The following is a 139,659-nucleotide window of genomic DNA, read 5'->3' on the forward strand; positions in this document are numbered from 1 at the left end:
CAGAGGGGTTTTTTTTAAAATCTTTATAGTCATTTTTCATTCATGTTCATGCACATAGATGAATGCCAATCAGAATATTTCACACGGGTTCACCATGCTGCGTCAAAATATTACCCACACAGGACTCCAAAACTGAAGGTCGAGGTAGAAAAACCTCAACTCATGATGATTTCTTGGATTTCTGAGCGTCTGCTGCCACCTGGTGGCTGATAGGGAGGACTACAGAAAACGTCTGTATATCGTGATACAGAATAGTCACACATATTTATATTATATAATATGTAATACAAGGGGGGGGGGGGACTCCAGTTTAAAGATATTTATAGAATTGTGTAATTTTTTTCCATGCTGGCTTTAAAATGGGCCTGCCAGAGACGTGTCAAAATCCCCCCCCCAAAAAATACACACTATATCTATGTAAACACACACATATACATACATTATGTGTGTGTGTGTACTTGTCCAGAAGCTCCTCCAGCCATGCGAGACACAGATTAATCTGCCAGCATGCAACAGAGGATAAATCACTTGTACATTAATTAGCAGGGGCAAGGTTAGAAGTGACACTGGGTTTCATCTTAATTACAGGCAGGGGAGATTTGTTCCATTAATTTCTGCATGAACACGTCTCAACTTTACTTAATCATTGTCTGTCACCGTTTTCAGCGGGAAAAAAAATGTTCACGACAACAATAACTTGACAAAGGCCCTGATGGGATCTCCTGGATTTCAGGTTTTTTTTTTCAGTTTGTGGGCAATTAAGGCGTGTTGAAGACACTAATTCACACATACATGTCAGCATTATGGATGAATGCACAGTACTGCAACAACATATGAGATGTGAAAGCATGTTCTACCTGTGCAAGCAAGGATTTTCTATTTATTTATTTTTTTAAACGGACTTTCAAAACTGCACTTTTTCTACACTTATTGCACAAATGAACTTACCTGCTGCTGTTTTCCACACGAACTGGAAAGATTTCTCAGTTTCAACAGTGGAAAATGATGACACGTCGTCCCAACTTAATTAAATGATGAATTGTTAATTATTACAGTACAAAAATGGACGTTTACGGTCACGTCAATACAAACATCACTGTGAACGCCTCACGGACACAATTCAATATGAGGAAAACGAAAAAAAAAAAAAAAAAGTCTGACTCACATGTTGAAGCTTGATTTCGTCTCATATTCGTCTTTTCTTCCAAGTGTCCATGTTTTTCTCAAAAGTTTGTTTTGACAAAGTGCGCCTCTCGTCTCTTCGGCGCGACAATAAACGGAGGTAAAGACAACAGTAGAAGCCTTAAAGTCGTTTGATTTCATGACACTACAAGTACAATATGTAGGATTACAATTAGACTTACAGCTTTCCAGAAAGTTCCTCTGTTCTTCTCCCCGTAAATTAACTAATTGACTTCTGGTGAGCCTCGTCGAGCATGCAGTACCACCACTGACCACACACGCGGAAACACGTTCACTTGCCTAAAAACTTAACGTGGCGCTGTTTTACCATTATTTCTGAGTTTTCTTTACAGAGAAAAGAAAATATGTATAATTAATATTAATACCATTCCAAGCATAGAAATTATTTCAAACATTCGCTAAAAAAAAATCCAAGAATTTATCATTATCCTTGTTGTTTTGTTGTTGAGTTCACCAAACTTTTTTTTATTATTATCATTTTTACCTTTAATTAGTCTTATTAACATGTAATCCCAGTGTTTTATGTGCTTTAAATTTGGACCAATTAGGTGTTTAACATCAACATGTTGAGGTAGTTTAGTTGTCTTCTTAAAGGGATTTTAATCACTGAATTTAAATTGTCAGGCCAAGACAAAAAAATAAATAAACAAATAAAAGTTAAAAAAAAAAAAATTATTTAAAATTTAAAAATATGTATTTTTGTCTGAAAAATGCTTCAGAAATAACATTTGATTGGGTTTGTTGGATGGCTGGATGGACGGCTAGTTTGTTGGTTGCTTGTTTGGTTGGTTTTGGTCTGAAAGTCACAATTTCAAGATCTTGGTTTTGTCTTGGACTACGACACTAATACTTACATATACATATTACAGAAATGTAATCATGTAATAGTGCCATGCCAACATTACTCAACTTATTTCCTTTATATTAGTAAATAAGATGACGGGTGGCTGCTTTACATCACTTTGAAGCCTATCAGATTACGGGGGCGTGCCTCGTTGAAGCTGTGGTTCGGAGTTTGCGTCTCTATTTAGAACAAGTCAAGAACTAGTTCACAATATGCACGTATTTAATAACACCGCCAAGTGACCTTAAAGGTCTGCAGGCCCACAATGAGGGACAAGATTACCTCAAAGCGTCATTAAAATCCTCCCCCCAAAAAAACCCAGGATGAAATGAAATATGAAGGGTGCAGTGAAGCATGCTGGGAGTATTCCTCTCTGCAGAGCCGAGGGTCTGATCTCGGCGGTTTGGACGGCGTGCGGGGCTCGTCATATTGCTACGGTAGTCACTCCGATATCTTATTTTACCGTTCACTACTCACCTGCTGATGATTATTGCAGTCGACTGTTCTTCACTGTCAAGCAGCGATTTGGGAAAAACAACATGATGTTGTCTGACGTTCAGAAACTCCCCAACCACATCTACCACGATGCTGCGTGCACGTTTTAAAAAAGTCCGAACAAACGACGACTGTCCTCTCCTGTAGTGTTGTAGTCAAGACCACCAAAGACAAGACCAAAGTCCAGAGCATCCCAAGACCAAGACAAGACTAAGACTTTAAGAGGTGGTGACCGAATCAAGACCAAGATCAGAAGATCCCAAGATAAGACCAAGACGTTAAGGGGGTTGAGACCCATTCAAGACCAACACCAGAGCATCCCAAGACAAGACCAAGACTTTAAACGGGTGAAATCAAGTCAAGCCCAAGATAAGCCCAAGATTTTAAGACAACGAGAACAAGTCAAGACCAAAACCAAAGTATTCCAAGATCAAGACAAGGCCAAGACTTTAAGGGGTTGAGACCCAGTCAAGACTTAGACCGGAACATTTCAAAACCAAGACTTTAAGGGGCTGAGACTGTCAAGACGAAGACCTTGATATGTGGTCTCACGCCACGTACAACCCCACTCTCCTGTGGAAATACCTTGTTATCAAGGCATTACATAATTCTAAATCCTAAAACTTACGAGCAGCTGCTTTTGGCTGTGACTTTCAAAGGGGGAAAGGGGTGGATTTCTAGAGGTATGATGAGGCAAAAAGAGTTTCAGAGATGAACGCTTCTATTGTCAGCAGCCTTCAGACATGTGTTTGATTGACCCTTCTCTCTCTGCTCAATCCTTCCATTGTCGACGTTCTGCTCCCACTCAAATGTGAAACATGTGTGTGCGTCACTCTCTGGGTGAAACTTTCCACAGGCGAGCCTTCGGACACGCTGTCTGTTGTGTTCCCCCGCAGCTCCATTCGTCTTTCTCAGACATCCTGGGCTACAAGACCCTCGGGGAGATCGTGGTCAACAAGGGCAGTAAACTACTCGGCCGTGCTGTCAGCTGTGGGCGAGAGCGAGGCGGCTGCCTCGTCAGAGTGCCGACTTTTAATAGTTTAATGAGAACTCCAGGTTTGTGATGGTTCCTTCTTGGACTTTCAGTCTTACCGTCACGGGTACAGGCAGGATTTCTGCTGCCTCCGGTGTCCGGGGAGTCAGTTTTTGTACTTTGCGGGGTAGTTTTATACCTGTAAATCCACTTTGTTGGCTTTAATGTGGTTTGATTGCTCCCACTCGACAACACCGTCCACTCCGCTGTGAGGACGGGCCATCCGGAGTGTACAACACGTGTTCCACACTCAGTATTGTCTTCTTCCACATTTCTGCGTCTTCTACTAGTATAGGTGGCTGCGTCCAAAAGCTACTCGGGAGGTCCTGGAGTCTCCAGCGGAGTCAGCCACTCCTACAACAGCCGCGCCACGAGCTTCACACCTCAGGATCTCACCGGGGGAAATCCAGACAGTTGTTAACGGCGGTGGAGGACAGCGCAGCAAGGCAGGGCTGGGGCGAGAAGCACACGTTCTAGTATCACAAAATAATTAAAACACACACAAAAAAAATCAATTGGACCAGCTTTTGATTTTTAAATTCGCTATTTTTTATTATACGCAGTAGGTGGGTGTCGGCACACTCTTATTTTGGAAAGAGAGGCAGCTTTCAAGTGCAGTTAAAATACTACTTTTTTTATTAAATACTTTTGGAAAACAATGTTTTTCTGACACTTTCAGACTCCTTCATCGCTTTCTAGTCTTTGCTGTGCGCTGCTTTGCCTTCACTGGTGTGATGGACTGTGGTTTGGTGCCGTGGCGCCCCCTGGTGGCAGCAGCGGCCTTCTGCTGTTTGAGCGCCTGGCTGTCGGTGAGCTGATTGGCCTCTTGGTTGAGATTGTCCACTACCTGACCTTCCGTGGACTTCGCGGCTGCTCGGATGGACTCCTTCATGTCCTGCAGAGGGCACATATCACACGTCAGGCTGACTCGAGGGCGTCGACCAATACCTTAAGTTTCCTTCACCTTATCTGGGACGCTGACGTCCTCCAGGGAGACCCGTGGTCCATCGCTCAGCTCTTCCTGCTCCTCCTGCAGAGCTGATCCGGATCGAGCTTCAACCTGCTGAGCCTCCCACTCATGCAGGTCCGTGCCCTGCTCCACAAAACAACAGAAGATCCAATTCCCGCTCACGCAAGCGCCACAGTCCAGCACCGACGTGGCTTATTCACCTGTTCCAGAGGACAGGGTGTAGGAGGGGACTGCACTTCCAAGTCCAGGCGTGCGATGGACACTTCTCGAGCCCGTCCCACCACCGCCGAGAAGAGCCTCCGCCGGGCCACCAGAGTGTCCACGAGGTACTCGGTGAACTGGACTCGTTGGAAGGGAGTCAGAGGTGGCAGCACATCTTTAAAGAGGGACAGCAGTTTGTGTCCGTCCAGATCTGGGAGAGAGAAGACGAGGACAAAGTCACCACGTTTAAATTCAACTGCCTGGGAAATAAAATCTGTATGAGGTCGTCATAGGTAAAAAAAAAATAAAAAATTATTTATCCTGAAGAAATAGCAGAATAGAATAGAATAGAATAGAATAGAATAGAATAGAATAGAATAGAATAGCTCATTGTCATTATATGTCACATATAATGGAATTACAGGTGCTGCACAATCTGCGCATCAAAATAAAGTTTAAACGTAGCGATTGATATAAATATATACATATAAAACATTAACAAGTAGGCATATAGATATAGAAAACTTGCCAAATTTATATCACATTATATTTAATTAGTAAACTATAACTAAGAAATAATTCATATAACATATATATAAACATATAAAGTGTAAAAACGTTCATGAGTTCATAAAAAAGACAAAATTGTACAAATTTATAAAAAATCACAAATTTGAACAAAAGAGACAATGTGTAAAAAAATGTTTACAAACTTATTTAAAAAAAGGGACAAATTAATATGAATATGTACATTTAAAATGTAAAAGAAACAGACAAATCTGTGTCAAAGTAGACAAGTTGATCTAGTTATATATATATATATATATATATATATAAAGTGTAAAAAAGTTGACAATATTAATGTAAATATCTACGTTTAAGTGTAAAACGTAGACAAAATGATATAAACATATATAAAGCATTAAAAAGGAGACAAATTCCTAAAAACTAGACGAATTAATATACAAACGTACACATGAAGTGCAAAAAAAGTCGACAAATTAACATAAATATAAACATAGAGTTAAAAAAAAATCCGACTAATTCGTATAAAAGTAGAAAATCCGTAAAAAGTAGACGAATTCATAAAAATATAGATATAGAACGTGTCAGAAAGTGGACAAAATTGAACACAAAAGACAAATGATGAAAAGTGATGGGAACATTAAAAGACTAATGTCTTAATCTGAAATTATTTAATCATATGCTTGCCCAAGAATTATGGTTTCTGGTTGGTTTCCCAACCGGAGTTTTGGTTTGGTTTTATTCTATTCTATGGAGTTATTCCACAACATTAAGATAAATAAATAAATAAATAAATAAATAAATAAATAAATAAATAAATAAATAAATAAATAAATGAATGAATGAATGAATGAATGAATGAATGAATGAATGAATGAATGAATGAATGAATAATAAAACTATTTTTATGTTGTGTGTGTGACACACACTCTCCATGCGGGTGAAAAGCCGTCGCGTGGGTTCCGACTGACCGTGCAGCCGGGGGAAGATGCTCTTGGCCGCCCCTGCAGCCCGGATCACGTCGGCCCAGGAGAAGCCTCTGTGCGCAGCAAACGCGGCCACGTCGTACACAAACTCCCGGTGCAGGCTGCAGCGAGCATCAGCAAACTCATCCCAGGAGAGGTGGCGGCTCAGCCTCTCGACGCCCGCTCCTCTCTGCAAACACAAATAATGACGTTTTGTTTTTAAATTATTACTATTTAAAGCTGAAATATAATCCATTCCCTGCTGTACCTTTGACTGCCAGCCTACCTGTAGTCTCACTATTTCAGCTATTTCACTCTTCGATAGAGAATCCATTCTCCGACGGCGACGCTCCGTTGCCGTGGGAACGGACGCGAACGTAAGCGGGCTGACGTCATGACGGCGTTGCAGCAAGCGGCGGAAGTGCTCCTGCGTGTTTCTTATATACATATGTATATATATATATACTTTCAATAAACACATGATTATGATTTCAATCAATCCGTAAATAGAAAAGGTGACTGTGTGCTGATCTTGTTTGGGTTTTTTTAAATCCCAAACTAGATGGCCCAGACATGTAATCCATCTAAATCCCACTACCCCCCCCCCCCCCCCTCCCTCCCCCTGTTTCCCCTCCTGAAGAATACAGCAGAAGGTAAAACGGGGCTTTCTAATAACCAGATGACAGATTTAAATCCCGCCAAGCTGCTCTAAATTATACTGCACAGCATCTGCTTCCTGTGATGAACAATAAAAGCTTCTTCAGGTTAAATCCTAACCATCTGCACCATCATTTACTTTGAAAGAGCCTCTGCTCCTGCTTCCTGCGCCACAGACGCGCTCTTGCCACATGCCTCAACATGCGCTCGGAGCGTTTGCGCGCAGATGGAGCGGGACTGTGTCCGGACCGGGCGATGCTGAAGGCGCAACGCTCCTGCGGTTCTTCCTCAGGTCGTCATCCTCCTCATCCTCCTCATCATCATCTCTTCTACTTTCTGCCTGGATTAAACACAACTCATTAATGCGCCACAACTGGTAAGAACTGTTTTTCTTTTTTTTTTTTCTCTTTCTTCTCATTATTCCACCTGTTGCGCATGTTGTTGTTTAACTCTGCTCCGGGTTTTGATTGTTGTGGTTGTTTGTTTTGTTGTGGTTGTTGTTGATGTTGTTGTTGTACATGTTTTTGAGTCACATTCATCCTAATGGGATCAGAGGCAGCAGGGAGGTGAGTGGACCTCCTAAAAGTAGGCCACACGTCTCCTCATAATCTCTCCGCTTTATTCTCCCTTTGTCCTGCTGACTCAGCCAATCAGCTTCACTTATATGAAAACGATGGATAGTGTGTGTGCGTGTGTGCGTGTGTGTGTGTGTGTGTGTGTGTGTGTGTGTGTTCTTGCTCCATCAAGCAGTGATTTCACTGATTTACCCACAGGGAATACCTTTTACATCGACGCCTCTCCCACCTGTCGCCACAGGAGCTACTCATCTCTGACAATCTGTCCCCCCACAATCCCCCCCCCCCCCCACCCCCTCCCGGGGGGGGGGCACCGCCACTTCCTCCACCGCCTCCTCCTCTCCCTCTGTCCATCATTAAAGCTCTGAAGCAGACACAATTAATGGAAGCTTGCATAAGTCTGCATTACGCAACCATCAGTATATGTCATGTTTACCCCCCCCCCCCCCCCCCCCCCCCATTGTTTACAGGGATTTAGATTATTTGGTTTTTCCAGGCAGGTTTGATATCTTATTAATAATTCATATTTAAATAATGTTATGTTGACCGATTTCTTATATTTAGGCAACATTAACATTTGTTATCGTTTTCCATCCGTGCAGCTTCCATCATTTGTGGAAATAAAAGTTCCTATCTTAACTATTATAGACGTTTAAGTGAGAACATTTTTTTAATCCGGAGAAGCAAAAACTTAAACAACCTTGTATACGTACACTCAATACTTCAATCTCTGTGGATTGTTGGAATAATTTGCCTTCATAGTATCTGGATTAGTTCACTGTTTGGGGCACAATTTACACGACGTTTTGGGTGTGCGTTTACCCGACAACGGTGCTTGGAGTTTGTTGAAGACGCAACTTTTTGGAAACAGCTCCCAAGGTGGAACTTTTGGAAAGTGCTCTGACTTCATCGCCGTCAAAACAGGGGCATTTTTGAAAATGCTGCGACGCCGTCTCCATGGCCACAGCGGAGAACGCAACTTTTTGAAAAGGCTGCATCTCTGTGGAAAACGCAACTTTTTGAAAATGCTTTGTCTTCGTGGGAACATAGGAAACCGTCACTTTTTGAAAACACGTGGAAACATAGGAAAATGCCACTTTTTCAAAATGATCCGAGTCTGTCTCCATGGTAACAGTGGAAAACCCAACTTTTTGAAAATGGTAGGTCTCCGTTGAAACGGTGCAAAAACACAACTTTAAAAAAAAAAAAAAGGAAAAAAGAGCTCTGTCTCCATTGAAACGTTGAAAACCATAACTTTTTGAAAATGCTCTGTCTCCGTGGTAACAGCGAAAAATGCAACTTTTTGAAAACGCTCGGACTCAATCGGGGTAAAGAGCTTCTATTTTGAAACACTGCTCCTGTGCACGGTTCTGTCGTCGTCGTCGTAAAACATTGTTCTGCACATGCCCAGTAGACGGACAACAACAACAACGTTTCCTCCGTCGTGTCACGACTCCCAGTCGAAATCCTCCTGGGTCTTCGTACTTTTATTTTGACAGTCACCGTAATAACAATTGAACAATTGAAAACATTAAAAGGTAAAATAATTAAGGATTGCAATGCAGAATGACTGAAATCTGAAATGATTAATAAGAAAAACTTTGAGGTTTGTTATGTTTTGTATTTCCATTTTTATTTTTATTTTGAATTACTGGCCTTCAGGGTTACTTTATGGATTTTAAGGGATAGGCAAAAATAAGCCCTGGCTTCAGTTTATACCCATTGCGGCTACAGAGCTTGTACTTGAAAATATTTGAGTACTGTAAACCAAGTTCACAAATTCAAGTTTCGTACGGCAGAATTGTAACCGGAATAAACCAATCATTCATAATCATTCCAACACACAGAAACTGGTCTATATGGTTTTTGGGGAGTTTTTGTCCAGGTGTTCATAGTGGGGACCGCCCGTTTTAAAAAGTTTAGAAAACAAAGTAACATAAGTACGGCATAACGAGTTGATCTACACGCCTTCAAACTTTTGAAAAAATTATTTTAGTTAGATGGACAGTTTTCGCAATGATTTATGGGAACTTCTTGAGGAAAAAGGCTAAATATGCTTAAACATAAATAGCATATGCCACATACATTGTAGTTATATATGAATGGATGGAGACACACACACACACACACACACACACACACACACACACACACACACACACACACACACACACTTAAGGAGGCTTTTCTTTCTATCCTTAGCCTCGCCCTCCCCCCCCCCCCCTGTTCCTCAGGACTGATTAACGCCTGCCATTTTACCATCAGACCTGTGGAGCCAGGCGCTCTGCTGTGGAGATCGCCACCACACACCTATACACATAGCGACTTCCTCCGTAGATTTCTGACTCTGCTTTTTTTTTTTTTTTTTTTTAAAAACTCCTCTTTGGACCATGTTTCCTGAATATGTGAGTAGTGAAATCAACCTTTGTCTGTTTGCTGGTGGCTCATATTGTCCCAAACTGCTGCGTGGATTTCACATTGTCTCTTTTGTGAAGAGGTTGGCAGAGGGATGTGCGTTTGATTTGGGATTACAGCTTATACGGGTTAGTTTTGGCTTCTGAAATGTTTATTTGGATTAACAGACCAGCGACCTCAGGCAGTATTACGTCTTTCTTTTTTGTGTTTTGTAACGTACGGGTGAAATAATTGATGAATTTAAGATTGGAATAATGAATATGATCTTCAGTCGACACTGATCGTCTCTTAAATCTTTAAGAAAACACAAGAGGTGGTTGAGAATGCGACATTACATATGTTTAAGGGCGTCTAAGCGGTGACTTTACGTGACGCGGGATTAAGTTGCCTCTATGAGCCTCAGGTCTTAATTCCTACTGCGCAGGACAGACCTAACACCTGTTTAATCCTGAAATCTGTAATATAGGTCGTTTTTTTTGTTCTGTTACATCTCTTCGTATATCTTTAGTCTGTGCTGAATGCTACATGATTCAGCAACTTCACCTCTAAAAACGGGGAATGTGGCACCCATACATTAACGTTTAACACAACGTGTGTAATTAGTTTGTGTGTCTCCATAAGTATTCTCTCCAGGGTGTAAATATGCATTTTGCGCCGGCGAAACGAAAAAGGGAGATTCGAGATGTGGGCAAAGGCTGGAGTGGGATTAAGAAAGCACAAAGTCACGTTGGGAGCGTCCGCAGCTCCTCTGGCCTCCAAGTCCAACCTTATGGGCCTTTAAAAGCCTCCCGAGCCCCCTGATCACATTCATCTTCAAAAGTTAATGGGCAAGACAAGAGCTCACAATCTGAACTCATTGCAAATGTTGGAAAAGTGAAACCGTTCGGATTTATGCCTGCACATTATGCAAGACGGCTTATGCTGCCACTTTAGGAGCAGGACAGACACTTTTTTTAAACGTCTCCTCTAAATAGGCCGCATCTCTAAAGATAGCAGGTCTTGGAGCGCTCCGTCTTAAACATCTATATAGATGAGCGTGTGGATGTATTTAATACCGTCACTTTACATAATATCTTTTTATGAGGGACAATCCATCTTGATAATCTTTTTTTTTTTTTTTTAGGAATTTCTGGAATATATTTATTTCGAAAATTGAGAAAAAATAATTGAAAGACAATATGCGAGTACTAATAATATGAGAATAGAAAAAAATGTAAATAAATGCAATAATAATATTACTAATAATCAGCACAAGAATCACAACAAGAAGAAAATTATAATAGTGTATATTTTTTGAAATAATGGCGAATTTCATCTTTATTTTAATTATTTACATTATACTGTCTGAAAAGTAACATGATAAAAAGAATAACAGTTCACCCGAATGTATTTTTTTTTTTCTTTTAAATGGCTTCAAAATATTAGTAATGTAGTATTTCTCTCTTTTGGAGCCACATGAGCGATGTAACACCCTGAGATGTCACCTAGTCCTGTTAGTGGATGTCCTGTCCTGAATCCTCAGTTTAACTCCCTGATCACGGCTTATGGTGTCGGTATGATTAGACGCGCGTTCACTGAGGGAAAAAAAAGACGACAAAAAAAAAAACAAAGGTGGCGCACCATTTTATAATACATGTTTTTGTGTTTTCCCCCAGGTCCACGTGAGATCACAGCATGTACTCTGTCCAGACGGGGACTTGGGACCCCCGGCCCCCATCTGAACATGCCTCACCGCTTCCCGCCCCACCCCCGTCGCACTCACGCCTCGCCCATGTGACCACGGCCGCCCCGGCCAAGCGCATCACCTTCTACAAAAGCGGCGACAGCCAGTTCGGCGGCGTCAGGATGGCCATCCACAAGCGCAGCTTCAAATGCTTCGATGCCCTGCTGGACGACCTTTCCCAAAAGGTTTGTGGCGTATCAGAGGGTTGTTTTTTTTTAAAAATTTGTTTGAAGCTGGAAAGCTTGGCTTGGATCTTATTCTTTCTGAAACGCGGAAGGCTTCTGATCCTGGGACACGCACTAAGAATAAAGATAGCATCACAGTGGAAAAAAATATACAAGTAGAACAAGTAAAATGTGTCTTGTTAAGCTTCTTAAGAAGAGGACATGTTATCTAATTCTGAGTGCGGTGTAGGCCTACAATGCGGGGCACCAGAGAGCTTCAGGGGGGTCAGCGGGATGATTTTTCCCAATTAGAAACATCCAATTACCATTATTGTAATAGTCTTTATTGATCGCCTCAGGATCCCAACCCTGATTTAAATGATTTGCAATTCCACAGAGCTGAAAATAGGCTGTGAAAACTCATTTAAACCATTTTTCCCAACTAGCTGGCTTTAAGGGCTAATTAGCTTTTTCTAGTTTTCAAACCGTAACCCAATACTGGTGGATGAGTTTCTTAAATACCTGTTTGAAGCATGAAATCACCAGTGAAATGCTGGTTTAACTCCTTGAGTTGAAGAGAAACCCTCACTCCAAGGTGGACTTAACATTTTGTCCGATTGAAAAGAAAATATAGAATATATTTAGATTTTTCTTTAGTTTTTTTTATTGGTCTTATTGATTTATTGGTTTTTATTTCTCTGAAAAAGGTGATATACTCTAAAGAAGCAGCGTGACAGATGGGAAAATATTCTCAAAATAGGCTGAAATGAAGCTTAAAGCAGCCACATATTCCAATGAAATCCATTTTCTTTGGTGATTTTGAGACCACCGATGCTTCCTCCTGCAGGTCCCCCTGCCGTTTGGCGTGCGGACAGTGACGACCCCGCGCGGCACACACACCATCAAACACTTGGAGCAGCTCCAAGATGGCGGCTGCTACCTCTGCTCCGACCAGCGCCACGCCAAACCAGTCAACGTGGAGCTGGCCAGCAAGCGGCCGAGCATGTGGTACCATCACGGACGCAGGCCCCATCGGCCCGAGACTGCGTCCACAACGCCGCCCGGACACTCCAACTTTCCTTACAGGCAGCGGCGCATCCTGCTGGTGAAAAACAGCGAGCCAGGCGTGCGGAGGAGCGTCGTTCTGAGCAGGAGGTCCACCAGGAGCGTCAGAGCCTTTTTAGATGAAGTGTCCGACGTGATGCAGTTTCACGTGCGCAAGCTCTACACGCTAGAGGGACGAAAGGTAAGACCGATTTTGTTTTTCACTTGAGAAGTTGAACAAATTAATTTGAGACGTTTACAGAACGAGGTAAAGTCTCCCGACACTGTGTGGATCTGTTACAGATTGACAACGTTCAGAGCCTGATGACTTGTCCTGGCGTGCTGGTGTGTGTTGGTCGAGAGGCCTTCAGTCCGACGCTGGTGAACTTCATCAGGAAGAGCTCGGAGGAAAAAATGCCCGGTCTGGGCCCCCGAACACCTGGAAATGGCGCTCGATCTCCAGCTACTCAAGCAGCGAGATCCCCGCCTCACGGGGCTCAGTCCAGAGCCAGCGAATACAGCGAAGGCCACGAAAGCAAGAAAAACAGTGAGTTGTAACAAAAATCTAAACAACTATGAGACGTATTAATCCGGAAAATTTTTTATTAAATAGCTGCTTTTCTGTATTTCCTTTCAGTTAACTTTGGCCTCGAGACCAAGAAGAGCATCATCCACCCGCGATCTGACTCATCGAACCGTTCCGCCCGTTTCTCTTTGTCGTCGGAAAAGTCATATTGCAATGGCGTCGGCACATACCCACAGGCGAGGCCGGCCATCATGAACGATGACATCGAAAAACGTGTCTTGGTCAATAAAGACGGAAGTCTTTCAGTGGAGATGAGGGTGCGCTTTCGCCTCCACAATGACGAGACTCTTCAGTGGTCGACGCAAATAAGGAAATCTCCTTCCCTGACCAATGATTGTTGCCCTCTGAGCGAAGCACAGCCCCATTACCTGCAGCAGGGCCAGTCCGAAAGCTGTTCTGACCCCGATTCCACGACTTTTGACCCCGAGGGTATGGACTATTCCAGCCAACCGTGCGTCCTGGAGGGCAGCCGCTGCCCCTGTTGTCACCACAGACAAGAACAGAAGTACGACTTGTGGGAAAATCCCGCACACAGTCCCAAACACCCTCCTCACCCACCTCCGCATACATCCGGCCACACCCACACCACGGTGAGGCACACCCACTCTTCTAGCTCTTCTTCGTCCTGTAACTCCAGGAGGGTGGTGCGATGCCGAGCCCGGCTCTCAAACTGCGGTGGCGGCTTGGGCTCGGCGCAGAGCCGGCTGGTTCAGGAGGAGATGTGTGTGACGGAGCAGGTGGAGCACCGAGTCGAGGTGGAGCAGGATGGGGACACCCACGTAGAGGTCTGCAAGGTGAGCCAGAGTTGCAGTCGCAGTGAGGTGATCGCTGTGGACGGCAACCAGCGACCCCTTAGTGGAAAGTCGGGCGAGGTTATGATGGAGGAAGAAGAAGAAGAGCGGCCAGTGTCCGCGGTCAGCAGCTCCTCGCGTGTGCTTCAGTCTCTTAAAGAGGACCAGGATGACGAGGATGACGATCTTCCACCTAGCGCTTCTCAGTGCTGTTATAATTGTGTGCCATGTCAGGCCCCAACCCCTGGGACACAGATGAACAAAAGCCCAATAAGCAACGTCTCCACTAAACACCGGAATGGAAGCAGGGCAGAATCTGCAGCCTCCTCGTGTCACTGTGCAGCCGCCACTGGAGGAGATGAGAAGGAGCGAGCACCCAGTGGAGAAAACCTCCCAAAATCAGAGGAGGAAAAGGACAACAGGGCTGCGAGTGCATTGTCGTGCCGCACTGGACTCTCTGTGAACGCTAAGAAGTCGTCCAGCGTGTGCCGTAACTGCGGTGGCTGCAAGGGTGGGTTCAGCTCCGATGCTGGTAGCAGAGCATCGCAAATGTCCAATCGTTCCAATCAAGCCGCTTCGAAACCCGCTTCACCGAGCTGCGACCAAGCAATCGCTCAAAACGGCAGTGATGATACAGCTTCGGATGGTTCCAATGTGTCAACACAATCAAACAAGACCAACCTCACCGATCACGGGCGCGCCTCAGCTGCTTCAAATGTGCTGGAAGGCCGGGCGTCCAGTGCCATGTCCAGAGCATCCAATCTCGAGACGAAACATGAAGAAAGAGCCCCAAGCGCCACTTCAGCCACAAGCCAAAGGTCCAATAAATCGCGCAACTCTAATTGTAACGGCAATATTGGTGCGACAGTGGACAAGGGAGAGGAGAGAAGCCCCAGCAAAATGTCGGCCCGGTCCAGCAAGTCTCGCAAAAGCACGGCGGAAGCTAATGGCATCAAATCAAATGAAGAAATGGAGGGAGAAAGAACAGCAAGCTCCTTGTCAGTTAAATCTGGTGCTTCGACAAAGACAGGTGCTTCTGTCAAGTCACACAAGTCCAACTGTCAGTCAAGTGTAAAAGCTGCATCACCGAGTGACAACACCGATGTGAAAGAGGATGACACAAATAAAAGAGCACCAAGTTGTCTCTCTGTTAAGACTGGAAAGGCGGAGAGGCCCGGTAGCTCTCTCTCAGCCAAATCAAATGTTTCAGCAAAAACTAGCAGATCTGGCAGGTCAACATGTAGTCATTGTGCAAAACCTGTACCCCCAAGTGAAAAGACAGCAGAAGAGCCTAACACAGAAGTGACTGGGGAGGGGGGAGAGGCAGAGGAAGGGGAAAGAGCAGCAAGTGAAATGTCTGCAAAGTCCAATCTGTCTCTCAAGTCTGAAAAATCTCAGACCAAGTCTGACAAAGTGTCAGAAAGGTCGCGTTCTCCCAAGTCAGAAGAGAGGCCGGCAAGTGAGATGTCTGGCAAATCAGTGAGATCAAATCATTCTGTTAAATCTAAGTGTAATGGTCATGAGGCGGCGGCAGAAAATGGAGATGGTGAAGAAGCGGAAGATCGGGCTGCCAGTGCTTTATCGGATAAATCAGCTTCCTCAGCAAAGTCCCACCGTTCAAACGTAGCGGCTGAGGAGGTTGTCGACAGAGCTCCCAGTGCCATTTCGGCAACATCACGCACCTCAGCCAAGTCCGCCAAGTCCCAGAAGTCAAACCACACTGCGGCATCTCCAAATCCCCAAAATAATACAGGTCAAAACCAAGAGCGAGGGCCAAGCGCAATGTCCGCAAAATCTGAATCGTCTCGGAGGTCAAGCGCGTCTCACAAATCAAATTCTAGCAAGAAACCTTCAAGTCCGCATGTGGTCACCATCAAAACCCCAGAAGATGTGGATGATGAAGACAATGGTGAAGGAGGGGATGAGACAGTAGAGGACGGTGATGCACCGCGAGGTGTAGCGTCCGAACATTCACATGACCAAAGGCACTTAGCCAAGGGTACGCTGTCTCCACGAACCCGTTCACCCAAAGTTCCAGCTGCATCTCCCACAGGGTCTCGATCGAATGATCCCAGTGGCTTATCTGTTCAGTCCCCTGCCTCCGTCAAGTCGGGACAATCCAAATGTCGCTGTGGAGCCACTTCAGCAAAGAAGGACAAGGAGGGGGAGGATGACGAAAGGGATGAGGACTCTGATGGGGCGGCGAGCCTCCGGTCATCCTCTTCCAGAGGACAATCAGCAAGTCGAAACTCATCAGGGTCCGTCTCTCTTGGGTTGCCAGAAGATCAAGACACAGCTGACTCCGACAGTGGGAAATCTAGTGTTTCTTTTCAGAGAAACACTGAGGGTAAAGCAAGGAGCCGAGTGGAGACAAGAACCCGGGTTACCTCCACAAACAAAAATGGGGAAAGAGCAGGATCTCGTAATTCCCAAATGTCCAAAGGCCCTACATCGAACATTGTACCTGTAGTTGGCATCCCTACAATTGAAACACCAGGAGGAGGGGAGGGTAGCGGTGAAGAAGGTGAATTACAAGAGAGATCAAGAGCAGCCAGTGCGATTTCGATGAAAAGCAGCATCTCTCAAAAATCTTGTAAGTGTAGTGTCAAAGCAGCGGCCCGGAGGTCTCACAGTAAGAGTTCAAACAAATCTGGGAATGATGCTGATTCCGAGAGCACAAAGTCTGCCTCCACAGCAATCCCAAATGACCTGGATGCACCTAAAGGCAGGACTTCATCTGCGATGTCATCAGTAAGTGCGAAGAGGAAGTCCTCCGGGAGTGCCAGCATGAAAAACGGCAAAGTGGATCAAACAAGTGCGGACGATGACGCCGAAAACCAGGATAACGGTCGGCCAGCTAGTGAGGCCGAAGAGGAGGAAGACGTGGCAAGCAATAAGGCTGCCAGTGTAAGTTCGCAAAATCGCTGTAGTCTCAAGCCGGAGTCCGTGGCTTCGGCTCAGTCAGAGTCCAAATCTAAAGCCTCCAAGAAAAGTAAAGGGAAAGAAGCAATCAAACCAGACTATTTGTCGGTCCATGTTCCCAAAGCCAAATCCAACGCCGACAGCGACAATGGCAGCGTGAAATCAGCTGGCTCTCAGAAGAAAAAGACGAGTATAAAAACCTCAAGCCCCTCTCCTGTGCACGGCAAAGTGGATGCCGGCAGCGAAGGCACTCTGTCTGCTGCGGACTTACTGAAGGAAACTACGGTTGCTCCTCGACCAGCCAGCCAAAGATCAAAAGCCAGCAAGACCAGCGAGAAGCCCAGGAGCGACAAAAGTGTCAAGCGTCAGAAGCGGGACGTGAGGGATCGGGAAGAAGTACTGACTCCGGCTTGTCTGCCCAATGCGTCACCCAATGAGGTCGTCAGTGATTGGCTGCGGAGCATTCCTGCCGACAGCTGCATGCTGGCGCTGGGCGACGCCGTGAATGAGGAGGACGGAGAACAGGCGGCGAAAGAGGCGACGGAAGCGTCCGGGGAAGAAGTGGTAAAGGCGGAGGAGAATCCTGAGGATGAGAGAGCAGATGGGGAGGGCGAGAAACCCGAGCCTGAGGAGTTGGAGGAGAAGGAGGATGGAGTGAAATGTGAAGCTGCAGTGGAGGAGAACCGTTCCAAACCAGCTCCAGGGGAGGCTTCGCTGTCGAGCAATGAGTCTCTGCCCAAGAACTGGCAGTCTTCTGCAGCTGTGATGAAAGTTCTCCTGAGCTCCTCTCTTGGTCGATGTCGGAGCATGCCCGAGGTGAGCCTTTCATCCTCCGTGATACAAGAATATCGATGTAACAAGCCGAGGTGCACATTGTTATTGGCATGATTGGCCAAAAATGTTAGTCAAGTTTAAGATACCTAGATTCCAAAAAATCTGAAATGTCTTCATCTGAAATTTAAGTGTGAATTTTTTTTTCACCTGTTGTAGGTGTCTCCAGTTTATGGTCGTAGGCTGAGCTCGTCAGCCCGGGGGCTTCTGGACTGTTTGGCCCAGCTCCATCTTATTGAGCCTGCGGTGAACCCCGGCAGCGACCTTCGGAAGGACCGCATCTCACAGTACGAGGACATCATGGCTATCCTCCACTCCCTCTGGCTCACTGAACCCAGGGCCCTTGAGGGCACCATGGCCAAGGAAGGCGTCACCGAGCAGGTGACGCCGCCAAGGTCATCTTCCGGAGTAGGTATGAGTAGCGGCTCCGGTGGATCGGGGAAGGAAAACGGAAACCAGGGAGGAGATGAAACCCCTCCGAATAAGACTGATTCCCTTCATGAGAATGAGGCAGGTGGTGGAGGGGACAAGGAGGCTGGAGATAAAGAAGCTGAAGCATCCACAGATCAGGCTAAGACAGACACCACGGGTGAATCTGACCAGACTGAAGAGCAAAGTCCAGACAGCCCAAAAGCCACTGACAACCCTTCGTCTTCAGACAAGAGCTCCGCCAACGACGGCTCCAAAACCCCAACTGATAACGAACAAGAGATCGTGGAGGACTCCAGCTCCGCTACGCCTCCGACTGTGGTGCGAGCGCCGCTGTCTAAACGCCTCTCCCAAGACCCCGACCCGGTGTGGGTGCTTCACCTCCTCAAGAAGCTGGAGAAGCAGTTCATGAGTCACTACATCAACGCCATGACAGAGTTCAAGGTCCGCTGGGACCTGGACGACAGCGTCATCCTGGACACTATGATCTGCGAGCTGAAGGACGAGGTGAGCCAACGCATCCAGAAAAGCGTCCAACGGGAGATGAAGAAGATCCAGAGCCGGGCCGGACGAGTGGGGAGACCGCCGCGACCTCCGCAAGGGGCCAACCTCTCCAGGGAGTCCACCATGACGGAGAAGCGGCGTCGGATGTTGAAGGTAGCGCCACGTTGAGTCATTTTCACACGAAAAGCGTGAGCGTTCTGAAAAGGTTCAATGACGAAATGGTTGATTTTTTTCTTGCAGGTCATGAAGAACCAGTCTGTAAAAACTGCCGACTCCCTCAGCGATGGCGAGATGACGGGGGACTTCAGTGACCAGCGGAGCGATGACGAATACTGCCCGTGTGACGCGTGCGTCCGCAAGAAGATGGCGGCCCGACCCTTCAAGCAGAACTCGCTGGCCGCTGACGCGCCGGTGATGATTGAATTTGATCTCCTGAAGATACTCCAGCTGAAGAAAAGCCCCGTCCCTAAACCTCCTGTGGAACCCCAACCTGAAGAAGTGGACGGGGACAGCGAGGCTGAGGAGGAGGAGGAGGAGAAGGAGAGAAGCTTGGAGGTGGTTCAGGAGGAAGAGGAGGAGGATGAAACCAAGGAGGATATCAAAGCTGACCTTGTCTTGGAGGAGGCGATAGCAGAGGTGGACGAGGAGGAGCAAGAGGAAGACGAAGGGGAAGCGGAAGAGCAGGTAGAAGCTCAAAGCGGGGAGAAAGAAGAAAATAGTGATGGTGATGAGGAGCAGGATGAAGAAGAGAATGAAGAAGAGGAGGAGGCAGAATGTGAGTGTCATGTTAAAAGTGAGCGAGAAGAGGAGGCCGAGGATGCCAGCAACACAGACGATGAGGATAAAGCAGGAGAGGAAGAGGAGGAGGAGGCGGCAGAGGATGATGGTGAGACGGGAGAAAACGAGGGAGAAACAGGAACCGGAGAAGAAGAGGAGGAAGAGGAAGAGGAGGAGAGTGACAACAACACAGTAAAAGAGGCTTCAGTGGGTGACGGAGAAACCACAGAAAATGAAAAGAGTGAAAAAGAGGAGGGTGAAGAAGAGGAGGAGGAAGAGGCAGAAGTTGAAGAGGCATCTGAATCTAAAGAAGAGTCGTCGTCTTCTGGGGTGGAGGAGATCGTGGAGGGCGATGTCAGCGCTTCGGCGGAAGCAGAGGATGAGGATGCTGATGAAGGGGGAGACGTGGAGTCGCCGGAAGACGCGAAGGAGGACGAGAGTGACGGACAAAGGGAGGTGTCGGAGGAGGAAAACGCCTCGCCGAAGGTACGTCGGAAAAACCTGCTTAGACTTAGACCCTGTTACCACGGCAACATGAGCGCTCACGTTTTGGATGAGTCACTGAAAACACAACTGTTTTTGAAAACCAAAGTTGGAATCGGTTTGAAAACGCGGCAGCGGAGAAACGGGAGAAAGCGCAACTTCGTCATTTTCAAAAAGTTGACCTCGAAACGTGAAACTTTCGAAGCTTTAGTTTGTAAATGCGGCCTAAAGCAAATATAAAACCCAATTTTAAAGCGTCATTTCTGTCATTTTCCACCATTTTTTGGGCGGAAAATAAAAATGAAAAAAAACACGCGAAGGAGAAGCTAACATGTTTTAAACTCAGCGGGTAGTTCATTCCCGTGTGGAGACTATTTTGTTGCCGGCCTTTCCCGAAAGAGTAATTTGACCTACTGCAGCCTCGCTGCTAATTCTAAGCCTGTGGGAGAAGATAATCTCGCCATCCAATTAGACGGCCTGAACAAATCTGTTTTGTTTGGCAGCGACACGGAGCGCCGGCTGCAGGGTGTCCTGCTGTTATTGCCGCTCGCTGACCGCCTCATTTTGTTGCCAAATCCTCAGGAACGGACGTGCGCCTGCGTGACCGAGGGGGAGGAGGCCGACGCCGAAGACTCGGACGCCGACGGCAAACGGCCGAGCGTCACCGGAGCCGACGGCGGTGAGGAGGAGGCGTCGAAGCCCGAGGAGGCGGAGCAGAGCGGAGCGGCGGACGCGGCGCTCCTGCACCAGGTCACCAGGACGTCCGTGGAGTCCCAGCCGGGCTCCATGGAGGACGCGGACGCAGAGTCGCCCCCGAGCGCCGTGGACAACATAGAAGTGCCCAAAGTGGGCGGGGGCGGAGGCGGGTCGGGCCACCGGAGGAGCCGGTCGCCGGCCAGGGTGAAACGACGCAAACCCAAAGTGACTGACGGGGGAATGGAAAACTGCTGAGTCGGTCAAAACTACTATAAACTCTTTAAAGCAGGTACAAAGTAGTCGGGGCGACGCCTCCGATGGACACTTGAAGCACTTTATGGCTCCACATCCAGGACTCTGTAGAAACCTGAAGCCACCCGATTTCTCCTTTGTTGCAGTCATATGTCTGATATTTCTTTTTGAAGCCCCCCCCCCTGCGGGTGAATTCAAAAGACCTCAAGGTTTGTATGTATTGACTCACACAGCCAACTATTTACCAAGTACCTCGTCCATGTTGAGTGGCCGTCTCGGTCGACGGGAGTTCAGTCTCCTTCATCGGTCAGCCGCTTTAGTAAGGTCATTACCACGTTAAGAAATCCTCCGTTTAAGGTGACACAAGCTCTCTGATGTAATCTGATCGACTTAAAGAAAGTCTTCAGGGACCTTTTTTTTTTTTTTCTTTTTTTTAATCGCCGTGACGAGACAATGTATGACAGGTAGTTCGTTTACGGCGGGGGGAAAAGTTTTTTTTTGCCAAAAATGTCGAAAGCATTTCTTTCAAGCCCTCTCCAGAGCGTCCATCAGAGAAAAGCACATCGGTGACATCTGCTTTGACTTGCGGTCCAATCCTCCAGAGGCAGGGGTGTCAGACGACGAGGGCCGGTTCGGCCAAAATCGGCCGAACAACCAAGCAAACGGAAACAAATCCAACCTTTCAGGTTTCAGACGTACCCTCTTAAAGAAATCAGAACACTATTCACCCGATTCCGGCCCGCTCGAGTTTAAATTGAACGAGTTTGACACCCCCCGGTTTGGACATTTTACAGTTCATTTTTCATTCAAACTATTGTAAACTCTTCCAACGTGCACGCGCGGAACCTTGCTGCCCTCTCTTTACCAGGAGCACTTCGGCCTCCACAGCGTGTGGGCCCCGCGCAATAACCGGCAGCGCGGAGCGTGTTACAGATGCCTTACTGTCGCCGTGGTGATGTGGCGGCAGATCGACAGGCGCAGAGGGAGGAGGCCACAGTCATCTCGAGATGAAATCTTTTCCGACGGCGATCGTGGCGCGACGCCAACCGAGCTGAGAGAGCTGGGCCGCGGGGGTTCCCGACACCACATGTAGGTTATAAGCCGGTTGAGTAAAAAAACAAGCTTAACCGACAGTTTAGAGAATTTCCCTTGCATAAAATCATCAGATTAAGTGAGTTGTTTTAAGGGATTATTTTTATTTTTGGGACGGTGCATGGGTATGCTGCGAAAATTGTTCCTCAGTTTCCGAGACAGAGACCTCCGGTTTGTGATCCCACGAAGGTGCGTGAACGAGCATGTGCGTGTGTGTGTGTGTGCCTATGCTGCTATCGGTCCAATAATCCATGTCATCACTAAGTGAAACGTTATGTACTTAGATCAAATGAATATATATATATATACATATTTACTGTTGACACGAATAAAGAAATCAATGAGACTTGATGGGTTTGTTACCTCATTATGAGACACTGCCAGAGGTATCGAGCATCAGGCGAAAGAATTCTGGATCGCTTCCTGATCCACACTGATAAAGTGCACTTTACCTTCCCCGCATTAGGCTCGGCTCCAGAAGTGTTCCCAAAGCTGCTCTCAAGATACACACACATATACATATACACACACACACACACACACACACACACACACACACACACACGTCACACTAATCCGGTACCTGTAAGTGGCGTGTTGAGCCACAGAGGGATTGAGGTTGACTCAGAGGACGGGAGCTTTTGACAGTAAAACAGCTGCAGGAGAGTCAGCGTTTTGATTTTAATGTTTTTGTGTGACTGGAGGTGGGAAGAGGCGATCCGATATGTGAAGCGTCCTCGGAACGGACTCATCTCCTCGTTTGGGACACGCACACCTCCACGGCCTCCCTCACGATTGGATGCCGCTGGAGGTGGGACTCCGCCTCCGCCAGAGAGGAGCCAGTCAGCAAGCAGAGCAGGGCCAGAGGGACGACCTGCAGAGAGAGAGAGAGAGAGAGAGAGAGAGAGAGAGAGAGACACGTGACGCAGCCCGCCTCCATCCGTCCATCCCTCCTCGGTCATCCGGTTCACTCCTCACCTGCTTCCTGCTCCTGGCGGCGTGTGTGTGCGCGGAGATGTCGCAGGATGAGACGTCTATAGCGAGCCGGTCCACTTGATAAACGGCCTTCAGGAGAGCCGCCTCACACTGAGGTTCCGGGTGGCCTGAGAGCTTCTGAGAGGAGAGCGAGCAAGCTGGAGTTTACTGTATTCAGTCTCTTTTTAGTCAAATATGAACAAAAAGCGGAGGTTTGAGATATTTTCCTCTTATATCAGATGCAATCAGCAGCAGTTTGGTCTGATTAATCATTCAAAAACGAATACTTGCAGTACCACAAAGTCACCACTAGATGTCAGAACGAACACAGAGAGTATCATGAATGTCCCCGTGCCAAAAGAATGCAAAAATACCAACTGGATGATTAGTGTCCCCTGTATTTTGCCAGTTCTCGCTTGCCGGACAAAAAACAACAATGAGAAAAACCTATAAACAAGTGCCGCACAATCTTTAAAAGAAAGAAAGTATTGTTCACAGTGATAGATGTTACGGGTTGTTGTGGTATGTGTGGAATAAATGCAGAAAGTCTGAAGGTCTGTTGCAGATGGTATAAGATGTTTACAGCAGAAGACTGATGAATCTCCTTGAACGTGGACTGCGGTTTGTGCTGTGAACACCGAGAAAGGACCGTGGACATAGAGTTCTTTTGTCCATTCAAATGAAAGCAGTGAGGTTTTCTGTCCGTCCATCCAAGCGGTGACGGTGAGCGCTGAAGTGGACGGCATCCAGCTCGAGCAGGAGATCTGTACATTACGTCGTCATGCTGCAATATTGGGAGAACTGTCATTTTAAACCAGAAATTATATGGAATGTGTAAAGGAAGGATTTGTTCTGGTAAAGAAAAGCAATGCGGGATTTGACCTGAGTGACATTTAAGTGTTAAGTTTATTACCAAGCCAGATATCGAGATACATGTAGCTTTACACACACACACACATATATATATATATATATATATATATATATATATATATATATATATATATATGTGGCATATTTCTGTTGTAAACAATGCATTCAGGATGGTCTAGATGTATAAATAAGGGTTTCATCGGCATATAGATGTACACAAGAGTCACCTGCACAATTTTATTGACATAAATACTAAATAGTGGGGGACCCAATACGCTTCCTTGTGGGACGCCATCATATAGTGGCAAGAGATGTGTAAGATTACCATGGAGTCTCACTTATTGCAGTCGTCCTTTATCTCTAAGCTTGTCTAGAATTACCTCAAAAGTATTATCCGGGAAGGAGAGCTTTTGAAGCGGATCGGTAGATTACGTCGCCATAATCTAAGATGGTGACGAGCTGCGTAAACAAAAAGAAATCCCGTGTCTCCACTACAGATTGGCGTCGGAGTGAGATTTAATATACCTGGAGCAGGCGTGTGGCCCTGCGGTACAGCTTGCTGTTGGTCACCTGCACGTCGACCATGTAGTTGTGGTAGATCTTGCCCTTTAAGACGTGCGCGCCGGTGCTCACGGCGTTCAGCACCAGCTTGGTGGACAGCTCCAGCTGCTGAGGGAATCATAAAGAGACAACCTGTCATCTCAAACAGGACCCCGGCGACACAAGAGACGAAAGGAAAATCAATAAAGCCGGAATTATTCTCTTAGTGTTTGTACTTTATTTATTTCGGTGGAAGGAGGGCGGCAGACCAAGCGAGTAAATGAGGCAAAACAGTCATTAATCATGCTCTGGTGAGTCATAGAAGTGCGTGTGTGTGTGTGTGTGTGTGTGTGTGTGTGTGTGTGTGTGTGTGTGTGTGTGTGTGTGTGTGTGTGTGTGTGTGTGTGTGTGTGTGTGTGTGTGTGTGTACCATGTGGAGCAAGCTGTGTGAAGCGGCCTGACGCCAAGTGATCTTCAGTGTGGATAAACACAGCCGACTGATGGCGTCCTGCAAGGTGGGCTGACATCAGTAGGCAGAAATGCAGGCGGGCGTGTCCATCGCAGTGGGGGTTAGGTACACATATATATATCTATATATATATAGATATATATAGAAATATATATACCTGTTGTGCCGAGGCGTCGCCCTCGGCGGCATGACAAACGGCGTGGAGGTTGGACGTCTTCTCTCGCACTCTGCGCGCCAGCGTCGCCACCTCGCCGGGGTCGTCTGGCGGGGGAGAGAGGAGGCGGTCAGAACACGCCGACCCAAAACATGAAAAAAAAAAAATAAATAAAATTTTAAAAACGTCTCACCGGCGTGTGTGTAGATCAGAAGAACGGCGTCCCGCTCGCTGAGGCCAGGGAGGACGAGGCGGAGGAAATCCTCGTGCGCTACGCAAAACTGTGAGATCATATAGCCAATTGAAGACGGGTGTCACGTCAAGAATTCAGCAGATTAACGGAATCAGGTATCAGCGTGAGTGTCGTCTATCCTAATCCCGCCCCGGGTTAATCTGGCTGCGCGTCCCAGCGGCAGATGTGTCATCACAGGGAAGACGTGCCAGGTTAATTGGATTGGGCTGGATTTTTAATACTTAGCGGGGTTTTTAAGCGAGACGAATGAATAAATCGCAGACGAGCAACATTGTAAGCGTCTTGTTTGGGTTCACACACACACACACACACACCAGTTGAGTTAGAGACCCTTCGTTGGTGGTCATCTGGCCGTGGCCTCGGTCAATGAAGCCCCGGATGTCCTCGTAGTCTAACGCACAACACACACACACACACACACACACACACACACTATTAACTGGAATCAATGTGGTGAGGCAGAAAAAGTTCCAAGAGTGTTGGCTCACCCGCTCCAAACGTGGGGATGCATTCGCTGGCGTCGATCAGCCCCAGCAGAGCCAGAGACCCCCAGCCCAAGTAACACACTCGCCCGCCGCACCGCAAACTGCAACACACACACACACACACCTTCAGAGGCGTTGCGATGAGCACGATTCGCCGACAAACGTTCGAGGGAAAGAGTGTCGAGTTTAAGATCAAACGTGGTCGTCTACCTCTGTCCGGCCGCCCCCACCAGGGCGGCGATCTCGTCACCGTGCGAGTACGTTTTCTGCAAAACCTCCTCGTACGCTCGCATTTGCTGCCGGATGGCACTATAAGTGAAAGAAAAAAAAAAAAGAAAAGCATCTGTGGCAACTTCCCTCCTCAAGGACACGTCCATGCGCACCACGTGGGACATGGGGACATTACACGGTCCTTAGCTCCGTGTCTTTTCAGACCGGGCCGAGAAAAACAATGTGTTTGCTGAAGAGCTTCGCTGAAGACACTCTGCACACGTGGCCAGTGATGTGAAAAGAAAAGAAAAAAAAAAAGAAGAAGATAAAACTTTGTGCATGGCGGCTGCAGACACAGAGGAGCACTCAGGAAGCTGCGTGCCGTACCTCTGGCTGCACACGAAAACCACATGGCGTGCACTGCCGAGTCACGTGCATGCAATCAAACGCCCCCCACCCCCCACCACACTATATTATTCATCAACTTGATTCGGATCGCCGATACTTTTGCACGCCCGTGCACCCGCACGCCACGTTGCCATCGTCGTGCGCCGCTTCCCGCGAGAACCTTACTTGCTCTCGACGGGCTCGCGCGAGAAGGCGGCGGCGTGAGCGGCCGACAGGACGACCTCCAGGAGGATCTTGGTGGCGCTGCCTCCCTTCATGCGGGAGGAGCCGCTGATGGCTTCCGGCTGAGTGGAGACAGACACACACACACACACACACACACACACACACACACACACACACGGAGTCACCGGAGTCACCGGAGTCCAGTTTTGTGCGACGGCGGCTTCCCATTTTGACGCAAATAGGAGGAGAGGGAAGAATGTAGAGCAGAATACCCCGACCGCTGGGTTGATGAGGAAGGCCTTTCCGCTTTTGGCTTGCTCCTGCATCCTCCGCACCACGCCGCCAAACGTGAAGGCGCAGCCTGGTATGGGCTCCTCCCTGCAGGATGGAAGCGAGCGTTCACGGTGACACGCGGCAGAGAAGCCGCGTTCCAAACGGCGTAGTTTATACGTGCCTGGCTTGAGATGCCGGGTTGAAACCAATGAGAACAGGAGTGTAGACCTCCGGCCGCTGCAAGCACAGGTCCAGTTGACCCGCGACAAATGGCGCCTGGAAGGATCGGGCCAGATACTCGAATGACTTGTAACCGATGCAGCCAAGCTACATCAGACTTCATCAGGCCTACTTACTGATAAGCCACAGGAGATACCGATGAACAGAACTCGCTTCTTTCCCTCGCAGGCCTGGAGAAAAGCAGACATTCATACCCACTTTTTAACACTGTTCGTTCAATTAATGGTGGCGTGCCTTTTGTTAGTGATTTGGCAAATGGAAACCGCAAGAATTGCAAAAGAAATGCAGACAAAATGCGAAAAAAAAAAAGTGGGGAAAATGCACAAAAAAATGCACCAAAAATGCCCCCCCCAAAAAAAAAGATGCAAAGAAATGCAAAAGAAAATGCAGAAAAAATTCAAAAAAATGCAAAATAAAAAGGGAAAAAATGCACAAAAACATGCAAACAAATGCAAAACAAATGCAAAACAAATGCAAAAAAGCAGAAAAAACAATGCACCAAAAATGCAAAAAAAAAAAATGCAAAAAAATGCAAAGAAATGCAAAAAAAATGCAAAAAAGCATATAATACAAAAAAATGCACCAAAAATGCAAAAAAATAAAAAAATGCAAAGAAATGCAAAAAAAAAATATGCAAAGAAATGCAAAAAAGAACAAGACTTTGCAAACAGAAACGTTAAATGTCGCAAAAATCGGCCGAAAAAAATGCTAAAAAGTTGACCAGTCGAAGCGAATGGGATTTTGGTCAAAATGGGAGCACATACACACAGAGCAAATCAAAACGAGCAGAAAATTTGAGAAGAGTGTGCTATGACTTTTGTTAATGATTCAGGAAGCCGTTTCTGCAACAATTGCAAAAAATATGAGAAAACTGCCAGTCAAAGTTGTTGGAAAAAAGCAACAAGAATTTCACAAGAATTTCACAAGAATTTTGTGATTTTTGATGATTCGGCAAAACAATTTCACAAAAAAAAAAAAAAAAGTGGAAGTAATTTCGGTGATTATTACTGTTTCCATTATTACTGTTTCTACACTTTTGTTTTCACGGAGTGTCCCTGACCTTCTTCAGACTGATTGCGCCCATTGTGGGGTCATCCTCAGGAGCCTCTTGAGAGGTAAACAGAGCCCTGAGGAAATGAGGCGTCAGTCTGAAAACAATCCCGTACATTGCGCTCAAATTCAATCCGCACAAACCTGTCTCCTCCTGCGATGGTGTAGGAATAGACCAAGCGGCGGTCGAGCTGCTGCAGTGCCTTGTTGAAGAGAGACTAACAACACACAGCATTAAAGGAAGTCAATTTTCTCTAATCTAATCAGTGACTTTCATCCAGTGGAGCTTGGCTCCGTCTCCGCCTCGCTCCGCACTCCATCTTTCCCACGTGTCGTTTCGAGGCGACTTTTTTTTTTACCGCGATGAGGAAAGCCAGTCGACCGGAAGTGCCACAGCCGCTCAGCACGATGACGCCGTCCTCCGGATCCTGAGGAACAGGATAACCTTTCTACCTCGCCGACCAACAAACATTGATTTTAAATGAATAGATAAAAATACAGAGTTTTAGTGGATACCTTCAGTATGATCTCCGCCCTCTTGGCCACCTCCATTACCGTCTCCACCACGCGGTCGCTCAGAAGCCTCTAAAGAGTCCCTTCAATTAAAACTCCATCTGTGCCATTAAAGCTACTTACAGGGAGGATTTGTACCTGGTAGGCTGATCCCGCCTCCTCCTGAAACATCTGGGAGTCGCAGGCCTGCAGCATCTTCACGATGCCGCCGGGCGAGGCCGTGTCGATGTCACGCGTCAGGGGGTTCGACTTCTCCGAAACTGGCAGGGAGGGCTCGAAGTCCGGGGACTGAAAACATCGGGCGAAAAAAAAAAAAAACGCTCCCTGCTTTGAAACGTTTGTCTCAAACCGTTTCTCAAAGACGTTTAATCAAGTGGAACACGACTCATAACAACCCCCAGAGTGCAATTTAAAGGTCATAAAACTGAAAGTGAAGGAGTGAAGGGGGTAACAAGCAGTTGAAGTTAGGCGCTAAATTGACCCACTTGTAAAGCAACCGACCCACTTTCATTGCAGACGAACCCGGTTGAAGGAGTCCAGGCGGTAAATGAGAACATAAGCTGCATCGTGAACTTACCTCCCACTCCCGCACAGTACTGGGATTACAAGTCCACCCCGATCCTTCCATCGGTACACGATTGTCCCTTTCCCGCCTGAAGACAGTGTCCTCCGTGTCGCGCGGCTCTTCCAAACGAAAGCCCCTGTCGTGCTGGACGCGAGGTGCCAAAGTTCACTTCCCGACCTTTGAGACTGAGGGAGGACACACACACACACACACACACACACACACACACACACACACACACACACACACACACACACACACACACACACACACACACACACACACACACACACACACACACACACACACACACATGCAGGAACAGAAATACCGGCAGCACGCGTGAACCGCTGATTTACTTTCTTGGGAGTTTTGGCTCAATATGAATGGCTGTCGGTGAAATTCCCTCGATCAGTTTGAAAACAGCCTCTCCGGTGCCCCCGAGATCCCACCGATTCTGAGCGGTGTGGAAATATTTACACGGCAGCAGATTGTGGAGACGAACACATTTCATCCAAACTCCCACAGTCTCTCGAAAGCGCCGGCTCATTGCTCGTCACTGAAGGAAACTGATGAATAAGACTCCTCCACACATTCCTTAACCCCTTCTTATCCCCCCCCCACCCTCCATAGAACACATGAGAATTTTCTCCGGAGAAATGCCAGTGGACGGACGCGTGCGTCACCGAGGCCGATTATTCATGGAGTCAGACATCTGAGGTGCGCCAACCCCCCTGAGTCAGTCCCACAGCCGAGCCGTGCGCGGGGCCGCGTGACACAGAGCGACGTCGCCGCCGTGACTTTGCTATCAGTGTCGCGACGAAAGCCGCGTCTCAACCGAGGCGACGTGGAACGTGTCCACAAGGACACAGAAGACACAAACGGGGGCCACAGACAGGCAGGAAATGATCACAAAGACACACAAAAATGAGCATTTTCAACAAATCGTGAATACGAAAACCTAAAATGGAGGTCAGCTATTACAAAAGATATACAAGTGCGACAGAAACACAAATATATAACAAAAATAAAGGAATAAATTAAGAGTTGGAATAAAATAAAAATGAATATAAAGAAATACACAAACACTACAAAGACAACAGTAAGACACTAATCTCATTAAATACATGGAGACAAACTGCACATAAAAACACAATGAGACAGAAATAAACACTGAAGGACACGTTTGTACACACAAAACCAGAAGGGGACACAAAACAACCATTAAGACGAGCATGAAGAGACACAAAATGACCACAAAGAGAACAAAAAAAAACCTTCCAAAATAAACGAGACAGTGGCAATGGAAGCGGTCATCAAATGAAAAAAACGACCGCGGAGTGACGTCACAACCACTAAAAGATAGGTAGTCACAAAAAACGAAGGCAAAACTATCACAAAGACAAACAAAACCACCGTGACGAGGCACAGAAACGACCAAAGTGGCAGAGTCGCGATAGAAATCGAGTCGAAAAATGACCATGAATTAACAACACAACTACTAAAAGATACAAAACAACACTAAAGACGGACAAAATCTCCTTAAAAAGGGGGGAAAATGACCACAGGCACACAAAAAAAAGACCAAACTGAGACAATAGCCAAGAAAAAAAAAGACCACGAAGTCGCATTACAAGAGTTAATCGTTATCGTTCCGCAAAATACTAGAACGTAAGCTTACACAACGCTTTCAACACTTTTGTGGCGTTTCGGAACCACTAGAAACACAACTTTTAGAAACTAACTCCCAACGTGGAACTTTTTGAAAACACGGCGGAAAACGCCGCTGCTGCGCACCACGGCCACGCTCGCGTCTCGTTCCCCGCCTGTAAGTGTGTGGCGTCCACACACTGACCTTGGCGAGGAGACCATCGGGGTGGGGATGGGTGGGGGATGGGGGGGGGGGGGGGGGGGGGGGGTCGCTTTTGGAGGAAACTCCTTCCCACTTCCTGCTCATTCTCAGCGCCGTTCCTAATTCCCGACAAAATGGCTCCACCTCCCCGAGGAGTGGGGAAGTCATCAGCAGCAAAGTGGCTCTTCTCATTATCGGCGCTAAAACCCTGCAAGAGAAAAGTGGCTTTCGCTCAGTGCCGCGCAGACGGGAGGGGGAAGTGTGGGAAAGGGGGGGGGGGGGGGGGGGGGGGGACGATTGTGTTCGGCTGTAATTTCCTCCCTGACATTGCCACCGAGTCAAGTTCAAAAGCGGCACGCGGGATCCTGGAGGAAGTGGCTTGCACTGAATCAAACGTTGATGTGGATGCATGAATTTTTCTGTCGTCAATTAACAAAGATGAAAGAAGGGTTTTCCAAAATGGCTGGGACAGACTGGACATCGACGTACTGGACATCGACGTACTGGACATCGACATACTGGACCCTTAAACTAGTAACGTTTCACCGTTTTCATTAAAATTGTGCAGTTTTAGTGCCATTTTAGCATTGTGTCTCAATGATTCTAAAAATCCAGGAAACCAACTTTTTAAGTCGATTAACAGCAACTTCACTACTTTCATCATCTAATAAGTCATAATTCCTCTCAGATTTACCTACTGAGCCAAAGATTTGCTTCTTTTTCAGGGATAAAATGTAAAACTGCCATGTTCCAGGACCGAAAAAACAACATATATTGATTTAGTTAAGTCCACATCAAAACCCTCACTTTGTGTCCCCGCTGCTTCGTCTACTCTGTCCGTCGAGCGTCAAACAAGACGCATTGGAGCTCATGTCCTCTAACTCATAGGAATAAATGTTGTGTTGGTGGAGGACGGGACCGCAGCAGGTTTCCGGCTCGGCTTCCACTGTGAACACAGATCAGTCCTCCAGTCTGTCCTCTGAGGTGAAGACAGTCCGGCGACGGAGTCTGAAAAGCAGGACGGTGGACATTTATACATTTGGGAACAACAGCAGACGGAGGGAGCCAGGAAAGAGGCTGCAAAGATAGGGGGGGAAAGAGAGGAAGGAGAGAGGGAGGAGCGAGAGGTGGGAGAGAGAAAGAGAGAAGGGAGAGAGGGAAGAGGGAGAGGCTGGAGAGAGAGAGAGAGAGAGAGAGAGAGAGAGAGAGAGAGGAGGGAGAGAGGGAAGAGGAAGAGGCTGGAGAGAGAGAGAGAGAGAGAGGATGGAGAGAGACAGGAGCGGTAGGACAGAGAGATGAGGGAGAGGTTGGAGAGAGAAAGAGAGAGAGAGGCAGGAGAGAGAGCTGAGGGAGAGAGAAAGAGGAGGGACAGACAGGACAGAGAGAGGAAGAAGAGACGGAGGTAGGAGAGGGAGGGGAGGGAGAGATAGGAGAGAGAGAGGCAGGAGAGGTGGGAGAGAGTGAGACAAGAGGAGGAAGAAGAGAGAGGCAGGAGAAGTAGGAGAGGTAAGGAGAGAGAAGATGGAGAGGTAGGAGAGAGAGAGGAAAGAGAGGTGGGAGAGAGTGAGACAAGAGGAGGAAGAAGACAGAGGCAGGAGAAGTAGGAGAGGTAAGGAGAGAGACGATGGAGAGGTAGGAGAGAGAGAGGCAGGAGAGACAAGAGGAGGAAGAAGAGAGAGGCAGGAGAAGTAGGAGAGGTAAGGAGAGAGAAGATGGAGAGGTAGGAGAGAGAGAGGAAAGAGAGGTGGGAGAGAGTGAGACAAGAGGAGGAAGAAGACAGAGGCAGGAGAAGTAGGAGAGGTAAGGAGAGAGAAGATGGAGAGGTAGGAGAGAGAGAGGCAGGAGAGGTGGGAGAGAGTGAGACAAGAGGAGGAAGAAGAGAGAGGCAGGAGAAGTAGGAGAGGTAAGGAGAGAGAAGATGGAGAGGTAGGAGAGAGAGAGGCAGGAGAGGTGGGAGAGAGTGAGACAAGAGGAGGAAGAAGAGAGAGGCAGGAGAAGTAGGAGAGGTAAGGAGAGAGAAGATGGAGAGGTAGGAGAGAGAGAGGCAGGAGAGGTGGGAGAGAGTGAGACAAGAGGAGGAAGAAGAGAGAGGCAGGAGAAGTAGGAGAGGTAAGGAGAGAGAAGATGGAGAGGTAGGAGAGAGAGAGGCAGGAGAGACAAGAGGAGGAAGAAGAAGAAAGAGGAAAGAGAGAGAAAGAAGAGAGAGAGGAATGAAAGAGGCGGTAAGTGAGAGAAAAGGGAGTAGTGCGTGTTAACGTGTTGTCTACGGTCAGGGGACGTCCAAAACGAGGGACCCAGTCGTACCACTGGACCCCTGACGCCACGGGACAAACCTCAGTACTTGGTGGGACAAGAGTTTATTTCCACTGAATTCCACGGTGACGTGGACGCACAACTTTTTAGCCACAACATTGAGACAACCATGGGACCAGTGTTTCTGAGAACTTTCTACACAGCGGGGACATCAGGGTATGTGGGACGATCCGCACGGTTCCGTCAACACTTCAGAAGTAAAGAAAATAATTTGTCGGCCATCTTTTCTTTCTTTTTTTTTTTTAGCTTGGCGGCCGAGACCTTGTGCGATCGTCCCCCGAAGCCCGCGAGCGTGGACACGTGGAGCGGCACGTTCACTCGCCGTCACCGTCTCGCGCCCGCACGCAAGCGGCTGTGCAGCGGTCTCCTCATCCTCCGGTGTCGGAGCCCCCGGGTTGCCATGACAACAGAGCGGCTAATCTCCAGTGGACACGGCGAGGGAGAGAAAGTGCAGGAGTCTTCGGAAGAACCGGGAGGAAGTGTGCGCGTGCGTGCGTGCGTGCGTGCGTGCGTGTGTGTGTGTGTGTGTGTGTGTGTGTGTGTGTGTGTGTGTGTGTGTGTGTGTGTGTGTGTGTGTGTGTGTGTGTGGTCGATGAGATGCAGTGCACACTCACGATTTTCACGGTGTGCACGTGTGAGTGTGAACGTTCCTATAGGAGGGATCATTAGCACACAGTGTTCTTATAGGAAAAAGCCGATATGTTTAACTCTTTCCTGAATCCAGCTCTCCTCCTCCGCCTCCTCTCATCCCCCCCCTTCCTCTGACCTTCATCACCCCCAGAAAATCTTCAACCTCCGCCCCCCCCCTCCCCTGATCCCCGACACACCCTTTTTTTTTTTCCCCCCGTCCCCAAATCTTCCCGCCATCCCGTCTCTCGCAGGCCCCTCCGTCAATCCTTTCATCCTTTCACGCCGCCTCAGCCCTTTCTCGTCTCCCGCTCGCTCCATCCCTCCCTCCTCCGATTCCTCGACCCACCCCTCCGTTTTCTCTCAGCTTTCCCAGCAGTCCCCCCCCCCCCCCCCCGACGCTCCCTCCCCCCCTCCCTTCGCACTGCTTCTCTCTCACACAGCGTCCATCCCAGTTTCTCACAATCCCAAACTCCAGCCTCTCTGTCTCCCTGCTTGCAGAGCAAAGATCACACACACACACACACACACACACACACACACACACACACACACACACACACACACACACACACACACACACACACATATGTTCCGGCTGATTAGGCTGGCACAGCCACCGGGCAGCCAGCCCACTGGAGGGGATGATGGAGTGATGCTTTGGAAGGAGGGAGGGATGGGGGGGGGGGGGGGGGGGGGGGGGGGGTGCAGCAGCTCTGCTTCTCGCTGGTTTCAACACACCACGTCACATCTGCACCGCTCTGGCTTCCTGTTCAATGTAGAATTGATTTGACGAGATCCTATCCGTCTCCTTTTAAAGGCTCCAGGCTGACGCGTTGACCCCCCCCCCACCCACCCACCCACCCACCCACCACCACCACCACCACCACCACCAACCCGAAGCCTTGGATCAGTAAAGGCCAGGCCTGGACTCTCCGGAGTCCGGGAGGAAATTTAAAAGGTGATCAGGCCCGTGCCGTCGGGGTATCTTGACACGGGAGCGGTGAAACGGCTGAAGGGGAAAGACTCGCAGGGTCACGCCGTCTTCTCGGATCATGTCACGCGGTCGGTACGTCTTAAAGCGTCAGGGGTTGTACGCATCATCAACAGACGTCCTCTTAGACGGACTTTGAATAAAAGCACCTGCGACATTCATCATTGGAACGTTTGGTGTTGTACGTATGATAATGTAACGGTATAGAGCAAATGTATTGACAGGGCACCGTTCAGACACACAAAACCACAAGTATTACGTCCTCTTGATACTGTAAGATTAGATACTGTATCATGTCAAATACTGTATCAAACATATATTGTCTTATGCCAAATCAGATCATACCATAAAACCTTATAAGATATGGTATCACATTGCAATTTATCATATTGTACCGGGTTATACGTCGCAATAATATAATATGTAGTATTGTATCGTGTCATATATTGAATTGTATTGTACTGTATCATACAATATCGTGACATATAACACCAAATAAGATCATATAAGTTATTATGAAATACAGCATTGCATCGTATTGTATCATATTGAATCGTATCGTACGGTATCAGATCATATTGTAACATTATAGCATATAGTATCATGTCATACAGTATTGTATCATATTGCATTGTATCCTTTTGAATTGTATCGTTTGGCATCAGAGCATATTGTAACATATGTATCCAGTTACATTAATCAATATCGCTCGGAAATCAGAATAAAAGTGAAGAAATAGCTTACTTTATAAAAAACAAAAACAATAATTATTCACCAATAAACAAACAAAAGGCAAACAAAAAATACCCTGATGCAGGCCTGTTTACTTGGAGTTCGCAGAAAAAAAATACGAGTAGAAATACTTTGCTCCAGCGGTGTGGGTGCCTCAAAACCATTTCAACAGGCTTAGTTTATTCCGTCATTTGTATTTATTGAACTATTTTATGAGACTTTGATTTTATTTCATTTTATCCAGTCACTATTTTATTGAATTTTCATTACATATTTGAAATGAGTAAAAACAACGGACCAAACCATAGCACGGTATTCTAGTATTCGACCATTAATATCATTCGTGTTATTTTCATCCGGTTGCCTGTATCACATTTTAAATACTTCATTTTTTTTTTTTCGGTTCAATAAAATCACATGTTTCAGCCGTGATGTCCATTTAGATTTCAAACAGCTTAAATGAACAAAAGATTATTACTTTTTTACTTAAAAAAAAAAAAAAAGCGACAAATACTTACTAATTGAGTAAAGGAAGACATGAGATGGCAAATAAAACACTGACCTATATAATTGTATAAAACACACAGTAACTAAGATAGATTTATTTATATTGAAGCAAAAAAATAAAAAATAATCATCAAAACTGATTCAAGCCCAGTGAGTTTGTGAATGAGAATGCTGAGTCAGCATTTCAAGTGAATGCTGCACTTTTGTGCTCGATCAGCTGTTCCGTGGTTGTTGGAATAAACTCCTGCCACCACTCCAAAGGTCACCCTTTCCTGAACACTATCTGGAACCAGGAAACATCTGACATGATCTGACTGCGTCCAACCACCGTTAGGTTTTTCAAAAGAGTGCTTTTTTTTTTTTTTTTTTTTAAATCGTCCCAAATTAAGATGTGCCTTTTTCAGACTTGTGGATTGTTGCGTGTCACGAGTTGCAGTTCTTCCCATACATGTAGATCTAACAAAGAAACTGAGGGAACTTGCTCATGTGGAGTTGTTTTGTTTTCTGTAAGAGCTCCTTGAATTGATTGTATTGTTTTTGACGCTATAGAAATAAAGAATAAAAGGTGACTTGGCCTTTAAAACTCAATTTCATTCATCCGTTTATCCCCCCCAAAAAAGGTGTCGGCAAGTTTAGGACTTTAGTTTAAGAGTCTGGTTCTGCTGGTTTCTTCCTGTTAAAGGGGAGTGGAAATGACTTGGTTGTATTTGGTGCTACAGACATTAAATGTTATTGATTTAAACAAACGAGAGGATTTAAGTAAAGAACCGCGAGGTACAATCTGCGATGTCTTCACACAGAAAAGCTGATTCTTCCATCTTTTCTTGATGGTTTGACTTCCTCTTGTTGGTATTCGTGTGCTTGTTTTTTGGGTTCCCACTCCTTTATCTGTCAAAGCATTTTATTTTGTAAAGCGCTCCGCAAATCTGACTCCCGCTGAGAGAGGGGATGAATGGAAGACAGAATGAATGGAGATGATTGCTGTACTTTTGACGGGGCGAGAGGACGAACTTAAATATTGCACAGCTGGCACGAAGGCATGACGTCCGCGACACCTCGCACTTTTACGCACGGTAGCGTGTGTGCAGATGTCGGTTCCTGAATGGTGATTCGGTATAGAGGGCGGAGTGAGAGAGAGTGAGGGAGTGAGAGAGAGAGAGAGAGAGAGATAGAGAGAAGGGAAGGAGCTGCAGAGGGTTGGAGCTGCGGATCGGAGCGGAGCGGGCAGTGAAGCCGGGTACCTGCAGCCTGAGCGCGGCGGGGCGGGCGGCATGCGTCGTGGGAGTCGGTTGATCCCCCAGTGTTTTTTTTTTTGTTTTTTCCATCATCGATCGTGATCTGAGAGGGCAGTTCGCACGCACACATACACGCATTCACTCACACGTCCACGTCTTGGAGCACAGCGGGATATGCATTACGTCATAGCCTCCCGTCGCCCCAGATGACCGTGCGCGCAGGACGGGACGATGCTCGGCTGCTGGACTAGACCAGGGACCGAGTCCGAGCGCCCGGTGGCGGTGTCCCGACCGCGCGGGGTGGGAGAGGGGGAGCCGCCGACGCGCCGCCGCCGGCTCTGATGGAAGGGGAGCGGGAGGGGGACAGCAGGTTTCTGGTATACGCGCCCCGCCACCCATCACCACGGTGCGGCTATCGTGCTTATCGCAGGAGGCAGGCGGCAAGGGGAACATGGCCGCGCAGTCGGACGGCAAGGCCGGGGTCGGGTACGGCGGCGGGTTCGCCCAGCTGTACGATGTCGACGCGGAGGAGCCACTGGACTCCGCCGCGATCCACATCTGCCAGTGCTGCCGCACGTCCGCCTGCTACTGGGGCTGCCGCTCCGCCTGCCTCGGCTCCCTGCTCGGCGGGGGCCAGGGCGCCGGAGGGGTCGGCGTCCGGGAGACGCACTGCCCGCCCCGGGAGCAGCTGTGGCTGGACTGCCTCTGGATCATCCTCGCCCTCCTGGTCTTCTTCTGGGACGTCGGCACGGACCTGTGCCTGGCGGTGGACTACTACCGGAGGCAGGACTACCTCTGGTTCGGCCTCACCCTCTTCTTCGTGCTGGTGCCGTCGGTGCTGGTCCAGATTCTGAGCTTCCGCTGGTTCGTGCAGGACTACACCGGCGGGGGGCTCGGGGAGGTGGAGGGGCTGACCAAGCGGGGCACGGTGGCCCTGGGGTGCCTGTACCCCGGCAGGGACCGCCTGCAGCTGGCCACCATCTGGCTGTGGCAGGCCACCATCCACATCCTGCAGCTGGGGCAAGTGTGGAGGTAGGAGGAGGAGGAGTGGGGGGGTTACGGCACACCTGATCCCAACACACACACACACACACACACACACACACACACACACACACACACACACACACACACACACACACACACACACACACACACACACACACACACACACACACACACACACACAAGAGTTGACTGTCAACTTGATGCATCCTGATGTAGAGGACAGCTTGCCTCACAGTGACAGGCAGGGAAGGCTGAGAAAGACTCTCGGTGACCCCTTCAGGGTTTGAGCCCTGATCTGGGTGTGACAGACAAGAGACAAGAGTCTCTTGTCTGTCACGAAGTTTCTGTCAGTTGGCTGAAAGTTTGCGGAGTTCCTCTACCAGCCATAGTGACCGAGGCGCTGTCCATGGTGCTGAACGCATTCCCCAACACCACCGAGAGCACTTTGGTGAAAAGGGCCTCGCACGTGTGTGTGTGTGTGTGTGTGTGTGTGTGTGTGTGTGTGTGTGTGTGTGTGTGTGTGTGTGTGTGTGTGTGTGTGTGTGTGTGTGTGTGTGTGTGTGTGTGTGTGTGTGTGTGTGTGTGTGTCCGGTGGAAAAACGGTGTCACGGCTCTTTCCAGTGAGTGTCAGCATGCATGGAGAGTACAAAGACGAAAAGCATCTGCGCTTCTGGCAACACGCCCCCCCCCCCCCCCCCGTCCATCTTTCTGTCTTCATCTCTATTACACACACACACACACACACACACACACACACACACACACACACACACACACACACACACACACACACACACACACACACACACACACACACACACACACACACACACACACACACGGTCACAGTTGGAGAATGTTAGGTGATAATTGTGGTGCTAAGAGGGCTGCCAAGGCTAGAAAATATATAATTATCACACTTTCAACCAACACCTTACAGCTTTCTTGCCCTTTGCTTGAAAAGACACAGCAGCAGAATGCCCACCCCTCTCTCTTCAAGATTTCTTCATGGTGTCCACTTGCCTCTGGCTGATGAGGAAAGTGTGTGTGTGTGTGTGTGTGTGTGTGTGTGTGTGTGTGTGTGTGTGTGTGTGTGTGTGTGTGTGTGTGTGTGTGTGTGTGTGTGTGTGTGTGTGTGTGTGTGTGTGTGTGTGTGTGTGTGTGTGTGTGTAGGTCTGAATCAACCCCCTCCTCCTCCTGCTCCTCCTCCTCCTCCTGCACACACACAAACATCCCCCGCTCCACTTCCACAAAACGTGCCCTGCTTCCCAGTGATCTCCCCCTTTTGGCCCGCAGAATGGACTCTCCCACCTGGAGGAGAAGATGGAAGGAGGAGGTGGAGGAGGGCGGTGGTGTTGTAGATGAGGAAATGGTACGGCCTGATTGAGACAGATCGCTTCGAGATGGAGAGGCTGGGGAGAAAGGAGGGGGAAGGGAGAAGTGAGAGTGATGGGGGAGGAGAGTAGGGGTGGTGGCGGGGGGGCGGAGGGGGCGGAGGGGGTAGAAGATCTACTGTATTAGCTGCATATGGTCGGGATCTTTCTGCGTTAAGGGGCTGTCGCAGGGAAACCATCACCCGCTCACAGTTCACACCCCCTTCCAGAAAGCCAAAGAAATCTACCCTTCATTCAGTCAAGGACACGAGCGTTTTGATGCCTTGAATTGGGGGGGGGTCCACACAAGTGGGCGTCTCCCCGCATCTTCCAGATGCTGCAATATTTATGCTCACGTCGATACAGCTTGGAACCAGATGGCTGTAATCGCTGTACATACATCCAGTGCCATGCATAATGAAGGAGCACGTGCACGCACGCACGCACGCACACACGCACGCACGCACGCACGCGCGACGACACCCCTACTGTATCTGCGCACCTCGCACACATATATGACAACTGCACACTCAGTAAGTGCCCGGAGGCATTTTGATTGAATCCACCGCCTCCTCCATCCCACCCACATGTACTACACTTTCCCAGATGAACTCGGTATGTATCTAGTATCGTGTCATGACGCTCTTCATTTCTTCAACCTTCAGACCAACAGTGAATCAATATTCATATTCGCCAGCAGTGTCACCGGGGGCAGCTTTCACCACTGCATGTGCAGTCGATTATGAGTTTTGAGTGAGAACCAGCCAAGTACAAATTTTAAATTATTATTTTTTTTTTTAAATCACCGATTCGTGTGTTGATTACTTTCTGGAAAAATCAATTAGTTGTCGAGAGGTGAAAATGTCGAGAAATAGTGCAAAATGTTCTTCTGAGTCGTCGAGTCATCAGTTTTCACGGCTTTGGTATCTCATAAAAGATTTAAATAAAGTATATAGTCGTTTTGCACACAGTTTTCAAGGAAAGATTCACGGCGGTAACGAAGCCCTTTTGATTTTAACGGTTTATTTTCGGTGTTTCAGGGAGTCTGCATTTAATTGATTTATGTCTCGAAACGACAAAATGTTTTACGATAAATGTCTCATTAGGCACCTTTTGTGGGAAAAACTGGCAAATTAAAGTTGGAAAGTTTGTGTCCGGGCGCGATATTTTTAGACGGACCATTCTGATGACAGAAAAGTTTAATGAAATGCAACAACGCTTAAACTCTCTCGTAAGTAAAAGTCTGTCAGAAAATATTGTACCCTGCAAACAAAGGGTTCTTCCGACCGTTGCTCACTTCTTCTGTGGGTTAACTTCTGCTGTGGCTTTTGCATTCGGGTTGTGGCATTTTCGGATGTGTTGTGGTTTTTTTGCTGTTGCGTTGTGACTTTTGCTGTTGCCCTGTGGCTTTTGCTGTTGCACTGTGGCTTTTGCATTGTGACTTTACCTGTTGCGATGACTTTTGCTGTTTCACTGTGGCTTTTGCTGTTGCGTTGTGACTTTTGCTGTTTCACTGTGGCTTTTGCTGTTTCACTGTGGCTTTTGCTGTTTCGTTGTGACTTTTGCTGTTGCAATGACTTTTGCTGTTTCACTGTGGCTTTTGCTGTTGCGTTGAGGCTTTTGCTGTTGCATTGTGACTTTTGCTGTTGCATTGTGACTTTACCTGTTGCATTGTGACTTTACCTGTTGCGATGACTTTTGCTGTTGCGATGACTTTTGCTGTTTCACTGTGGCTTTTTCTGTTGCGTTGTGACTTTTGCTGTTGCATTGTGACTTTTGCTGTTGCATTGTGACTTTACCTGTTGCGATGACTTTTGCTGTTGCGATGACTTTTGCTGTTGCATTGTGACTTTTGCTGTTGCGTTGTGACTTTTGCTGTTGCATTGTGACTTTTGCTGTTGCGATGACTTTTGCTGTTTCACTGTGGCTTTTGCTGTTGCGTTGTGACTTTTGCTGTTGCATTGTGACTTTTGCTGTTGCGATGACTTTTGCTGTTGCACTGTGGCTTTTGCTGTGTTCTGTAATTGTGCATGGGGTAGTGGGGGTTGGGTTCAATGGGTTCGCAATGGTATAACTTTAGTCCTATGGGAAAAAGGTTGGGAATCACTAGTATAGAGGATGAGCACATATGGAAAAGCGTTGTATTTTGTGTGTTTTTGTAGGAGTAGTTCTCTACAGTCAAATATCAGCATCAGCCGAAAGTGTGCAACAATATTGAGCACTTCTCCTCACCAGACATTGACGGACGTTAATTACTAATCCCCCCCCGCAGGTACATCAGGACGCTGTACCTGGGCGTCATGTCGCGTCGGCAGAAGGAGCATCAGCGGCGTTGGTACTGGGCGATGATGTTCGAGTACGCCGACGTCAACATGCTGCGCCTCCTGGAGACCTTCCTGGAGTCGGCGCCCCAGCTGGTCCTGCAGCTCTGCATCATGATCCAGGAGAACCGGGCCGAGACGCTGCAGTGTAGGTGTCCCCCCCCCCCCCCCCCCCACCCAGACTGTGGAGGCGACGTGCATAACGCCATGTTTCTGCGTCTCTCCCGGTCTGCAGCTGTACAAACAGTAATTAGCAATTTGCGCTCATTGTGTTTCGGGCCTGCGCGGCTGCAGATGGTGCCGCTGCTTTTGGATTTCCACAAGCTATTTTTATCTCGAGGTACAGATGATGAGTGTTTGACGGCACTGCTGGCGACGCTCCATCGCCCTCCTCTACCTTATTCACGCAGGAGATGTATCATCTCAGCGGCCACCCACTGGTGTTATTCATCCTGATCATGAGAGAGTTTTTGGGACAATGTAAATATGTGACTAGAACAGGAAGTGTGTGGGGGGGGGGGGGCGGGGGGACGAGCAGCTGGGACGTTAAAAATAACCTCACGTTTGAGACTCATCTCACTAAGTCATGTCGTGAGCGATTTCTTTACTTAAGGCTCCTCGCACAAATCTCCCCGGGTGACTCATAGTAACGGCACCGCCACCTCGGAATCGTGATTCTTACCTTGTTCCGAGTGATTCAGCTAAAATCGCCTCCCTCTACAGGCATCTCCTCCCTGGCCTCGCTCCTCTCCCTCGCCTGGGTCCTGGCCTCCTACCACAAGCTGCTGCGGGACTCCCGCGACGACCAGCGCAGCATGAGTTACCGCGGGGCGCTGCTCCACCTCTTCTGGCGCCTCTTCACCATCTCGTCGCGCGTCCTCTCGCTCGCCCTCTTCGCCTCCCTCTTCCACATCTACTTCGGCATCTTCGTGGTGGTGCACTGGTGCGCCATGGCCTTCTGGGTGGTGCACGGGGGCACCGACTTCTGCATGTCCAAGTGGGAGGAGGTGCTCTTCAACATGGTGGTGGGCATCGTCTACATCTTCTGCTGGTTCAACGTGAAGGAGGGCCGCACACGCTCCAGGATGGTGGTGTACTACACGGTGGTGCTGGCCGAGAACACCATCCTCACCGGCCTGTGGTGAGTCAGTCCGAGAAACGGAGGTAACGCAACACCGCGAAAGGAATCCCCAACCTCTTAATGGAAGATCATTTATCACATCTCAGAGGGATTTCTGCGAAGATGAAAATAGAGTAAAAGCCGCTGAAACTGAAGGAAAAAAACCAAGCGAGGCCGTTCAGGGAAAGCTGATCCTTTCTTTGGGTGGTTTGACGTGCGGTCCGAACTGAAAAGAAGTCGGATTAATGAGAGAAACACGAGTCAGATTACAGTAAAGTCAGCTTAGATATACCACGGCCAATACAAAATATAGGATTTGTGAGGAAAGACTGTTTAGGTGACTCCTCTCAATTGAAACGGGTTATCACAGGAAGTACAAACCTGAAGCTTTCAGGTGCAACAGAAGTGACGTATTTTCCGTTTCATCCTTCATCGTTTTCAGAAAGTCAGATCTTCAACCGATGTGTTGCTTCCTGCAGGTATGCGTACCGGGACCCGGCGCTGACCGACTCCTACGCCGTCCCCGCGCTGTGCGGCGTGTACTTGACGTTCGCCGGGGGCGTCCTGGTCATGCTGCTGTACTACGGCTTCCTCCACCCGGCCACGGCCCACCTCCAGCCGAGCCCCGCCTCGTCCTGCTGCGCCCAGCTGCTCTGGGGCCTCCCGCTGCCGCCGTCGGCCCCGCCCACCGCGCCCCCGACGCCGGCGCACATGGCCAAGTCGCAGACGGAGGAGGACGTGGCCGAGACGTGTCTCCCCGTCTTCCAGGTGCGGTCGGCGCCCCCCGTCGCCAAGCCCGAGGGCCCGCTCATCAAGATCGACATGCCCCGGAAGCGGTACCCGGCGTGGGACGCCCACTACGTGGACCGGCGCCTGCGGCGGACTATAAACATCCTGCAGTACATAACGCCGGCGGCGGTGGGCATCAGATACCGTGACGGTCCTCTGCTGTATGAACTCTTACAGTACGAGTCCTCACTCTGACACATGCACAAGTAGACACACACACACACACACACACAGAGGTACACATGAGCACACTTAAAAAAAAGAAAGAGTATACGTGGATGTTCAGTTTTAGAGATTTAGAGGTAAGCACATACACACACATGCACAAAAGCAATTTGTCACACTTTGATGAGCACACAATCACATCACACACACACACACACACACACACCACACACACACACACACACACACACACACACACACACCCTTGCGGGCGCCCCTTTCCCGCGAGTCTCATGGCATGACTCAGCGAGCCCACTTGAGTCCACCACCGTCTCCGCGAACCCTCCCGAAACTCATCTCCGCGGATCGCCAACGCTTCGTCGATCAGGAATTGATTTAAAAATAAATAAACAAATTAAACAAAAAAAAGACACAGAACGCGCCGGGGACCACTCGGCGTCCGTCACGGGGGTTTTTTTTTTTTTTTTTTCCCAGCGGGATCAAACGAAGTGACGCGCGGAACGAGTCGCCGTTCAAAATCCAAGCAGTTTGTGAACGTGTTGTCGTCAGTGTCGTCTCAAAAGGTAGTGTATATATTTTGTATGTACAGAGCGGGTGTTTTGTAACGTGCCGTCACATCGTTGTTGGGGGGGGGGGGGGGGGGGGCGGGGGGACTGGAAACGGAAGAGTCCATCGTTTCGAGAGCAGCGGAAAGAATCTCCAAATTTTGCCACCCGAACAAGCAAAAAGCAAAACTGAAGTCTTTTCTTAATCTGCTCTATTTGTTGTTGGTTTTTTTCAGTTGTTTTTTTTGCAGCTGCCACGAAGCCGTCCGGAGTTAAGTTGCCGCAACCCTCCCGGTGACTCGTCGCCCTCCTCGACGAGTCGTGTCCAATATGGACTCCTCTAAAAAAAATATCTCTTGTTTGTTTATCCCTGTAAAATCCAAGCTGTTAGGTTGGCAGGCGACGACCAAATGTGCCGAGATATCAGTCATCGGCGCAAAACAAAACAAAAACAAAAAAAAAAACACAGAAAGAAACCCACACGCTGTCGCGAGGGAGGGTCACGAGCACGGTTAATAATCATAGAAGGCGTTTTCGCCTCAGGAACAGCGAACTTGTGCTTCTTAGGATTAAGTGAGGAGAACGAAAAAGGCCATACTTCGGCACATTTTAGAGGTTCGGTCGAATTCTTTTAAAATGCCGCCAAATTTTATTTTTTTTCCCCGCTCTTTTCGACATCAGTTTTAACATCTGTGCCTTTTGATTTATTTATTTATTTTAAATCTATAAATGCAGAATTGATGAAAAGACTCCCCCCCCCCCCCCCCCCCCCCCCCCCCCGAATCAGTCAAATGAAGACCAACGCTAGAATTGCTGAAGTATGCCTTTTAAAAAAAAAAAATAGATCAAATAAAGTGGATTTACATTATTTTCCCGTGGTGCTAGCTGAACAACTAAAGACGACAAATCAGCGTCGGGGCGTATTCGTAACGGTGCCGCGCTCTGGGGGGCCGCTCCAACACTTCATATGGTGCAAATAAAAAAAAACAAAAAAGACCACGGAACACAACACGTGCGTACGGTGCAATAAGGGCAGATCGTCTCTTTGAAGTTCTACATGGTGCAACTCAAGTATTGCCTTCAGTTGTCGGCCAAGGCTGTGCCAAAAAAAAAAAAAAAAAAAAAAGGCTCCGTCCAATCGGACAACTGCTCTTCCTGTCTTGCAGAAGCTATGCAAGGGAGATGTGCTTAGTGTGCACACATATTCACACACATGGGATGTATCCCTACCTCACACACACACACACACACACACATACAAAAAACCCAAGAATCCCCCCCCCCTCCCCCCTTCCCCCGTCCCCCTTGATAATTTGGGAACAATATTCATATGGTGCTATTGAGTGAAGGTTTTTCTACAGTTAAATAGTTTGAGTAAAGAATTTAGGCAAATCTGGGTTCGGAGCGTACACAAAACAAAACAAAAACAAACAAACAAACAAACAAACAAACAAAAAAAAAAGGCACCACCTCTGTCTCTGTTAACGATGCCTTATCCGCTGGACTGAAGCGGAGGTGGATTATCTTCTGCTTCTCGCTGCGCTCCGATTCCGGACGTGCGCTGTACATTAGGCATGGGTTCGGTGTGTCGGGGCATAGAAATCTAAAGGGAAAAAAAAAAAAAAAAAAAAAAAACGACAAAAAAAAAACTAACAAAAAAACGACATACTGTGTCAGCACGTCGTCCTAAAAACCGAATATGTGCCATTTAGAGAACACAGTCAGGCAGTATTGTACGTTTCGCGGATCGTGCTCGTGAGTTTTCTTGCATGAATGTTTTAGAGTCGAAGGCACAGACGGTTTCAAGGTTGGAGGGGGTCAAAGAGAGGTCGTTTCTCATTCCACCTCCGCCGCTGACCCCCCCGAGACCACGCCTCCTCACCCTTTGCAGCCAATCAGGTTTAAATGTAGCCGAATCAGGTCGGACACAGCCAAAAAAAAAAAGAAAAAAAAAAGAGGGTTTCCTCTCCGATCTGCAGTCGGATTCAATCCCCTCCTCTGTGCAGGAGGAGATATCAAGGCCTCGTTGGCGCCACAACGTTTCAGGGGAAAACGGAAAACTTTTTGATTCCACGGAAAACTTTTTGGAAAGCGCTCGGAATTCGTCGCCGTGGAGATAGTGGGGGTAGGGGGCGTCATCTCGGTGGAAACAAAGGAAAACGCAACTTTTTGCGAATTCTTCGTCGCGTTGGGACTTTTAGAAAAACTCTCTGACTCCATGGAAGTAAAAACGCAACTTGTCGAAAAACTGACTCTTCGGAAATTAATGAAAATGCACCTTTTTCAAAAAGCCAGCGGCTCCATCTCCTCTGAAACATGCAACTTTTGAAAATGCGCTCCTTGGAAATGGGAGTAGACGCAACTTTTTCAAAAATGCGGAATCTCTGTCTCCGTGAAATTAATTTTCTTTTTTTTTTTTTGAAAATGCTGTTTCTATGGAAACGGGGAAAATGTAACTATTAAAAAAAAAAACGCTACAACTCGGTCTCTGTGGAAACGGTGGGAAAACGCAACTGTTCGAGAAAGCTCCAACTCCGTCTCTATGGAAACGGGGGGGGGGGGGAGCACGCAACTTTGCGAAAACGCAACTTTGCGGGGGAAAAAAACCCCGCTCCGTCTCCGCGTAAACAGATGACGTGTGCGTGCTTTTATGACGAAAAACTATTTGTGGCCCGGCGTGCTAACTACACTCCTTCAAACGTTTCTGCCATTTTCAAAACCGCGCAAACGCAAAACTTCCCTGAAACGTTTTCGTGTAAACGGGGCCTAAAAAAAAAATAAAAAAAACCCCAAACCCAGCCAGTTGTATTGCTCCACTGTTGTATGGCTACACATCCACAGCTATGCAAGGTCCCATCCCGGAGAGGTCGGGAGCTGAGATACATAACCTTTACAGAAATACCACATCACTGTTCTTCGCTTGCTTTCCTGTGATTTTTATTTTTTTTTATTTATTTATTTTCCGTTCATGTCTGACGGAGAGAGGAAACCCTTAAGTGTTGACGTGCGCCACTGCAAACATGTGAGGTTTACATTTTTTTTTTTAAAACTTTGTGTTTTGATGATTTCGTTTCAGTCTCGGTGGGGGGAGGGGGGGGGGGGGGGTATGGTGTTAATCGCCTCCCGACTGAGGAATGTCCACACCGCGACATTTTGATTTCTCCTCTTTGGATGAACAATAACGTGTCACTATCAGGGTCTAACAAAGCATATGAGGCTGTGTGCATGTGTGTGTGTGTGCATGTGAGTGTGTGTGTGTGTGTGTGTGTGAGTGACAAAGTTGCTTCATATGCTTTCATTTCTTTTCTTTTTTTTTTTTTGCCAAAGTTAATCACTCACTGGTGGTTTTGTGGAAGTCGAGGCCAGAGGCTGAGCCGATCTCAGTTTTTAACCACATCTGAGTCCTCTTCTCGAAGTGGGGGGGAGGGGTGGGAGGGGGGTGGGGGGGGAGGGGCAACAAACGTGACGATCCAATCACAGGGAAGAATTCAGGGACTCAGGTGTGGACACTACAAGCACAGGGCAGGGTCAAACTAAACCTTAACTTGGATGTATTGATTTTGTCGGGGGTCGTGCTCTTTCTACCGTGTTTCTTCAGCTTGATTAAGAAGAAAAAGGAAGAAGAAGAAGAAAAAATAAATGAATTGTAATAACTTAGCGAGTTCAATGTGCTAAAAGTAGCTTTTTCTTTTTTTCTCGTGGTGGGCTTTTTTGTTTTGGATTGTAAATACACGCCCCTTGGTAATTCGGTTGGATCTGTGTCCAATGGGGGTTTTTTTCTTGCTTCGGTGGCTCTTTGCCGATGTGCTGATCGTCAATGTTCTTTCTAGATATCCAGAATGTACCGCGAGAAGAGAGGAGAACTGTGTTTCGGTAGGACTCCGCACCATCGTGTCGTCTTCGGTAAATCAAGCACACTGGGATTAGACGTGCGAGCCGGGTGGAGGCCTGGGAGGCGGTTCACCACACAGCCAAAACACCGCCTTTTAATCCTTATAAATATATATATATATCAACGGAAGAAATGGGATCGGATTAAATTATTATCCGCGAGCAATAATGAATAACAGAATTTTCCATCATCCATTCATATTCAGTAGATTCTAAACTCCAGTGTTAATTGATGTTTAAATACGTTAAAGTTGAAAAGAAAAGGGGAAAATCTGGAATTATAATCCTACATTTGAGTTAAAAACAGATTTAGTGATTAGAAGGTGAAGAAAAAAAATGACTTGAAATGCAAAAAAAATTACAATTAAATTGTAAGAGATTGAATCAGAAAAACATGTTGGTAATCGATTGGAATAAAAAGATAAATTAAAGATAATAGAAAGTTTCAAGCAGAAACAAACGTATTCTTTGGAAGAAAATAAAAGTAAATTTCATTAAAAAATAACAAAAAATATATATATTTCTAAGAGATCAAACTTGTGCTATTGAGACAAAAAAAATAAAACTAATAAATTTAAAAAAAGAAATGGAGAGGAAAATCTGTGATTATATAAACCAATTATGTAAAAACATTTCATTTGTAAGATATTAAACTTATACATTCATTCAAAGAAATCTTAAATATTCCCTTAGGGGAAAAAATTGATTAATTTGGTGATTTAAAAACTAATAAAAGTTTAAAAAAAAAATTTTTTTAATGGAATTTGTAAGATATTTAAAGAAAAAATATTAGAAATCAAAAGTTTCAGGAAGCAAAAATAATAAACTTATTAGAAAAAAAAAAGGTGCATTTCTTTTTTTTTTTCTCCTCAAGGTAAAATCTAAACATAATGAAACACAACTTTATAAAACATAAGAACAGGGGGAAATCTGGAATTATAGAGTAAAAAAAAGATTTAGTGATTAAAACGGCAAAAAATTAAATCGTAAAACACTAAAAACTATATATATATATATATATATATATATATTTGTAAGAGATTAAACTTTCACAATCGACGGAAAAAAATCTCAAATATTCCGTCAGAACAAAAGAAAAATATATTAAAGAGAAAAAAATGGGGGAAAATCTAGAATTATATTGCTTAATTAATTAAAAAAACGTGACTAAAACCACAAAAAACTCATTTTTAAATGCATGATTATGAGAAAAGCCTTTGGAGTTCAGTAGTAGTGAGTTATTTTGTAACAGTTTTAATGGGATATTTGCTCTTGCGTCCGATTCGGAGTCTGCCTGCACATGAAGGGATGATCTCCTCACCTGTTGGGCGACCGGCCTCCCGACTCCACTCGCCATCAACCCTGCTTCTTGCTCATAACAAACACCTGTCAGGAATCTCCGGGTGGGGGGTGGGGCGGGGGGCGGGGCCAGGTGGGATTGGTGGGCGGGGCATGGGTGTGGGTTGGGGTTTTTTATTTTCTTCTTTTTTTTTTTTCTCTCTCTTTCTTTTCCTGATTCACACCAAATAATCTCAACCACAGACGAGGCGGGGAGGGGGGGGGGGGGGGGGGGGGGGGTTGAAAGAGAGAGAGGAGAGGACACGTCGACTCTGGAGAAAACCCCCGGGGAAGAGTTCGACGATATTTTCAACGGCCCGAAGACGGCCAACATTTACGGAAAATGTGTTATTTTTGTTACAATACCTCCTGAGAAACAGAGTCTATTTATCTGTGAAGAGACAAAGATTTACAATATTACAGATGACTACATAAGAAGTTATGATTTTTTTTTTTTTTTTTTTTTGGGAAGAAAAAAAAAAAACTGAAAAAAAAACAAAAAAAAACTATAAATGTATACAGTTCATTTGGAGATTATATGAGTGGAGTTTGATTTTATATATTTACCATTTTATTACATTGTAATGTGACTGCGATGGAGAAAAAAAAAAAAAAACATAAAAAGGAATATAAATTGATTTTTTTTTTCTTTTTTTGCAAACGTGTGTCGCTTTTTTATTTCCATCACTTCCATTCATGAGGCAAAGTCGAGAGTTTCAGACGAGTTTTATTGAGAGGTGCAAATATGTAACTTAGGACGAGAACAACAAGGCTGCTGCACAATTTTATCTCACTTGACAAAAGGTAAAAGTGCCTATATATATATATATATATTTCTATATATTCATATCATCTCTGAAGCATTTCAATCACAAATCTTTGGTAACGATCCCACGTGAACACATTTACACGCATCAGCAGTTTGCATAGAGCTACACAGCAGAAAAAACAAGAAAAAGGTGGCTTGAAACGCGAATCAGCGGAACAAATAAGAGGGAAAAAATAAAAAGATCCATGGAATCCCTCCCTGAGGGAAAAACAAGCGTCGCTCAAACTCTTTGATATTTGAGCGTCTGGCTCCCTCTGCTGACGGAAAAGTAGAAGTGCACATACAATAAAAACACATTTTCCCACAGAAAGATATAAAAAAAATAATCTCTCGAATCAGTAGTTTCCTTTTCTTCACGTAGAATATATGTAACAGTAACACATTATAGAGGCTTCAAAAAAAAAAAACTATAGCAATGAATTGTTCCGCCGATTCTTCGGTGTGGCTTCACCCGAGTGCTTCTGGAGCGGCCCCCGCTTCTCAGGGAACCGTACGGTCTCGGACGTGGAACGGAGTGACGAGGCGTTAAAGTGCATCATGCCGAGTACCTGACGGACGGACGGAGGGGCGACGCTGGCGGTCGGTTCTACTCCAGCAAGGGGTCGTCGTCGTCGTCGTCGTCCAGGTCGACCTGGAGCCTCTGGAAGGGCCGGGGTTCCGAGGTCCGGCGGAACCTCAGGAACCTGAAGAGAACTGAAACAGGAAGAGGTTTGAGAACCGGAAGAACAACGCCGACTGGTCAGATTCTCCTCGGAGTTCCTCGGGTGTTGGTTTTAGTCGCTCCTTTAAATAACAGTAAGCTTCCTGATCAGGGCATCATTTCTAAAAGTCTGACGCCACGTTTACATGACAACGTTTCAAGTGAAAACGCATTGTTTTTGTTTCAGAAAAGCTTCGGGTTTCATTTGCATTGTTTTGAAAACTGTGTGCGTTTACACGGAAACGGCAGAAACGCTGAAAACGACGAAGTGAGCAGCTGCGTTGTCCCCCGTTTTCACGAGATGAAACCATTTTCAAAAAGATGTATTTTCACTTGTTTCGACAAAGACAGAACGTTTTCAAAAAGTTTCATTTTCACTTGTTTCGACAAAGGCAGGCAGAACGACAAAGCCTGAACATTTTCAAAAAGTCTCGTCGACCCTCGTTTTCATGGTGACGGAGTCAGAGCTTTTTCAAAAAGTTGCATTTTTCGCTCACTTCGACTTCGAGTTGGAACATTTTCAAAAAGTTCCATTTTCACTGAGACGGAGTGTTTTTGAAAATTTGCGTTTTTTTCCCCCTCGTTTCCACAGAGACAAGAGTAGGAACGTTTTCGATAATTTGCACACACAATCCCCCACCCCCGACCCTCGTTTCCATGGAGACAGAGTCAGAACATTTTCAGAAAGTTTCATTTCCCCTCAACTCCATGGAGACAGACCATTTTGAAAAGTTCCACCCTGGAAGCCATTTTCAAAAAGGTGAAAACTGTTGCCGTGTAAACGGGGCCTGACTATCTGACATTTATCGACTTTTCGGAGAACCAAGGAATCCAGGAAGTGACGAAAACGTTTGGACAAGTCACTAGCGACTTGTCCAAACGTAAAATTCAAAAAGATCCGTCTCTCGTTGTCGACCAATCCTTGGTTGGGACGTACCAGTGATGGTGCTGAGCAGCAGCAGGACGCCCACCACCAGGCCCACGGTCAGCGGGACGTCCCAGCAGCGCTCCGCCGCCAGCAGGCACCGCGCCCGGCTCAGCGTGCCGTTGTTGGGCCGCGCCGGCACCGACAGCAGGTGGCACATGAGCGGGTAGACGTCCACGCTCTGCAGCTCGGCGACGCGCTGGCCCCGGCGGAAGTCCGGCCCGACCGCGGCCAGGAAGGGGTGCATGCTGGGGAGGGAGTTGTCGTAGCCGTGGTCGCCCACTGCAGGAGACGAAAAGAGAGGTGTGGTAATACCGTGCCAGACGAGGCGCCAGTTTGACGGCCACGGTCTAAACGGACGTACGTCTGGGCAGCCGGTTCCCCCGCAGCACGATGGTCCAGCCCTCGTCTGCGATCAGTATGATGGGTTGGACTCGCTCGTTGTCGCGGTAGTGCAGCCGCTCGGGGATGGCCTTCTTCAAATACGCCGTCATGTGAGCGTGGCACCCACTCAGCCGGGCAAAGACGGCGTCTGGATCTGCAGGGGGGGGGGCACAAACAGAACAGCTGGTACCGGCGGCAACTCGTCAAACGGCGAGGGAAACTTCGAGCTCGGTTACTTGTCTTGGGGATGAGCGCCGCGACGGGCGTGAGGTCCACTAATGTGTAATTGTCGGCGTGGACGCACTCGTCGAGTCGTATGAGGCGGTCGGCGGAGCACTGCGCCATGCCGTGGTCGCTGGTCACCAGGATGTTGACGCGGCCCCAGAGTCCCGCGCGCTTAAACTCCGATATCAGCAACCCGATGTCGTCGTCCACCTCCTTCAGGGCTTTGGCCATGGCGGTGGTGTTTTCGGGGCCGTACCTGTGCCCCGATCGATCCGGCTCCTCCCAGTAGAGAGCGGCGAACATCGTCCCGGGTTCCTGGCGGGAAGAGAACGTAACGATCGTCAAAACGTCTCCAAAACGCGACCGGCGTATGTCAACCGCGGCGTCCCCACCTTTTCGTCCCCCAGCATCCACTCCGTCACGTTCCCCAGGCGCTGCTGGAACGTCACGTCCGGATCGTAGTGGAGGAAGTGCGTCGCCGTGCGGTTCTCGATGGGCACGTCGGAGCCGGGCCACATCATGGCCGCCGTCTTGTAGCCGGAGTCCAGCGCCGTGATCCAGAGAGGCCGCGCCTCCTCCCACCACATGGGGTCCGAGTCGTTGGACAAGTGGAAGTGCTTGTGGCTGACAGGGTCGTACATGTTGCTGGCCAGGATGCCGTGAGACTCGGCGTACAGCCCCGTCACCTGGGGAGGGAAAACCCTCGCTATCATCCGTCAAGGCAGAACGAATTACCGTATAATTCCATTTAGAGGAGCACCCGCTCTTTTCCAACGAAGAAAGAAGAAACCTGACTCGCGGCGGCGACGCTGTACAAACACCGGGCCCTTCTCGCGGACATTTTTCATTATTAACACCACCTTTCAAGACTGTCGCAGCAAATCCGTCCTCCTCGTTGAGTTCTTCGCCGACGACAGGCTTCCAAAAAGTGCGCACGCGCGGTTTGCCAGAAATATTCCCGCGTCAACAAAGTCACATGGAATTACCGTATATTACAAAATGTTTTAACTTGCGCCCCGAGGCGTGGACTGGCGCAGTGCACATCTAGTGGGAACTATACGGTAGATTTAGCGTTCTCCTCGGGACAACCTGTTAGAATTAGAAGGTGGTGGAGACCAACAATGGAGCTAAAACAAGACAAAGGGCCCCTGATCTACAATCGGGAAGGAATATCTAAGTTTCATCGTGGGTAATATACAATCTTGTGGTTCGAAATATACAGTTTGTCAACATCAGGCAATAAGTCGAAGACGGCCTGGAAAGGCTTTCTTCCTCACCAGGCTGTAGTGGTTGGGAAACGTCTTGGTGATGAAGACGTTGGTCACCTGCTCCACCAGGACCCCCTCGCTGTACAGGCTCTTCAGATTGGGCATGGGGAACCTCTGCAGGTAGTCGGCCCTGAAGCCGTCGAACGAGACCAGCAGCAGCGGGTGGGCCGGAGGGAGGGGACCCTGCGTGTCGTTGTTCCCTGCGGCCGAAGCGCCGACGCCGCAGAGGAGGCCCAGCAGTAGCTTCAGCAACATCCTGGGAACGGTGGCGGCGAAAGACGCCAACGGCTGAGGCAGGACAAGAAGAGACGTTTGAATGTTTCTCTTTCTTTGGAGGAAGTGAGAGTTTCAGTCGTCGCTTTGTGCAATTGTGGGAAAAAAATTTTTTTTAAATACCAACCAACGCAAAAGAAAGGAAATGACGCAAGATCGTGAGCGTTCAGTGAAGTTTAAGCATCTTTACTCCGATATAAAAGTGGACAAAGTGGTAATTAGACCTTTAAAGACCAGTTATTACAACCACCATAACCTGTTTCACCAAACACTGAAACTCTTTGTCTTCAGATTGACTTGAAACTATTAAAACCACCACAAACTGTCTGGTGTAACGCAACGCCTTCATACTTTCTCTCAAATGTATTATCCCTTTTGGCGGTCATCGACTGTGATCCTCAAAACATAAAAAAAACCACAGATACATACAAAAAAATACTCACATATTCATACCAATTTGAATGTATCTATATATATACACCTATTTACACACGTACAAACACAAATATAGTCACATACATAGATAAACCCTTTGTAAATATTCTTTATAAATAAATAAATCTTTATTTTATGAAAATATATAAACACTAAATCCTCTCTATCCAAGCTACAGCCAACAACAAAGCTTCTTTCACTTCCTGTATAGCTCAGATGAACAAACACAGCCAGGACGAGGGCAATATAGGAGAAAAGGGAACTTGGCTTTTAGAGAAATATGAATACAATAGAAAGCACCAAAAAAGGAGGAAATGAGTGATATTATTATTGTAGCTGTCATGTTAGCAGAGATGCTACTAGTTAGCATTCTGTCCCCTCCTGGAAGTTGAAGTATTTTAAAGGTTACCTGTTTACACGAGGGGATACACACGGGAGACAGACGGACGTCCGCCACACGGTGCGGTTTGAAAACGTCCAATTTCTCCTTTTTATCTCCGCAGCTCCATCACAAACGCACACTTTCAAAACACACGACACGACTGTCGTCGAGCTAACGCTACCGGAAGCGGTAGCTCGATGCTTTCAAAACGAATCCCGATGCCCCTCCTAACACACGTTTTAACTAGTTAAACATTAACTGCCTTTAAAAATTCAAATCTTATGACTTTATACAATAACCACAAGGCCAAATATTTGCTAAAAATTTAATTCAAGCAATTTTTAAAAATACCCAGCTATTATTTTGACATTAAAATATTCAACATGTGCATCCGTAAACACTAACTTGATGCAAAGCTCAATTACAAGATATACAGCTCAAACAGTTAATCTGCGTTTAGGAAAGCCGTATTTGAAGTTTTTTAATTCGCTGTGATTGGTTGCTTATTGTATCTTTATTTTTACTTTATTTTTAAATTGAAATTTTTTTTATTGTATCTTTAAATGTCATTTAAAGCGCTTATTTGCTCGACAGTTTAAGCAGCAAATAAGCCCTTTCTGAAGGCGGGCCCTTCGTGGTATACTCAGCTGTGATTGGTTGATGATTGGGCTGAATTAGCCTTGCTAAAACTGTTACTTATCCGAATAAATCTGCAAATAACTCAAGAAATCTTGGGTTACGTCTTTATGTAAGCAATGTTTCTGCTCTGTATGGGTGTTAAAAGAACAATTTGGATCATTTTCTGTGAAGTTATTGTCAACGTGCAACCAACTCAATAAAATGCAAAGAAACAAAAACCTGCCAGGTGACTCACAATGAGTTTTTCTTTTAATGTTAAAATCTCAAATCTGTCAAAAATATGTATTTCAAAGTGATGTTGAAAATACAACAAATCTGGAACTGAAACAAAGTATAACAGGTTTTTGTCTCCATGGGGTGACTCTGCACTTCAAATTCTATTTATTTAGTTTCGACTTGCAAAAAGCATATATTATTATGCAGTAGAGATTTAAAAAAACAAACCAAAAAAAAGATCAGCCTTGCAGTAAAATTGTTAAGAACAAAGGTGAACATGTAGACCCGAAGGTCTATCCTCCCATCAAACTAACCAAAAATCAAACCCTGGTAACTTACACATCCTCCTTTCGTTCAACCTCACTGTGAATACTTTTATGAAACCATACAACACTTCTGCTTTATCCATCCCAAAATATTACAAATGCTGGTGTCAGTGCACCTGCTTCACGCATTCAACATAAATGGTGAAACTCTGATCACATACGTAATAAAAACACAAACATTGTGCACAGTGTTTATTCTTACGTCCTATTTAGTCACATATCACAGAATCAGAACCATGATGCTTTTTTCTGGTTCATACAGGATGTGGGAACTAGAATTTCTGAAATGGAGCGAAAAATATATTCATTTTAAAAGCCATGAATTCTAATAATAAGCAAATGAAAGTAAGAAATTGGATGATTTAATTTAAAATTTCATTATTTTCTATTTAGCGGCCTTTCACTGGGCTGAACATTGACATGAAACCATGCTGGTTTTCTTTGACACACCCAATCAAGGGTTCCTAGATATTCTGCTTTGTTGTGTCTGTTCATAAGATTCCTTTCGAGAAAGTGAGCCTTCACTTCGATTAACCAACATTGTGAGCCCACTTCGGGCCTTCCCTAGGATTCCTGTTGCATCTTGTGAACTGCGGTTTCCAACAATTTCGTCCTTTGGCGAAAGACTCTGGACCACCTCCCTGGTGGTCGAAGACGGAAACGACGTTTGCTCTGTCGGCGAGTTTTAATACGATGATAAAGTGCTCCTGGCCACTCAATTATTAACTAGACTGGATACGGCCTGAGCAAACCTCCCCTGGCGTTCACCTCTACGAACCGCTGCGCTCGGTCCTTCCAGCCGTCCCCGTCCAAAGTCCTGCGTTGCATTTTGATAAGAGCCTCTGCGGCATCTCTCCGCCGCCACAGTCCACCTTGACCAGCTCTCTTCCCCCTCCCCCCCCAAGGATGGATTCCCCAAGCGAGCATGTGTACGAGACCCCAGTGGTCACCTACGAGAACCAGTCGTCGGGTATTTACGAAACCACCTACGAGAGCCACTACGAGGTGCCCTCGCCCCTGGATTACGAGAGCGTCGGCGAGGTCTCCAGAGACGTCCCGGAGCCCCCGTCCCTCCCGCCGCCAAGCCCTCCGTCGGAAGGCTCGCGGAGCCGCTCGTCCTCCTCGTCCTCCTCGTCCTCCTCCTCGTCTGAAGAGAAAGAGGGAAGCGATGAGGAGAAGGAGGAAAAGAGCAAAGAAGCGTACGAGAATCTGAGGGAGGAGGTGGAGGAGGACGAGCAGATGGCGTTGGAGAGCAGCAGAGACCTGAACGGGGAGAGGAGTTCCCCGGATGTGGTGGACTCCTCGCGCCGATCCTCATCGTCCTCCTCGTCTTCGTCCGCCTCTGAGAAAGAGGAAGCCAAGAAGCCGGCGGAGGATGTAGACGACTTTCAGATTTCCCTTTTTGTCAAGGTAGGCGAGTTAGGCCATTGATTGTATTTATGTGGAGTTTGGACTTTAGATCCTATTGTTCTAGGCCTTTTACACCCGTCCCCATCCTGTTCACACACACGCTTCTATTTATAGGTAACGTGCGTGCATGTGTGTGTGCATTGGAGGAAGAGGAGGCGGAGAGGGGGGGGTCATTGCTTCTAAATATAAGCTGAACTGACAGGAATGTTCTGACTCGGGACAGTTGAGGATGGCTTCTGCCACGTGAATCTGTGCGTGTGTGTGTGTGTGTTTGTTGGGAGAGAGACTGCTCCGTCTAGTTTATCTCTGCTGAATTTTATCTTGCCACGAACCACCACACCCAAACACACGTCCCATCACCCAATCACAGTCCCGGGGTCGTAAATCGCACACTTTGAGACGGCAGAATCATAAATGACGGCAATCCAGCGGGGCGGGAGAGTTGGAGAGCGAAGTCTACGCTGGATAAACTTTGGCTGATAGCAGGCAACTAACTTCAAAGACGTGCTGGTTGCTCTCGATAACAGGTCAACCTGGAGCCGCAGGCGTCGATGAACGCAAAACCGCAAATCACAGTTGCTACATAAATGACCCTGTGCCAGATTTCTCAACGGGGCTCCGGTGTGGGCCTAACAGCTCAATGCAGGACTGTGTGTCTGTCAGACCCGACACATCAAAGCTCTGAGGACATGCCCTTTGATGAAGAGTCACAATTTTCATCGTCATCAACATATTTTACACTCATGACAACACCACATTTAAGGTAATACAGTCAAGTACTTGATCATAACACATGAAAGTTTGTTTATTTTTTAAAAAAGATTAAGGACTGTATGGATATTGATGTATGCTTTTGATCAGGGGAGTTCTTTGATCAAGCATGTGAAGTCTCAGGCCCATTACAGCATGTAGAGAAGAGTTACATGTCACTTCCTGTTTCATGACGAACCATCAGATGTTCTTCAGGCTGCCATGGCCACGCCCTTTGACTTGTGCAGACGCAGTTTGATACCCTCTTACATCGGGAAGGACTGTTGTATTTACAGGCCAAGTTTTAGGTCTCTTGGATTTACCCTGTATTATTAGTTCAACATGAGAATTTCACAGTTAGCGCCAAATGGCGGACTTCCTGTTTGGTTTAGATTATGGCCGTCATGACATTTTTGTGTGCCCTGATGTACTTCACATCCTTACCAATCTCAGGGATGGTATCACAACGTTTGAGGCCATAGTAGGATGAATTCAGTCAGATCAGTGTGACTAAAAAGACCTCAAATCACACAAATTACAACTTTCTGGTGCCACTCATGATGATGATGATGATGATGATGATGATGATGATGATGATGATGATGATGATGATGATGATGATGACGATGATGATTCAAAGTCACCAGTCAGAGCTGCAGGAGGTGGGCGGAGCAGACACCCCACCCTGTCAAACAGGGTTTATTTTTGCACGGCTCTGTCACCCCCCCCCCCCCCCCCCCCCCCGCCCCCGCCCCCCACACACACTCACACGCACATATACACACACACACACTCTCGCACACACTCCCTAGCATTCGTCCTCAGCTGACACACTCACAGAGCTGCTATGGGACTGAGCCGTCTCCACCGAATGGACCCGGAGTAGAACCTGCTGAAATCTGAGACGCTACACACAAACAAACAAACACACACACGCACACACACACACACACACACACACACATAGGAAAGGGGTGTCTTTCTTGACCATGACGGATACTGCAGCCGAGGACGACAAGGACCCCGATATTGAACTATTTGTCAAGGTGTGTACAGTTTGGAGTGTGTGTGTCCTCTTTTCACTTTTTAATCTATAAATCTAGAACTCTAGACACATTTATGTCAAATTGAAGCTGCAGATTCACGGCACACTATTAGAACACACTGTGTGTTGGAGGAGGGTGTGTGTGTGTGTGTGTGTGTGTGTGTGTGTGTGTGTGTGGCTCCTTTAAGCATGTTGTTATTGTTGCGTGCTGATTTGCCGTGTGTTAACCTGACACCCACGTGCATTGACAATCTCTCTCGTTCTCTCCCCCAATGAATTATTACTGGGGTCCTTTCAGAGTTTAGAGCGGCTTTAAATAGTCGGCGGTTATGATGCAGTGCGGTTGTCGATTTTGGATGCGGCCTGAAAGGTTCAAAAGTGGGGCTTAACAAATGTGGATTGCAAACATATCATTTTTCTTCTTTAATGCTTCATATGAATCCCACACACAGATCTGAACGAGACAGTCAGGTGTATGGGGCCCTCTAGTGGCCATAGGAAATATGAAATTAACAATGTAGAAGTGGCGCACCCTGAAAATGCAACTTGTTGTCTCCATAAGACAGGGGGGGGGGGGGGGGGGTAAACACAACTTCTGGAAAGTTCTTTGACTCGGTCGCCATGGAGACGGGGGGAGGGGGTTGCAACATTTTGTAAAGTCTCCGTCTCCATGTAAAAACGCGGCAAATCGCAACTTTTGGAAAATGCTCAGACAACAACAACAATGGTTGTTTCCGGAGTTGTTTTTAAAAACGTCGCTGTATAAACACTAAACCTTTCTGAAACGACACCAAGGCCCCGTGTAAACCACTTTAGCCACGACTTAACTCCAATACTATGGTGGGGATATGAATCCTATCGTGGCTAAAGCTAACAAATGAGCTCCTGTAATGACTGTGTCATTCGCCCTAATGCTCATATTATCGAGAAATGGGATCACTTTTTCTTGGTGTGACGGATGCACATCGTGGTTTGACTTTAGGTTTCATGATTCTTCTTGAAATTGTTGTGGTACCTGATGCTGCCGTGTAGAGCGGCCGGAGGTCCAAACACGCAGTGAGGCGTCTAATGGAAGCCGCGTGGATTATTCATGTCGGACCCGGTGTCTCGTTACAGTGTCTTCTTGCAGCATTGTGCACACGCACGCACACACTCACACACGTATTACTGTTTGTTTCACAAATGGAGCCTCAAAAACTGAAAGCACTGATTCTTTGACTGATCGACGATCAGTGAGTTACCGTTCTGATCGGGGTCAAGGCTTGAGGATCGGACTTTTCGTTGAATCTGATAAGACGTTGCGAAGACTGTGTGGACGGAGACGAGTTTCTATTTGTTTGTGCGCGCGCAGGCTGGGATTGATGGCGAGAGCATTGGAAACTGCCCCTTCTGCCAGCGCCTCTTCATGATCCTCTGGCTGAAGGGAGTCGTCTTCAACGTCACCACAGTGGACCTGAAGAGGTGAGCGTGATCCCAGATCGGATCGAAACGCACTCCCAAGAAAGAAATAACCAAGCTAAGATTTTCAAAATGTCCCCATCTGCGCAGGAAACCGGCCGACCTCCACAACCTGGCTCCGGGCACCCACCCGCCGTTCCTCACCTTCCGGGGGGACGTCCTCACCGACGTCAACAAGATCGAGGAGTACCTCGAGGCCATGTTGACGCCACCAAAGTATTCGCCCACGCACACGCAGGAAAACGCGGGGAAAGGGGTCAAACGGGGCAGTTTAACACCCTGACGCCGTGTCTGCGCTTTCAGGTATCCCAAGCTCACGGCGAAGAACCGCAAATCCAACACGGCCGGAAACGACATTTTCGCCAAGTTCTCGGCGTACATCAAGAACACCAGGGCGGATAAGCATCGATGTGAGTGTGCCGGGTGTGTGGAATCCCACCCCTGATTGTGAGCGTCTTTTTTTTTCAAATGGGCCCCTGTCCTGGTCTGTGTTGCAGCGTTGGAGAAGAGTCTGAACAAGGCGCTGGCCGAGCTGGACGAGTACCTGATGAAGCCGATCGAGGACGACGCGGACGGACGCCGCGACCTCGAATCCAATCGCAAGTATCTGGATGGAGACGAGCTGACGCTGGCGGACTGCAACCTCCTGCCCAAGCTTCACGTGCTCAAGGTACGAGTCCCTGGGCGGTTTGCTCTCCGAGTTTGCCTCTCGGTCGGAGTCAGGGTTTGAATCCCTGCCCCACAATCTGTCTGTCCCGTCCTTTGGTGTCTTTCTGTCCTTTAATCCGAACCGCAACACCAGAAAGCCTCCACCTCTGAGTCTGGTTCTGCAGGTTTTCTCCACTTCTCACTCTGGTTCTGCACAGCATCTCCATCTCTGGGTCAGGGGGAAATCTCCACCTGTCTGGTTTCTTCAAACAGTCTCCACCTCTGACTCTGGTTCTACGGGTTTTCTTTACATCTGACTCTGGTTCTGCAGGTTTTCGCCACTTCTGACTCTGGTTCTGTAGAAAATCTCCACCCCTGAGTCTGGTTCTGCAGGCTTTCTCCACTTCCTACTCTAGTTCTTCAGAAAGTCTCCACCTCTTGCTCTGGTTCTGCAGGTTTTCTCCACCTCTGAGTCTGGTTCTGCAGGGGGGGGGGGGGGGGGGGGTTCAACCTTTGAGTCTGGGTTTGTAGAAAATCTCCACCTCTGACTCTGGTTCTGCAATGTTGTCTCCACTTCTGACCCTGGTTCTTTAAAAAGTCTCCACCTCTTTCTCTGGTTCTACGGGTTTTCTCCACCTTTGAGTCTGGTTCTGCAGGGGGTTTTTCAACCTTTGAGTCTGGGTCTGTAGAAAATCTCCACCTCTGAGTCTGGTTCTGCAGGCTTTCTCCACGTCTTACTCTAGTTCTTCAGAAAGTCTCCACCTCCCGCTTTGGTTCTGAATGGGTTTTCTCCACCTCTGAGTCTGGTTCTGATAGGGGTTTTCTCCACCTCTGAGTCTGGGTCTGTAGAAAATCCCCACCTCTTGCTCTCGTTCTACATAAAGTCTCCACCTCTCAGAGTTTTTTTCTTCCCACCATCTCCTCTACTTGCTCAGGTGGAATTTTTTCTTTCTTTCGGTAAAAGTACCTTGAGATGACTGCAGTATTTTCTCAGTGTCAGGACTCGTCAGTGTGAAGGGTGTGACGACAGGTTGGTGGAACTTTGTACAGACATCCACTGAAAAGTTGTTTTGGAAGCACCAAATTAAGGCCAATCCTTGTTTCAACACTTTGTGTGCCGTAGAAAAGGTTAAAGCTCCACGTGCCGAAACTGCTCAGTTTTTTTTTTTCTGTTTTTTCCCCCCCCAACCTGGACTTCACAAAATTGTTCCTGCTGGCAGGTGGTGGCGAAGAAATACAGAAACTACGACATCCCGTCCGAATTCCGAGGCCTGTGGCGTTACCTGCGGAATGCCTACGAGCGGGACGAATTCGTCAACACGTCCGCGGCCGACGTGGAAATCGAGCTGGCCTACAAGGACGTGGCCAAGCGGCTGGGGAAGTGAAAAAGAGCCACCAATCACTGAAGCCACTCTTTCTTTCTTTTTTCGCTCTCTCTCTCTCTCTCTCTCTCTCTCAACTGATCTCACAAATCATCCCTGATCTGACAATGGGATTGTAATTTCTCCACCCAGTCCTTACCCAGAAAGGTCACTGTGTTATTTCCACTCCGATTCGATCTGTAGTAACAAGGGATGTGCGGCGCCTGCTTGCGGATGTCATTTCAATCACCAGCTCCGTTTGTCTGTATGGTCGATGAGGCCTGTCGGAATATAATGTGAATTTCTTATGATACAATATAATGATCAGCAGCTGTATCCATAATTTCTCTCCTGATGATCAGAACCACGCTGTGTATACTTGATGTTGCTCATTTGAATAATAAAATCTATTTTCTCAGAGGCCGAGGGTTTAGCGTTTGTGGTTAATCTCACTTGAAACTGGTATGAATACAAGCTGAGTCAGAGAGTGCTGCCCAGTATCGACCTAGTGCTGATAATGCAGCAATATTTAATGATTTATACATACATTTATTTATAAAGCGGTCTAATCGTTCACTGCCTGATACCAGCCAGCAGGAGGCAGCATATACAAAGCTTTCATTAGAAACAGAGTTAGGGCTCATCCTGTTTTCTTCAATACGTTCATACTGACACTGAAGGCGTGAACACCAGTAGAAACGAAGCAGGAGACAGAGAAATAGATAGATAGATAGATAGATAGATAGATAGATAGATAGATAGATAGATAGATAGATAGATAGATAGATAGATAGATAGATAGATAGATAGATAGATAGATAGATTATTCCTTTGTTTGCACACACACACACACACACACACACACACACACACACACACACACACACACACACACACACACACACACACACACACACACACACAAACATAAACGTATGTTGAGTATATTCATAAGAAGAAAGGAATGAATGACGCCACAAACAACTAACTGACTAAACAATGAATTATTCTTGATGTAGCGGTGTCATTATGATATAGTTGCCTACAGTTAGAAATAACAAACAAGCAGCCTACATAAACAAAAAAAGCAAATAAGTTAGTAGGTGATTAAACAAATAATAAGAATAAGAATAAGAATATCATCATCATCATCATCATCATCATCATCATCATCATCATCATCATCATCATCATCATCTTTTGTTCTAATCATAGTAAATAAATACATGTGTGCAAGGAAAAAAGCCTTAATTTACACACACCATCAGTTCGAACTTTGCTTCCCGTTTGTTTTGTTGTTTACAAGCGTGTGACGTTATTGTTCCTTCATTGTGGTTCCTTTTTTTTGTTTGGTTTTCTTCGTTTATTCTGCGCAGTGTAACAGTCAGACGGTCCCTGCTTGCTCCCGACGTGAAAGTGGGCAGAGCGACACACACACACACACACACACCGTCACACACTTACAGTAACACACATGAACACACACACACTCTCTCTCTCACACACAGTCGGCGCTGCGTTCCGTCTTGATTCTCTCCCCTCCGGTCTGCTTGTGTTCTCACACACACACACACACACACACACACACACACACACACACACGCACACACACACGGCCGTCTCCTGCTCTCCAGCTCCGGCCCGGAGGGGCTCTATCGCCGCCTCGTCACGCCGCCGCTCGGGCACCGGACCGCGGGGCCGAAGCGAAGGTAAGATCCGCCTCGGCCAGCGTGACCTCCGCGGTGGAAGGGAGCGGGGTTGAAGGAGAGGCGCAGTGATCCGCTGCGGCGTTTCTTTTGGGGGCAGGTCGGGAGTTTTTAATGGTTTTTTTATTTTTGTATTTTTTTTTCTGTTCTCCCGGAGCTCCGGGGGGGGGGGGGGTTCGGGGCGCGGTGCGATCCGGGACGCGGCGCGTCCGCCGCGGCTAGCTCCGTTAGCTCGCCCCGCTAGCTGCTGCTTCCTTCCACCGGGGGAGGATCGGCACGTTAACCGCCGCAGCGCCTATTGTTATCAGCCCGTGAGCTCGAGCACAAGCTGGATCGAGATCATCAAGAAAAAAAAAAACAACAACCCCACATTTAATCCGATTATTCCGGAATATCTGATTTGATTTCCACCTGTAAATCTCTCCGTGTTTCCCAACATAAACACTGGACCTGCCAGTGTTTATGTTGGGAAATGACCGTGGAGAGAGCCTCACGATCCACGATGGCGCAAAGCCAATACCATCATGCACATAGTTGCATTTCTTCTTCTTTTTTATTTATTTACTCCCCCCCCCCCCCTTTCAGCATGATCGGGTTGGTTCCTGCAGACCAAATACAAAGCTTCTGTGGAGAAGAGCTCTCAATCTGAGCTGATGACCGCTCGATTCATTTCAATCCAGACCGAATCAAAGCCTGCTGGTATCGGCCTGCTGGTATCGGCCTGCCGATAACGCTTTTAGATTCTGGGGGAAACCGGGGGGGGGGGGGGGGGGGGGGGGGGGGGGGGGAAAGTCGAAAACAAAGCCTTGGGAAAATTGAGATTTGTTGCTGAAATTCAACATCAAAGGGACTTTAGGGAGAAGGTGGAGACCAAAAATGGAGCTAAAAGACGGCAAACTCGATTGAGGAAAAGACTTCGCTGTCAGAAAGGGGAGAAAAAAAATAAGAAACTGAGCTGAAAGAAAGCAAATACATCCGCTGGGGGGGTTTTTTGTTTTTGGTTTTTTTCGTTCAGACAACATGCTATTACTTCCATTTAGAGGGTGGTGGAGACCAAAAACGGAACGAAAAAGGAGCGTACGGCTCATGCAATCTCCAAAAATGACATTAGGCGAAAGACTGCCTTTTCAAAAACTGAGAAATTGAGCTGAAATATCGACATATTATTAGCGGTTTTTATTAGTTCACCTACAAAGGGGGTGTTGAGGGGCCACGTTTCTATCTCGAGTGGGACGAAACCATTAAAATAGTTACCGTTATAACCTTTTTTTTTTTTTTTTTAAATGTCGAGACAAGTTCCCCTTTTTTGGAGACAGAAGACACAGACGAGAAGCTGGCGGGGACCGACAACCCCGGCCAGAGGAGTGTCGATACGTCCAACAACTTGCGCCCTTTGAAGATGATTAAAGACTTTATTGACACTTTATCAAAGCGTTTTGCGTGACCTTTGTAGTTGCTCTAAAAAAATTATTATTATTTTTTTAAAGCGGCGCCATTAAATTGCCTTAAAGGTTCCTGGTCTGATTAGACCAGATGCATCCTGTGTCATTACCATGCAAGGATGTGATTGTGCGAGTGGGGGTGGCGGTGTGGTGGTGGGGGGCGGGGGTCTTATCTGACTCTTGAGGAAGACTGTCCAGAGGTGAGCCTGGCTCTTATAAAGAGCTCTTTCACTCAGCGTTTGGTGTTTTTCTTTTTTTTCGTTTTTTTTTTTTCTTTTTCCACTGGGATTATAAATCCTGAGGAAAAGGAGCTTTGCTTCACTGGCAAGAAATCGTTGGAGGGGTGTGTGAGTGCGAAGACGAGTGGAGGGTGGGGGGGGGGGGGAGTGGTGGGTAACTTGGTGGAGGCAGAGCTGGAGGAGGGATTTGAAGATGGAGGAATCGGCGGTGATGGATGCCACGCAGGGAAAGTGGAACACTTGGCCTCTCTGTGATTAAAGGGCTCATGCAGTGTGTACACACACACACACACACACACACACACGCGTCTCACCTCCTGTGTGTGTGTGTGTGTGGTCGATCTGAAGGCTGATCGCCGGGCCCGGCGACGTCCAACCGCAGATTCTCGCCAAGCCGCCTCCAACGCTTGACAGGTAGCCGGGACATTTTGCCTCACGTGACGTTTCTTTTTTTTTTTTTTTTTTAAATGCGTTTGAGCGGGATTACAGAGTGGATTAGGCCTACATTAGGTTGAAAGTGCCGCTCGGGTTTGAGGGATTTAACGCAGTTTGGGCGAGAGGGGGTCTTCACAGACCCGACGGGCTCCTTGAACTAGTGCGTGAACAGGGACCCTGACCCTAATTCCCCTTTACGAGAGCGTAACGCAGTTCTTTCTTGTGTTATCACTACCAACAAACCGTGTGTGTGTGTGTGTGTGTGTGTGTGTGTGTGTGTGTGTGTGTGTGTGTGTGTGTGTGTGTGTGTGTGTGTGTGTGTGTGTGTGTGTGTGTGTGTGTGTGTGTGTGTGTGTGTGTGTGTGTGTGTGTGTGTGTGTGTGTGTGTGTGTGTGTGTGTGTGTGTGTGTGTGTGTGTGTGTGTGTGGTGACGGTTCCGCCACCCGTCATGGTGAACTTTTCTCTCAAATGAAAATAGTTTGGAAACTCGATACGGAATCTGAAACTTGAGATGAGATGAATTCGGCCTTATTTCCGTGACAACGGTTTTTTTTGAGTGAACTTTTGAGGGCCCGTTTACATGACAACGGTGCTCGGAGCCACTGAAAAAGCAACTTTTTGAAAATGGCTCCTGCAGTGGAACTTTATGAAAAAAAAACAAATGGGAAATGAAAACCCCTCCGACTCTGTTTCCGTTGAAATGTCTGGGGTGTTTTTTTTAGGTTTTTTAAAGCGCAACTTTTTGAAAACCCACCAACTCTTGTTTTTCAAGAGTAAACGCAAACTAGTAGCGCATTGGGGGTCACCTTTTTCAAATTTTGGAAAACGGCTCCCAGGTTGGAAGTCTTTGAAATGAGGGGAAACGGCAATTTTTGGAAATCCTCAGAGGCCATGTCCGCGGAAACAAGGTGGGGGGAATGCAACTTTTTTTTAAAAAACTGACACGGTCTCCATAGAAATGGGTGGAAATGCAATTTTTGGGGGAAAATGCTCTGACTCGGTCTCCGTGGAAACGGGAGAAAATACAAACCTTCTACTTTTTACTGCGCATGTGCACCATGGCCGTCGTAATCGGTTCAAACCCCCGTTCTGAAACATCGGCAATACTCTGTCCAAGCACTTTACTTCCTGGTATGACGTAAACCAGTTTTTTTCTCATGGTGCCACGATACTGATTTTATCACCAGACTCACTCTGAGACAGACGAACCAAAAAAAAACAAAACAGGTTCAACTCTCGGAATTTGTCCGACTGAAACTCTAAAGAAGCCGCCGGAGTCCGACCGATCAACCGCTGACGTGGCCGTACGTTTCGGACAAAACGTCCCCCCCCCCCCCCCCCCCCCCCACCCACCACGTCTACTCCCCGCAGAGTCAGCGGTTGATATCCGGTTGCGTAGGCGGATTCACACCGGCGAGGTTGGCGAAGCAGCGCCGGCCCGTTTCTCCGGAGGGGCCTCATGAATAATTAAGAGGCGGGGCTTGTGCGAAGGAGCCCATTAGGATGCAGGGTCACACCGGTCTCCATGGGAGCCGAGGCCGCGTCGCCCGGATCACGCCGACGGAGGTCTCTCCTCTGGGGACATGAGAGGTCTCCCGGCTCTTTCTTCGGGACGGGTCGCCGCCACGCTCTCGTTGGGAAGTTGGCGCTCCCGGAAACTTCCGGAACGAGCCCGCCGTTACCTGGCCGCGAGGAGTCAAGCAGCTATTTATATCCAGGGTGGGAAAATAGATCCTTTTTCCAAAGCGGATCCATAATTGATGTCCGAGGCTCCATCCAAAGCGTATTCCCTCGATTGTTTTTTTTTTGTGTGTGTGTGTGTGCTTATGCAACAAGCTCTTAGTCGATGTTATTCCTGTTGGGTGGAGGCGCCGGCTTTTCTTTTAGACCTGGAGTAATGCAGCGGAATGAATGCAGACCCCCCCACACACACACACACATTGAGACTGCACTTAAAAGGTATTTTCAACTCACAGATGTAGAGGATGGAGGCGGGGGGGCGGGTGGGGTGGGGGGGGGGAGGGATGGATGGAGCCTTTTACCTCGCTCGGCCATCTGGTCCCGGCTGCGTGATTAGGATTGCGGTTCCGAGAGATATTATTCCCCGAGATGATTGCTTTGACAATGATGCGACATCGTGGTTGGTTCTTTAATCCCCCCCTACCCCCACCCCCCTACCCCCCACCCCACTTCGCCGGGTCGCCGTGACGCATCGGCGTCGGACGCGTGAAAGACGGCGGGCGGTGAAGCATTTTCAGAGCTTTGTTGGTGAAGAAATGGCACTGGAGGTCATTTACATTTGTCATTTGGAGTTAAAATGTCTTTTACGGTTTAGTTTTATTTACATCTTGTCCACTTTATGTGGTCTTGGTGGTGCTTTTACTTTGTGTTCTCGTCTCTTTTGGGGCCATTTTGTGTCGTCTTGGTGGTTTTGCATCTTGGAACATGTGTGTTTACATTTACACCCTCTTCTGGTCAATTAATTCCTTTTTTTTTTTTTTTTTTTTAACGCCATTTTGTGGCCGTTTTTAATCCCTTTTATGCTGATTTGACATCTATCGGTCCTTTTATGCTTCTTTGCACCCATTGGGTGGACTTTGAATTTGTCCAACAGATCCCTCTGCAGGTGCTCCATTCTTGAAGTTAAACACCGGATTTAGATGGACACTGATTCCTCCGAGGCTTGAATGCTTCAATTGTCACTGTGCAGGTTTTTTTTTTTTTTTTTTTTTAAACTCACCCGCTCCCTCCCGACACAATGAACACTCCCCTTCAGCAGGTTGTTATGCCATCATCTAGTTACAGAGGACATTATATATTCTGCAACCTTAGCCGGCGGGGCAGATTAAGACCCTGCTCCCTCGTTCCGCCACACGGAAACAAAAAGTTCGTCACACCGCCGTTTTGCTGTTGACCTGACTCGCCCCGGCGGGGGGTAGAGGAGAACGAGGAACTAAGATGTGGCTGGAAAAGGGGGACGCGTCGGTTCAATCTGAAAAAAAAAAAAAAGCAAACAAAACAAAAAAAAAGTCGTACATGTATTTCCTGTTGCTGCACTGAGGTTTGTGGTTTTTCCATTCAGCAGAGCTGCTCGGGCACTTCCTCTTTGTGGCACGTTGTGGAGAAAGCAATGACTTCTGTGCATTTGGGTACTTTCATGCAGCTTTCAGGCTATTTTGCATCCCTGGGTGGTTGTTTTGCGTCTTATTTTGGCCATTTTACATCTACTTATTGTTGTTTTGGTTTTGTTTTTTTCAGATTTCAGGGTTGTGGTTTTGTTTTATGTAGGACTGTTTAACATCTTTGTGGCCATTTTGCATCCCCTTTCTAGTTTTTTGCACCTTTTTTGACATTTCTTCTGGGGTAATTCATCTTTCAGGCTATTTTGCATCCCTAGGTAGTGGGTTTTCATCTCATTTTTCCCATTTTACATCTACTTATTGTTTTGTTTTCAGATTTCAGATTTCAGGGTTGTGGTCATTTTGGCGTGGTTTGGTTTTATGTAGGACTGTTTAACATCTTTATGGACATTTTGCATCCCAGTTGCAGTTATTCGCACCTTTATTTGACATTTCTTCTGGGATAATTCACATTTCTTTGGCCATTTTGCATCAACTTTGGAGTTATTTTCCATCTCTTTGTGGTCGTTTCACATTTCTGGGCGCTCTTTCGCATCCATTTGTGAAACTTGTATTTATTTATTCATTGTACTCTTTTTGCTGAAATGTAGTGTTTTTGTATGACGTGACAAAGAAAGGTCATTAACGACCTCGCGCACTTCTGATTCCCTTTTGGCCAGATAGTAGCCCGGTTTTTCCTGTAAGACTTTGTACAAACCAAAGTCCGAACAAAAGATCCGTCTTTGCCGATTTCCACCAAATAAAGTTTGTCTGAAACATGTTTAGCCTTCTAAAATGAGGATGACGCGGCTCATGAAGCTGGTTTTCAGTCACTTAAACTCCATTACACCCGGTCCGCGGCTCCTCCAGGTCAACCACCGTCGCTCTTCAGAGGGAATAACCATCTTTAGCATTCTGCCCGTGTCCCCGCTTGTCGGCGAGCGAGATGGATTGTCGGCTGTCCAAATGTTTACATTTTGGGGAGGACTGTGCATAACTTCCGTGGAGCCCGATCCATCATCGAGTTCAACTCTTGTCGTCGGCGTGTAGCTCGCCACTGTACTCTGGTACATGTGAGATTAGGGCCCCGGGCGCCGGAAACTCCCTTGTTATCTGGGTGGCAAACCAACCACTCGTCCCTGATTCGTCTTCTCCTTCTTCTGTCTTCTCCAGCATGCGGCAGGTTGGACTCAGTCCTCTGAGATGTTACTGAACCGCCGGGATGGGCCAGAGAAGGAAATCACGCCGCTGAGGCAACCGCCGCCCCAAGAACAACCGCCACGTCGATCGACGCCCGCCATGCCCCGCCTGCCCTCCTGATTCCGTCGCTTTCCCCCCTCAACAAAAAATAAATAAATTAAAAAAGTCACCGCGTCCCGCCTCCGTCCTCCGGGGGGTTGAAGTCGTCAGCATGGCCACGCACTTCCTGTGGAAGCTGTCCTCCCAGAAGCTGGGCTTCTTCCTGGTCAGCTTCGGCTTCATCTGGGGCATGATGCTGCTGCACTTCACCATCCAGCAGCGGGCCAGCCACGAGAACAGCGCCGTGCTGCGGCAGCAGATCCTGGACCTCAGCAAGCGCTACATCAAGGCCCTGGCCGAGGAGAACCAGAGCGTCATGGACGGGCCCTACGTGGGAACCATGACGGCGTACGGTGAGTGATCGGCTCCGCTTGTCCGCCGTTTGAAAAAACGGGAGATTATATTCAGAAAACAGCCGCATTGGAGCAGAATTCCGTGATGGCACCGGTTCAGGAGAGCGGTCAATAAGTTATTCATGCCGTTAATAGACCGGTACGGCTCGATTGGGGGGGTGGCGGGCGGGCGGGGGGGGTTCATTAGAAAGCCGGGATTGGAATCGATTGTCCTGTAATGCCCGGAGAAACAAGAGGATACAGTAAAGCTGCGGATTAAATCGGCTTCAGGTGAAAAGGAAAGGGAAGTGTGCAGGTGTTTGACTTTTTGCAGCAGGCAAAACTGAGAAATCCTACAGTCATGGATGTACCTGAACGCCCCATTGATTACACCAATTTGTAGCTATTACAAGAAGAAGAATTAAAAAAAAATTCTATTAATGTTCAATCAAAACAAATGTTAAAATGTTTTGTTTTTTCCAGGAGTCAACTTGCAATAATATTGTAATTATAGCTTGTTGATGTTTTAAGAAAAAAACACATCTTATCAAATATTCTGTTACTTTATGATTGTTTTGACTTATAAAGCCACAGTTATGAAGAATAAAGGCAAGATGCTTTAAGTATTTCAGTTTAGGTCCAATAATTGTGAAGCATATCAGAAAAATATGCTTTTTCTTTGTATCTTTTTAACGAAAATGTCACATTTTATGTGATTTTATCTTTGAATACAACCCAAACATAGAATGCATTTCCACAGTGTAATATTTAAGGCGGTATTGCAACTCTTTCAGTTAACAATGCTTTTTAAATTTTTTTATTATTATAGATTTTCCAATTACAGCAGATTTTTTTTGTCATGATGAGATTATCCATGTAAAGTGGTTAAATCAGTGACAAAGTGTGTGGTTTTTTGGGGGGTTTTATGTGATTTAATTTTGAAACAAAATTAAGACAAATCCTGAACATTGCAAGCCGCCCCGGACGCCGTTCGCCATCGTTGTCCTCTCTGACCTAGAAACACTTTCCCACCGCTCACGTCCGAGGAAAAATCCGGCAACCTGCCCGTCGTATAGATATTGCCGGTGTAATCCTCTCGGTCCTCTCCGGCGGTCACGGGGTCCGGACTTTCCTTCTGAACGAGCGTAGACAAAAGGGATGATTGCCTCGGGCTTAGGCTCCCGTGTAATCACTTCTTTATAATGCCCCGTAAAAAAAAAAAAAAAAAAAAAAAACCCACTCCATGTCCTCTGTTGTTGGGAGCAGACTGGGCGGAAGGTGCCCCCTTGGGGGCACTGACGCGGCGATCCTGGAACTAAAGCCCCGTTTCCACAGTGCCCCTTGGTGCCGGTACGGGTCAGGTCGGGACCGGTTGTTGTGCGTTTCCACTGACTCAGAACCGTTACCAACCGGTACCATTGGGAACCATTTCTCGCTACCCCTCCACTTGGGGTACCAGGCACAATGTGCCGGATATGAGGGGGAGGAGCTTCAACACTGCCGTCTGCTCATTGGTCCGTGACAATCGCTGTCCTCCCAGCAAGCAGCCATTTCCAATCAGTTGTCCGGCAGCAATCAGGTCACTTTTTTTGAAAATGTCCTCCCGTTATGGCGTCACATCCTGCGTGATTACACAACCGTTCATAACCCCGCCTACATTTCAAACCGAGCCCCGTGTAATGGAAACGCGGCACTGATACGGGTCTGGTTACAGATAGCCGACCCCCCCCCCCCCCCCCCCCCCCCCCCCCCCGACCGGCACCGGCACCAAGGGGCACTGTGGAAATGAGGCTAAAAGGAGCATCGGGCAACGTCAAGTGTTTCAGACGGTACTCTTAAGAATCCGTAGACCTCGGCTGCTATGATCTAATATTCAAATGAAGGGAAATCAAGGATGAGCTGGATTTGAGGCAATAAACTTTGAATATGATGTTTTTGGAACAACAAGATCCTTGTGAAAGTGTTAAAGCTGGATGACATAACCCCTTTCTTATCACCTACTTAAGCTATTATAATATGTAACTTCAAAGCCCAGAATCCTCCTTTGGTGAAATGATACTTGGAGAAACTCCCGACAATCTTGTGTGGATCCAGTCTGATATCTCACATTATCTCCAGCTTTGGCATGGCTGCTCTCTCCAGCTCACTTAGCTCCCTGACGTGATAAAAAAAAAAAAAAAAAGTGGCGTGTCTAATGCATGACGATGCGGGGGGGGGGGGGTCTATTGCGTGAGACAGACAAGCGGCGATTGTCATTCGATTAAAGCATACGCGAGCCGCCTCCCGTCCAGTTTGAACAGTAAACTACATTCATGGGGGCTTTCAACGTTTCTCGTGAAACGTCACTGGAAACGCTGCAGGTCAGAGCGAGTGCCACAATAAATGTTGTTTCTTCCGTCAACTTGTTTCACCCCTTTGTCGGGAAGGAGACCCCATTTGGTATTTCTTTCAAAAACGCAAAGTGAAAAAAACGCAAAACTTTTGTTGCGTTTCGTGGGTCTGTTTAGATGACGGCGGTGCACGGAATCACTGAAAGCACAGCTTTTTGAAAACATTCCGTCTCCATCTCTGTGGAAATGGATGTAAACGCTACTTTTTGAAAACACTCCATCTCCGTATAAATGAAAAGTTTTCTCCTGGCTGCAGGTTTCCTAGTCTTTTATAGAAAAAGACATTTGTCCATATTACGGACTTTTGAATGGCCGACATCAGCAACTAGATAAGATCTGCGCAAATTTATACGATTTCCCTTATTTCATGGCAGACTTGAAGAAGACGCTCGCCGTGCTGCTGGACAACATCATGCTGAGGCTGGGGAAGCTAGAGTCCAAGGTGGAGAACATCTACAACGGCACGGGGGGCAACCTGACCAACGGCACTGGCACGGCCGCGCCGAGCGCCGCCAACTCGGAGAAAGTCAACGTTGCAGGTTTGTTGGGCGCCCGGTCCTCGGTTCCGTCATGGGGAACGTGTTGGTATTTCAAGAGACCCCGGGGAAGTGTGTGTGGGGTGGTGGTGGAGGGGGGTGGTATGTAGGAATGTGGATCTGGATTAGACTCGATAATGAGCCCTCGTGCTCGCGGTAGCTTGATCCTGGGAAGAAAAAAAAAAAAAAAGGGGGGAAAGTCATTCTAATAATAGACGGGAGGAAGTGACAGACGATAATTGCCAACGTCACCGGCAGCCTCTGACTTTCAGCATGACTCAGAATGTAAATCTGAGTTTCCGGAGAACCACAAGTCCCTCGTCCGGTCTCCTTCGTTAGCAAATCCGCGACGCCCTGTCTCCAGCCGGCCGCGTTTTTTCCCCGCGTCGCCCGATACCCGTAAGTGCTTTTCTCGTCGGCGATAAATCAAGGCGTGATGTCATCGGAATCAAACGTACCCCGGCGGTAATCCCGTACACCTCAGGCGAAGGCGATCCTGCCCCCGCCAGACTTGACACACGTCGGTTCCGTCCTCGTAAAGCCCGAGAGACCGCCGTTCGCTCCTGAATGCAGGTCAAGCTGACAAAAGCGAGCGCCCACGTCTCCCTTGGCACTGGCGTAGGCGTGCAGGGCTGCCAGCTGGGCGAAGTGCTCCTCCCCGACTGGAACGCAATTATGGCGATAAGGATCTGGACGGCGGGTGGGGGGGGGGGACACGCCTGCCTTTCAGAGAGCCTGCTGTCAAGATAGAGGCAGCCTTGGGACGGCGCCGATTCCAAAGCCAAGGTCTCCGGTGTGACAGGGACCGAGCTGGGGTCTGTTTTTCTACCAGTTCATGGGAACTGTTAGACAAATTCTCCTGTGATTCCGCAAGATTTTCCCCAATTCCAAGAGGAAACACCCGGTTCCTGGTCTCCTGGGCAACAACGCCGTTTCATTTTGACCGCATCGAATTTGGCCGATCGTCCATTTGAGACAGTGCGTTAAAATTTTTTTTTTTAAAAAAACGGGTTCGAGAGAGGGGATATTTGAAAACGCCGCCTCGGCTTCCATGATGATGTCATCGCCCCCCGCCAGCCTCTCCGCGGCGTCACTTAACAACAGCAATGGCGGACGACATGCTCCACGTTGAGCTGCACAAGCGGCTGATGCGATTTAACATGGCGATAAGTACAAACCCCTTCCCGGTGGGGGTGCCCGCTGCGGCGCTGGGGGTGGGTCCTCCCTCTGGCCCCCTCCCCCGGTGGGGCGGGTTGGCCCCTGCTGCCGCGCTCCGGGTCTGCCTCATTCCCGGATTGGGGGGAGCGGGGTACGGGGGGGGCTCCGGGTTCTGGATGGACGGTTAACTGAGAGTGACCTCCAGGGCCTGATAGGGGTGTGCGTGTGCGTGTGAGTTGGGGTGTGTGAGTTGGGGTGTGTGGGTTGGGGTGTGTGGGTTGGGGTGTGGGGCTGTGTGGAGTGGGCGAATGAGGGGGGGTGCCCTGGCCACTGGCCTCCGGCTGGGCTCGCACTGGGCCCTGCGGGTCTCGGACTCTGCTGTCTGGCCGTTGGGTGGGGTGGGGGCTCCCTGCCCGGGTCCCCTTGCGGCGCCTTGTTTGGGGGGGTGTGGCCCCCCTGGTCCTAGGCCGGCCGCTCGGGGGGTGGGGTGGGGCAGCGCGGGGGGTCCAGCTGGGCCAAGGTCCTAGCGACGGGGGGACCCCCTCCCTCAGAACCCTCCCTGCCTTACCTCACCTTATATTACCCCACAATAGGGAAGAGTGGGGCGGTGCCTAGGTGGGGGGTCCAGGCTACTTAATTGCGGTCTGGGTCCTCCCCCGACTTTGCACCACCCACAATTTTAACCACACTTAGTCATGCAGGGTCTTGAGGGGGTAAGCCGCTTTCGGGGTTCTGCCGCTTGTCAGCGGTAGAACGCCCGGGCCCCGCTACCCCCCAATTTTAAACCGCACCATAGACACACACATCGCATCCACCTTTTCAAAACACAAAAACACACCCTTACATACATCCAACACACATATAGGGCAGGGGAAGGGCGGGAGACGTGGCTCCCCCCAGCACCTCCCGCTGGGGTCCCGCCCCGGCCCGGGGTGAGTGCGGCTGGAGTACGGGGGGCGCGCTCCCTCGGGCGCGGCGCTTGTGGGGGGGCTGGGGTGTGGTGCTCCTTCTCCACTTGCTGTTGGATTGGTGGAGGTTGGGATACCGCGGTGGCCGGGAGGGGGCCCGGCCGGCGGCCTGAGGGTGCGAGAGTCATCACTCCCCCCCCCCGTTCCGTGTGTGTGTGTGTGTGTGTGTGTGTGTGTGTGTGTGTGTGTGTGTGTGTGTGTGTGGGTGTGTGTGGGTATGTGGGTGTGTGTGTGTGCGGGGTGGGTCATGGGTTGGGTTTCCCAATCAAGACCCGGGGGGAGGGGTTATGGGGCGGGTGGATTATGAGGCTCCTGGGGGTGTAGAGTTGACTGTTCTCCGACCGGGGCCTGCGCCGGGCTTCGCTTTCCTGGGTCTGGGGGCGGGGCTGGTCCGGGGCGCGGCGGCTGGGGCCGTCTCTGCCTTACCGGGTTGGGGGGGGCGGTGGGTGGGCCTGTTCCCGGGGGTGCGGTGGGACTCGCCGCCGGGGTTGGGGGGGCTCTCGGCCCGCTCGGCCCGGGGGCCCTGCTCCGGCCTTTTCTCGGCTTGGCGGCTTGGGTCGGGGCCTGGGGCCCTGTGCCCTTTGTCCTTCTCTTGTGGGCCCCTCTTGCCTGGGGGGGATTCCTCTCTGCATTCTCCGTCGGGTGCTTTTTGGGCGGGGGCGGGGCTCTCTGGGGTGGTTCGCTGGGGTCTCCCCGGGCCTGGGGGGCTTCTGTCTGCCGGGGTGGCGGTGTCCGGGCGCGGTGGCCTCGGACCCCGGGGTGTCACCACGGGTCCCCCCACAACAGTTCCGGCCACACCCAGTGGACAAGCCACACACACTCACATACACGCACACACACACACACACACACACTTTCACTCCTCACGAAAGGTGCTTCTGAAGTTGCTTGTTGTCTGTCATCATTTGCTCAAACTTTAAAAATCATGTTCCTCTTTTGTTGTTGCCTCTTTGTTATTTCATGTTCCTGCTTCACGTTACTGTCTAGATAGAGCTGCTCAGGCTGGTTAAATCTAGGAAATCATCTTACTGTCTAGATAGAGCTGCTCAGGCTGGTTCAATCTAATAACAGTTGGAAAGTATTTGGATGAGTGTGATTATTGCAAATAATATATGTAGCACAACAAGGACATTGTATGTTATCCCCTTCCCCCCACCCCCCTCCCCCCTCCCCCCTCGACTTTCTTCTCTCTCTTCTCTTCTCTCTCTCTTTGTGCGTTCCCCCCCGGTCGTGTACGGCAGCCATGCCAGCTTCTGACGGAGAAGGCAACAGGAGGAGACTCCAGGTCTCTCCCTGTTGCAAGACCAAAAACTGTTCTGACTCCGAAGGCTCTCAATCACATCATATTGTTGGCCCAAGCTGCCGAACAGGACAAGGGCGAAAAAAAAAAAGAAAAAAAAAAAAAAAGTACAATTTGTCCGGTTTTTTTTCATGCGCGTCTGCATTTTTGTTGTATGTCTGTGGCAGCGCTGCAGCGCCGCCTATAGGCCCGGCATAGATACTGCATCATTTTTGCGTCGTTTTCATGGCGGTGACGTTTTCCGTATGGAATTCTTTAAGAAGAACAAGGAGAGAAAGGATTGTTTTTGCTGGTATTGCAGGTTCTGGCAAACGTATTTCATTTGCCGGTAAAATAATGCCGTATTAATCTTTAAAAAAAATGTTTTTCTGTGTCGTGGCGCAGATTATGAAAATGTCTCTATTTGCGTAAAAATCAAAAATGGCTACAATCTCAACATAAAGTCGGATCTAATGGCATGTTTTGGTGCAAAATACAGTGAAATGTCTCCCCCCCCCCCCCCCCCCCCAAAAAAAAAGAAAAGAAAACCTCATGCTGACCTGGGTATCCACCCCAACTGTATTCCCACACACACACACACACACACACACACACACACACACACACACACAGACACACTCTCCCTCTAGTTATCTGTATCTCTCCACACCCGCCGTGTCCAGTTTATCCGAGGACGGGGGGGGGGACACACAATCGCGCACCTCGCGGGATCAAAACAAGCCGATCTGTCCTCATTGGCTTCTCGGCAGGACGCCGCGTCTCTCCCATGTGTCCCTGATGTGGTTAATCAGCCTCCTCCAGCAGTGTTTCATGGAGTAATCTCGTCCCACACACACACACACACACACACACACACACACACACACACACACACACACACACACACACACACACACACACAGATGTAATGAACAGTCAGGAGGTGATTTGCAGCCATCTCCCTTGCCCTCTCCTCTCTCTTTTTCCATTTCCATCCTCCTCCTGCAGTATATTTCTCCACCCCTCCCCCACGCGGGTGTTTAAGGTAATCAATCCCCCCCCACCCCCCCAGCCTCGGCTGCTGGCGACGTTTGTCTGATTTGCAGCTCTCGACACCCGTCGGCTCCCCCCCCCCCTCGCTGTAAACAGAGACGTGTCCGTCTCGCAGCTCCGGGCTTCTCCTTCGCGCGCTTTGTCTCCTTCAGCCATCGATCGGCCGCGCATTATCTGTGAAAGACGAGATCCCGGGCCTCGGTGTCAGCAGAGGCAAAAGGGGACAAGGACAGGGCGTCCGCGGGTGGCCCCACTTCATCCCGCTCTGCGAAAATTCCCCGCACGTCGGCGAACCTCCTCTCGGTGCATGTACTGTATCCCAATCTCCATGTAATTACCATTTTAATACAAAAAAAAAAAAAAAATGTCTCGGATTTAGAGCCGAGAGTGCGGTCTCTATTACATGCTGGAAAGCCTGTTCACTCATTCCAGCGTTGGCCGATCAATACTAATAAAGTATGCACACACACACACACACACACACACACACACACACACACACACACACACACACACGCACACATTCGCACAATCCCACTCGGCGCTAATAAGTTGCCGAGAGACGCCCGGTCCACTCCCACGCTCGTCCACATGCATCCCCGACAATCATCGCCCCGGCGGTCTACTGTACGAGAGGCCGAGCGGCGTAATTGAAAGCGGGAGCATTGATTTCTGCCGCTGTGACTTGTGCCGGTGTGCTGCTTTTACTTTTGTTGGTCTCGCTGACGGCGTGCAGGAGCCAGCCCGTAAACGACCTCCGTTTCACTGTAATGCTGCATACTTCAGCCTTTTTTTTTTTTTTTCTTTCCTTTATTCCAAAAATGCTGGTGGCTGATGCGGAAGTTTGCATGTCTTTCTGGCTTTGCATCTCATTGTGGTCATTTTGCATCTTTTCCTGGTTGTTTTGGGATGTTTTACTTTTCTTTCTTTCTTCTTTTTTTTTTTTGCCATTTTACATGATTTTACTCCTCTGTGTGGTTGTTTCATATTTCTGAGGTGGATTTTGCTGATATTGTTTCCCTGGTTGTGGCTATTTTGCATACCTTTGCAGTACTTTGACGCCTCTTTAAAGTTGTTTTACGACTTTCACGTCTCCTTCTCGATCTTGGATCCATTTTATATAATTATTTTTCAATTCGCTTTATGGTTTTGCGTCTTATTGTGGCCATTTGGCATCCCTTTGCAGTTCTTTTGCATCTTTCTCCAGTTGTTTGGTAATGTTCTTGTCCCTCTCTTTGTGTGCTATTTTGCATCCCTTTCGTTGGTGTTTTGCACATCTTTCTGGCTTTACATCTCTTTGTGGTTGTTTTACATTTGTTTTGGGATATTTTACGCACATTTTTGGACAGTTTACATGATTTTGCTTCTTTGTGGGATTGTTTCACAGATTTTCGTGGCTATTTTGCATCCCAATGCAGTTCTTTTGCACTTCTTTAAAGTTGTTTTATGATTCCCATGTCTCTTTGACTATCTTGGATCCCTTTTGTAGTTATTTCACATCTCTTTATGGGTTTGCATCTTATTGTGGTCGTTCTGCATCCCTTTTGTAGTTATTTCACATCTCTTTATGGTTTTGCATCCTATTGTGGCCATTTTGCATGATTTGACTTCTCTGTGCGGTTGTTTCATATTTCTCAGGTAGTTTTGCTTCTTCGTGGGATTGTTTCACAGATTTCTGTGGCTATTTTGCATCCCTTTGCACTTCTTTTCCAGTTCTCTAAAGTAGTTTCACGATGTCCATCTCTCTCTCTTTGGCCATTTTGCATCTTTTTTTTGTTTTTTGCATCCGATTGTCTGATTGTGGCCATTTTGCATGATTCTACTTCTCTGTGTGTTTTTGTGTTCCATATGTTTTGAGGTGGTTTTGCTTCTCTGTGGGACTGTTTCAGGTATTTTTGGGTTGTTTTGCATCCCTTTGCAGTTCTTTTCCAGCTCTCTAAAGTAGTTTTACGATGTCCATCTCTCTCTTTGGCCATTTTGCATCTCCTTTTTTTTTTTTTTTTTGCATCTGATTGTGGCCATTTTGCATGATTCTACTTCTCTGTGTGTTTGTGTTCCATATGTTTTGAGGTGGTTCTGCTTCTCTGTGGGACTGTTTCAGGTATCTCTGTGGTTGTTTTGCATCCCCTTGCAGGGGTTTTGCATTCATTTGCGGCAGTTTTGCCTCCCTTTGCAGTTGTTTTGACTCTCGAAAGTCACATTGAGTTCAGTTGAGATCCCTAAACCCTTCGTACCCTGTGTAAAAGCCGAAATGTTGTCGCTACACCCATGACTTAACCCGAATCCGTGATAACACGTAGCGTAGTTATGAATTGCCGCATTGTCCCAACGGGTTCTACCACAAGCGAAGCCTTCTCCGAGTCCCACCTGCCTCCTGCAGACGTTGACGTGGCCGGCTCCCTCCCCTTAACGCGAGCAAACAAGCACAGGCAGGCTCTCTTTCCACTTATCCTACATACTTCCATACAGTATCCGTCGCAGCAGTGCTCCGGCTGCGATCTCGAGAGCCCGAGAGAGAGAGAGAGAGAGAGAGAGAGAGAGAGAACGCACGCACTCCGTCGTAGCTCAAACAAAGCTGCGCCGGGTTAAACTGTTTTGTCGTTAAATTCCCAATCTGTCCCATTCATCCCAGCGTTCGCCGGGGGGTAACGCAAAGCAGACTCGCCTCGGACGTGACGGGGAAAAACCCACATTCGACCGGGCAACACAACAAACGGGAAAAGCAGCGCGGCTCTGTTTAGACTTTGCAAAAAAAAAACAAAACACAGCTCCAGTGACTTCCGAATGGAAACATCAGGGGGACTTTTTCGCCATATTAGGCACCGTAACAAGACGGAGAGCCGCGAGTTTGTTAATGCGGCCTGCTTTTCCCAGCGGTGATTCTTTACCGAAATTTTACGAGGAGCAATCACGGAAACCTCCTTGACCGTTCCTAAAAGAGCACTCTTCCTTTTGCTTGGCTCTCACTATTCTTGATCGGACATCCTCCAGTGCCATTTGCGCACATGGGGGAGGGGGGGGGGGGTTGGTTTCTCCCCCTGCCTCGTCGGGGAGTCAGGTTAGGCAACCGTTGGCTGCGACACGACGTGCACCCTAATTCTTCCCGGGTCCCCCGCCTGCCTTTGCCCTCTCACTCTCTCTCTCTCTCCGCCGTCATGCTCTCTCACGTCCTCGCTCGCAATTTCACAGTGGTACCCAAAGAAATGGATATAAAAATACACCACTCTTTCCCACTTGACTCTTTTTTTTTTTTTTTTTTTCTTCTTTCTATCCTTCGTGTCCTTTCTGTGCCTCTCTTGTCCTTGCTCTTTCGCGTCCTGGCTCGCTCTCTCTCTCTCTCTCCCTCTCTCCCTCTCTCTCCCTCTGCATATTCTCTTTTTTCTCCGCACTGATTAAAACCCCCGGCCGTGTAGAAATATAATCTGCTCTCGCTCCCTTGCACCAAATACCGAGCATTTCCCTCGGCGTAGTTTTCGCATTCGTCTCCTTTTTTTGAAGACGTCGACGTCATTTGCGTCGTGCGGCGGCGACACTGCATAAATGTCAGTTATGTACTCTGCAAAATCCGAGTTGTTTTTTTTTTTTTCTAGTTTTCTTTGGCCGCACCGTCTGAAGTCGTCTCTCTAAATGAAAACAAGCAGATTGTTTCCAGCTTCACTCCCGGCGCCAGCGACTTAAACTGTCGCAGATTCTTATTCAAATTTTATTTGTTTATTCTTGCCGCTGCCGCTCGAGTCCGCCAGGTGAATCAAAGAGTTGCCTTTTACCCCGAATGCATCCGCAGACGCTCCAAAGTGGCGCCGCAAACCGCCGGCTTCCCACCGCCGAGTCAAACAAGCAGAACATTCGTCAATCTGCGTGGATGGAGAGCGAGCCGGGGGCGCTCTGGCGGCGTCCAAAAAAAAAAAAATAAATAAAATCCTCTCGGATGTTTTCTTGGCGAGGACGGTGGGCCCGGCGGCGCACAAAAGAGGGATTGATTAGCGCGCGGGACTTTGGGTTCTTTGGAGCGGAGGGGGGGGGGGGGGGGAGGAAGCTGGGGATCGGGGGGTTGGGGGGGTGGGGGGGGGGGGTGTATTTCTGGCCTCTCGGACCCGACTGTGGACCAGAAGTGCAGGGAGAAAGATTCCGAGGCAGGAGGACACGTGTCTTCACCACCTCCAAACACGTGAATTGAAGCCCCCGCTTTTTTTCAATACAAGGAAACCCCCCCCCCCCCCCGCCCCCGAGCGGTAAAGCGTTACCCCAGACCGCGTGCCTTCAGGTAGACGCGCTTCTCGCGAAGAGACCGTGGTTTTGGTGGTTTCGCTGCTCGTCGCACACGTCACTTTGTGGAATTTCCCCACTGCCTCTTCCTTACGAGCCGCTTTCACACGCTGCAACTCTGCGAGGAGATAAGAGCGCTGAGGAAGAAGTGAGAGACGCGCGGCGTCACGTGTCCTGACTATCTCATCCTGCAAGGGTTCGAACACAGGAAATAAACTTGACTTTTAACAAGCGGCGGACTTTAGTCGGGCGGACCCGCTGAGTCAGCTGACACACGACGACACAGACCTGCCGTCCTCGCACAGTGCGGTCTCACATAGTGCACATGAATGGTTCCAGGGCGTGTGGGGGCGGAGCCAGCCCGGCTCACACGAGACGCGGCAGGCTCTGAACGTCATCGGGCAACGCGGTGTACCCAGAACGCTTCGTTTCCAGCGACAAGCGCGGGAAGCAGATATGGCGTTCTATCTCCCGACGATTATCAGCCTTTGTTGTCCCGCCTGACGACCTGTCCCGCCCGCTTATTATTTAAGATCCCACGCGATAATCAGCAGGTTACGCAGGATTCCGTGTCGTCCCAGGTCACTCATCAGCCTCCGCCCGCCTCCTATCTCCAACACCCGCTGATACCGCCGCTGAGTCCCGCCGAGTGCTCCTGAAATGAGTGCTCTGAAAGCCGGCGCGCCTCGCCCTCGAATAGTTCATTCACGCCTCGCCTCAGTCGTGCCGTCACTTGCCCGCAGCAATTGGCGGACGGCGCTGTCGAGAGCCCGCGGCGGCTCCCACAGCCTTCGTCCAACCCCCGGAGCTCGCTGACATTTGTGGGAGGCCTTTACAGCGTCGAGTGCCTGAAAATGAAATCAGTAAAGTAGAACTGGGGGGGTAAGAAATGGAATACCGCAAACCAGGGGTAACGCAAACCAGACGTCCCCAATCCAATTCTGGAGTTGTCAAACGTCCGATTACCTCATGGGCTTGGACGGCGGGATGCAGAGGAGGGAAAATAACCCCGTGTTTGTGTTTCTCCTCTCTGAACGTATTGTTCAGAGACGATGCCGTTAAAGGGGCTATGGAATGGCCTCCGCTGTTGTGCTCGGAGCCGGCAGAACGGTGACCTCAGTGCTGTGACATGCTCCTGGAAATGTGCGAGTGGGAGTGAGCTCATGTGTTTTCAGCCCCGGAGTCGTCTTCTACTTTTCCATGCCGTCCACGCTTCTTTTCTTTTCTTTTCTTTCTTTCTTTTTTTTTCTTATTAAACCTCGTGGTGCTGCCTGTTTTCATCCCACACACTCTCCTGAGTTGTAACTCGGTCCGATTGTTCCTGGCAGCAGTTTGTGGACTTGTTTCTTCGGTTTGCTTCTCTACCGCAGGGTGTGGGGGGTTTCTTGGGCTCCGATTTTCACCTGGCGTCGTGCCCCCTTTTTTTTTTTTTTTTTTTTTTTTTTAAATCTGAACCTGAGCGAGTCGTTTCGTCTAAACTCTGTGGAGAAGGTGAATAACGGTGGAAACGTCTCCCCTCTGAAGCGGCGCCGCCTCCCCTGTGTTTGATTATAATAGGGGCTAAAAATAGCATTGTCTTTTGGCAGCAGCGGCTTCTTCTGCTTGATTAAAGCGAGGAGAAGATTCTCCTGGTGCGCCAAACTGGCCCGACGACGGGACGGGGGACCGGTCGCCGGTTCTTCCTGTCGGTCAGTCGATCAATCGGCCGGTTGCTCGGGGGACAGACTGCTGTTTGAAACAAAGACTCGGTCGAGGACGTTACCAGCTGTCCTCACCAGACAAAGGAATTCTCATTCTGAGGCGAGTGAGAGATTGAACGCCGGGCAACTCGAAGCGCTCCAGCAGCTAAAAGATCGAATCAATACACAGCCACCTTTAACTCTTGAGTATTTGAACATTAACCCCGTAGAAGCTGCCGCCGGGCCAATTTGACAATGATTAATTGTAGGCGGCGCAATCCCGCCAGGCCCCGGGAAGATAACCCGACGATCCTCTTCTGATTGTACCCGCCGTTCCGTTTCTAGGAACATACCGACCTGCTTCTGTCACCTGGTGTGAGAAAGTGGCGCTACTTGCATCGATACGGCGTTCAGAGTTCCATTGTGGCGATTTTGGACCGTCTCTTGTTTTTTTTTTCTTTCCTCGACGCAACGCGGTGGACGCTTCTGGGTTACTCATTCACTTGTTAAGGGACAGTTACCGATCCTTTGTCTGGGCGAGTTCTTAAGTTGCAGATTCAAGTTTCTTCCAAACAATGCTTTTGAGCAACGAGGCGGAAAATGGCTTTTACGTAATGTCCGTCGACGTGTCCACAGTTGGATATGAAAAAAAACTAAAAAAACAGCACACTAAGGCCCTGTTTACACGACATTTTCACGACGAGAGCAACAGCACCCTCTGGTGGTCCAACGCGTCAACTGCATCAAAACCAATGATGCGTTTTTACGCGAAATGTCAAGTACACGCGGTAAAGACGTGAAACCAAGTTTATTGAAATGGACGATTGCCACATAAACACGTTGGTTTCTAGTAGCACTTTTAGAAGTTTCAATATTATTCGCGATACTATTAATTATTACAGTTAGTAGCCAGTTTTATTGCAATATGCCAATGGCATCCGGTTGGGGACACTTATGAAACCGACTCATGAACTTTGAATTCCTGCCCTATTTATTCATAAAGCCATTAGAAAAACAACCTGGTTCCATGTGCCATGCCCTTGAGCACCAAAAATGAAGAAAAACCTGTTTCGGGCCGAAACTCTCTTGAGCGTTTGGAACCAATGAAAGTTCTAATTTCTCTTTTCCATGCTAGGAAGGGTCCTTGACCCCTCTATCCCATCCTCGTGGCTGCTGCCGTCCAACTCCAGCCATGTCCTCCCTCTTTACCCCCCCCCCCCCCTCGAAGGAGGAACGCACTCCCAAGACTCCCCCAGAAGTATAACCAGCGTCTCTGTTTCCATGCGACGCGGCTCAGAAGCGAAGTCAGCCCTTCGCCGCTGCTCACTCGATGTAAATAAAAGCCGGCTCTGCTGGCCCCCCCAACAATAAGAGACCCGTATTGTGCATTGTGTCTGTCTTGTGACACGCTGGCTCCCATCAGGAGCCGATCGCCTGCCCGCACCCTCCCCGCACCCTCCCCGCGTCGCATAGAGCTCGCATTAAAGCACCAGACTGTGGGAGGACTTCCTGCTTTTTGTTGTGGCGCGTTGGAGACGATCGTGCGCCGAACACACCTGAGCCGGCCCCCGCCCATAGTTGCTTTCAGGCCTTTATCCCTCCGCAGCGCAGCATGTATTATTTATGTCCTGGCGGTAAAGGTTAACAGCAATGATGTCACTGAATGGGTAAAAAAATGAAAAGCAGGAAATCTTACTTATTCAAACTTGCTTTTCCTAACTCCTTTTATTATTCTTTTTTTTTTCTTTTTTTGCTCTGTAAAGCCTCCGAGTGTTATAAAAGTGCTATATAAGTTATTATTATTATATGAGAGACATTTTCTACTAATTAAAAACCTTTTCAGAATTTTTATTTGCTATAATAAGGTTATTTTCGGGGTCATTTAAAGGGGGAATAATCAGACTATTATGCAAAAGCTTTGAGAAATAACCCACCGCAGGTATATTGCCGCCCTCCCTGTGCATCGTTTGCTCGCGGTTGCGCAAATATTATCGGCTTTTTATTTAACCGTTTGGCTCACACACTGCACCGGCGTACACGCTCTACTGGCTCTGAAAGTCGAGCCACCATGATCGTTACATGATTATAATGAGACGAATCTCACTGTTTAAGCCTTTTGTCTTGTGAAAACGTGGTTTGAATCTGCCCCCGTTTCATCTCAGGTGTTAAGAATCCTGCATAAAGAGCATTTGGTGCCGATTCATTGATCCTCTATGTCTCTCTCTTTTTCCCTCCAGACCTCCTGAACGGAGCCCAGGAGAAGTGCGAGCTGCCCCCTCTGGAAGGTTTCCCTCATTGCGAGGGCAAGCTTAAGGTGAGGAGGACCCGTCGCACTCTGCCTCGGCCTCGTAAATGGTTTTCTTTTTTTGTTATTAGGTTAACGAGAGAAAGCCGTGCGTGTCAGGTTATCGAAGCAGCGTTTGCAACAAGACAACAAAAAATAAGAAGCACAGCCGCGCCGAGAGGGAGAACGGCGACGACCGGATGTGAACTATATGCAAAACGGCCACAAAGAGATGGGATATGGCCACAATTAGATGCAAAACAATTCCAAAGGGTTGTAAATCAGTCCCATGGGGAAGCAAAACAACCACGGGAATATGAAGTAAAAACGGCACAGAGCAGTAAACACACAAAATATCAAAACCATGAAATGTTTCCACAAATAGATGTGAAATAGCCCAAAAGAAATGGGGAAACAACCACAAGGGAACCCAAAATGATTAAATGGGGATTCAAAATAGCCCAAAAGTGATGTGAAACTGTCTCACGGGGACACAAAACGACACCCAAATGGTCCAAACCGTGCAAAATGAGCACAAATTGATTTGAAATAGTCCAAAAGATATGGGAAACGACCACATTGGGATGCAAAACCGCACCAGAAAGATCAGAACCATGCAAAATGGCCACAAATTGATGTGAAATGACCCAAAAGTGATGGGGAAAACAACCACAATGGGATGCAAAACCACACCAGAAAGATCAGAACCATGCAAAATGGCCACAAATTGATGTAAAATGACCGAAAAGAAATGGGGAAACAATCACAAAAGGACACAAAACAACTACACAGAGATGCAAAATAGCCAAATGAAAGATATGAAACAGTTCCACAGGGATGCAAAACCGCACCCAAAAGATCAAAACCTGCAAAATGACCACATATAGACGTGAAATAGCCCAAAAGAAATGGGAAACGGCCACAAAGACATTAAAAAAAAACAACTGCATAGGGATGCAAAACCACAACAGAAAGATTATATCCATGAAAAATGACCACAAATACCTCTAAAAGATATATGAAGCTAAACAACCTCAAAAATGTGTTCTTCTTTTTTTTCCCCCGTCAGTGGATGAAGGAGATGTGGCGCTCGGACTCCTGCTACACCAACTACGGCGTGGACGGCTCCACCTGTTCCTTCTTCATCTACCTGAGCGAGGTGAGTCCTCCACACGACCCGGAGGCCGACGGCACACAGCGACTCCACTCCGCTAAAAATACCGGCAGAGGAAGGGGGGGGGGGGTACAAGGAGGATTTCATTTTTCATGAGAGCAAATTAGTGTGTGTCGAAGGGGGGGGGGGCTGACGTGCTGGAAGTCGGCAGCGCTGCCAGAGTCATCCATTATTGAGTCACGCCAACATATAGAGGAGGGAGTTCCTTCGCGGGGATACTTCACTCAGCACGTGAATTTTGCATGATTTGTCTTTTTTTTTTTTTTTTTTTTTTTGCGCAAACCAGATTTTTTCACATCCGGCTGTAAAATCTGGAATTTAATTAAAAAAACATTTTTGGGGGAAAAAAATAGCCCACAGAAACGATGTCGGACAAGGAGAGTAAACACGGCAAACTATCTTCGGTGGGAGGTTTTTTGCTGACATAAGCAAAAACAAACAAAGAAAAACTCCACAAGATCATTTGGTGAGTCTTTCACAGAGCAGTGGTTTTTGTGGTCATAGTACAGTTGTTTTGTGTCTTTTTAGGTGTGTTCTGACTGTTGTTTTGTTGTTCTTTCTATTATATATCTACCGTTTTAACGCTTGAGGTTTGTCGTTTCGTTTTTTTTTTTTTCCTGTTTTTGTTATTTAGGAGCTTGTTTTGCACATTTTTGCTGTTGTTTTGTCTCTCAAGATGTATTTTTAATTCAGAATTTGCATCTTCTCGGTTATGCTTTAGTTTTTGAACCCGTTTTTCTCGCCTCTGTTGTCATTTTTTTTATATTTTCTTGACCCGTCGTGGTGGTTTTGCGTCCTTTTTGGTCATTTTTCGATACGTTTACTGCTTACTTTGGATGTTTTTACAACCGCTTTTTTCCATCTCTGTGATCGTTCCGTTTCCATTTTAGGGTATTGGCGGTGTCCCTCACACCGCATTTTCTTTCAACACGTGAAACTCGGCGCGCGCACACGCAGCGTCTGCACTCTCATTTCCATATCGAACGTTTTGAGAGCGACTTGTTTCCCCGTCCCGGTAAACCGAAGTGAAGCCACGCTCGCAAACCGGAGGACCGCGCGGCGCGCGGACGAAACGTGCGGGGAGCCAGGTTGAATTCTCTGTTGTGCCTTGCATAGGTGGAGAACTGGTGTCCTCGTCTGCCCTGGAGGACGAAGATCCTCAACGAGGAGATCGACCGGCGGGGGCAGGTGAGGGTTCGCTCCCTTTCTCTTTTCCTCAGTTTCTTTCCCCTTTTCCCTCCTCTCCCCTTTGGCCTCTTTGTTTGGAGCTTTTCAAGTCAGGCTCCAGGTTTTAATAGCTTCGGTCTCTGGGAGTGATTTCCTGTCGCGATGAGCCGCACCCCACACACACACACACACACACACACACACACACACACACACACACTCCTGTTTTCACTCCGGCTCCGAGGCCGTTCTGTTGTTATTGTCACTTTCATTTCCATATTTCGTACATCTGCCGGGTCTTCCACTTGGTCAGCACTCGCCACAGGAAGGGAGTCGGTGGTTGGATGTTTCACAACCTTTTATATGCGGTGTCCTTTCTTTTTCTTGACTTGTCTCGAAGTGGGACGTATAGGGACACGTCAGAGCCCTTTAATCCATATGGCGACTCAAAGCGGCGAGCAGAGCTCCTTTAAGAGGACTCTCGCTCAGATTGGATTTCGACGTTGACATCAATGTGTGTGTGTGTGTGTGTGCAGGCGGAGTTCCGGACCAGCTTCGAGGAGCTGTACCGGTCCATGTCGCAGCGCGAGGAGTTCCGCTGGATGATGCTGAGGATCAAGCGCATGGCCGAGCCGTGGGTCGGCGCCATCCGCTCGCTGGCCGCCAAGCAGAACCTGGCCAAGCGGCGGCGGAAGAAGGTGGGCGACAGACCTTTCAAGAAGCGTTTCAAAAAAAAAAAAAAAAAAACGGTTCCCCCGAGGGCCTTTTAGAAGTTTCACGTTCAGACGGCAGCGTTTTGAAAACGATGGAGTTTTCATATAGGGCCACGAGTGGGTGTGTCTCCCCCCCCCCGACCCCCCCCCGTTTCCATAAAGATGGAATCGGAGTGTTTTGAAAATGTTCCACCTTGGGAGCGGTTTTCAAAACGTTTCTTTTTCGCTTGTGTCTGCGGAGACGGAGCATTTTTAAAAAGTTATGTTTGCCCTTGTTTCCACTAAGACATAGTCTGGAGTGTTTTCAAAAAAGTTCCATGCTTCCACAGAGACATAGTTAGAATGTTTTGAAAAGTTCCACATTGGGAGCTATTTTCCATGGAGTCTGAGCATTTTCAAAAGTTTTGTTTTCCCCCATTTGCACGGGGACGTAGTCGGAGCGTTTTCAAACAGTTCTGTTTTTCTCCGTTGAGTTTTCCTTCGTTGCAATGGAAACATAGTCAGAATGTTTTCAAAAAGTTCCGTTTTTGACTTTCGACGAAGTTGCAGAAAAAGTTCCACCTTGTGAGCTACTTTTTTTTTTTTTTTTCTAAATTGCGTTTTCCCCTCAATTCTATGAAGACAGAGAAAGTCGCGTTTCCACAGAGGCGAAATCGGAGCATTTTCAAAAAAGATCTGATTTTGAAAAGTTTCACTTTCCCAAAATGCCTATGGAGACGGCGCATTAGAAAAAGTTGCGTTTACCCCCGTTTCCACAAAGATGGAGCATTGTTTTCTCACATTTCCACGGCGACGTTGTGGGAACATTTTTCAAAAAAAAAAAAAGTTCCGACTTGGGATCTGTTTTCAAAAAAAATCGTTTTTTGGCCACGTTTCCATGGAGACCGGGCACTTTCAAAAAGTTACATTTCCCCCCCCGGTTTCCACTTGTCGGAGCGGTTTGAAAGAGATCTACCTTTGGAGTAGTTTTCAAAAAAGTACCGCCTCCTCCTCCGCGCGCGTCGACGCCTCCCTTTCCCCAACGACACGCTCCTTCCATTGTGTCCCAGCTGCTGCTGCTCCCGGCAACTGAATGATGCAGAGCCACACTTTCCCTCGGCCTCGTGAATAATTCACACGTGCGTTCCCGCGATACCCCGGTGCTGATGCAAGGCAGCGTCTCCACCTGTACTTCATCTTTAGGTTCTCGGTTCAGTCTGTAATCAAACAAAGAGCATTTTTCCACTTTTTAAATTTTTTATTTTTTTTCCCGCCCCCGTCGGCCGCTAATCTCTTGCGGCTATAAATCCTCGCGTGTTAATCCTCGAAAAGTCGCCGGTCGCTTCAAACGAAGCAATCCATTGCTTGGCCAGACAAAGCTGAAACCCTCGCTCCCCCCCCGCATCCCAGATCCTGGTTCACCTGGGCCTGCTGACCAAGGAGTCGGGCTTCAAGATCGCCGAGAACGCCTTCAGCGGCGGTCCGCTGGGCGAGCTGGTGCAGTGGAGCGACCTGATCACGACGCTCTACCTGCTGGGCCACGACGTCCGCATCTCCGCCTCCCTTGCCGAGCTCAAGGAGTGAGTAGCCCGACACACACCTTCACGTCTTTTTAGATCTTTATCATCGTTTCAGTGTTCAGGGCGATATATACGTATATACATATATACATTAAGCCTGGAGTTCCACAAGGTTCTGTGTTAGGACCTATGCGTTTCACATTATCCACGCTTCCTGTAGGGAATATTATCAGGTCCATAGACTATGCAGACGATACACAAATCTATTCATCTACGAAACCAGATGATGCTGGTTCAACTTCTCAAATTAGAAGCTTAAGGAGTTAGTTTTTGACTTAAAAAATCCCATATTAAACAGTTCGGCACGAGTTCTGCTTCCTTGTCATCTGGAATGTCTCTAAAATCAGGAACACGTCGACTCGGAGTGACGCTGGGAAACGAATCCATATTTTTGCGGTGTTTTTTTTTTTTTTTGGTGTGTGTGCATTGTTAAAAACAAATAAATAAATAAAAAATGTAAAATCGCAAAACCCCGTTTCAGCACAACCAAATAATTAGCATTGTTTTCGAGAGCATGCCCGCCTGCCTCCGTCTTTGCCTGAGTACGACTACGTCATTGGTATTTTTTTTATTTTGTTTATATGAATCTGGTTAAAACAGGCTTTTAATGTTTTTCTTTTGCCTTTGCTTGAGCCTGATGGAAAAAAAAAATCTTTATTAATATCTTGCCTATTGTTTGCCTTTGCTTGAACCTGATTGAAACTCTCATTAGTATATCAACGTATGTTGGCCTCTGTTACAGGCGGATTAAATCTGTCTGATGACAGAGAAACTAAAAAATAAGAGCCTCTGATTAGTCAAAAGCACATTGGCTGAACGAAAGAGAAAATCGGTGCAACGGCCGACGTCGCCCGCTGAACGATTGACCGGTTTGGTTGAAGAGTTATTTGTTGAAATGTCTTAACGTTCTCTCTCGTCGGGTCTCCGCAGGATCATGCGTAAGGTGATGGGGAACAAGTCCAGCTGCCCCACGCAGGGCGACAAGGTGGTGGAGCTCATCTACATCGACATCGTGGGCCTCACGCAGTTCAAGAAGACGCTGGGGCCGTCGTGGGTCCACTACCAGTCAGTACTTCTTTCTTTTTTTTTTTCGAAAGTGTTTAGAGGATCAGATGGAGGTTCAGTCCGGCAACTTGTTTGGGACAATGAGTCTATTTTCTGCCCGTACGTTCCCGCCGTTTCCCTCTCGCCCCCCCCCCCCCCCCCCCCCCCCCCCCCCCCCCCCGCCGAGTGTCCGTCGTACACAATGCCGCCGGCGGCGGAGTCCATTCTCCCTCCGGAGTGCTCGGCCGATTACACCTTCCCGACCCCGCTTTGAAAACGCTCCCATCAGCTGCGGGTGGCAGGAAAAGAGCGGGGAACAATAAGTCTGAATAGAGAGCGGGGGATGGGGGGGGGGGGCGCTAATGGCCCCGCTGGTTCCTCCCGCCTGTCACCAGGTTTTGTTTGCCCGCGACACAACACCTTTCCACTGCATCCGCTGGCTGAGAGGGGGCCCGGATCCTCACGCCTCCGGCATACTGTACAGTCCAGATGCCGCTTGTATCGTTTCCCACTCCCGTCACCCGATCTGGTCTCGCTACTCCTCTTGGCATCTCGTCGCTTCTGGGGGCCTCGTTGGTCCCGCGACGCCTCCGTGCAGCAAAATGCTTTTCGACTCCGGGGACCGATCTTGAGAGGATTCGCAACAGTCCAGAATATCGGGGCCGGAACCGGTCCGGACTGATTTCGCCTCGTACGTGCGATATGGGCCCCCTTTCACACAAAAGAAAAACGCATCGTTTCCGTGAGACGTTTTCCAGAAAGTTGCCGGGTTGTTTTTTTTTTTTTTTTCCTGGTTTCCATGGAAACTGAGCATGTTGGAAAAAAGTTTCATCTTCCATTGTTTCCACCAACTGTTGAGTTTTCCTTCGTTTCCGCAGAAAGCGTTTTTCAAAAAGTTTGCTTCCGCCGATTTCCGCGCATTTTCAACAAGTTGTCCACCCGCATGAAAACTTGGCTTTTTCCACAAAGTTTTCATTTGCCCTCGTTTCTACGGAAACGGAGCGCTTTCAAAAAGTTGCGTTCTCACCCATTTTCGACAGAGATGGAGTCGGAGCATTTTCAAAAAGTTGCCTTGTAAGCGGATGCCCCCCCAAAAAAAAATCTTTTTTGCGTTTTTACTTGAAAACGTGGAATTTGGGGCCAGAGCAGTAAATAATAGTATTATAACACATAAATAGCGAGAACTCTAAATATTTAATGCTGCTTGAAAAAAAAAAAGTTGACATTTATTCAACTATCCTATTACAAAACATGTCCCTCCACAGCTGCAACTTCTGTGTCTCACATCCGTAGTGCTGCTTCACCTGCAGACAATGTGCCACTTTATATGTTCGCCGAGGCCTCATGCAGAAACGAAACTCAACTCGATTTCATCATTTTTTTAACCATCTTTTCCCTTTTTCTATTTCGAGTCCGCCACTTCCTCCCGTGCCAGGAACTTTGTTTTGACACATCTCTCCCTGCTTTGCCGTGTGACTCACACAGCTGACTTGAGTTTTCTCGAGGTATCCGGTTTTAAAAAAAAAACAAAAAACACCAGACACTGCAGATTCTGGCAGATCTGCCGCGAATAAGTCTTTATAATAATAAGTATAATAATAAGTCCCCCCCCCCCCCCCCTCTGGCTGCAGGTGCATGCTGCGGGTGCTGGACTCGTTCGGGACGGAGCCGGAGTTCAACCACGCCCACTACGCGCAGTCCAAGGGCCACAAGACGCCGTGGGGGAAGTGGAACCTCAACCCGCAGCAGTTCAACACCATGTTCCGTAAGTGCCTGCAAGGGGGACTCGCGCAGCTCGTGAGTGTCGGACGGGGAGGTCAGGCGGAGGGGCGGTGGAAGTAAAAGACTTTTTTTTGGGGGGGGGGGGGGCTCTGGGAACCAATCTTGAGAGGCGTCGTGACACGCCAGAAGATCAGGGCCTGAACCGAGCTGATTTGACCTCAAACAGTAGTTTTCCCTTGTTGCCATGGAAACGGAGCGCTCTCCAAAAGTTATGTTTCCCCCTCGGTTCCGCGGGGTCAGAGGTCAGGACGGAGAGTTTTCATGGACGTCGCTTTGAAACTGGAGTCAGGCTGGTGAGCGGTGGAAGGGAAAGCCCCCCACCCCGCACCCCCCACCCCCCACCCCGGGTGTTGACCTTTTCCTCATGGCGAAGAGAAAGTGAAATGTTACCTCTCCAAATCCCGGCGAAGCCCCGGGGCGATCCAGAATGCCACCGCACCTGAATGGGGGCTATTGTGTGGCTGAGGGCGGTATGTCTTTCTCATCGCGCTCCGCGGGCCTTCGAACGAAACGCCGGGTTAGATGATATCGGCGGTTGAAACGAGTGCATTGTGATTTAGAAAAGCGCAGACCCAACGTGCGCCCCCCCCCCCCCCCCCCTCCCTCCGCCCTCGGTGAGTTACGTGAACCGCCAGCTCCAGTTCATCAACACGCTATGTTGTTTTTCACATTATTGACACACCCGACGGTGTCCTATCAACGCCACGGCCGCCTGCCAAGTCAAATATGTATGGAATGGCTTTTAAATAACATCCCAACAAACGAAGGCCTCGTTTGCACCGCACCTGAAAATGCATCGCATTTTTTGCATTTCAGGACAGCCTTGCGATGCCAGTGGGTTTTTTTAAAGCAATGTCCTTATACAAATAAAACAGCGCCCCGCTTCCTTGTAAAGCACACTGATTTTCAAAAACTGTCACATCTTCGTTTTCTTTTTCTTTTGGGTTTAACGGGCCGTTTGCGTCCATGAAGTTGCTTTACTGCCATCTGCTGGTTATATATCGATATTGTCTCCCTCTCTCTCTTATCAGCCGTTTTTACGTCCCTGATAACTGTTTCCCTTCTTCTTCTTCTTGCGAAAGTGTCTCTTTTGGTCATAAAGGCCACAAGGCCCCTGAGCTCAGAAGCCATTTTTCCAAAAGTTGTTGTGTAAACTGACCCCTAAAACAAACACAATGAAGGTTCTGCTTCTTTTTTTTTCCTCTTAGGCGACGTTGACAACATTTTTAACATGTTGTATGCAGATGTAACGGTGGTCCGATTTTTTTTCTGGACTGGGGCATTTGTTCCGATTAGGCAGCGCGCCATCAATCACTGGGAGCCCTCGGTCAATAAGACAAGACGCTGCCAAATTGACCCCGTTAATCTATTTCAAAGTTGGAACAGCGGCGGCGGGTTTTTCTACAAGTACACAGCTTGTGTTGGTCAAGTTCCTCCGGCACTCAGATCTACTGCGGAGAGACGCTGTGATCATGCAGGAGAAAAAAAAAAAAAACAACCTTTGAAGCTGCCTCGCGACTTATTCCATATCCAAACGGGAGTTACGGAATTCTTCGTAACGAGACACTCGAGGATCTCTTAATTCGTCGCGGCAGCGAGGGTTGACGTTCGGGGATTTACTTTCGCTGTAACCGAGCGCCCCTCGCTGTGTTCATACCTTGTTTTCACGTCTCGCGCGCCGGCTTTGATTGATTGCGGAGGATTAGCATAATAGAGGCGTCTCGGGAGCGCTGCCGGGACACTTTTATTACATCGCTGCCGTACAAGTAGGAAGTTGACAATGTGGACGTCTTAGAGAACTGTCCAAACTCCCAGCAGAATTCTAAAGTGCTGTTCCCTGATGATGTATAGTCTGGCTCGAGCTCTCATTCAGAGGCTGCACAGTTTTGTCAGCCGAGGTACCAAAGGAAGCGTCAACGTGATCACAAATCCATGAAAGGTGGCCACAAAGAGCTGCAAAGGGACGCAAAACGGACACAAAGAGATGTAAAACAACCGCAAATATGTGAGAAGCATATTGACAAAGATATGAAACACAACCGCACTGAAGTAAAAACCAAGCAAAGAGATGAAAAATGGCCACAATGAGATGCAAAACTATATAGAATTAAAAAAAAAAATTATAATTAAAACTGCAAAGGGGATGCAAAATAATGGGGGAAAAACAGATGTATGAAAGCTCCCCAAAAATTATAAAGCAGCTGGAGAGAGATACAAAACAACAGCAAGGGAATGCAAGACAGCAACAAAGACATATGAAGGAGCTACAAATAGGTGTACAACAGTCCCATTGGGGATGCAAAACAACCATGAAAAAATATGGAAAAAAACAACAGAGCTATAAGACCACACCAAAAAGATCAAAACCATACCAATGGCCACAGATAGATGTGTGGAACAATCAAAAGAGATGCAAAATGGCCACAATGAGACACAAAGCACCGACAGAGGGATGCAAAATAGCGATAAATCCTCAAATAGTGTAAAAATCCAAAAAAATACTACTAAACATGGAATCAAAACAGCCACAAATAAACACCAAACATGTAGGCTGCCAAATTAACCGCGAAGGGACTCCAAATTGGCGCGGTAACACCACAGCGATGGTGAAGACGCCGCGCCTGGGGCCCCCTTGGTCTCTTAGTCAGTCAGGTTGTACCAATATTGACTCCCTGTCCTTGTTGATTAAGTGGAGAATTCCCGACAAAGCAAATTTGCCCCCCCCCCCCGTGTTATCGGCGAGTCCTGTCACGGAACGCCGCGGCAGCTGCTCCTCCGGCGGCGCCTCCGTCCTCCCGGGCTTGTTTGTTCGCTAATAGCGAATGAAGCCGCGTGGCAAGTTGAGTTGACACTTTGAGTGGCGGCACTTGTGGGAGTTAGCGGCATCTGTTTCCAAACGCATCAAGGGGGCCGAGCTCTAATTAACAGGCTGTCCTGTTTACATCCTTCAGCCCGGCGCCTCCTCCACCTCCTCCTCCTCATACATGGGACCTCCTCCGACACTCTCCCTTCTCCACTTTCGCGAGTGTGCTGTCATACGTGTGGCCGTCATTGAAATAAGTGGGCTAATGGACTTTCACGAAGCTCCTACTCTCATACTTGCTGAAAGCGACTGTAGCCGGCGGTTTATTTATATCTGTCGGTACGGCTTCATCCGATTGGCTCTCCACGACAAGCCAAGCACAGATCCGCTGATGGCTTCACAACGGCGAACTCCCACATTCCTGTGAACTCCCACACACGTGTAGCACAAAGCGATGGAAAATAACCACAAAGGGAAGAGAAGAAAAAAAAAGGGTGGGGGGGGGGGGATGCAAAACAACCATAAACAGATGTATCGTTTGCACAACGAAACACGACACAGCCACGGATTGATGCAAAGTTGCTAATAACAGATGTACAACAGACACAAAGATGCAAAAAAAAAAAGCAAATAGATGCAAAACTGGTGATAACAGGCTGACAACAGCCCAAAAAATGCACACAAAACAGTCACAGAGAACTATGAATGTATGTAATATTGTTAATAGGTTTACAAAAGATGCAAAACAACATATGTAATGCAAAACAACCGCAAAGCAATGCAAAACTATCCCAAAGCAATGTAAAACTATCCCAAAGCAATGTAAAACAATTCAAAACAACCTCAAAGTGATGCAAAACAATCACAAAGCGATGCAAAACAATCACAAAGCGATGCAAAACAACCACAAATACATACAAAACAACCTCAAATCGACGCAAAACAACCACAAATAAATGTAAAACAATCGCAAAGTGATGTAAAATGACTAATGGGAGATTTACAACTGCCAGAAATTAAGCAATTTTGCTTCCATTTGTAGTTGTTTTGCATCAGAGGAAATTTACAACAGCAGTGAAAGGTGCAAAACATCTACAACAGCCACACTAAACGGAGTAACCGAACACAACCACATGTCACATGTGTGAGAATCACAACCACCGCCAATGGATGTGAAACGACTACAACCACGGCGACATTAAAAAAGACAAAAAAAAGAACAACACAATCTGGCCAAAGCGGCCACAAAAAGGAAGAAAACACCCACTAAGGCAACTATCAGAGGTCCCTTTTGTGTTTCTGTTGGGAAGTACGGAACAAAAGCAGGATACACGAGCTGTTAACTTCCAAGTGAAGAACATATCCAACGAGAGCTTAACGTGACGGCATTGGCCTTTAGCAGGTGGCACTTTTATGTTTGCTTTGAAGGTATTTATCTCGAGTCAATATGTGCTCAGTGATTGATTCAGCAAATACTGGCTTTTTCTTTTCTTTTTCTTTTTTTTTTTCTTTTTTTTTTTCTTGTGGTTGAGCGGGACCAGATGTTGCATTCCAGCCAACACCCTGAGAATAACACACAAAGCTTCGTTTCTGTTGAAATTAGTCAAAGCTCAGTCATTGTTGTGCTCCTGTCTTCCCGTTAAATGTCATGACTCAGTCCCTGGCTTTGAGTGAGATATTATTAGGTTGTTTTGGGGTTGTTTTTTTGGGGGGGAGGGGGGGGGGGGCTTGAATCCGAGTAGGTAGCCGAGTTTGGAGCCTCGGAGCGGTGATCTCACTCAACGACCACGCTGGAGTGAGTTCCTGCTCCCCCGACTGACTGACTGACCTCAATTTGCCTCTGTAGTAATGAATCTGTGGTTAAAGGGGTGGGGGTGGGGGTGGGGGGTGGGGGGGGGGACCACAGCAGCTCCCCGTGGGGCTCGTAAACCACAATCCATCCTCCCAAAGTCCACCGCTTTCACTAAAGGATTCACCACAAAAGGATGCAAAATGGCGCGCCTGACATTTACGACTGCCCCCAAAAGATCTAAAACAACCACAAGTTGATGCAATTGTGCTCCTAACGCACACACACACACACAAAAACATATGGATACAAGAAAAGGTGAAAAACACCATGAGATCCTAAACAACAAATGGACACAAGATGCAAAATTGCTCCAAGGAAATATGAGAACAATGGACGCAGAATTGACTCCAGCAACAAAAATGCACCAAAAACACACAAAAGCATCACAAATAGATGTTATTCAGGTACAAAAGAAACCAAAATTGCTCTTCTGAGATTTAAAAAACAAAACAAATTTGCAAATCAAAAGCAAAAGGATGCAGAAATGCTATTCTGATATGTACAACATCTACAAAAGGATGCAAAACAACCACAAAAGGATCCACAACCGCTATTTTGAGATTTACAACCACAAAAGGATGCAAAACAACCACAAAAAGGATCCAAAATTGCTATTTTTGAGATTAAAAACAACAGAAAAAGATGCAAAACAACTACAAAAGGATGCAAAATGGATATTCTGAGATTAACAACAACCACAAAAAGGTGCAAAATTGCTATTCTGAGATTTACGACCACAAAAGGATGCAAAACAACCACAAAAAGGATCCAAAATTGCTCTTCTGAGATTAAAAACAGAAAAAGATGCAAAACAACTACAAAAGGATGCAAAATGGATATTCTGAGATTAACAACAACCACAAAAAGGTGCAAAATTGCTATTCTGAGATTTACGACCACAAAAGGATGCAAAACAACCACAAAAAGGATCCAAAATTGCTCTTCTGAGATTAAAAACAGAAAAAGATGCAAAACAACTACAAAAGGATGCAAAATGGATATTCTGAGATTAACAACAACCACAAAAAGGTGCAAAATTGCTATTCTGAGATTTACGACCACAAAAGGATGCAAAACAACCACAAAAAGGATCCAAAATTGCTCTTCTGAGATTAAAAACTGAAAAAGATGCAAAACAACTACAAAAGGATGCAAAATGGATATTCTGAGATTAACAACAATCACAAAAAGGTGCAAAATTGTTATTCTGAGATTTACGACCACAAAAGGATGCAAAACAACCACAAAAAGGATCCAAAATTGCTATTCTGAGATTAAAAACAACTCCAAAAGGATGCAAAATTGCTATTCTGAATTTACGACCACAAAAGGATGCAAAACGACCACAAAAAGGATCCACAATTGCTATTCTGAGTTTTACAACCGCCACGAAACATGCAAAACGCGGATTGAGAATGGCTCTCCTTCGCCCGCGCTCCAAAAAGCAACCCCTTCCCACGTTTGTTTCCCACGGCAGATGGCGGCGAGGTTTGGCGCTGCCAGCTCGCCGTGCCTCACTTGACCCTCTCCTCCTGCCGTTTCTCATAAAAACCAGTCGGCACTGTGCAGCCAGATCTGCAAGGAATGCAAAGTGTTTGCACCTTTTGTGTTTTTACTCGATTTATTTTATTGATTGATTTATTTATTTTTTCCACAACGCTGCTCTTTTTTTCCGCGCAGCTCACACGCCGGATAACAGCTTCCTGGGCTTCGTGGTGGAGCAGCATCTCAACGCCAGCGACATCCGCCACATCGACGACGTCAAGAGGCAGAACCAGTCGCTGGTCTACGGCAAGGTGGACAACTTCTGGAAGGTAACGCAGTCGTAGATTCGGGGGATGCACATTTTCAAAAAACAAAACGCTACGACTTCATCTCCATGGAAACAAGGGCAAACGCAAATTTTGGGGAGGGGCGGGGGGGGGGGGTGTGGGGGGGGTGGCTTAGGCTCCATCTCTGTATGTAAACAGAGGAAAACGCAACTTTGTGAAAACCCTCCGTATCCATGCAAATGTGGGAAATGCAACTTTTTGAAAACGATCTGGCCCCAGGGGGAAAACACTACTTTTTGGAAAAGGTCTGACTTTGTCTCTGTGGAATTTGGGGGGGGGGGTGGGGTGGGGGTGCACATTTTCAAAAATGCTCCGACTTTGTCTCCATGGAAACTGGGAAAATGCAACTTTGTGAAATGCGCCAACTCCGTCTCCTTAGAAACGGAGGAAATCATAAGCGACACCTGATCCCGCGGCGATGGAGGCGCTTGCTGGTCATAGGCTGAGACCCCCCCCCCCCCCCCCCCCCCCCCCCCCCAAACAGGCTCATTAACAATACTTACACAGCCTGAGTCTCAGATCCGCGGTGCGAGGCTCTGAATCCCAAGGTGCCCTGGTATTTTAATCCAGGGGGTAGCCTCGGCGAGTCGGTCCGGGTCGACCTCCGCTTCATTCGCTGCCGCTCTAGAAGGGGGGGGGGGGGGCTAATCAGACTCCCGAGCGTGTTCATTACCTCCTGCTTTTAATTAAAGGGCCGTTTTGGGGCCGACTGATAAGGAGCCGCTCGGGTTCCATTCCGAACGCGTCGACTCTCGGCTATTGTCCCATTTCCCCTCGCGGCAGAAGTCGCCAAGTCCCCCACGCACGTTCTTGTTTCATTGAGTCGATCGGGGGGAGAAGTTCTGTCAAATGTGCGGCCCAGATGGGCCGTGTTTCGAGGCTTGTTCATCGTCCCACAGCCATGTTCCTTAATCCGGAGGGGTTAGCGGGGGTTAGGCTAAGGAAGACGTCATGAGGGACCTTTCGGAGGAGCAGCAGACTTTAGACATGGGGGGGACGTTTGGTGACGCTGGCAGACAAACGTGACCTTCGAGGAGCCGTTTGGTAAATATAACCTACAAATATGGGCGTGCGTTAAATAGAACAGAACCTAAAGGCTTAAATATGTGTGTGTGTGTGCTGGCATTATGTTATGTAAAGAGCATTATCATCTTTCTGTCCACACACACACACACACCACACACACACACATTCTCCCGTCTCCGTGGAAACCGGGGTGGAAACGCAGCTTTTTCGATTTGCGCCGTCTCCGTGGTGGCGGGAGGAAACACGACTTTTTGAAAACACTGCGAGTTTGTCTACTTCGAAACGGGGGGGGGGGGGGTGGATGCTCAGACTCCGTGGAATTGTGGGGTGGGGGGAAGGCGCAAGTTTTTGAATTTGCTCCGTGTCCATGGTGGCGGGAGGAAACGCAACTTTTTGAAAAAACCCTCTGACTCGGTCTCCGTGGAAAAAGCTCCAACTCAGTTGAAACGGGGAGAAAACAAAACTTTTTCTCTGTGGAGACGGAAGGAAATGCACATTTTTGAAAGTGCTCCGTCTCAGTGGAAACGCAATTTTTTGAGTCACTCTACTTGGAAACCGAGGAAATCTGAACTTTTTGAAAACATTCCGTCTCCTCAGAAACTAGAGAAATGGAACTTTTTAAAAATGCTCCTTCACTGTGGAAACGGGTGGAAACACAACTTTTTGAAAACGCACTGACTCCATCTCCTCTCAAACAGAGGGGGGAAACGCAACTTTTTCAATACGCTCCGAGTCCGTGTAAACATCGGAAAAGAATGCCGTGTAAACGTGAAAGTTTTCTGATATGAAAACACAAAAAAAATTAAAAGATGTTTCCACTCGAAAAATTGCGCCAACGGGGCCTGAATGAAGCGATCGGACCGACCCAGATGTGATTGAAATCGGGCCAATCCGAACACGGCGTGATTTCAAACGGATCCGTGTTTAATGTGAGTACTTGGCGGCGGCGGTAGCGGCGTAACCGCAGCGAGTGTCCAGGGGAAGGGATCGTTAGCACACCTCAATGCTTCGTCAAGCCCCATTAGACCCGACGCCGTGTCATCTACCAGAGGGCCGCGAGGCGAGGAGGAGGAGGAGGAGGAGGAGGCGCAGGGCGGCTGCTTAATCAGGCAGGGGGAAAGCCTTGCAGGAAGAATAAATAACACACACACACACACACACACACTCAGAGATGGAAACACCTGTATCCTTCACACGCCGTGCAATTACAGGCTTCTGGACAGGAAGCGAGTTTCCAGCAGGGTATCGCTCCCAAAGAGGCATTATTTATTTAAAGGGCAGCGTTTGGATTGTGAAGGTGTGGGGGGAAAAAAAAAAATGGAGGAATGAGAACGCTTGAGCTGAGCAATAAATGAAAAAGAAACCTGATTCGATAAAGCAGCTGTGACAAAAAGGAGTCGACTTAATGACGGGCGTCTTTTCACCAAGTGGCGCATTTGGGTTTGTGGAGATTAATTCCCCAAATCCTACTTAAATGTATAAACTTCCCCGACTCAAAACGTTAATTTCTGCTTTAATAAGCCGCTGTAATTAGCTCACAGTCGTTGCTAATTGCAGCTTTTTGCCAGGATGGACTTTATCGCTCGGTCAATTTTTCAGGAGCTTCTTAACGTCCAAATAAGAGCGGGACTCTTTCCTGAGAAGGCTGATGTCACACATCACATCTGTTCTGGGGTTGTTGGGTTATTTGTGTGTTTATTTACCCGAGTTTACACAAGAACGTTTTAAGTGACTCCGTCTCCATGGAAACGAGGAAAGGGCATTGTTATAAAGACGCGCCGTCTTCATCTCCGCGGTAATGGAGGAAAGACAACTTTATCAAAATGCTCGGTCTCCGAGGTAACGGGGGGGGGGGTCACGCAACTTTTCGAAAATGCTCCCGACTCCCAGCTTCATTGAAACGGGGTAAAACGGAACTTTTTGAATATGCTGCGTCTCCGTTTAAGCAAATATTTTTTTTCAATGCCCCAACTCTGTCTCCATGGAAATGGGGTGAAACACAACTTTTTTAAAAATGCTCCGACACCCGTCTTCATGGAACCAGGCTAAAATGCAACTTTTTTAATATGCTCCGTTTAAGCAAACATTTTTTAAAACGCTCCGACTCCGTCTCCAAACGCAACTCTTGGGGGGAAAAAACGCTCCGCAACTTGAGAGCTGTTTTTGAAAAAGTTGCATTTTCAGTGGCTCCGACCGCCATTATCTTGTAAACGAACACCCACAATGCAACCGATGTTTTGGCGTGACCGGGGCCTCAGTGTTGACGTAAATCTTCTTTCTCAAACAGTTTTTCCTCCTTTTTCGCCACAAACTTGTAACGTTTTAACCTTGAAGTAGAGAAGAGGCAGGTTTCTGATGTGTTAAGACTCTCTCACACACTTTGATCTTTTCGTCGGGAAAAGATCAAAGTGATGACCTCCCATCCCCCGCCACCTTGAGTTTCCTTCATGTGGAAGCCGGTGTGTTACATGGGAAAGTGAATATTTCCTGCTTCACTGAATGTGTGTTGTGACTGACGGGCGTCCGTGATTTCTCCACGTTTTGGGTTTTTTCTCGCGCGAGTCGATCCACCCGTCGGCATGCAGACGAGGCAACTCCAGGTTGCAGGAGTACGACTGGAGGTGTGTATCAGCGGCTGCTCGTCTCTCAAGCCTCCACTCTGCTGACACACAGCAGCCGCCGCCTGTCCCGTTTCCTCTCCGCGCTCCAGTTTACAAATTTCCCCCTGATTTACAAGGTCATAAAACACGCCGCCGCCGCCGCCTCCCGCTCCTCTCTCGGCTTCAATCAGCCCCCCCGCCAAGGCAGAGCACTTACGTTCTGACTGTCGGAGCTCCTGTACGAGGCTCGCTGCCATGGATTTGGTTTGGCTGGAACTGTTTCATTAATGAAAGAGAAAAGTTTTTGCCCCCTATAGGCCTGGCATATTACCTACATCATTTCAGTTTGACGGAAGCTCCTCGGTTGTCGGTTCCACTACGTTTTGTCCTCTTCGTTTGTCTTCTATCCACCGTCCGATGTCCTCTGCACGGCGAGTCTTCCGCTCGAATTACAATGTGCCATTGAAGGAAATGTCAGATTTAGGTGCCATTTCCTCACTTTTACTCCAAATATAGTATTTTCTTTTAATCCGTGTTTTGTAAACACGGTCTTATTTTAGGTGACGATTTATAACGGGAAAATGATCCAGCAGAGAGAAACAACCTCAATGTGCTGAAAACTCTCCAGACAGATGGATTTTTTCTTTTTTTTTTTCATGTTCGCTTGCTTCCTTTGATCTGTGTTTGAGAGTTTGCACTTCCTTCATTTCTTTTTTTTTTTTTTCTGTAAACCGCGCACACGAATCCCAGCTCAGCTCTCCCGGGTAAAAAGATTACAGGATAGTGATTTCACCTTCTAATTAGGGCTTCTTCTTCTTCTTCTTCTTCTTCTCTCTCTATCTCACACACACACACACACACTGCAGACACGCCAGGCTGCTTTAGTTACAGCAGGCCGGCTGGAGGCATCTGATAGCCGGGCCTCCAGAGACCCGGACGAGCGGCTACCTGAAATCTAAGCCCCGAGAGGAAGGAGCCACACAAACACTTACAAGAAAATGTCCCGGAGTCACATCCGAGTGGAGTCGCTCTGGGCCACAATGAGCTTTGCGGCTCGCCGCAGCCAATCACGTCCATCAATTTCTGCGGTTTCCTTTTTGGAGGATGCGCTTTAATTGGATGACTTATCGTTCGTTGCCTGGGTTTGACCTTTGACCTCGCCTCGTCAACGGAGGCCAAACGGCGAAAAAGGCTTTCATGTTTTGTTTTTTTTCCCCCCGTTTGTATTTCAAGGACCCCGCCGATCAGGTGAAGCTCTAATAACAGAAGCCATTGTGTGCCCTTTTCATCCGGGGGCTATTTTTAGCTCGGCCAGATGGTCGGCCAGGTAGCTTGAACAAAAGTTCACCCGGCCAGATAACGAGATGACGATAGGGATCCGCCCGCCATCGGAAAAAAGATGATCCGAAAATCCTCTTTTTTTTTTTAATTCAATGTCTCTCTCTCGCTCTCTCTCTCTCTCTCTCTCTTCCCCTCCCAGGATAAGAAGAAGTACCTGGACATCATCCACAGCTACATGGAGGTGCACGGCACCGTGCACGGCACCAGCACCGTGCACCTCCCGAGCTACGTGAAGAACCACGGCATCCTGAGCGGCCGCGACCTGCAGTTCCTGCTGCGTGAGACCAAGGTGAGGGGCCTGTATTTGGACCCGTCGTTTTTAAAAAAAAACAAAAAAAAAAAACTTGCCCTGGATTGTGTTTTTGTTGAACCAGACTAAAGGCGATTAAATCCCGCCCAACAGAGAGTTTACCGGAGACAACACATTTACAGTTACCTGCGCGCTGCCGGAGCTAATTGGCCTCGCGAGGGGCTCCGCTTTTTAAAAACACAAGGGGCTTCCGTCAAGGAGTTTGACATTCTATATATATATATATTTTTTTTTTATTTTTTTTTTTTGCTCTAGGGATGTACTGTCAATGATCAAACCTTCTCCACGTCACACGCTGACTCCTTTTCCTACTTTTCCGCCACTTTTGAAACGGAGGAAAACACACACACACACACACACACACACACACACACACACACACACACACACACGGCCTGGCAGGTGCCTGGAGTAGCGACGCCACAAACAAGCCCCGTCGAATTTAAGTGGCTGGGTCATTAAACTCTGCAGAAACGGCGTGTTGGAAGCGACGCGCGCGGCCGCGGGGCGGCCGGCCTCTTTTGTCGGCCCGCTTCTGTTTCTTCGGCGTCGCGTTCAAATTCACGCCGTCGAGTATACGGGACGGCACATCTCGGCGAGTTTATGCCCGTCGGAGCTGAGCAAACTGATGAGATTGATGGAGGGTCTGCGGTAAGTAGTTGATTGATCATTTAATTAGTGGTCAGAAAATTCATCAGCAGCTCCCTTTAATAACGGCGCCAGCTTCTGGGAAAGGAAATCAATCACAATCGAAATGTTTTTAAGGCACCGGTCAAGTTCAAATCCGCAGGTTGTTTTCACGTATTGGAGTAGAAAATGCATGCATGCACACACGCATGCCGACATGCGTCTTACGCTGCAGTCTCACTGATTTGAAATCGGTACCACCGGAGCTGCAGGCCTCATGGATTCACTCCTCCTCTCTGCCTGGATTCACTCGGCTTTCTTCCCCCCCCCTCTTCCTCCTCTTCTTCCTCCTTCCTCTCCCTGCTCCCTATAAATACTGGTCGACTGTTACACCCACCCACCCACGCAGGCAGACATGGTGAAATTGACGCTGTCTGCTGCCACCTGCTGGCTGAAGTTGTGCAGGAGCAGCAGGTTGTGAACACAGGTCCGGTTATTTACATGGCAGGCTGCACGGTACAGCGCTGCATTGTGTGCTAAAGATAGTGTGTGTGGGTGTGTGTGTGTGTGTGCACACAGAGCCGGCGTTGTAGCCGGGACCCTCACCCCTACCTCCCACCCCCACCCTCATTCTCACACTCATGTGACTTTTCTTTTTCTTTTTCTTTTTTTCCCCCCTCTCCTCCTCAGTTATTCGTGGGTCTCTCCTTCCCCTACGAGGGTCCGGCGCCCTTAGAGGCCATCGCCAACGGCTGTGCCTTCCTCAACCCCAAGTTCACTCCCCCGAAGAGCAGCAAGAACACCGACTTCTTCAAAGGGAAGCCCACTTTGAGAGAGGTGAGTCGCTTTTTCAAAAAAAAGTTAAAAAAAAAAAGAAAAGGTGTGCTTGTTTCGCTCACACCTCTCTCTCTCTCTCTCTCTCTCTCTCTCTCTCTCTCTCTCTCTCTCTCTCTCTCTCTCTCTCTCGCCCCTCCCTCCCTCCTCCACAGCTGACCTCTCAGCACCCGTACGCCGAGGTGTACATCGGCCAGCCCCACGTGTGGACGGTGGACATCGAGAACCCGGGCGAGGTGGAGCGGGCACTCCGCTCCATCCTGAGCCAGAAGGTAAGGATGGCGATCCGTCTCCCTTGCATATTCGTATGTAATCCCCCCCCATCCCTGAGTCGTGCGCCATCGGAACAATGCCGCCGTTCACTAAGCCCCGCCCGGCCGACTCTCATATGCTCGGCGACCCGTCGCGAGCCGCGGCCGGCCGGGCTCAGCGCCACGACAAAGGGCGCGCTTGTTTTTTTTTTGGGGCGGGGGGGGGGGGGGGGTTGGAGTTTCGCAGACCGGCGGTGCTAATGTTTCTCACACACACACACATGAAATCCTCCCACAGATCGAGCCCTACCTGCCCTACGAGTTCACCTGCGAGGGGATGCTGCAGCGAGTCAACGCGTTCATCGAGAACCAGGTACTGCTCCCACAATGCACTGCAATGCAGGGGAGTGATGAGAAAGTCCTGAATGATGAAAACGACGACGCGTATCTATCTTGTAGACGTGTGCATGTGTGTGTATATTGTCATGATTCAGGCATTAAGCTCAGTTCTTTAAGATTTTCGCGATTTCCAGTTCCAGGTGGGTTTAATATGGCCCATGTGTGTGATTTTTTTTTTTTGAAACGTTAAAAAAAAATCTAAAAAGAACAAAACCACTTTCTTTAATTAGATTTTGTAAAACTGCATTAAATTTCATCCTTTTTGAGATTAATTTTGTATGTATTTTTGCCTTTAAAACTGAGGGAAAGTTTCGGTCTTCACAAGATTTCGTGTTGGAATTTTCAAAATCTGTCCCGTCCGCTTTAAATCGGCGCATTTAATCTCGATCGTTGACGTCCAACACGCGTCCCGCGGCCCAAAACGGGCCTGTCAGAGTTTAATTCGCGTGACAACACATCAGATTTGATTTCTAATCAAAACAAACCACTTTGTTTCATTAGATTTTGTAAAAGTGCATCAAATGGAAACTGAGGGAAAAGCTGATTTTGTGGTTCAATTACATCCAACATAAACATAGTGTTTATTGTTTCCGGGCCAGAAGTGGCCCCGTGCGAGAGTTCGATTCCTCTTCTCCCGGGGAGAAATGACTCATCTCTGTGTCGCGTCGCCAGGACTTTTGCCACGGGCAGGTGATGTGGCCGCCTCTCAGCGCCCTGCAGGTCAAGCTGGCCGAGCCGGGCCGCACCTGCAAGCAGGTGTGTCAGGAGGAGCAGCTGATCTGCGAGCCGTCCTTCTTCCAGCACCTCAACAAGGACAAGGACCTGGCCAGGTTTGGGACACTCGCGCCCGCGCGCGCACGCCTACACCGCCACCAGATGGCAGCAGAGTTGCATTTTGAGACGACGACGATGATGTGTGCTTGTGTGTGTCTCAGGTTCGGCGTGGACTGCCAGACGGTGGAGTCCAGCTCGGACACGTTGGTCCCGGCCTACAGCGACACGCGCCGCCACTGCATCTTCCAGTCCGACCTGCTGCTGTTCAGCTGCGCCGGCGCCCACCAGTCGCTGCGGCGCGTCTGCCCCTGCCGCGACTACATGAAGGGGCAGGTGGCGCTGTGCAAGGACTGCCTATAGCACCAGCGGGGACGCGGGACGGGAGGAGGAGGAGGTGTGGATGGATTCAGAGCAGTGTGTTGAACACACACAGTGGACTCCTTTTTCGTTGGAATCCTGACCTTCATATTTATTTCCAGCCGGAGGCGTCTGAGAGCACAAGACGCGAAAATACTTGAAAAGAGGTTAAATATCAGCTGTGTGTGCGTGTGTGTGTGTGTGTGTGTGTACGCGTGCGTGTGTGTGTGTGTCCTCCTCTTCCTCCTCCTTCATCCATCCATCCATCTCAAAACTGTTCTTTAGGTAGGTTTGCACTGGACACACACACATTTCCACGGCGGCTAACGAAGAACCAGTTCTACACTGTAAAAGCGACTCGCTCCTCTCTTCTGGACGGAAACCGAGCGGACGTAGAGATCTAGATTTCTATCCATGGAGTTTTAGCTTCGCGGAGTCTCCATCTCCGGCTTCTGCGGACTCGGAAAGCTCGTGTCAGGTTTGTTTCAATCTGTAGAATGGTGGTTTGTCATTTATATATATATATATATTTTTTTTTTTTTTGTGCAAAAGTCAAAGTGTAGAAATCTGCACTGTGGGAGTATAAAAGACACATGAAATTTCCTAAAAATGAAACCCTGAAGAGGTCAGACGTTCATCGGAGGGCAATATAGAGTCGTTTTTTGGAAAGACAAACCTGGAATCAAACCAGAGTTTCGCCCATTTTGATGCAAGAAGTTGGTATTTATTCTTTTTTTTTTTTTTTTTTTGTGCAAAGGTAGGAGAGTAAGTGTAGAAATCTGCACGATGGAGTATGAAACTCCAAGAAAAATAAAACCCTGGAGAGGTCAGAGGGCAAATAAAGACAGTCGAGGGCAATATAGAGTTTGTAATTAGACTTTTTGAAAAGATGCGCCTGAAATCAAATTCTTTTTTTTTTTTTTTTTTTTTTTTTTTTTTTTTTTTGTCAAACAGTCGGAGGGAAAGTTTCAAAATCTGCACTGTGGAGTATAAAAGATACGCGAGATGCCAAAAAAAAGAACTACAACCTGGAGATTCCAGGAGTTCATCAAAGGGCAATTTAGTCTATAATCTGTTTTTTTTTTTGTTTGTTTGTTTTTTTTATCCAGGCTCAACTTTCCAAAAATGAACATTAAAGCCTGAGAATTACAAGAGAAAGTGTGGAAATTTTTTTCTTTGGGTACAAAGAAAAATACGCCAAACTTTTTCAAATTTCACTTTAAATGTTTGTTTTTTTTGCAAAGTCGAGCCCGGATTCTCCGCCTTTTTTCCTCCTTTCCGTCCCACAAACTGCAGATTTTAACACGCCTGATGCTGCTTTTTGATTTTTGATTTTTTGGCTTTAATTTGCTCATCGACCTCCATATCCGGTACTACTACTACTACTACTACTACTACTATTACTACTGCACACGTACAGACTTCATCATCAGTACATTCTCATTTGCTTGCAGATTTTTATTTTTTTTTTTTTTGCAAAAAAAAACAACAAAAAAGAAAAAAAGATTGAATTTGTAGTTCTTGTTGTGAACGGGGGGGAAAAAATGCACTAAGTAATTCTATTTGCAGGTTTAACAGGATTATTAATAACACTGTATATTGTTCATAAGGTTGTTTTTTTTTTCTTCTTTTTTGTATTTATTTTGTATACAGATCTTTATCGCTGTGTTTTTTTGTTTTTTTTTTTGCTGGAATTTAAAAAAAAATTTATTTATCGGAGGGGATTTGTTCGGTTTTTTTGATTTTTTTTTTTTGATTTTTTTTTATATAGAGAGAGAGATTTTTATTTATGCAGAGTAATTTAAGTGTATGACCAAGACGAGGAGGATTTGAACGCTGCCGGCGACGGTCAGACCCGGTGCTTCTCAAATCGTCGGATTTTAGCGAGTTTATTGTTGAGAACTTCTGCGTGGAGTTCACGATCTTCGATCTTCGCGGCAGCAAGCCAAAAAAGAAAGACGGAAAGAAAAAGAAAAGAGAAAAAAAAAAAAGCCTTGTACACTAACGCGCTTTCTTTGTTTGCACAAAATCACGCCTCAATCTTTGTTTATTCTGCCGCCAATCTTTAAAATTCTTTTTTTTTTTTTTTTTTTTTTTAAACATGACGTGCCTTTTTTGTTTTCCCCCGCCCGCTTCGGTTGGAATCATTTATTTTTCTAATTTAATTAAATCGGAGGACATTTGATGTTTAGATTTCGAGAGGGAAAGAAAAAAAAATGATTTGTGAAACATATGTTTTATATTAACTAGATCCTCTAATTTAAATTAGTTTTCTTGCCTTAAAACATTTAGGTTGTTTTTTTTTTCGATGGTTTCTATGTGACCTCCTGCAGCCGAGGGCTGGTTTTAAAGACGCTCGTCGGTACAATCGGATTATATTGGAAGAGATGCGAGTCTCCCGGTCCGCATATCTTTGTGTTCGTGAAGAAGAAGTCCAAACACCTCCACATCGTGTTGTTGTTTCCTTTTTTTTTTTTGTTTGTTTGTTTATTTCTTTGTTCTCACTGACGAGTAAGAGGGATACAACTTTATTTTTAAATAAACCTTTTTTCTGTGACGGTTGGCTCAGGAATTTGTGTGTGTGTGTGTGTGTGTGTGTGTGTGTGTGTGTGTGTGTGTGTGTGTGTGTGTGTGTGTGTGTGTGTGTGTGTGTGTGTGTGTGTGTGTGTGTGTGTGTGTGTGTGTGTGTGTGTGTGTGTGTGTGTGTGTGTGTGTGTGTGTGTGTGTGTGTGTGTTCCAAAAAGAAAATTTTTTTGTTTCTTTTACTTTAAAAAAATTTTCCTCTTGTTTCTCCTTTTTTTTTTTTTTGCCGTTTTACCCCTTTTATTTTTTCACCCCTTATATTCATTGAAGTTTCACGTTTCCATGGCAACATCCTGACAAACGATGCCTTGTTTAAATGGAAAAGCTGAAAACAATGTAGTTGGCATGCCGGGCCACTAGTTGGTGCTGTTGGTTGTTTGTGTAATGAAACCACACACACACACACACACACACGTGCTACAAACACAAACAATAGAGTCCTGGCGTTTTCCAAAAAGTAAAATTTTCAGTGACTCTGAGCGTCGTTGTCATGTCAGCGGACGCCAAAAACGCAACGGGACTTTTGCTGACGCTCGATCAACGGCGACGACCGGACCATGAAATCCACTGGACTCCAGGGAGATGAGGGGCACCCGGTGTCCCGTCGGACCACCGGAAACCGTCGCAAGCGTACCTGAACACACGACCTCAGACAAGATGGCCGCCAACCATGGAGAGCGTTGATGGCGGAGGCGTGTGGGTCGGGGGTCTGCAACCTTTAGGACCGTTTTTTTTTTTTGTGACTTTTCCACCAAAACAAATTAAACTTGAGTCCCAAAACACGTTTAACCTTTGAAATGAGTCTGACCGCTCTTAAAAGTTTAATATATAGTTTTGATATGTGAACATAAAGTTTGTTTTAGCCGTTTTAGCCATTTTTCTTGAAGTAGTTTAGTAGTTTTTTGTTTTCCCCCACTCCAAATTTAAAGTAGTTTATGATTTATTTTTTTTGGTTCATTTAATAAATCCCAGTCATTTTAAGTTTTTTTTTAAAAGCTGTTTTAAGAGAGGTTTTTTTTCCAACGTTTCTAGTGGTTTTAGCTCCCCCCACCCCCCCATTCTAGTTGTGCCTTTTTCTAAAAGAGCTTTTTAGCCCAGAGTTAAGTCCTTTTGAAAAGGAAAGAGAAAAAAAATAAATAAAAGTCTTTTTGAAAATGACTTTTACAAATAGAATGTTTGCTTCGGTACCATTTTGTGACCGGTTCAGGGAGCCACGGCAGGTTGCAGACCCCCTGGCCCTGGACTCGTCAATACTGCACGACAGTGAGCGGCACAATTTCATCTCAATGGACGCCGGTGCGCACGGAGGCGGCATCATCATTGGAGAACGGCTGCTGGAGACCGAAGTACTTCAAACGCCGTGGCCTGGACTTGAATCCCGTTCTGAACCTACTATAAAACGCTCCACGTTCTCGCTCTAATATCGCTGTGGCATGACCTCCTTACGTAAATTTCCCCCCCGAAAGCCAAACAACTGTAGAGTACACTTCGCGAAGCGCTCGCTCGTCAGTGAGATTTTAAGAAGAGCTTCGGGATTAAGGGAAGTCTTTGAAGTCGAAAACCAAGTACAATCGCAGGTGGGGCGTACTGTAAACGACGAGTCGAGCCAGGATCTATCAGACCGGACGAGAGAGGACACGTGTTGACTTTTTGATAAGTTGTCGACAAGATAAATATTGACCGAGTTTCCGTCGTCATGATCCGCGCACACTTTTATTAGCCACACGTGCTGAAAGCTGGACGCCCTGAATCTCCTGCCTCTTGTTTCACTTCGTCTTTCACTTTTCCTACTATCGAAGAGTCTTTGTTTTAATGCCGATTGGCCAAGAATGACTCCAAAAAATCGACTCCCAAGCAAATATTTTCTTCATTAATGACGTTTTATGTTCTGACTTGAACCCAAACTAGATTTGTTTCTGTCGAAAAAGACAATTTAGGACATTTTGTCAACTAATCCAGTTATTGCAATATGGATTATCACTAGTTAAAACCGCTTTTAGGACAAACGGATATAAATCTGAAGCTTAAATTCTTTAATATCTCTGAAATCGTCCTTTCTTTTTTGGTGACGGCGGCTCATCGCCGTGTAAAAAAGCAATATAGATTTTTTTTTTTAAGCCTTTACGATAAAGTGACCGTCTTTTCTGCTTTTCTTTCGGCCAATAAATTGATTTAAAAAGCAGAATAAACGGCCGCACTCTGCTTCCAGTAAAAATCACATCATCCACTTCACGAATAATAAGGTAGATAATAACAGGCTCACTGGTTTCTAGTCACAGACCTCGAAGTTACTAGTGATTTTAATTGGTTCTTACAGCCTTGGAACACACAGGAGTTTCACACGGCGCGGTGATGACCCCTCCAGGTGGAGTCGTGGTGTGGAGCGGCGCCCGCCACAGTCTCAATAAATATCCCGGCGTGCCTGCTCCCCCGTGCCAAATGGACCTTGTGTTGATGTTTCCGCCCATGCAGTCATAAAAACACCATTAATACGCCGCCGCCGCATCGGCGACATCAATCCTCCGTCCGGGCGGAGGCCTGGAGGAACGGGCGGGCTGTGTTGTGATGGGGCGATGAGGCGCGACTGAGGTATCCGTACATCAACCCGCCCCCGCTGAGTGACGGGCTCCGGGTGAACGCCGGGAGGAAGAGCACGATGTCCCGTTCAAAATAATAAAAGAAAGAGACGGATGAAGACATCGTATGTACACCAAACAAAACCCAAAAAAAAAAGAGATGACGGGAGCTTCGTTCCGTCAGCGACATCGGATCGCCCGATCGGGAGGACGGTACTGATGTATCCGCCGGAGAGTCTCCACAGTCCCCCCCCCTTCTTCATCCCTCTCGAACCCTCCTCCTCTTCCTCCGCCGTCGCTCACTCGAATCTCTCGTAGTTCCTGGTCTGTCGGACTCGGGGGACCATGTCCACCAGCAGCCTGCAAGCAGACAAACGACAAAAGTCTTGGTCCGACAGCGCCGTTTTATGTAGCCATCGTTTTTTTTGGGCGACCAACCACACGGCGCCGCGTTTTAGGAGCCTGAAAACGAGCTTTTATTTTTAAAACATTTTTTTAAACACGTTCCAAAGTGGAGTAATTACAAATTACACGGCTTTGACGTGTGGACGGGTAAGACGGACATTTGCTGGAAACAATGACGTCATCGCCCCACCTCTCGACTCGATAACCCCGCGATGTCACGTCACAACAAAATTGGCGCTCCGTGTCGTCTTTTCCGTTTTTGGTGTATTTCTGTGGCGGCGTTACAGCGCCACCTATAGGCCTGGTATATGTACTACATCATTTTGAGTCGATACTTCAGAAAGTGCAAGAAATGCTGAATTCCCCAAAAAGTTTCAGAAGCTTTACGATCACTTACTTGACGCCATAGGCGAGGATAATCAGGCCTATGAGGACCCCTATTGTCCCGTCCAGGTACCACACTTTGGGTTCGTGCTTGAAGACCTCGGCGCTGATGAGGATGGAGAACCCCATGACTCCTCCGACCATGGAGTTAAACCCTGTGGAGACGAAACCAGCTGATTCTGAGCGCCAGTCGGCGGTTGGTGTGTGACGGACGCTTGAAATGCCTCTGATGTATGTCAAATGCTGGAAGGTCGCCTCGTTAAAAAGCGTATCTGAGCGTGACTGTTTGGTTGTAAAAAAAAAAAAAAAAAAAAAAAAACGCAACGAGCGAGTCGCACTTTGGCGGGATCACGAGACGGTTAATTAGGAGGTAAAGGGAAGCGCCGTGGGCGAGGACGCGACTTACCGTCGGTGATCAGCGAGCGGCTCGTTAGCACTTTCCCGAGCATGAACTTGACCACGGCCAAGATGACGCACAGCAAGCCGCTGACGACCGACACGCTGAACAAGAAGTCGTCCTGAAAGAAATGGAAAAAGACAATGGAGGCTGTTTGCGTGTGTGGTTTTCATTCAGGGGTGTTCCCCAGGGTTCAATCCTGGGTCCCCTTGAGTTCCATGCGGGTTAAAAAAAAAAAAGAGAGAGAGAGAAACGCTGAAATTGATGTAGTTATCATGTTGAGCCACTAGTAGGTGATGTCAGAGCATTTTCGAAAAGTTCCCTCTTGGGAGTTTTCAAAAAGTTGCATTTTTATTGGGTCCCAGCAGGTTTTCACTTGAAGACGTCGCGTGAACGACGGTGATCTCGCCCTTTCATCCCGATTGATAGTTTCAATGGGTTTGTTCAGGAACGCTTCTTAACGCATTAACGACCACTTTGTTGTGAGTGTCGGTTCTGCCGAATGCCCGAGCCGTGAACGCACCGAGCATTGATGGAGGAGGTGAGGCGAGAGCCGCAGAGCACTGAGTGCCTCTGCGGCAGCATTAATATTGCACCACGGCCTTGGAGCCATAATAAGAGGAGGCGAGGAGGAAGCCTTAATGTGCTGCAATGGACCTGAGTCAGTGCTGTGAAAATAAAATCTAAACGGCGCGTCGTCTTCAAAGTGTCAAAGAAATTCCTCCTGTTTCCCGTCTCCATTCAGAGTTTCTCAAGGTTTTAAATTAGTGAGTTCGATAGCCAGTTTAATGTGAAGTAGGTAGATGTATAAAAATGTAGGGGAGGGGGGGCCGTTCCACAGGGATCAGTCCTAGGGTCCTGTAGTATCATAGTATTCAAAGTCGTTTGCATATTTAACGTTCCCCCTCAATGGATGACCTTTTTGTGTTTATTTGTGTTGTTCAACGGCGAGCCGACAGCCGCGGAAGATTAATATCCGTGTTGGTGTTTGTGTCGAGTTTGCTTTGGCTTCTGCCGCGATGCCCCGCAGCCATTAAAGTATTACAGTTGGACCTTTGTGCAGAGCCGCTGCCTCAGACAATTTCATATACGATCCGCGATCTCTCGAAACGCCCGTGAGACGGCGCTTTACGACGCTCGCGCTGGAGACCAACATTAATCACTTGAAAACCTCGGAACCGTCACAAATTGACAGAAAAAAACTCTTGAGTCCGGCGCCGGCTCCGTAACGCCGGTCACAGGAAGCTATTTTGGGAGACTTCTGGTTCTTGTCGTAATAGAAGGCATCCTGTGACTCCCGTGCTCTATCACGTGGGACTCCCCCCAGAGAGTCGCTGGGTGGGGCAGTCTTTTTGACCCGTGGCAGCAGAGACTGTCCACATCGGGAACGAGGGAGACACAGGACAAACATCCTAGGATGTGTCCAAGTGACCGAGTTCTAAAATATGTCAGAGTTCCAGAACATGTGGGAGATCTGCAACGTGTGAGAGTCCTAGAACGCGTAAGAGTTCTAGAATGTGTCAGAGTTCCAGAACGTGTTGGGAGTCCTAGAACGTGTGAGAGTTCTAGAATGTGTGAGAGTTCCAGAACGTGTCAGAATCCTATCATCTGAGATTTGTAGAACCTGTGAGAGTTCTAGTGTGTGACAGTTCCAGAATGTGTGAGGGGTCTAGAACATGTAACAGTTCTAGAATGTGTCAGAGTTCTAGAACGTGTCAGAATTCTATCGACTGAGAGTTCTAAAACGTGACATCGTTCTAGAATGTGTCAGTCCTAGAACGTGTCCCAGTCCAACGACATGTGAGAGTTCTAGAACATGTAAGTGTTCTAGAGTGTGTGACTTCCAGAACGTGTCAGAGTCCTAGAACGTTTTGGAGTCCTAGAATGTGTGAGAGTTCGAGAACGTGTCAGATTTCTAGAACATGTCAGAGTCCTCTCGTCTGAGAGTTCTAAAACGTGTCATAGTTCTAGAACGTGTCAGTCCGAGAACATGTCTGAGTCCAACATGTAAGATTTCTGGAAAGTGTCAGAGTTTCTAGAACGTGGGCGTATTACGTGTGAGAGTTCCAGCGTGCCTGAGCAGACCGTTTTCAAATGTGTGATAGCTCTAGAACACGTGAGAGTTCTACAGTTTGTGTGACCTCTACAATACGCGAGTTCTAGAACGTGTGAGAGTTCCCTGTCCTTGGAAAGTTCTGGGACATGTCAGGGTTTGTGACAACCAATAATGTGTTAGTCTAGAAACCTTAACCCAGTCAACTAATCATTATTATAATGATTTTAAATGTAACAAATGGTGTAATGAAGTAAGACAAACTCAGGAGAACATTTCGCCAATAATTTCTCTGGGATGGAAATGTTGAAGGATTTCAATGAGGTTGAGCAACAGTTCTGGCAGCCGGGTGATGAAGCTATTTGCGGAAGTGCGAAAGCTCCCGAGTCTTCGCACCTGAACATTTGTGACATTCTTCCCTCCGGAAGCGGCAGCAACAAGACTTCAGCCTGAATCCAGAGAGTCTTTCTGGGGTCCGTGTGAAGCTGTTCACTACCTCCACTCTTTCTCCAACTTTAAAGGTTTATTTATTGTGTCTGCGATCTCACCACTTCAGGTAGCAGCTTGGTGGCCAGGTCGTGAGTGGCCTTTCCCAGAATGCACAGGGAGGACAGGATGAAGACCACGCCGAGGATCACACAAGCTCTGTGAGAAGAGGCGCAGGAGAGAGGTGATGAGCAACTGCAATCCTTAGAACGCGACAGGAAAACGATCCCCTTTGATCTACGTGTAACGTCTGACACTGTGTACGCTCTGAGTTACTCTGTTTGTACGCAACTGGATGACCACGGGTATTATATAATCAAAAGACACATTGAAAAATTGAAGAAAAAAAACAAAAAAGTCAGTCTGTACCACCTGCTGGTCATTCTTGGTAATGCAGGCAAAAAAAAATATAGCGGCCACTGTATTGATAAAAGATGCCAAACATTATTAATACTTAAGTATTATAGTTATTACAAACACTACACTATCAGTTCCATTTCTTTGTGTTGTTGCCATAAATTGAATTTTTAGCTATCGACAAAAAGCCCAAATTTAAAATTTTAGGACGTTGGTTTGGGACGATAATTATTATTTTTTTATTTCTCATCCGATAAAATGCCTTCTCATTAATAAACACTGTCAAAATGTTTATTCCCATAAAAGTCTCCCTGATAATCATTTCAGAAGTCACTTTAGTTTCCGATCTGTTGAATTGTAAATGATGGAGGATTCATTAAAATGCAGCAGATGTCTTTTCAAGACGTCTTCACCCAATTACCAAAGTCTGCGGGGACGGGGAAAACCAGCCGGAGCAGACGGTCACGCGTGGCTGCCGGGGGTCCGTCTGTAGATTTGATCGGACGCGGTAACCACGGCAACAACCGGCATCACAATATCGACAACACCCCAAAGAAAACCAGGTTTTTCTACTCGACATCGTCTCTTTCGGTTCTGTGCTTTTTTGTTCTCCTCCCCCGTTGTTTCTCCCCGCTTTGTCTTGTTTTGACACCGGGAGCTTGTTACCGTGGCAACCAGTCATCGCCCGGGCATCGCTATTCAGCCGTATCTCCTCCGTCAAACACAGACGGCTCCAAATATTAAGAAGACTAGGTCTGTGTGTGTGTGTGTGTGTGTGTGTGTGTGTGTGTGTGTGTGTGTGTGTGTGTCTCAGTGAAGCCAATTACTGCCTCGGCATCTCCCTGAACTTTGTCCAAATTCTCCAATTAGCGGCTGAATTGACGTGACCAACAGAATTATTCACGTCTTAAAAGTTGCTGCTGCTCCTTACCGAGTTCCGCGGAGGACATTTTTGTTTGTTTTCACTCTGAGCGGACGACTTTTTATCTTCTTCTCTTTTTTTTTTATCAGCCACACAACAGCCATCAGGGTTGTTGAAGCTGCTTTGTGTCCTGATGACATCACTTTGTCCTTTTTGTGATGATAAACGTGGTTCTGCGCTGGTTTTGTAGGTTTTTTCCATTCGTCTACTAGGTTTTATACTTGTATATGTGAGATTTTGCAAGCATCTTGGGTTTGTACTTATCTAGAAGGTTTTAGTATTTTCTGGAAGGGTTTTGCATTTGTCTTGTTGATTTTACATTGTCTAGAAGGATTTTGCACTTGTTTAGAAGGGTTCTGCTCTTTTCTAGAAGGGTTTCTAAATTTTTCTGTAAATGTTTTTAAATTTTCTAGAAGGGTTTGTGAATTTTCGAGAAGGGTTTTTTGCGCTTGTCTAGAAGGGTTTTGCACTTTTCCAAAAGGGTTTTTGCATTTCTCTACTAATTATTTTTTTATTTTTTTTAATTATCTAGAAGGGTTTTGCGTTATTCCAGAAGGGATTTGTATTCGTCTAAAAGGGTTTTACACTTTCCTAGAAGAGGCTTACACTTTTCTTGAAGGGCTTTGCATTACTCTAGTTGGTTTTTAACTTTTCTAGAAGGGTTTTGCAGTTTTCCAGAAGGATTTTGCACTTTTCCAGCGGGACTTTGCTTTATTCCAAAAGGGTTTTTTGCATTTCTCCAGTAATTTTTTTTTTAATTATCTAGAAGAATTTTGCTGTCTTCTTGAAGGGTTTTGCACTTTTCTCAAAAGGTTTGGCATTATTCCAGAAGGGTTTCATATTCGTCTTGAAGGGGTTTTACTCTTGTCTAGAAGAGGTTTGCACTTTTCTTGAAGTGTTTTGCGTTTGCCTAATAGGTTTAAAACTTCTCCAGAAGGGTTTTTGCATTCGTCAAGACAGTCTTGTCTGGAGCAGAGGTATTCACATAAAATGTTCCGAGGTCCAGTTTGGCGACATTTCGGTTCGGGAACATTCGGCTTTTGCACTTTTCGAGTCTGTGTTGCATTAGTGTCGTTGATTTTTGCTCTTGTCCGGAGGAAATGTGCCTTTTTTTTTCTTTTTTCTCGAAGCGTTGTGCGCCTGCGCCGGATGTTTTGCATGGTGGCGACCTCTCCAGGCCGCCGTAGAAAGGGGTGAGACTCCCTTCATCCGACCCGTCGCCTCACAGGTGCTCGTTTCTCTGCCTCCAGATTGTGAGCGGCACAACGTGTCGCTTCGTATTCAGACCATTCGGCCCACACACACACACACACACACACACACACACACACACACTGGCTATTCTCCTGCCGGTGGACAGATAAGACGTGAGGCACTGGACTGTAGATCGGGCCGACACACTCCTCCTCACACACACACACACTCGCTCGGGCGATCTGATGGTACTTGCATGTACTCTCTGTGCGCTGAGTGGACGGCGGCGGCGTTGCTGTACCGCCACAGGACGATGACGGAGGACAACACGTCCAGCACGGCATCGAACTGCAAAGAAACACCAAAAACAATTTTTTTATTTTTCTTTCTTTCTTTTTTTTTTGATTTCTTCTTATATGTGCTGTGAGATTGGTGAGACGGACTTACAGCGAATCCGAAAGCTGAAGCGCTGTGGCGCATGATGGAAACGGCTACAAAGAAAGCAGAAAGTGACATTTACGTGACAAATTCAGGGAGTTTGTGCGCGGATCTTTAATCATATCCAAGCAGTGAAAAGATGGAGGGAAGGAAGGTTTATTTTTAGCAGAAGTCTCACGGGGGGCCAGCAGCCCCCCCCCCCCCCCCCCCCACCCCGTCTCTTTCCCTCCCTTATTGTTTCATCTACAGTCAGTTTAGCTCCCTCCATCCTCTCAAAGCACCCGAGCGAACGATCTCTGAATACAAACGATGTTTTCATGATGCCTGACATCTGCAGAGATCTGCGATCAGCCGCTACGCCGGTAGAAATACCGCCAAACGAGAGAGCAGCAGTGTCAGAAGCTGATGAGTTGATTCAAGAAGCGTTTGACTGGTTTAGGTTCATTCATTCGCAATATTTCATTCCCACCACAGCCAGCAGACGGATGTCGGATGTTTTTGTTTTTGTGGTGGGGGACGCGCTCAAGACGTGGAGGGATTACAGAACAGGAGTCACATCCGCTCTGATTTATACAAGATACATGGTGTACTCGCAAAACCCAAATATGCACAGACAGCAGTATGCAAGCACAAAATGTGAGGAAGAAACGACTGTAAATAGACCAAAACCACCAATAATACATGTAAGATTAGACTTTGCCTGGCTGTAAATCCAGACGAAACAACAACAAAGTGGCAAAAACAACCGCGGTTAAATGCAAGACGTCTCAAAAAGACTCTACACGAGATTGAATGTGCCACCAAACTGCTCGAATCTGACAGACTGGAATCGAAAACAACAATAACACTGACGGGAAATCACTCAAATGTGCAAAAGGCCGTTAAATGCATCCACCTAGAATGACATAAATGCAACGAAAACAACTATAAAAAGATGCAAAATGACCACAATTGTGCAAAACAAGCACTTCTAAGTGCTCCAAAAGAGATTCAAAACTGATGGAACAAACGTGATAAAGTGCAACAAAACGTTGACAAAAATGTCCATAAATGATTTAAAGGGGCTAAAGAAAGACACAGGCTGACTGCGAATACGTGCAAAACGACATCAAACGGACTGAAAACCACCTCACGGGACTTCGTGGCACTATAAATGACAACTTACGCAACTATAAGATGATGCACGATTCATGAAATGTGCATGAATGCTTTTAAAAAAGATGCAAAAATGAGACAAAATGAGCAAAATCACAGAAAGAGGCTCAAATGATTCAACTGTAGGAGCGAAACAATGAAAAAGAACCAAAACGTTGTCTGAAAATCACCACATACTGACAGAAAAGGACGATTACAAGGCAATACTTCCACATAAAACCGGTAAAGTTCTACAAAACGACCGAAATCGAATCAAAAAACGCAAAAAGAATTCCGAGATGCTGCCACGTAACAGTGTAAAACAACACCTTTAAAGAACGTGGAACTCAAAAACTTTGAGAACTTTATATTTTCACTATGAATAAGATGATAATATGAGCTAGTATTATCGAACGATAGAAAAACCCTTTAAAAAAACTACTTTTAACCTGAGAAATCGCTTTGGTTTGGCTGTTTTTCTATCGTTTTTTTTCCTTTTATTATCCTATTTATTGAGCTTTAATCTGTACAAATCTGCTTTCTTTGACTATTTTTCTTTCTTTTATAATCGGATTGATTGTGCTTTTATATTTCAAATACACATTTGAATTTGACGAACATCTCTCTGTCGTGAAATTCACACATGCTAAAGACGCTATAACCGACTTCTGACACTCCCTAATGTCCACCAGTGATTGTCTTCACTGTATTATGAGACCTGATCCCAGTTTATATTGATAAAGTTGGAAATTACTTGAGGTTTTTTTTTTTTTTTTTTTAACGCAATACAAAAAGTTTTAGAAAATTGTCTTAAACTGGCTCCCCGATCCTCAGCGACGTGCTTGGCGTGTCTCGCGTGTGTGTTTTGTTAATCTCTCATGTAGTGTTTTATTTGTTGTGGCTTCTCTTACGATGTTACCTCATGCATGAAAAGAGAGAGAGAGAGAGAGAGAGAGAGAGAGAGACGATCTCTGCACAGTTAACAAGACTGGATGCTCCAATTTGTGATGAATGGGCCTCTTTCAGGGAGGAATTTGTCCGATCGGCACGTGACGCCGGGGGGGACTTTGTGTCCCGACGCCCTAACCTCCATCGTCTCCTTCCCCGGTGCCATGTTTCATTCATTGAGCGAGGACTTTGTGACAACTGCATCTATTAAAAGTTCGCGGCCGCGCAGGAAACTCTCATATCCGCGCGATCCGCTTCACTGCAGCAAGAGCCTCTCTGCTCGCGTCCAGCCGATCTGCATTTCTTGCTGCAGGGGAAGTGGAGGAAGCGCCAGCCGCAGTGTGTGACGACAGACCTGCGAGGCAAAGCTACCGACTTATGGCTTCAGTCCACTGAAACTCTTCGGAGGTGGAAGGACGGTGCGACAGGCCTCCGGCGTGCAGGTGTCAGGGGCTCAAATAGTCAGAAAACTGCCACAAAGTCACCCTAAACACAGCTTAAATGCTCACAAAGCGCAACAAAACAACCAGAAACGGAATCAAATCAATCAAGGCGGAGGAAGACCGGCCAGAAATATGCAAAACCACCATAAAATTACCATAAAAACTGTCTGATTGCTCACGGAGAGGAAGGAAATGACCCCAAATGGACAGAAACAACCAGAAACAGAATTAAAATCTACCAAGACTGAGGAAAACTGGCCCGAAACAAGCAAAACAACCACAAAATGGCCATCAAAATAGTTTAATTGCTCTCGAAGAGGAAGGAAACGGCCACACATGAACATAAAACAACCAGAACTGGATCCAAAACGAGCTGATATAGAAGCAAATCGACGAAGACTGAGGAAAACTGGCCCGAAACATGCAAAACAACCACAAAATGGCCATCAAAATAGTTTAATTGCTCTCGAAGAGGAAAGAAACAGCCACAAATGAACATATAACAACCAGAAACGGATCCAAAACGAGCTAATCGACGAAGACTGAGGAAAACAAGCTCGAAACACGCAAAACAACCACAAAATGACCATATAAACTGTTGAATTGCCTACGAGGAGGAACGGCACAAACATAAACGGACATAAAACAACCAGAAACAGAAGCAAATCAACCAAGACTGAGTAAAACTGGCTAGAAAACTTGCAAAACAACCACAAACAAACAAGAAAATCCTTTAAAAAAAAAAAGGTTATTTAACAATGAAACAGCTGAAAACCCACAAAAAATGTAAAAAAAAAAAAAAAAAAAAGTTCAATTCAACTATACAAACATCTAAAGAAGTCTTTTAAAAGGTTCAATTTAACCATAAAACAACCACAAACTTAAAAAGAGTAAAAAGTTAAACATAGAATAACTTCAAAGAAAAACAAATAAATATCAGAAGTCAAAAATCTTCATAAAAAGATGTTATAAAACAGTCTAAACTAATAAAAATGCAGACATTATCAGTGGAAAACATTCAAATGCCACGAGGCATATCAAGAAGATGCGAATAAGCAGAAAAAGATGTGAAAAAACAACCATGACACAAAATTAATGCAAGAAAATGAGAGACAAATACCCAAAATGTAGACGCAAAGTCACAAAACTGCAACATGAAGAGCAAAAACTAATCATTTACGAGATGCAAGTGATAGAAAATCCCAATAAAAAGGCCACAAATACGTTAAATACACATTATTTAGCGTCTCGGGACTGGATCCAAGAGGGGGAAAACACTAAAGAAGGAGCCGTGACGAGGAGGGAGAGTCACTCACTGAAGGCGGCGATGGCCAGAGCGATGGTCACCACGATGGACACCCAGGACACCCACAGGGCTTTCTTCCTGTAGCTCTGAGCCTCGTGAGGCTTCAGGCGCATGCTGCTCTCCAGGAGACCTGCAGACACAGACCCACGTCAGGAACAGTCCGGCCGGCAAACCCCACCAACAGACCGAAACCACGGAAACTGGTGACTACTGACCGCAGCAACACAAGCAAATGTCTACTGAAGGAAAACAAAGAGACACTAACTGCTCTATTGAAGTCGAACAGCAATATAGGGACACGCAATTGTTATAATATGACAAAACTACCATAACAAGACATAAACTGCTCCAGTAAGTCAATAAATAACCAAATAAAGACCCCAAATAATATCCACCAAGAGTTAAAATGTGACTAAAATACAGACAAGGAATAACATGGTCCCCACAGAACCACAAAATAACTTCATTAAAAGGACTAAAAAGAGACAGAAAAAAATCCCTCAGGGCCAAAATGACATAACAAATTAATTGAAATTAATCAAATTGGGACAGAAAAGACACACGATGAGAAAACATCACAACTAGAACCCAAAACAGATTAAAATATTCGATCAACAGGGTATAAAAACCAGAAGAAATAGACAGAAAGAAGTGGTCGGCGGGCCGCCCCAGTGATCCGTTGTTCAGCCTGACTGACTTCGAGACAGCAGATCCGTGACAGCGGAGTCCTCGAGGTTAAAACGACGACAAAACGACTCGAACGCTCCAGGACGCACAGAAGGAACGCTGCATGCTCCAGGGTTTCCTCTGACATAAAAACCAAACTCCCCCCGTGGAAAACATTCTGTCCACACTCGTGTGGAGGAAAAACACGCCTTTCACTCGTTGTGCGCTTTTTTTACGCGCAGCGGTGCGCCCTGGGTGTGGAAATCCCAAAGTTTGCGCCTGTACCTCGGTCCTCTATGCTGTCTGTGATCTTCATCTCCTGGTCCATCTTCAAGCCCTGGTGGTCTGTGGCGGGCTGCTGCGGCTCCTGATGCGGCTCTAGAGGAGGAGGAGGAGGAGGAGGAGGAGGAAGAGGAGGAAGGGGAGAGTCCGGGCCGGTGGAGTCCCCGACAGCCGCCGGATCCGGGTCTGGAGGAGGCGAGGGCTCCGTCATCCTGTCAGGAGATCCCAGAAATGTCCCACCTGGGTGGGAAGTGAACGCTAAAACAGACGGAGAGTCGAGGAGGAGGAGGAGGAGGAGGAGGAGGAGGAAGAAGAGGAGCGCGCTTCCTCCAGGTTGCGCGTAAAGTGTGAGGTAAAAAAAATCACACCGGATACTGGAAAACAGAGACTTCAAATCAAACTCACATTAATTGAAATGAAGGGATTGTTTATCCAAATACACATGTTGCATATTTGTATGTATTTTTTTATCATTAATTCCCGAGATGCCTTTAAAAAAAAAAAGTAACATTTTTGCAGTTTCTTTTGAAAATGGACCAACTTTTTCCAAATGAGACATTACTACTATTTGCCACTGTTGATCTCAGCCCAGTAAAAGATTACACTGTAAAAAAAAGTAAATGATATGATTAAAATGGGGATTTATTAGATGGACAAAGTAGAAATTGACCGATTTCGCGACAATTCCGCTGAGGAAACACAAAACCAACACACAATATACCACACGAAAACAAACTCGATTATAACATGAATTATGCACCAATAAACTCAAATAAAATAAAGATTTCTTGTCTGTTTTGGCTCATCTTTACCACACTGGGGTTGTTTTTATTACACATGTATAAAAGAAGTAACATGAATATTATTAAAAATGTGATGGAAATTGTGTTTTATGTCCAAAAAAGGAAGAACTGCTGAATTTGTTAGAATAAAAATAGAGATTTAGCTGATCTGTGTGTTTTATATAGAAAGTCTCGACAGGAAACACTTGATTAACGCACTTGTGTGTGTCTGTGTGTGTGTGTGTGTGTGTGTGTGTGTGTGTGTGTGTGTGTGTGTGTGTGTGTGTGTGTGTGTGTGTGTGTGTGTGTCTGTGTTTGTGTGTACGTGTGTGTGTGTGTGTGTGTTTACGTGTGTGTGTGTGTTTACGTGTGTGTGTGTGTGTGTGTGTGTGTGTGTGTGTGTGTGTGTGTGTGTGTGTGTGTGTGTGTGTGTGTGTGTGTGTGTGTGTGCGTGTGTGTGTGTGTGTGTTTACGAGTGCGTGTGTGTGTGGCCACACTACATCATCATATTCACCACCTCGTGAAACATCCTCACCTATACTCTAATTACGAGTTCACGAGGCGAAGGGCCGCCATCTTGGTGCGGTCGCACACTCCGCTCAGTTTTTTTGTTTGTTTGTTTTAATTCATTCATTTCAGGTGTATGGTGTACTTGTTCGTGTGTTTGCTGTCTGTGTTTCGAAAAACATCTCCTTCTCAATGCTTGCGACAAGTTCGGCAGCTTCCAAGATTTTCATGTGACTACCGTAAAACGAATAATAGTGAAAAGTCAAATATTTTCCAAATGTGGGTCAGGGTAATCACACATATAATGAAATTATAACTTAAATTCTTTCGTTGATTATGGCTTGTCAACACGTACCTAATACATTTTGGGGGTAGGTCAAACATTGAGCCGAGAGCGTCTCCTTTGATCTCCTTTGATCTCCTGTGATCTCCTGTGATCCCTTCAAAGAGGTGCCTTTGTTGTGAGTGCTATTATTACTCAAAAATACCTTCGTCAATTATTGACATTTGATCGCGTGAATTCAGATTCAGAGAATTATTTTTGCAATTTTCCCTCGATTTTTTGACTTTTTAAAATACTTTAACCTTTCTACAAATATTTTCCCCATGTAAATGGATGGGAACTTTTTTTGTTTATTGTTCAGTCGGTACTTCTTTAAACCTTTAGCAATTTAAACAATTCAACTTTTAAAACATAAATTTAAACTTTTTAAACTTGTTGTGAAACATCTGTGAACGTCTTCATATCATTTAGACATTTTAAAATATATAAAACTAATTAAAATGATTGTTAACATTGACGTGAATGGGAAAACCCACCAACTTCCCTTTAAACTCCTTCCCATTTGAACCACCATACTTTCAACTAGAGACTACATTTAACTTTGAAAATGTCATATCTGTCCACTGTTCAGGTGACATTCTCAGTCGGAGTCCCTCAAGTCTATGTTCAAAACTATATTATGAATCTATAAATATTCGTAAAAAGTTATAACAATAATCACACAACACAGAGAAAGCAACGGGAGTTACTCCCAGGAGCATTTAAAAGATATGTTTTTTCTTTTTTTTAAATTTAATAAAATAGGATTTAATTTGTTTAAAAATCACATGTGATTGTTTTTGGTCTCTGCTGCTTCCTAGTGGACAAAAAGTAGTAGGACAACTCTAATGGTATTAATGCATGGTGGCAATATATATATATTTATAAATATTTCTGCCAATTAAAATGACAATAATATTAATTTTAATGAAAGCTTTATATCTAATACTAGTTTCTTTGATATATTTTATCATTATAAAATGGAAACATTTAAACGTTAATGAAACGTGATCTCCCTCTCCTGGCGAAATGTGCGAATTACAACTTAAATGTATAATGTTAAAACATGATAATAACTTATAAACATTACACTTTTCACGGAGGGAAAATAGGGAGGTTACGCTATACAGACGTATAAAATTAAATAGAAAGGAAAAATTTAAACAATACAACATGTATATTATGTTTATTTATTATTTTTAAAGCAAGTCCGATACTAAAAGGTACATAGAAAATCTGTTTTATTTAAAGAAAATACAGGTTTGATATGGAAATAAACATAATAATAAAAAGAGTAATATGACACTAGAGCAATTCTATTTGATGGACATTAAGAATGAGAAATAAACTCTGAAATATCTCTTAAAATCTTAGTAATGCAGAGGTGTCAATTGCAAAAAAATCTATTTCTTAAGGTTTTTATTTTGACAAGTCACTTATGTTTTTGTGTAAAATCGGCAGTGTTGGACTTGTGTCAGACATCTCCCAACATTTCCATCACATTCAGTTCTACTGGTGGATTTTATTAATAAATCTTTTGTAAATTCACATTATGTCCGTTTTTATCTTGATGCCTTCACAAACATAAACCCAAGATAGAATTTAAAAATATATATATATTTTCCTTAAAGGAAAAGACACCAGACATGCAACATGGTTAAATAATACATTCAGGAAGGTTCTCCGTCATTTATACTATAATTATTCTGGTACTTTTTCTGTCAGTTCAACTGATATACAGTGCATACCCAATCATTGCGCTTTGTTGTGCGGTAAAACCACCTGATTTGAATTGATAAGGTGTCTTTTGTTTGTCTCATCATTCATGGTACTTGTTGGCCAGGTGAGGGGCTGTATAATGTAAATGTGAACATAAGTACCCTGAACAGGTTCTACTGGTTCTGGCCTCGTGTTTGCTCTCAGCTTCTCTCTGTGTGCTCACAGGTCGGTGGGCTTTAGTGGCAGAAAACTAAGAATATTGAGGGATAGATATGTTGTTATGGTGACATGCAATGCACAGTGTATTATCTAAGCACAGCAGAGTCAAAGTCCATCCATTTCTTCAAACAGGAAACAAATAGGCCCCATTCAGTGTTGCGAAAGCCATTCGCATCTGATGCATTTCAAATAAAACTTGAATCATGCCACAGGGCAAGCTGAAGAAGGGATTTGGAGATAAAAAATAAAAAAAAAAGTACGGGGATAGATAGTGCATCATGTCAGGGTAGAAGACAAAAGAGTGATGAAGCACAGTGCGTGGAGGGGGTGATCAGGACTAATCAGCCCCCTGAGGGGCAGTCATTTGTTTACAGCCCATCAGTCGTTTATTCACGTGACCCTCAGTGGTTCATGTTGATACTGGGTCAGAACAATAGGAACAAGTCAATCCAGTTCTTTGCACAGGTATACATGCTGGCAGCCTGGCTGACTTTGTCAGTCAGAAGGACAGCTCCCACATTTACAGAAGAGAAACATCCTCCACATCTCTTCCGCGTTCTCCCCGCTCCGCGTCGCTTCGCTCCTCCGCCCGCTAGAGGCACTCTCCCCCGATGGGCCCACCGGTTCCTCCGGCTGCGCTCAGCTCCCCGACGCTCCAGCCGCCCCTCCGCCGCCTCAGCCCCCTCCCCGTCGGGCTTGGCCGTGGGAGCGTAATGGCGGTGCACCGGGGACCCTCCACGAAATGGCTCTTCACCCGGGAGCAGCTGACGGACACGCCGTCCCGCCGCTGCGGCATCGAGGCCGACCGGGAGCTCTCGTACCGGCAGCAGGCCGCCAACCTCATCCAGGACATCGGCCAGAGGCTCAACGTGTATCCGATAACAGGCTTAGCCGGCTCGGTTAGCATCCGGCTACAGGGGGCCGCTGCCTTCAAAAAGGCTTAATTTAACAATTAATCCCCTGCAATATACCTTACAGCGTCTTATTAACACATTTGCGATATTTTGTGTAAATCTAATCTCTGTGTTTTAATGTTTTGCGTTTAATTTCGCTTTTCTTGGCTCGGCCGAGGCCTACATGCTAACGTAGCTATTGTTTGTCTCAGTCCATTGTTAGCTCCGGGCTCAGATTATAACTTAAAAATCAACCGGTCCCGTTAATTTCTGTTGCGTGTTTTACAGGACCAATCCCGCGAATTAACCCTTCCAGTCATGACCAGTGTGTTTATTTCGAATCCGCTTTATAGTCCTTGACTCCTCTCCACAGCTCCCAACTCATCATCAACACCGCTATTGTATATATGCACAGGTTTTATATGATCCACTCCTTCTCCAAATTCCACAGAAATGTGAGTATCGCTCCTCGCCCGGGCTCTAATCCCTCATCTGAAATTCGGTGGAGAAGTGATGGGATTAAACGTGTGCGTGTCTCTCCTTCTGGTTGCAGGTCATTTCACAGACCACGTTGTTCCTGGCCTCCAAAGTGGAGGAGCAGCCCAGGAAGCTGGAGTATTTCATTAAGATAGCCCATGCCTGCATCAACCCACAAGAGCCGGCCGTAGACACCAAAAGCAACGTAAGCTGGTGCTGTGACTCAGAAGTGACCCCCCCCCCCCTCCCTCTCCCTCCCTCCCTTCCTTCCAACCTGATCTGCCTTTACTGGAATCATCTAGAGACTCAGCAGTGACTTCACTTGTCTGATCTCTCCGGGCTTTAAGTTTACAGGATTTTAAGAGGAGCTTGTTGAATAATACTCTATATCTGCCGTTTAACCTCGTCAGACAGTCCGGCGCGATAGTTTTGCCTTTTGCGGTGGTTGCTTTACACATCCGGGGCCCCATTCTGATCCACATTCGGCTCATTTGTTTGTCTTTCTGTGGTTGTTTTCCCTCTCCGTCGTCAATCTGTCTCGCCTTTTGAGATTCATTTGGTCCCGTGCCTCGTGTCCCGGTAATACCAACGTGTCTGGGTTTGGCTTAAACGTTAATCGAACCTCCGTCCGCCGCAGGGAAAGCTGGTGTTTGGAGGGAAACGGTCGTCTCTTTGTGGTCGTCTTCCCTCATTTCTGTGGTTGTTTTGAGTGCCTGTGATCGTTTCTGTCTTCTTTGTGCTGGTTTTTCTTGTTTTGTGTTCATTTTCAGTCTCTACGGTGGTTTTTTCCTCATTTGTGGCCTTATTTTTCTTAACATCATTTTTCTCATCTCATCATTTTTTTTTGTGGTCATTTTAAAGTAGGGTAGATCAAACCTTTATTACTCAGATTGAATTAGATATATCCCATGGCGCCTCAGGAGGGAACTAAATGTGTGCTTGTTGAAGCGCGGGATATCAATCTCCAGGTTGGCCACACAAATCTACCGCCGTGGTGTTGGCTTTCATTCCATTCTTAACCCCCCGCTGTCCTTCCAGGCGTTCCAGCTGCAGGTACAGGAGCTTGTAGTGCTGGAAAGCATCGTGCTGCAAACACTTGGTGAGTGACGCACACACACACACACACACACACACACACACACACACACACACACACACACACACACACACACACACCAGAGTGCATTTGGCTGCTGTTTCTGACTTGTCTCGTGTTTCCTCTCCAGGTTTTGAAATAACAGTTGATCATCCACATACAGATGTTGTGAGGTGTTCCCAGCTAGTACGAGGTACGGCTTCCTTTTCAAAGCGACACGTTCCCCTGAGCCCAAATCTTCGCACTAACTCTTTTCTTTCTATCTCTTTTACAGCGAGCAAGGATTTGGCACAGACTTCCTATTTCATGGCTACCAACAGGTTATTATCCTGTTCCCATTATTGCACTGTAATGGCACACTATAGCTTCCTGTCCTGCAGGGTCCCCCTTCCCGTGTCCAACGCCCTGTGTGCGCCCGGAACCCCCGGGAAACCCCAGGCAAACCCCCCCGCCTCCTCGCCTGGCGGCGCCGGAGCGGAGCGGGGAGGGGCGGTACCGGCCGGGCTGCTGTGTGCGGTGTATTGTACAAGGGCTCTTGTGTTGGCACGTCGGGGTGGAACGCACAATGTGGAGTGTAGTGGTGCTGTTTACCTCCCAGGATGTTTGGTACAGAGTGCACATGTCTAAAAGAGAGAGAGAAAACTCAAACGGTAGCCTGAATATAGATTGCCACTAAAGATTCTTAAACTTTTAGAGTTTATGGGTAAGTACAGCTCTCAGTTCTTTTTACAATTTCTTCATTTTGTCCCCTCTTTTTTTGCTTTTTGCTTTGTTTTGTTTTTTCCGTTAACCCTCAGAGGCACAGACGCCAAACTATACTGCAAACTGGAAATAAAACAGTTCTCTGTGGTATCGTCTTTATAGCACAGAATAGTTTGACATCTGCCAAAAAGAAACCAAATATAACAAAAAAAAAAGGATCTTAATCATCAGATTTGCATCTGTGAATTAATTTATGCATGAAAATGTTGAAAAATGAACTAAAATTAGTTTATTAGGTGTCTGTGGAGATTTATGGAGTTTATTTGTTCAATAACTTGCTCTGCAATGCTGATTTAGATGGAATCATACAGAAGATGGAGTCCCAACTTAATATAGACACGATCTGTGAAGTAAATTACGCGCGAAAATGTTGAAAAATGGGCTCAGGTGAAGCAATGATTTGAGTTTTTATCATATTGAACGTCCAGTTAGACCTATGTTTCAGAATTTTTCATGATCAATAGATTCTCCGCAATGCTGATTTGGATGTAAATGTGTAAAAGGTGGAGGGGGTGGAGACTGAACTTGTGCCTCTAAGCAGCAAATTTTCAGCTCGCGCAGTTGTAATTTGACACCAGCGTCAAAAAGCATAGCATAGTGTCTATGCTTTATCCTAAATAAAGTCTCTATGAACACAATTCAATTAAAATTATTATGAAAAATGGATTTAATCTCCAGATTCGCGTCCGAATAAAGACAAAACTTAAGTAAAGTGAAGTAAAGTACTCGTGAAAATGTTGACAAATCAGCTCCAGTGGACTAATATTTAGAGTTTTTATGATATTAAAGGGCCAGCAGATGCATGTTTGTGTAGTTTGACTGTTTATGGAAGTTTACCGTCAATAACTTGCCCTGCAGCACCGATTTGGATCGAGACTGGCTTTGTAATTTGACACCAGCGTCGATAATCGTAGTCCCCGGCAGAGTTTTGCAGTGTAGTTTGGGTTTCGGGTTTCACGGGTGATATATTTTTTTACCCCCCCCCCCCCCTCTCGAAGCCGAATGGTTTGTCTCGGAGAGCGCCTTCAGTGTTTCTCAGTCTCTTGTGTTCGACAATGTGATCCGACTAACAACGGAACAAAAAACAAAAGACGTGAAACGATTCGGCCCCACACGACAAACCTGGACGATCTGGTTACCTCTCACTGAGAGATTGAGAAAGGCTGTTTTGTTTTGTTTTTGGGTTTTTTAAAGCGAATCATGCAGATCTAGTCTAGAATTTCTAGCTCTATACCGTGTGATGTCGTATTCAGACATGTAGGAACTAAACGATCTTTTAATGTCACATTCCTGCGAGGTAAGGCTGAGTGTCTCGTCACGTGGTCGCGACATCTGGCTTTTTGAATTAAAAAAAAAAAAAAAATAGCAAATGTTGTGAGCCTGACGTGGACGTGCCTCGGCTAACGGCGGCCCGCCACCCCCCCCCTGTGCTTCCTGCCCCCCCCCCCCCCCCCCCTGCAGCCTCCACCTCACCACCTTCTGCCTGCAGTACAGGCCCACGGTCGTCGCCTGCGTCTGCATCCACCTCGCCTGCAAGTGGTCCAACTGGGAGATCCCCGTCTCCACCGACGGCAAGAACTGGTGGGAGTACGTGGACCGCAGCGTCACGCTGCAGCTGCTGGACGGTGAGACCCCCCCCCCCCCCCCCCCCCCCGCGTTCATCCGCCGCCTGCGGGGGGTTCTCCGGCCCCGCCCCTTAATTTAACACATTTGTCGTCCGTGCTTTTCAGAGCTCACGCACGAGTTCCTGCAGATCCTGGAGAAAACGCCCAGCAAGCTGAAGAGGATACGGAACTGGAGGGTGAGTCCAGACCAGTCCGGGTCCTCCAGGGTCCCGTCTTTTGATTTGCGTCGAGTTTAAGCGAAGTGGATGAACGCAAACGGGGCACAGCGCAAGTTTATGAAAACACTAGGACCTCGTCTCCATTGAAATGGGAGTTGCCAATGCAACTTTTTGAAAAAGCTCCGTCTCTGTGAGACATTTCATTTCCATGAAAAACAAACAAAGGCGCAGCTTTTTGAAAGCGCTCTGTTCACATGGAAACTTGAATACGCAACTTTTCGAAAGCCCTTCGAAAACACAGCTTTTTAAAAACACTGAAAACATTTCCTCCGTCGTGTCCTGAGTCAGTCCATCCTCTCCTGGGACTTGGTAGTTTTATTTTGACAGTCACCGTATTGTCAGTGTTACTATCGTATTATTATCTACATGCGTGCGTGTGTGGTTTCCTTACAAAAACAAAGAGTGCCCACTAGTGGCCTGGCATGCTAACTGCATCGTTTTCATTGTTCCTGCCGATGCAGAGGAAAAACAAAAACATCAACTGTGTGTTTTGTCTTCGCAGGCGATTCAAGCGGCTAAGAAGCCAAAGGCGGACGGCTCGGCGGCGGACGGCGCCTTCCAGGGCGCGTCGTTAGAAAGCCTCTCCGCCGTCACCAACTCCTTCTTCCCCTCCACGTCGTCGTCGGACTCCTCCGACATGTCCTCCCTCAACGCCATCGCCGCCTCGTACGCCTCCTACCAGCCGCTGGGCGACCCGTCGAAGGAGTACGAGCAGTTCCCGCCGCCCCTTTCGGACTTCGTGCCGGTCAAACATAAACACAAAGCGTCGGGCGGGAGCGGCGGCGACCACCCGCAGCCCGGCGCCGTCCTCGCGCGGCCGCAGAAAGTCTTGACTCTGGAGAAGTACCGCGAGAAGCACGCGGCCGAGCAGGTGCTGCAGAACGGCGCCAAGGACGAGGCGAGCGCGGACTCGTACGGCGCGCCGCTGGCGCTCCCGCCGCACCACCACCACCACAAGAAGCGCCCGCAGCAGCAGGCCGACGGCCGGCGGGACAGGCCGGCCTCCAAGAAGCCGCGGCTGGCGCCCGCCGCGCCGTACGCCGAGAACGGCTCGGCCACGAGCGAGGAGCTCAAGATGCGGATCAAGGTGTCGTCGGAGAGCAAGCACAAAGAGCACCGCCACTCCAAGCACGGCCACTCGTACTCGCTGAGCGGCGGGGCGCGGGCTCCCGGCGGCCACGACACGGGCCCCTCGTCGCGCAAGAGGCCGCACTCGGACGCCAACCACAACCACCACCACCACCACCACTCGTCCAAGAGCCGCGGCTCCAAGGCGAGCCTGACCTCGTCACACTACGACGGCGGCGGCGGCCAGCGCGCGGCGGAGCACCACGACGGCACCAACGGCGCGCTGACCGCCAACGGACAACACACCGACTACAAAGACACTTTTGACATGCTGGACTCGTTACTAAGTGCCCAAGGAATGAACTTGTAACACCCGACGCCGCCACTTGGCGGCGCCGTGGAGGAAGAAGGTATTATAGGTATTATCATCTTGTCGAATAGATTTTAAAGAAAAAAAACAAACGAAAAAAAAAAAAAAAGGATTTTATTTGTCTTAAGTTATCTGCATCGCGCTCCGCCGCGTCACACACTGATCCAACCCCGTGTAAATGTCACCCGCTGCTCGCCGCGACAAGACGCCCCAACGTCCTTCTTAAAGATTTTAATGTGCATGTTCTCCGGTCACGAAAGGGAAAGAAGAAGAAAAAAAACGTAGCGACAGTTTACAAGTTGTTTTTTTTGTTTGTTTTGTTTTGTTTTTTTAAAACTTTGTTGAAATATTTTTCGTTCCACTGAAAAATCTCAGGTCTTGAAACTTTTTAAAATAGGAAGCTTCCTCCGTTTTTTCGGGGGGGGGGGTTGCGAGACGCCGTCGTCGTGGAGACGCGTCAAAACCCCCGAACGTTAGCAAAAACATTGTTTTAATTTTTTTTGTTTTTTTTAAGTGCAACAAAAAAAAACTGATTTAAATGTGCCGACTCATCATAAGCTGTTGGAAGTGCATTTACGATTTTAAAAGCTTAAAAAAAAGAAAAACCCCTCGCTAAACGGTGATTGTACCTCGTCAATGGCGACGGATCAGTGTGTGGAAGAAAAGCAGTGGAGTGTAAATAAAGAATGTCTGGTTCCGTGTGTCATGAGATGAAACACAGAGTCTGTATTGGTCACCATATCCTGGATTTCTGTATCGGGAGAACAAATAAAATGTAAAAGTGCAGTTTTATTTATTTGTTTTATTCTTTTACACACACGACACAGATTCGCCTGGTTTTTCACGTCTGAGTGTGATTATTAGTAATTCCTTTAGTTTGTCGTTTCGCTGCTCCTAAGAATGTTTTAGTTTAGTCTCCCTGGACGTCCCTGACTTCTTCACTTGTCCTGGGGGTCGGTGGTTTTGTGGGAGTTTGTCAGGGTTCAGTCTCTTTTCGCTCGTTTTCCTCGGCTTTGTTGTTGTTTTCAGTCTCTTTGTATTTTTGTGTCCTTTTTTTTCTTTGTCTCGTCATTTTCCCCCGGTCTGTCTTGTCATTTTGAGTGAGTGTCCGTGTGGTCATTTTCTTGTCTTTGTGGTCGGTTTTTTTTGTCTCGTCTTTTTGGTCATTTGTCTCGTCATTGTGGTCGTTTTTCATCTTTTGGTCATTGTTCTCGTCATTGTCGTTTTTCTCACGTTTGTGGTCATTTTTCCCATCTTTGGTCATATTTCTCATCTTTGTGGTCGTTTTTCTCATCTTTGTGGTCATTTTTCTTATGTTTGTGGTCGTTTTTCTCATCTTTGGTCATATTTCTCATCTTTGTGGTCGTTTTTCTCATCTTTGTGGTCATTTTTCTTATGTTTGTGGTCGTTTTTCTCATCTTTGGTCATATTTCTCATATTTGTGGTCATTTTTCTCATGTTTATGGTCGTTTTTCTCATCTTTGTGGTCGTTTTAAATCTCTGGTTGTCTTTTTGGCCATTTTGAGACCGGGTATTTGTCTGAACCTGTATGGTTGTTTTCTCCATCTTCGTAGTCATTTTTCCGCCCCCACCCCCATTTTTTTTGTAGTTTTGAGACCATTTGTGATCAATCTTCAGGTGTTTGTGGTCATTTTGATTGTTTTTCTTATCCTCACGGTTGTTCTATGCGTCTCTGTCGTCTTGGTGGTTAATTTCAAGTCACTTGTGTGGTCGTTTCTGTCATCTTTTGGGTGATTTCGAGGTCCTGTGTGGTTGTTTTCCTCGTCTTTGTGGTTGTTTTTTTTTCTGGTCTGCGGTTATTTTAAATCTCTGTGGTCAGTTTGAGGGTATTTGTGGTCATTTTTTCTGGTCTATGGCGTCGTGTTTCTGTCTTTGTGGTCATTTTGAGCTTCTACGTGGTCGTTTTTACTCATCTGTGTGGTGTCTTTTGAGTCTGTAGTCATCTTTCCTGTCTTTGGGGCAGTTTTCAGGTCCTGTGCGGTTATTTTTCTTTCTTCTTTTTCGTCATTGATTTCTTTTTTTGATGTCATTAATCCATCCCTCTGGTGGCTTAGCTTCCCCTTGTGGCGACATACGACCGAGGCTTTGGTCTCTTGACGTTAGTTTTCACACGTCCGCTCTTGGGGATCCTGAATTCATTCTGCCCCGAAGAAGTTAAACCGGGTGTCTTTTGGCCTCTCGAGCCCAAAAAAAAAAAAAAAAAAGACCCCGCCGTTGGTTCAATCCCGGCCTTATAACGCCGGACCAGAATTTAAGCCGTCGCTGCGTGCGACGACACAACGGTCATCCGTCAAAACGGTGCCAGGGAGAATCCTCATCAGGCGGAGATGACATACTGGCCGCTCCTCTGAAAAACAGCAGATGAATTGATTTGTCGCTGATTGCATTAACTGACCGCATCGCTCTCAGCTTGTGTCGGGGTGACGAGCAGCTGCCGACGCCGAATTAGTGGCGCCGATGGGCCTAATGAGACGTGCCTCCTCCTCTTTATGGGGAGAGAACCTGCAGGAAAAATCCAAGTTCCTGATGATTAAGCGGCGGCAGCAGCTTTTTCTTTCTTTTATTATCTTTTTTTTTTTTTTTTGGATTCCTCCACACCTTCTAATTTTAGAGACAATAGATGTGGAGGGTGGGCTTGAGCGAAGACTCAACCATCTGGACAGCCTCGCGTTTGCCTTGGTTGGGAGGGGCGGCGGGTTTATTTCTGGCCGCCTCTCGAGCCCAGCGAGAGAACGACGCCTACTTTTTTTTTTTGCTCGGAAGGGATCTGCAGCAAATCCCCCCCCCCCGAATTAGGAGCCATCTGAACGGGAAAACGCCGTCCAGGCTGCTAATTGCACGGGAGACGAAGAGCCGCCGTCCACCGCGAGGAGGCGGTTTCTGCTGGGGAGGAAGGTGAACGCTCTTATTTAAGCAGGAGG

The 139,659-nt window shown here is 47.1% G+C and overlaps 8 protein-coding genes across 14 annotated transcripts; 5 read left to right on the forward strand and 3 right to left on the reverse strand.

The window, feature by feature from the left end:
- The first annotated feature begins 7,115 nt into the window (after nucleotides 1–7,115).
- On the forward strand, nucleotides 7,116–22,522 carry rp1l1a (rp1 like 1a). The gene is made up of 8 exons (XM_080493112.1): nucleotides 7,116–7,269; nucleotides 11,539–11,791; nucleotides 12,618–13,016; nucleotides 13,118–13,361; nucleotides 13,452–17,929; nucleotides 18,104–19,030; nucleotides 19,118–20,140; nucleotides 20,720–22,522. The coding sequence occupies exons 2-8, from the start codon at nucleotides 11,558–11,560 to the stop codon at nucleotides 21,086–21,088; spliced, it is 7,674 nt and encodes a 2,557-aa protein (XP_080349238.1). The 5' UTR covers nucleotides 7,116–7,269; nucleotides 11,539–11,557; the 3' UTR covers nucleotides 21,089–22,522.
- Nucleotides 22,523–22,813: 291 nt separating this feature from the next.
- gckr (glucokinase (hexokinase 4) regulator) lies at nucleotides 22,814–29,496 on the reverse strand. Of its 3 annotated transcripts, none has more exons than XM_080492684.1 (19): nucleotides 29,363–29,496; nucleotides 28,924–29,073; nucleotides 28,789–28,857; nucleotides 28,632–28,700; nucleotides 28,417–28,490; nucleotides 28,283–28,349; nucleotides 27,339–27,392; nucleotides 27,164–27,258; nucleotides 26,982–27,087; nucleotides 26,710–26,828; nucleotides 26,137–26,235; nucleotides 25,930–26,027; nucleotides 25,756–25,832; nucleotides 25,382–25,469; nucleotides 25,192–25,295; nucleotides 24,996–25,073; nucleotides 24,551–24,694; nucleotides 23,156–23,290; nucleotides 22,815–23,051 (listed from the first exon to the last, which is right to left on the reverse strand). In XM_080492684.1, the coding sequence occupies exons 1-19, from the start codon at nucleotides 29,411–29,413 to the stop codon at nucleotides 22,926–22,928; spliced, it is 1,803 nt and encodes a 600-aa protein (XP_080348810.1). In that variant the 5' UTR covers nucleotides 29,414–29,496; the 3' UTR covers nucleotides 22,815–22,925. The 3 variants fall into 3 exon arrangements, with proteins under 3 accessions (XP_080348809.1, XP_080348810.1, XP_080348811.1); XM_080492685.1 differs by having other exon boundaries at nucleotides 22,821–23,051; nucleotides 24,551–24,691; XM_080492683.1 differs by having other exon boundaries at nucleotides 22,814–23,051; nucleotides 26,710–27,087.
- Nucleotides 29,497–38,061: 8,565 nt separating this feature from the next.
- On the forward strand, nucleotides 38,062–44,416 carry LOC308127766 (XK-related protein 6-like; the record flags this gene model as incomplete). The annotated part of the gene is made up of 4 exons (XM_080493071.1): nucleotides 38,062–38,642; nucleotides 42,264–42,460; nucleotides 43,036–43,453; nucleotides 43,912–44,416. 4 exons carry the CDS (start codon nucleotides 38,062–38,064, stop codon nucleotides 44,414–44,416), a joined length of 1,701 nt encoding a protein of 566 aa, XP_080349197.1.
- Nucleotides 44,417–50,891: 6,475 nt separating this feature from the next.
- enpp4 (ectonucleotide pyrophosphatase/phosphodiesterase 4) lies at nucleotides 50,892–55,784 on the reverse strand. Of its 2 annotated transcripts, none has more exons than XM_080493351.1 (7): nucleotides 55,630–55,784; nucleotides 54,522–54,800; nucleotides 53,637–53,930; nucleotides 53,324–53,559; nucleotides 53,000–53,173; nucleotides 52,648–52,917; nucleotides 50,892–51,703 (listed from the first exon to the last, which is right to left on the reverse strand). In XM_080493351.1, the coding sequence occupies exons 2-7, from the start codon at nucleotides 54,765–54,767 to the stop codon at nucleotides 51,418–51,420; spliced, it is 1,506 nt and encodes a 501-aa protein (XP_080349477.1). In that variant the 5' UTR covers nucleotides 54,768–54,800; nucleotides 55,630–55,784; the 3' UTR covers nucleotides 50,892–51,417. The 2 variants fall into 2 exon arrangements, with proteins under 2 accessions (XP_080349477.1, XP_080349478.1); XM_080493352.1 differs by having other exon boundaries at nucleotides 53,256–53,559.
- Nucleotides 55,785–57,651: 1,867 nt separating this feature from the next.
- Nucleotides 57,652–63,879, forward strand: clic5a (chloride intracellular channel 5a). Of its 2 annotated transcripts, none has more exons than XM_080492800.1 (6): nucleotides 57,652–58,193; nucleotides 61,340–61,449; nucleotides 61,537–61,662; nucleotides 61,750–61,856; nucleotides 61,944–62,116; nucleotides 63,315–63,879. In XM_080492800.1, exons 1-6 carry the CDS (start codon nucleotides 57,690–57,692, stop codon nucleotides 63,477–63,479), a joined length of 1,185 nt encoding a protein of 394 aa, XP_080348926.1. In that variant the 5' UTR covers nucleotides 57,652–57,689; the 3' UTR covers nucleotides 63,480–63,879. The 2 variants fall into 2 exon arrangements, with proteins under 2 accessions (XP_080348926.1, XP_080348927.1); XM_080492801.1 differs by lacking the exon at nucleotides 57,652–58,193 and adding an exon at nucleotides 59,705–59,989.
- A 1,020-nt stretch (nucleotides 63,880–64,899) lies between these two features.
- mgat5 (alpha-1,6-mannosylglycoprotein 6-beta-N-acetylglucosaminyltransferase) lies at nucleotides 64,900–110,220 on the forward strand. Its single transcript, XM_080492812.1, has 17 exons — nucleotides 64,900–65,164; nucleotides 71,570–72,048; nucleotides 74,792–74,956; nucleotides 87,594–87,670; nucleotides 88,710–88,799; nucleotides 89,931–90,002; nucleotides 90,518–90,679; nucleotides 92,084–92,253; nucleotides 93,184–93,318; nucleotides 94,929–95,062; nucleotides 101,415–101,548; nucleotides 106,673–106,822; nucleotides 108,161–108,307; nucleotides 108,460–108,576; nucleotides 108,854–108,928; nucleotides 109,627–109,784; nucleotides 109,890–110,220. The coding sequence occupies exons 2-17, from the start codon at nucleotides 71,808–71,810 to the stop codon at nucleotides 110,086–110,088; spliced, it is 2,226 nt and encodes a 741-aa protein (XP_080348938.1). The 5' UTR covers nucleotides 64,900–65,164; nucleotides 71,570–71,807; the 3' UTR covers nucleotides 110,089–110,220.
- A 4,312-nt stretch (nucleotides 110,221–114,532) lies between these two features.
- Nucleotides 114,533–126,995, reverse strand: LOC308127648 (transmembrane protein 163a). 3 transcript variants are annotated; one of them, XM_080492803.1, is made up of 8 exons: nucleotides 126,663–126,995; nucleotides 125,722–125,841; nucleotides 121,890–121,933; nucleotides 121,699–121,790; nucleotides 119,032–119,128; nucleotides 116,440–116,551; nucleotides 116,047–116,188; nucleotides 114,533–115,604 (listed from the first exon to the last, which is right to left on the reverse strand). In XM_080492803.1, exons 1-8 carry the CDS (start codon nucleotides 126,868–126,870, stop codon nucleotides 115,544–115,546), a joined length of 876 nt encoding a protein of 291 aa, XP_080348929.1. In that variant the 5' UTR covers nucleotides 126,871–126,995; the 3' UTR covers nucleotides 114,533–115,543. The 3 variants fall into 3 exon arrangements, with proteins under 3 accessions (XP_080348929.1, XP_080348931.1, XP_080348930.1); XM_080492805.1 differs by lacking the exon at nucleotides 126,663–126,995 and adding an exon at nucleotides 126,409–126,617 and having other exon boundaries at nucleotides 114,537–115,604; XM_080492804.1 differs by lacking the exon at nucleotides 125,722–125,841 and having other exon boundaries at nucleotides 114,933–115,604; nucleotides 126,663–126,889.
- A 3,856-nt stretch (nucleotides 126,996–130,851) lies between these two features.
- LOC308127643 (cyclin-T2-like) lies at nucleotides 130,852–137,502 on the forward strand. The gene is made up of 9 exons (XM_080492797.1): nucleotides 130,852–131,079; nucleotides 131,475–131,556; nucleotides 131,655–131,783; nucleotides 132,617–132,677; nucleotides 132,805–132,867; nucleotides 132,949–132,994; nucleotides 134,898–135,061; nucleotides 135,167–135,237; nucleotides 135,782–137,502. The coding sequence occupies exons 1-9, from the start codon at nucleotides 130,922–130,924 to the stop codon at nucleotides 136,715–136,717; spliced, it is 1,710 nt and encodes a 569-aa protein (XP_080348923.1). The 5' UTR covers nucleotides 130,852–130,921; the 3' UTR covers nucleotides 136,718–137,502.
- The last annotated feature ends 2,157 nt before the right edge of the window (nucleotides 137,503–139,659 follow it).

Source organism: Lipophrys pholis, assembly GCF_963383615.2.
Source record: "Lipophrys pholis genome assembly, chromosome: 23".
NCBI classification, from domain to species: domain Eukaryota; kingdom Metazoa; phylum Chordata; class Actinopteri; order Blenniiformes; family Blenniidae; genus Lipophrys; species Lipophrys pholis.

What these genes read in the sequence shown, in the direction of transcription:
- gckr (XM_080492683.1), bottom strand. Translation starts at nt 29,413, where the DNA reads ATGGAAGGATCGGGGTGGACTTGTAATCCCAGTACTGTGCGGGAGTGG. An exon ending in GTGGGGGCGGCCGGACAGAG is followed by an intron (nt 26,028 to 26,136) that starts GTAGACGACCAC and finishes TGTGTGTTGCAG; the next exon opens with TTTGCGGTGCGGCGGGCGAG. An exon ending in CATCCCCACGTTTGGAGCGG is followed by an intron (nt 25,833 to 25,929) that starts GTGAGCCAACAC and finishes GTTGTGCGTTAG; the next exon opens with ACTACGAGGACATCCGGGGC.
- clic5a (XM_080492800.1), top strand. Translation starts at nt 57,690, where the DNA reads ATGGATTCCCCAAGCGAGCATGTGTACGAGACCCCAGTGGTCACCTAC. An exon ending in ACCACAGTGGACCTGAAGAG is followed by an intron (nt 61,450 to 61,536) that starts GTGAGCGTGATC and finishes CCATCTGCGCAG; the next exon opens with GAAACCGGCCGACCTCCACA. An exon ending in CCAAGCTTCACGTGCTCAAG is followed by an intron (nt 62,117 to 63,314) that starts GTACGAGTCCCT and finishes TCCTGCTGGCAG; the next exon opens with GTGGTGGCGAAGAAATACAG.
- rp1l1a (XM_080493112.1), top strand. Translation starts at nt 11,558, where the DNA reads ATGTACTCTGTCCAGACGGGGACTTGGGACCCCCGGCCCCCATCTGAA. An exon ending in TGGACGACCTTTCCCAAAAG is followed by an intron (nt 11,792 to 12,617) that starts GTTTGTGGCGTA and finishes TTCCTCCTGCAG; the next exon opens with GTCCCCCTGCCGTTTGGCGT. An exon ending in ACACGCTAGAGGGACGAAAG is followed by an intron (nt 13,017 to 13,117) that starts GTAAGACCGATT and finishes GATCTGTTACAG; the next exon opens with ATTGACAACGTTCAGAGCCT.
- enpp4 (XM_080493351.1), bottom strand. Translation starts at nt 54,767, where the DNA reads ATGTTGCTGAAGCTACTGCTGGGCCTCCTCTGCGGCGTCGGCGCTTCG. An exon ending in TTCCCAACCACTACAGCCTG is followed by an intron (nt 53,931 to 54,521) that starts GTGAGGAAGAAA and finishes TTCCCTCCCCAG; the next exon opens with GTGACGGGGCTGTACGCCGA. An exon ending in GCTGCTCAGCACCATCACTG is followed by an intron (nt 51,704 to 52,647) that starts GTACGTCCCAAC and finishes TTCCTGTTTCAG; the next exon opens with TTCTCTTCAGGTTCCTGAGG.
- LOC308127648 (XM_080492803.1), bottom strand. Translation starts at nt 126,870, where the DNA reads ATGACGGAGCCCTCGCCTCCTCCAGACCCGGATCCGGCGGCTGTCGGG. An exon ending in CTTCAGCTTTCGGATTCGCT is followed by an intron (nt 121,791 to 121,889) that starts GTAAGTCCGTCT and finishes GTTTCTTTGCAG; the next exon opens with TTCGATGCCGTGCTGGACGT. An exon ending in TCAGCGCACAGAGAGTACAT is followed by an intron (nt 119,129 to 121,698) that starts GCAAGTACCATC and finishes CTCTTCTCACAG; the next exon opens with AGCTTGTGTGATCCTCGGCG.
- mgat5 (XM_080492812.1), top strand. Translation starts at nt 71,808, where the DNA reads ATGGCCACGCACTTCCTGTGGAAGCTGTCCTCCCAGAAGCTGGGCTTC. An exon ending in AGATCGACCGGCGGGGGCAG is followed by an intron (nt 90,003 to 90,517) that starts GTGAGGGTTCGC and finishes GTGTGTGTGCAG; the next exon opens with GCGGAGTTCCGGACCAGCTT. An exon ending in GCAGTTCAACACCATGTTCC is followed by an intron (nt 95,063 to 101,414) that starts GTAAGTGCCTGC and finishes TTTTCCGCGCAG; the next exon opens with CTCACACGCCGGATAACAGC.
- LOC308127643 (XM_080492797.1), top strand. Translation starts at nt 130,922, where the DNA reads ATGGCGGTGCACCGGGGACCCTCCACGAAATGGCTCTTCACCCGGGAG. An exon ending in CATCGTGCTGCAAACACTTG is followed by an intron (nt 132,678 to 132,804) that starts GTGAGTGACGCA and finishes TTTCCTCTCCAG; the next exon opens with GTTTTGAAATAACAGTTGAT. An exon ending in CACGCTGCAGCTGCTGGACG is followed by an intron (nt 135,062 to 135,166) that starts GTGAGACCCCCC and finishes CGTGCTTTTCAG; the next exon opens with AGCTCACGCACGAGTTCCTG.